Raw genomic sequence first — 144,179 nt, 5'->3', positions numbered from 1 at the left:
GCTGGAGAGATGACATCTCCCCTGTCACCTTGCTGCAACTTTGACAAACAGGGGTATGTGAATGGGCACTACGTTACTACACGTGTGCAAGTCCCTGACAGATATTTCCCAGGGAGGAGGCAGGACAAGTTAAACTTGGTGCTGATCCTACCCCTTCCCTCAGCCTACATCTGGGACGTAAAGGGCACTTTGCAAAACATTTATTTTTCAAGCTTTGCATGTGCAAATCTCCTAACAGCTGTGAAGGCTGTTTTGCTTTCTGCAGGTTTTGATTGCAAATACTTTAAAAGTAAAGAAAATAAAGTGCTGGAGGTTTTATTGTCTACCAGGTAACCAGAGAAACCAAGTTATTCCAAATATACTGGCACATCCAGAATAAATAAATGGCAATCGATACTTGAGTGGAAGTTGGGCATTTCCTTATCAGTCATGCCCTTGTAATGTTATTGTCAGTGATAATATCAATATCCTACGTAGCAGGATTTGTCTGACAGTGCTCTTGGGTTTTGTAGCAATAAAAAAAGAACTTGGATCTTAATCTCAGAAGCACAGATGAACTTTTATCTGGGCTTTGCTTTGACATTACAGTGCAGGTCACAGTGTTTCCCCACCATCATTTCTGCAACTAAATCAGCCTATAGGCATTTCTTCATTGATCAAAGGGAAAAATGCAGCTTGGTAGGGACCATGGGAGATATTCTGGCCTCACCTGAGGCAGGGCTAGCTTCAGAAGCTGGACTGTACTGTGCTCATGTGTCAACCACTGAGATGCTTTAGCTGGGCTCCAAGGAAGAGGTCACCAGTGTTTAAGAGGATCCCAGGGGAATACAAAATATTGTCCTGGGTTCTCTATTTAGTGAGGAGAGAGGCTGATGGGGAGGGATATGGGACTGGGGATAGATCTCTGTTTGTCCTTCATGTAAAAGTCATTCAAGGTAAAGGCTTATGGAGGCATTAAAGCTTTAAGCACACAGGGGATGTCTAGAACTGATACAGGCACCCCGGTACACAGATGTATAATCATGTCTCTTACCCATACATGAGAGGGAGACACTAAAGTTCAGCAACTCCAAATGAGAGCTGACACACTGAACAAAGATTCAGGCAAGCAGCACTGCTAAGTAGTGGGTTGTCTCTGAAATCTCACCTTTCTTCAGATTTCTTTATGAGGCTGAGCATCTTCAATACCTGTAGTCCATCTGAGAGTATGGAGACAGGTGTTTTTCCACAGCATGCATTACAAAACACCTCCAGGAAGCAGGAGATGTAAACTCTAGAATGCCTGGAGGTTTTGAACCCAGAGCTCCCACATCTGGCACGTAGGGCACACCCTGCTGGGGAGAGGTGACCCAGGATGCTGGGACCAGACCAGGACTAACTAAGAAGGAACCCAAGGATGCAGACCAGCAATGGACTGGAGAGATGGGATTTCTCAGGAAAGGAGAGTCCAGGAGCTGCAGCCCTGCAGACTAGCTCTGTGTGACTGCACACAGATAGTGGGAGTATTTTTGGGACACAGCAGTAAAGCCAAGTGAAAATTAAACTCCCCCTCAAAAACAAGTAGGTAAGCACAAAGGGCAAGCTGGGTCACCCTTGATGTTATGTTCACTTCTGATGAGCTGCTACTGGTGTTTTTTTACAGTCTAACAGATCAATAGGTTACCTGCAGCAATGGCTTGCATCTGTGTATGATACGATCTGTAACATGTGTAACACATTTAGAATCTCCATACCTGTGCACAGTAGACAAGAATCATCACATAAACTTCTATAAACTACAAGTGCACAGGGCCTTAACATGTTTCAGCACTGTCTAATGTGGACTGCCATCATCAATTTAAGTCATGTTCACACTTCTCATGTGTGTTATCTGTATTAGGGATCAAGTCCTCAGGGCTTCAGTCCTCACGAGGCAAAAGAAATGCCTAATTTTCTGAGGTTTTAAAGATTCTATAAAGGGTCACCTTGGCTTTTCTGCAGAGGCTGTATCCCGTTATTCCTGACTCTGTTTTGAATTACTTTTCTCATACTGCAGGGAGGAAACTCTCGCAAAATAAAAAGGGGTTTATATAAAATGTCTATGCCGTGAAATACAGGTGGATTTATTGATAATACCAATGTAGCCTTGATAGTTTAAGGACCTAGACAAGGCATGTTTTATAGACAGAGGCAATACTTTTTTATTGAGTCGACTTTCTGGTCTTTACATCTTTTTCTGCAGTTGGAAAAGGGTGTCAGTTCACAGGCAGGCTCACAAGCCGTTCTCCAAGTCCCTGTTTGCTTTGCTCCTCTGGTCAGGACACATGCCAGGGCGTGTTGCCAGGAGCCCGGGTGCATGCTGCAGTCATGTCTACAGCACAGCATTGCTTTTCACCCACACCTGCTTGGCAGCTTCATAATGAACAGTCCTGTGTTTTAAAAAAGGAAGTGGCAGAGTGTTTCCACCAAACTGCACCTTGACAGTAGAGGACAGGCCAGCCAGGGTCCATGGGCAATGGTGAGGGAGAGGGCAGTGCCCTTCCCAACATGGCACCATCCTGCAGCACCCAGCCAGAGGAGCAGAGCGAGGATGGGGATGGTGACCAGAGGGGCACAGCCCAGCAATGTCTGTCCCCGGCTGCATGCAGCTGCTGGAAACACAGCCACAGCTTCCTGATGCTCTGGCAGCCCTGAGAGCACTGGCCCCTCCCTGAGCTGGACTGTCCCAGCTCAGCAGGATCCAGCACTGCCCAGAGCCCAGAAGGGCTTTGTGTTAATCTTATCCTGCAACACAGCAGCAGCAGCAGCAAGTAGCTCACCTCTTCATGAGAACTGCAGCACTCCAATAGCAGCATTTCATGTAGGTGTATGAGAGATGTGCAAATGCTGTCCTGCTTCTGGGTTTGCTGGTTTTGGCTGTAGAGAGAGGCAGCCAGTCACCACATTTACCACCCTGGAAAGAAGGGTAAGTCAAAAATAAGTGTCAAGAGTTGTTTGAAGTACCACCACTGTGCACATGGTGTGGTTAGAGTGGCCTCAGCCCACGCTGGGTGCTACTGCAGCAGCAAGCTCAGCACTGTCCCTGAACCTCAAGCAGCATCTCCCAGCCAGGACAGATGGGCTGTGCTGAGCACGTCTGCACCCCGTAAGCCACAGTATCCACATAGCCCAGGTCACAGCTGTCATAATGTGGAGATCAAAGCTGAAAAAAGCTCAAGAAGATCTCCCAATGGTTTACAGATAAACCACTCTCAGAGGGGATTAAGGGAGACAATTGTAACTTGTATTATATGAGCCAGGAGCTGACTTGGTTTGAAAAAGTTTGTCAGTGAGTAACTTCCCACCATAGACTGCTGTCAACTTGTGTAATGCTGAGCCTGATCATGCAGAGGTGCCTTGACAGGTCTGTGCAGTGTTATTTTTCAACTCATTACTCAATGTTGCAGCTGAATCCATCAAACCAAAGGTGATTTTACTGCCTTTTGGATAAGCAAGTCAGTGTTTATTCAAAAGGCAGGCTCTCTTCAGTACAGCTGCTATCAGTCTTTTCACTGAGTCAGACTCAAAATGAAATGTTTCATCTCAGCAGATTGGAAAGGGCAGAGTCAGTATTTCCCCTGAGGATTTCAGGAGAACTCAGCTCTAGGAGGTTGCTTCATTATGGTACTGCAAACGGATTCCAAGGCACGTATGTCCGTGTGTGTGTGTGTGTGTGTGTGTGTGTGTGTGTGTGTGTGTGTGCGCCTGTATGCCCACACAGACAGGTCACATTTTGCTCTTATCCTTCCAACACACTTGCTAAACAAAATGAGTATTTAGGGAATGATTCTCCTACAGTTTTTGAAAATTTCAGCGTGGGGCAAGTTGAAATACCCACCTGTTGTCACCTCTTCATTACCTAAAGTGTTAAGTGTTCTCTTTGCAAGGCTGTCAGAAGTAGCATTAATAACAATCTCCTGCCTTGTCGGCTGAGTTGGGGCAAGCTTTTGTTGTATTAGTTAGTAAGAAAATGCCTTGAATAGTTGATGATCTAAAAAACAAAATAGGAATGAAAAGTCCCCTATTTTCCAGATGTTCAGCTGTGGTTTAGACACATAAAAAATTAAATCCTCTCTGTGCTGAAGTCAATGCTTAAGCCTCAGTAGGACTGCAGGTTTTATCCCAGCTACTGAAACAAAACATGAAAAAATGTTAAGGACCTGGACACTTACCTCCTTAAAAAGGCTTGATGGAAATCTGCACGGGCAGGCATTGAACATATTTCTTTGGTCCCATATTTGTATATTAGAGCTCAACCTTTTAGTTGCTAACTCCTGATGCTAAAAAATGTAAGGGGCAATGAAAGACTGGCCATGACATTGGTCTGAGCTATGCAATGAGAAAAGCTCAGCTGCTGGTTATTTGATAAACTGTTCTAAGCAAGTGACAAATGCCAGTCTTTACAAAGGAGAGCAGTACCTCACGCTGTGCTGTGATGAAGTGTTTGCAAGCCCTGTGCCATTCCACTGCTTTCAGTACCCTTGTCTACCAATCCATGGCTTTCAGAGAGCCATGGCTGGTGCCATCTCTCTCCTGTCTCCAGATGGCTGCAGGATAGATGTTGGTGTGGGAGCCAGTCATTGCAGCTTCCTAAAGAGTGGATGTGGAAGGATAGGTGATTCTGAGGCACAGCACGTCATCCAAAGGTTGGCAGTGGAAGTGAGGGGATCGCATGATAGCGAGCTGGAGGAGCATAAGGCTTCGAGATTGAAATGAAGTAAAAGAGGGACAGGATGAAGACCCCAGGGGAAAGAACTGACTAAGCCATGACAAGATGGACAAGGCACCAATTGGACCTCTTCCAGTTCCAGTTCTCTCCTCATGAAGAGACCTATATACACTCACACACACACACACGTAATGAATGCTCCTTCATATAAGCCAGCTGCAAATGTCTTACCTGCATTGGATTAGTTGAGGTCTGTTTTAAAGGAGAGCTGTATGTGAGAGGGGATGATTGTAAACGGTTTGACCTTTCACCAGAGTCCAGCTCCAACACAAACTGGAAGGGCTGCCATTTGACGACTCTCTAATTATTTTCAGGAGACATAATGAGACAAAACATATCAGCAATAAAAAAAAATAGAAAGGCAGGGGTGAAGGTGCTTTCCAGCTGGACTAGGAAGAAGCAGCTGGTTATAAAATGCCTGCTTTGGTTCTTTGTCTTGCCAAACTTGGAGAGAAATCATAGGGCATGCAGAGAAAAAAAGGCTTGTACTTCAAAAAATGAAGCTGAAAGTACTCTCAGGTTGATCTCCTTTAAAGTGTTTTCTGCAGTTTTACAAGTGAAGTGTGCTGCTCACAAGTGGAAAGGCAAAATTAAACTTTTGTCCAAAATTATTAATGATTGCTGGTTTTTCAGTTGCAGTAACTTCAGCATTGATAATACAGATAAATTCATCACAGTCCACCAAGAAGATTATTTTTTGCCTCCAGCCTATTCTCAATCAATCTCTTCAGTTTCCCAAACATGAGACTGGACTCCCAGTCTGTTACAGCCTGATGCCCTCAGTAAAAACCCAAAATGCAATTTAATTCCCCCAAGAAGTCTAAGAAAATCCAGTTCAAGTCCTACTATATAAGATGTCAAAGCCCCAAATAATATCCTGTTCCCCAGATTAAAACAACAACAACAACAACAACCAAGAAGCAAATGATCAATCAGGATGATAATTTTTTTTTATGATAGTCACTGTTGAAGAAAATATTTATTGGCAATCTGTAGTATCCTAAATTAATTTTCTCCACTCAAGTCCATAATTTTTTATTGCATATGACATGCTGACTCAAGACATCTCACTGTTCAATATAAAGCTTGCTCTGTCTTATTAGCCATGGAGCCCATAGGCAAAAAAGTGTGATGGACCCCATGTGGCACAGAAATGTTCTGAATGAACAGAAACATCAGGAGGTGCATTCTTCTGCTCAGAATGAGTCTTAACAACAGCTGTTCAGTTTCATGATAAACTTCTTCCAGTTTGGGGCAATTATAGCACCCCCTCCCCCATGTGCACACACTGTTGTGCTGTTATCTGTTGATGTCTGCTCAGAAGCTGAGAGGAATGATCTTAACACAGATTGTTTTAAAATAATATATTTGTCTTAAAACATATTTTTGGTGGGAGTATGTATTTAATTAAAGCCAATGTGAACTAGTTATCAGGTTTTTTTTAAGGAAAAAATGCACTCACCTTAAATACATTTTCTTATCTGCAGATCAGCCACAGTCAACCACATCAAAATTTGACAGAAGTCAGAATGCCATATCCATATTATAAAAGATGATACCAGAAATATGGATAATTTCTTTTGATCTTGGACAGGTAAAAAAGTTTAAAATCTTGGTGCTATGAAATCTGTATTAAGGCTTTTGAATACCATGTATTCCAGTAGAAGAGAATTCTTTGCAATAAAGTGTTAGCAAAAAACAACTCAACCTCTATCACCATCAGCTCTTGGACTCTCCATTAACATGAAAAATATAAGGTCACAGCAGTGAAGGCACTTTTGCTCTAGGGGCTGCTACCTGTTACCTCATTATACACAAGCCAAAGTACACTTGATGACTCAGGGTAGACTTTAATGAGAAATGTGCTGTTCATTTCTTGTGACCCTGTACAATGTTATTAATTCTTCTGTCCTCACAGCAATTCAGTAATATACATATGGATTTGAGATATGTGCTCTGAATGTGAAAGCAACATTGTTTTCAGATGGAGTACAGTTGTGGGGATATTTAAACAAGAACAGGCTGCTCCAAGCAGAAAACATACTGAAAGAATCGGCTCTAAAACCAATATGAGACGGAAAAGTGTATCTTAATATAAAGAGACATTGTTTATAATTTGTATGGCTAAAAAGAGAATGGAAAGCAACATCTGTATCCTCTTTGCTAATTTTGTTTTACAAATGCACTCTGGCAGCGCACACCACCAAAGGGTCTCGCGGAATAAAAACTGGTGCAGATTAAAAGAAGAATAGATAAACGCTCTCCAATAATTGCAAGGTAGAAAGGTAAAGAGGAAAGTTCTTCCCTATAATTATTCCCAAGCTTTCTGTCATTCCAACAATGCTATTTATTGCTCATATACATGTTGTTTACTCAGAAAAAAAATGATTAAAGCCTCAGATATTGTGAGAGACTAGATTGTTAATGGTTAATGGCTCAAACAATCAGCAGGGTGCTTTGCTAATGATGAGCAAAGAAACCACACAGGTGCAGAGGGGTGCACACCCAACATCAGAGGCTACAGCTGGGTGTTGACAAAGATAAGGGAGGAGGCTGAGGAGAGGCAAATCTTACAAAGTGAGGTAGTGTTTTTTATCATGCTGAAGCTGAAGTCCTTACACAAGTGGCTCATCCTTGAAAACTCCCCTCCAGAGAAGTGCCAGGACATTCAGCCTGAAGGTGTTCATCCCTTCTGGTGGGCCAAAATTGACTCAACTGCACGTAACAGGCAGCTGTGGTGTCTTTGAATGTGTCAAACACTGCTGAAATGTCCTGTGATCCACAGCACTACATCATCCAGTGTAAAACTCTCTGGAGGAGGTGACTGGGCATTCCCAGTGAGCCTGAACATAGTACAAAGACACCAGACTTTGTGTTTTGTGGGTTTCCTCCACCCCAATGGATCAAGACTTGGCACTAGCTGTACTTTGTCCATGAAAATGTATCTTGAAGAGTTGCTCTCAACCTTGGTAGGCTGGAAGAACCAAGATAGCATAGGGGCCTTGACCCCCAGAGCTTGGAGGTCTGGAATTTGTTTTGTTTTTCTGCCTAGGAAAAGGGAATGGATTCCTGATGGATCAAAACCATCATTTCAACCAATGCGGTCTGGCCATGTGATCCACAGGTGGGGACTATGTACCTTTCCACTCCCTCCCTCCCTCCTTCCCTCCCTCTTATTGTATTTCTAACCAAAATAGCTGCATTTTAAGATGTGCCAAGGACGTTGTTGTACCTAAATGCTATAAGTTTGTTACTGGACTTCCTGAGAATTTTGCTGTTCCTCCTGCTCACTGGTGCTCCCTGGCACTCCTCTGCTGACATACTTCCGAAGCTCCCTGGGCCGGTGGCTCATCCGACCTTCAGTGCGCAGCCAGTGCCCAGAGAGCCAGCCCAGTGTGAAGCCTGAGCCAGCAGCTGCCCCTGGCTCTGCTCAGTGACCTGGGCTGATGGATGGGCACTGTGGCTATGCTCTGACTGTAGGGAATTGAGTGCCAGTGTTGGCACGTGTGTGCAAGCTCCGGGAGCACAGAAGGGAGATCTGAGCGCCATGGTCCCCTTTATTGACCTCTCTTTATATTTGTCATGTTAGTAATGTGCTTAACTGGAAGCCATAGGACTTCTTCCCCCCCTCCTCCCCAATATCAACAAATAGCTCATGGCATTGAAGTTAAACAAAAGCTTTGCCTTTGCTTTCCCTGTTGCTGCAGTAAATCATGCTGTCATATTGCCATAGAAACGGCAGCTATCACAAATATCGGCACATCGTGGCATCAGAGCAGCCCCAACAGCCAGGTCTTCATTCTGGGGCCAGTCTTCTGTGTTCCCTCATCTAGCCCTGTGTTTCCAACTCTTCTACAACGTGCTACAATTTTTGAAAGAAAAGATGAAAAAAGATAAATTTAAGTTTTATTCTTGTGAGTGGAGAGTTTTATCAAAGGGGATTATTTGTAAAAACCCACGCTTTTGTTAGCTCTCAAATACTCAAGCAGAGTTGGACAACAGACTATGGAGACTTGAGACTTTGGTGATATAAATTGTTTAGTTTACTAACATTTGAAAGACAGTGAAGAGAAAACTAATTAGTCGCAAGTTGATTTGAAATAATCTGTAAACATCTTTGTCAGAGAGGACAGAGAGGTTTTTTTCCTCAAATATTTATGAACCTAGAGATACAGATGGGTAGTGGGTGAGATTTTTAAGACATGCTATGCTAATTTATATTCATCAGGGATTTTTGCATTTTCTATAGCAGAACTGGAAAGCAGTAGAACATTTCCCTCCAATCCTCCAGCTCCCCTATGGACAAATATTTATTACTTTCATTGAAAACCCATTATAACTTCAGTATTGTCCAAATAAAGGACATTGAGCTGTGTTTTAACTCTGCTCTAGTGTAATGAAGAATGTCTGTTGGGATAGGCTTGAAATCTCATCAATTTTCACTTGCAAGAAAGGTTTGCAGTCACATCAGCACATGCACATCATGTTTCATGCACTGAGTACAACAGACAATTTTAACTTTTTTTTTTCAGGGAACAGTAACATGAGTTTTCAAAGACACTTTCTTTTTTGTTATTAAAATGCCTGTCTTTTATTTCATTTATTCTGCTTTTGCTAGCCACATGGTTAAAGTTAGGAAAACAAACAGCAGATACCTTCCAGTGAGGAATGTTTACATTAGGTCTAGCTTATCTGTGCAAAGAATAAGCTATGAACTCTCCCTGGCCTTTTGGATAAGCAAACATAAACCTCATTTCCCTTTATTGTCCACTCCACGTAATAACTAGCCTTTCCAGAGGGCTTCACAGGGGTTATTCAGTCCAGGATGGCTCCTGGGGTTTTCCTTTAATGACTGAAGGGATCACTGTGTGTGTTATTGAGCAGTAATATTGCAGTTGTGATGGTCCAAGGATAAAATACACAAGTTTGTAGGGAGAGGCATCAGCTCATATCAAGACTAATCAATACAGCTGGCAAGAGAGGAGTCTTCAAGCATGAGTCTTTCCTTCTGTCTCTGGAGGTAAACTGATGTGCTCCACAGTTCATACCTCCAATCCCACAATCCCATCTCTCTTTTTCTGAGCATTCATACAAATCCCCTGTGAGCTAAACCAGCTCAGGAAACTGGTAGAGAGCTAATCCAACAAAGAATAGTGGATTTTTTGGGGTGGGTAAAGAATCTGATTTAGCTCCTTACAGAGTGATGCTCGGACCTGTAGGTACAGAAGCAAGGGAGAAGACAAACAAAAGAGACAGGACACACTTTTTGGTGACCATGACATGTATAATTTTTGCAGTTGTCTCATTTCATGGTAGTGAGGCTCTGGTTTGGTTTGGACATTTCAAAGGGCTTCTCTAACTCTGCTCACATGACATTCTTCAAAAAACAGCAATCAGCCTAACCAAAGTAAGGATACAGTTACGCTTTCAGTAGCAATCAAGAGGTGGATGATGCTGTTAACATCCTTCATCAGAGCCTTTTCAGCACTTCCTGCAGCCCCTGCTCTTTCTGGCAGGTAAGCACTGAGACTGTGGCTTTCTCAGGGCACCCACAGAGCTGGTGCCAGCGCTAGCCTGAGTAAGATTCCTTGTTTCTAATCATCCCCTTATCTCTATAAAGACATGCAAGATTAAATAGCTTGAGCATCATATTCTTAGTGTGAGGGCCTCCTCCCTAAAACACCAAAGTTATTGAAATTGCTCACTCTAATTTAAGTGAGATTTGGATCTGGTCTCACACAGGTTGGCATTCAAAGTGTGTTTAGGTATCTTGTCCTGCTGTAAAGATTATAGGATTTAAAAGGCAAGGTAAAACTATCAAATCTAAGTTGCAGGCTAAAACATGGCAAACAGCTCTATTTATTTTTATTTTTTTTATTATATATTGTGGTATAAATCTTCATTGGAGTAATTAGATGATTTGTTTTAAGGAGATGTACAATTTTGATACAAAATGTACAAGGATAAAGTTTTTGCCACACTTATTCACATTCAAACTGTAAAAAATTATCAATGTTTTCTTCTTAAATTTGTGCAGGCTAGTAATGTATGTTTTGACAAAGCCAGCTAATAACTGTGTACTTTTAAGAAGAAATATTTTTTAAGGCAATAAAGTTATGAGCTAAGAGGCCTAGAGCCTGTGTACAGTTCTAAAGCCTTCTGTTTCATTCAATTCATAAAACTGCATTATGTTTTATTGTCTCCCACATGAACACAACATGAACACGAGCTGACTAAACTGAGGTGCTTAACTGCGTTCTGAGCATAAAATGCCTCACCCTTATCTCATTTTTGTCTGCTTTCACGTGCTGCAAACTTCATGGTGGTTCCTTTGAAAGCCTCTCTGTTCCAGTGACTCACTTGGAAATTATGGGGGGTTGTGCCTAAGTGTTCTGTTATGAAAGAGAGAAAAATAAAGATGCATCACCATTCTCTAATTTAAGTAGATTTACACAGTTACTGTCAGCAGTCAAGATTATTTGTCAGTAAAGGCATGACTCCAAGATTTTACCTTCATATTTCTCTGTCAGAAACCTTCCAGAGAGATCTGTTCCCTAGGAAATATTTATTTTGTTCACTCAGGTTTGCAGTGTGAGCTTTGTAATACCAAGGGACAGGCTGCTGTCTACCTGGGCAAGAAGCAGCTATGGAGATATGGGAGAAGTGGCTGCAGCACAGATTTCTTGTGTAGCCTGTGAATGGATTATTCCTGCAGCCTGTGGTGGAGCTCAGCTCCCTGTGAGGGCTCTTGCATGGGTGTAATCACACCCAGACAATCACATCAATCACAGATGCTGTCTGCTCCATACTGCAAGCCACACTGCAGGCCATGGAGCAAGCCATGGCCACCAAATTTTAGTCCTAGTGAAAGGTCAGGTCATGCTGGCCAGAGTGAGGCAGCAGAAGAAACGAATGATGTGTCCCTCCAAAGTTTTGTTTGGGGTATGTTACATAAAAATCAGGCCAGCTCTTCTAAGTAAACAATAGCTCATGCTATAGAGGAAGGCAACTCTTCTCCCCTAGTTCTCTGAAAATCTGAGGTGAAAGCAAATTTCTCATCCCAAATCATAACAGAGGAGAATCAGATAAATGGGCAAAACCAAGTTTCTGAGATACAGCAAAATACCTGCACTGAAACATGGCACCAAAGCATCACTGATCTCCGGGGAAGGAAAACCCTGCTCCCTACTCTTCCTGCAGACAAATTTTGTAATCAGAGAGTGAAAATATTCTCCTTGATCCCTATCTTTCATATAGGCCATCCTTAAGTATTGAAAGGGCCCAATTTGTCTCTCCCTGGGGCCTTCCATTCTCCAGGTTGAACAAACCCAACTCTCTCAGGCTGTCCTCACAGGAGAGGTGCTCCAGCCCTCTGATCAACTCTGTGACCCCCTCTGGATTCACTGCAACAGGTCCACGTCCTTCTTCTGCTGGGGGCCCCAGATCAGGACACAACACTCCAGCTGGGGTGTTACCAGAGCAGAGGAGGAGAATCCCCTCCCTTGACCTGCTGGCCAGGTTGCTTTTCAGGCAGCCCAGCCATGTTTCTGCCAGCATTCATCCTGCTATTCTGATTTCTCTCTCATTTATTGAGCAAACTTCTGAGAAACCTAGGTTAGGTTTCAGGGTTCACATCTTGGATTCACATCTTGCCAGCCACCTGCAAGCAACATATCCCAAAAAGCCACATCTTGTAGAATTTCCTGGGTCTTCTGCTGCTGCCCCTTGCATCAGCAGGTGCCCTGACCAGTTCTTTCAGAAAGAGCCATATTAAAAGTTAAGAAAAGATGTTCTCTGGAGGGCTTGCTATAGAGGAGGATAAATCTTCATCACAACAGGCAGCACCTGGAAGGGAACCTTCAGATGCCCAGAGTCAAACCAGGTCAATCAGGGGATGCAGATTGGTTATCTTGCCTTGGCCCCAACTCATTATCATACTCAATTTTTCAGACCTTTCAGATTTTTTTCTGATCCACCCTGGGAAACTGAACTACATCATGTTTTTGGGAGGGCCTGTATTGGGTCAGTGGTCTGGAGAGAGACTGTAGCAGTGGTGTGCTCTACACATCCTGAAAAAAGAAAAGTACACAGTTTTCCAACTCAAGTGAATCACCACACCAATTTCTGATACAGACCTCCCCAGCACTCCTAAATCTACACACAGTATGGAGGAGGATGAATGTCACCTCAGACGACCTCTCAGAATTAGCACTCTCATACCAAAGAATTTTTAAAAATACATTTTCCCTAGATTTAATGCCAAATTGTGTACCTTTGCTGAGTTTTGCAATTTAATCTTCTCTTGCACATCCTTTTCACCATTGCTGTGACTGAAAGCTGCTTAGTGACCTCTGTTGCAAGACCTTTTGCACCTGATTTCCTCGCATTTTCTACAAAAATAAAATTTCAAGACCCTTAAAGAAAACTGAGGCTTCCTAGGTAATAAAATCCAGACATCCAGTGGTTTATTTCGTGTCCAGAGATTCCTTTTAGGGTCTGCAGGCACAACACCAAGGTACTCATTTTCCTCTGTAAATGTGGTACTGGTACTGTGACCACCCGTATCACACTACCATATATTGCTCTAAGAAATCACCACTTGCTAGGATTCAACTCTGTCATGATAATAATTCCTTTTTTTCTCCTGCATTTGAAGTTTGCACTTGCTTGCCTTGGTTTGTATGCCCAGGGGATTCTGTTTTCCATCTGATATTCTGGGGAGGATAATTTTCTCAGGGACACTGCACTGCTTTCCTTTTGTTGATTTCTTTCCCATGCACTAGAGAGAATATCATCTTAAGATGAGCACTTTGCATATTCTGTTCATTTAGAGCATTGGTTGTTGGAGCAAAGGTCAGTGAAAGACAAAAATATCCATGCTCCTCTGCAGGGCACTGGAACATGTAGTCTGAGCTAGAGGAATGGTCCCAGAAACAGCTGTGGCACGAGGTTCTTCACAGGGCCCAGCTGGCTCTGACTTCTCCCTTGTCCCACAACAGTGACAAGTAGCAGCCAGTCCAGACTGAAAAATCAGATAAAGAACAGCTACCTGTTCTTTATCATTGTTTTCTTCTGTGGGCTGGTTCATGGGAAAAAGGGAGGAAGCATCAACAGTATTCTCATGCAGGTGTGAATTTAGCAGGAGCAGGGCTTGAGTGAGGATCCAGCTTTTCATCAAGAGCACAACACCCCCACCAACTTAGCCCCACAGGTAACCCATGCATGGGGAAAAATGGAAATTTCATCTCACTTTCTTCCTCTCTGTAAGCAAGTGGATAAAATTAATTTCTCTCTTTTCCTGCAGTATCTTCTGATGGAAATACTTGCATTCTAAAAGTCTTTGCTGGAACAAAATCTGCACATTTGTTCAGCTTGGACCCCAAAATTCTAAATAATGTTATTTCTCCTCAGTTACACAGGTTTGGCACTGACTATGCTGGAGTGATGTCAGTCAAACTGGGAAAGTCATCTCACTTTGTTATTGCTCCATCCTTGATTGTCTTTCTCTACAGTTTATTCCTTTGCAATTAATAGAGATCTGTCACACGATTATTAGCTAGCATAGCTAAGTTCAGCAGTTCATAATCACTTAAATTTTCTTGTTATGAAATTCCATGCAAAAAAAAAGAAAAGGTATAGCAAAAGTTTATTTGGAAAAGTGAATTTTCCAGGTTGGTATTCCAGTCATTAACTACTGTCTAATAGTCAAATTCTTGGCACGTTATTGTTGTAACTTTTCCCAGCAGGACACAGAAATTGGCAAGGCAATCATCAAAGCACATAAGTGCATGTCTTAAGTAGATGCTTTAAGTTAATCATACGGCCAAGCGCTTTGCTGAACTGGGAACTCTGCATTGCACAGTGACTGCTTCCAGAGGTCTGGCCCACAGACAAGGAAGTGTAGGATTGAGAAAAGGAAAAGCAAACTTGAAATTATATGGTAACTTCTGCTTCAGCACATATACAGTCTTAGTGATGTAATGAAGCATGAATTTAAATAAAAAAGAACATCATTTTACTAGTCAAAACCTATCCACAGCTTTGTACTCAGCCCATAACCATGGAAGGACATCCATGAAAAACAGGCAGAGGCCACATGGATAGAAAAAGTGTAGGAATAGGCAAAGGTGATTTCTGGGAGATGAGGACAAATGACATGTCAAGGCTGATGCCACTGGCAAACCATAAAAGATAATTGCTGTAGGAAGATGAGAGGCATGGCTGAAGCAGAAGTACAACATTGGTTGGAGAAGCTTCAAGCAACACAGAGTGGAAGAGTAAAGACCTATGAACACTTAACTACATGCAACCCTTCTGATTTGACTTGCTGTAAACATCCATAACATGCTGTCATACCAGCAGTGGTTGACAGCACTCTGCCTCCATCCTCCTCCACAGCTCACCTCATCAGTATAATCATCTCCACACCATTTGTGAACATGTATGAAGAGGCATTTTGAGCCATTTCCATATGCAGGGATGCTTTCAATGTACACATGTTTATTCTGTTCTTCTACCTATGGTTCAAACCTGATTCTTTAGCCTATGAGCCTGCCCTGCTATGCTATTATCACAAGCATGTTTGAAGTGTTTTTCCAAAAAAAGACAGGTGCAGACTTTTAAAAACACTTAAAGGACTGTAGTTCCATGAAACCTGAAGTCTCAAGATAACAGAGATAAGGCAGCGATTGGAAGATTCTTCTGAACTTTCTGATAGGAGTGTCAGGAAGACAACAATTAGCTCTAAAATGGCTTTAATAACAATGTACTTTTCCAAGAAAACAAACATCATTTTCCACACAAAGTTCAGCATGTACAGATCTGTAGTGCAAGTCAGATTTTTTTTAATATGCAAACAAAGTACTCAATAAATATCAGCATCTAATCATGCTATTTTGCAGTAACAAAGTTCTATTATGGTTCCCATAGCAGAGATGCATTATGAGAAACAAATAAATTTGAAACAAATTATCACCTCTAAAAAATAATAGAAAGAGAGAGGACTGCTTTTGTTCAAATGCATTTTCTCTTTTGGGATGCATGAATTATTAATCATCACTGTACAGGAAAGTGACTTCCACTTCCAAAAAAGAAGACTAAAGTTAAAAAAAGGTGGGCTCGTTCTTATTCTAAACACATGAATTTAAGAGAAGAGTGTCTCCTTTGTCTTCAGCATAGTTATTCTGTATTTAAACAATTTAAGCAAGTATAAATGAGATCAGCATACCTTTCAGATACCTACAAGGAGAACACTCAAATAGCAAAACATCATTTCCACACAGTTCCAGTAAGCATTATGCTGGTAATTTAATGACTAATTGCAAAATCTATTATCCTGGAGAAGAAAAGATTTTGGAAGATTTAAGATCAGATTTCAAGTTTAAGAAAAGCAGGAAACAAACAAAAAAAAAGAACAATAAACTAAATACTGAAAAACACATGCATGACTCAAAGTTCTGCAATAGAAACTGCTGTAACTTCCATACACATTAACATGATTAAAAACAATTACATGATATGCAGGAAAGTTGAGCTCTGTATCAAATGGAATTAGAAAATTTCAGAGAACAATTGAAAATAAAAGGGACAAAGAAGCATGAACCTTGCTTTGCCAAAACTGAACAGCAAATGCCTGGGAGGCCTAAGCAGTAACATTTACCAGGCAAAACAGCAACATCTGGAAGAGGCTTGGGAGGCCACCATTTTCCAAAACCATCCATCAGAACTGCCAGGTGCACAGAGTGTCTCAGGCACTGAAGTGTCTAAGGCTGCCTACTCAGCAGAGGACACATAAAGGAGTAGGGGAGCAAAACCCAGCCCAGGAGAATGTGGAGATCAAAAGTTAGAGGTGGAAGAGTTTATAAATATTGTTACTGGGACCTGGTTGTGTGAGTACTGTGGGACGAGATGGTGACTCTTGCTGGGTAAAATCTGCTTCTGAGGAAAGGCCAGTTTGTTTTGAAGACTTGAGTCAGACATAAATAATGGAAAAGCCTCATAAAGGCTGAATTTAGCCTCCTGTGCCTACACAGGAGTGACTAGAAGCAGAAATAGGCTATTTGGGGCAAGAAAAAGAGTGCTGAGTTAATTTAGAGCTGTTTTTCAAATAAGCTTCTGGTCCAGAGGCTGGTGTTGGACTTGATGATCCTTGTGGGTCCCTTCCAACTCAGAGTATTCTATGATTCATGCACATTTTGGTGGGTTTGGAATATTTTCCCTGACTTTTATCTCAGTCTCTGAAATGAAAATAATCTGCAATTTTCCAGGCTGTACATAACAGCTTCAAGTGCCCAGGAGGCATAGAAACATGCAAATCCTTGGTTTATCTGGGGAAAGAAAGAGCATCCTGAGAGTAGTCACTGCAGTGCTGGAAACTATGAGCCATTAGTGGTATTGGCATAGATAGACAATGTAAATGGCAGCACAGACTCAAAACGTTGATACCCAAGCAAAATCAACTCTGCACACTTGTAACTATAAAGAAATGCCGAATCACTGCTTTGCAAAGAATGGTAAAATATGATGAAATAGGGAAAAGCAGATGATAAACACTTTAAAGGAAAGAAAAGATATGTTGGTGCCTCCATTTTCTTCTGATCATGTTGACCTACTTCTAGAGATGGACACATCTTATGCACACAGCTTATGTGCACAGCTTATCCCTTGCAATATATCAGTTGTTAACTTAAATGACTGCTTTGGAATCAGGAAATCAGGGCTGATAGCAGATCTGTTGTGCAATGCTCACAGGCAAGGGAAGGATAGACACCAGCTAACTCAAGAAGACCACAGAGGACTGGCACAAAGAAAGTCCATTTCGTTTGAAGTTAGCTTGCCCTTACCCAGTGGGACACAAAGCAGATTCCAGACCTAATCTTACTACACCACCAGCATTTCATGTAAGACCAACATTTTCACATACACAGATAATAAGAACAGGAAATGTCTTCTATACATGAAAATCTTACCTATGTCATAGACTCCAGGGCATGATGTTAGTCATCCCTGCAGTAAACTCTAATCATACAGGGCTATAATTTGATAAGCAGGCAAAGGTGGGCCAGCTATGTGTTTGAAGAAAATCAAATCTCTCAGTCATTCAGGTCAACCAAAGCCAGGGTGGGAGACCCTGGGAAGGGCAGAAGTGAGGCTGCAGGACAGAGGTGCACTGAGAAATCTGTGCAGAAAGGAGACCGGGAGACCCTCAATCCCCCTCACTCCTATGGAGACACTGACACATGCTGGAAAGCACAAGATTCCTTCTGCTGCTTCTCTTCTTTCTGCCCCAGCTCCTTTGTAACTATTGATCCTTCCCACAGCCATAATCCTGCTTCCATAGGACCCTTCAGCCTGCATCTACTATCCTGCTCCTAGAGGCCTTTTGGAAACATCTTCTCCACAATCCACCCTGGGAGAGGAGAGGATAAGCATCCTACTCTTACTCTCCACAATGAACAGGAGAAAACCAAAAGGAAAAAGAGAACGTGAAAAAGTGTGAACATCTCTAGTCTAAACAGTCAAGGAAGACAAAAAGAGCATGGGAAAAAAGTAATCTAAATTCCATCTGTAAATGGGAAACTAAGGGCAGAGGTGAAGTTCCAAGAAGGCTGGCAGAGGAACCAGAAAAGCAATCCATCTCCCCAAAAACTGATGCAGTATCAAGCTCAAATCTTATTTGCAACGTTTTAGATTTTATACAAAGAAATTAAGTATGTGTCTAATAATCAGCATTCAGCAGGTAGTTAGCCATGTTTTAAAAACCTCTCTAATTTCCTTCTTTTATCAGATTTCCAGCATCTAATGTCAGATACTTACTGAGATCTATTTATTTTCCTTCCTATGCTTCTCAGTCCATGTAGTATCAAGTTTAAGGACCGGTATTTTACTAAAGTATCTGTAGTTACTGGAGCTTTTTTTTCCAATACTTTCTGTTCTCTTTGTCTTATCCTTGTGCTTTTCTAGTTTCACTGTGTGAAAGCAAAATCAAAATTAATATCCACAGCCAAATGAGGTGCAATTCATGAATACAAACCTAGAGAAGGATAAGCTCAAACTCCCTCTGCTGTCATGCATGGCATTAATTTCTCCATTAATTAATGCCTCTTTTCCCTTAGGATTGCTTTGTCCATTGATAATTTCTCAAAAGAGTTAATTGTTTTATCCATCTGATTATATTGTCACTTTTTTAAAAGGCATTTATTACTTTTCATCTTAAGAATTATTTTTACAGCCCCAGTGTAGAGACAAGATGTTTTGCTTTTTTTCTTCCTGAAGGACTTGTATTTTAATCAATTCACAACATAATTGCTGTGTTTTATATAAATACCAACATAAAGTCTTAACTACAATATTCTCCATTTATCCAGTTAAGTGCTTCAGTGCTCCCCAACAGTTTTGTGTTTGACCATCTAATGTTGTTTAAGGTATTTTCAGAGAGCAGAGCTATTTTACTGGATAGAGAAATGAAGCAAAGCTGGAGAGTTCATCGAAAGAACAAACAGATCCAGATTTGCACTGTGGATGGGGGTTGAGCTGATCTCCCCACACACCCAGCCCAGGATGCTCCCAGGTTCCTTTCTCCAGCACCAGCTCCGACACAGTGCAGCCAGCCAGCCTCACCAGCTGCTGAATTACAGCTGCTGTTCCCCAGGCATCAGGGCCACATACTTCTGCCTGGCAAACCCTTTTGGTGCATAAAGCATGGATGGGGCTTTGAGCAGTCTGGTCTAGACAAAGGTGTCCCTCCCTGCCCACGACATGGATCTGGAGCTAGATGATCTTTAAGGTCCCTCCAACCCAAGTGACTCTATGAATACAGCTTCTAAAATTCTGTCTTGTGATGTGTTTGTATTTTGACAGGGATTTATTCTTTTTCCATGGAATTTAGTTTAGCCTCCAAGATGTGGCATGCAATAATATTCCTCCTCTAGAAGGATGCATGGTGCTTTCCTGGAGAAGTCTGCCAGTTCATTTTGGATATTGGCAACAAGCTGCATCTTTCTCACAAAACCAGGATGCAGATCAAACAGGAACAACAAGCAGCAATAGATCTCCTCTTTGTCATGAACAGGTGCTATAAATTCTTAATCAGGTTACTAAGCCTCTTTGCATTCTTTGACAGAACTAATTGTGGACTTGGCTATTTATTCTATTGCCAGAAGTAGGAAAGAGGAGAAAGATTACACAGCAATGATCTCATGATGTCCTCTCTGGATACCCCAGGACAGCAGTTCTGACTGTGTAGCTGCACTTCAGCCCTCTGCAATCTCAGCCCTACAGGAATGGGACTGGAAGAGCTTATGCAGCAACACAGACAGAAATGTCAGGATTAGTTCAGCTATTATAAAATGGCATATGATGGAAAAAATATGGAAATTATGAAAAAGTAACTTAGGGTGAAAGAATGTTCTTTTAAAAAGCTTTATGCTATCAAACTTTGAGAGAGGAAAGATCCTTAAATCTATAAGATGATCTGCAGCCTGACATTTTTCACTACTCTGGCATTTCCAGATAGTTGTGATTAAGGAAAAATTACCTTGGCTATAAGTATTTGGTTCCTCTTCTGGAATCCTGTCTTGGCAGGAAGTAAGACAACCTTCCAAGACATGTTCTCCCTCCCCAAATACAACTCATTTTTGTTAGAAGACTAACATCATCCTCATTTCATGACTGCTTCAGAATAAGACTGCCGACCTCTAAGTGCTGGTTGGAATTCCAGGAAGCCATCTCTTCAGGAGACATAGGTTTCCTAAAGTACACCAACCTGTCATTTAGATCCATCCCAGACTCAGAGACAAGGTAACAACAGACAACCAATTTGGGTTCCAGCTGGTGAAACAAGGGGAGGGTTAATAACACCTTTGAGTACTCCTTGATTTTGATAAATATTAACTTACCAATAGTGTGAAAGGTCATTTAAGACAAATTAGAAAACACTGGGGAAGTAAAAGGGTTATTGTGTTGGTTTAGAATATTCCTGTGATGTTATTTTAGCTCTAACAGTAATAAATTTGTTATTTGTTTTTCATACTAACATGTCTCCATTTACTTGGCAAAAGTGATGACAACAAAAGTTCTGTCAAAAAGTCACTGGATCACATGACAAAGTAAATACTTACAATAATGATTTGGTTAAATTTTTTCCTCCTCAGTAATTTAGGATTACTGAGTTCTAGTATTGTCAAAAAGAGCCTTTGTAGAATACCATATGGCTAAAAACATAATGAGTTTTACTGAAGTTCAGCAGAAGGTGTGTGTTTGTATGCAGTGACTAAGCATATGCAAGTAGGAGGCAATTACAGATGGCTGGAAATATGCTACTACTGCAGAACACATATGATGTTTTGTATCGCAGAGCAGAAAGCAGAAATGCTCTAAAGTACCAAGCTTGGCTACTAGCAAATACTGTGATTCTGAATTTGTGTTATTTAGGACCACAGCATCACACTCAGCAGCTGCAGATCAGCAACAAGAAGTTGCTCACTTCTGTTTCTTAGATTGAAAACAAGTTAATGCAACCATGGAAAGTGTGCAGAGGGAAGGAGAATAGACCAAGTGGGAAACAGTATGATACATCCAGTAAAAGCCCTATTAAAAAGAAAAGTGTGAATTACCTGTGACACAGCCATGCTTAGAGCACTTAGTAAATGAAATCTCTTTACTACATGTGCCAGAGTGGTTAGCCTGCATTTTCTCCTCCATTTTGGGATTGCCTTGTTGATTTTTTGCCATACTACAGTTCTGAGATTGGTTTGGGCTGCTACAGACTGTAAAATGTTAATCTGAGGGGTGTTCATTCTATTAGATAAACTACACACGTGTATTTGCCACTTCATTTAAGCAGTTGCTGATGTGTTGAAATATCAGCCCTAGGAGTATTTGCCAATTTTCACCCTTACTGGAGATGGAGGTGTCCTGGAGAGGCTTATCAAGGGATTGCTTTGGAAGTGCTGAGTGGGAACTGTCATAAATAGGAGGTTTGTTGGAGAGGTCAGGGCAATAAACAAGTCTCAGTCCCTTCCCACCCATGTGAAGGAAAAGGGACCTGGCACTGGATGACAGGTTTGTATTTGGAAAAGGGCTATTTACAAAATAAAACCCAAAACAACAACTTCAAAACCAAACCACAAACCACTCCCTATCCCACCTATTTATGTTTTAAACGAAAGAACAATCCTACTGTGTCTACCAACTGATCCAAGGTGGGCTGAATGGAAAGAGACATCCTGATTTTAAAAGAAAATAAGTCTATAATAGGATAGAAGGCATGGCTAGGACCCACGTTACTAATCCCACCAGCTTTAGTCAAGAGAAAAGACAAATAACAAGGTATTTTATATAGATATGAAAAAATATTTATATTCCCAATAAAAAATATTATACAGTACATTGTATTGTATAATATTATAGTAGATTATACATAATTATATTTTATATCGATGATATATATAATTTATATAAATTAGAGCTACTCATTTCTTCTTTATTTTCCCCTCTAAGGTCTGTTTAGCAACATTATTTTATGGTCAGCAGGGCATAGAATTCTGCCTTTAAGCCTCAGAATTGCATCAAGGAGTGCAATTGCATCTTGAAAGTCTGGGAAAATAAAAAGAAACAAGCATTTCCCACTTGGACACAGGAGGTAATATACATTAGCATACTCTGCCCAGAATTTGCATGTGCAGCAAAACCCTAAGAAATAAGTGAAACAGAGGCCTCTTTAGGAAAAGTTACTCTAAGAGCATTCACACTTCCTCTGTTAGGAAGTTAAGACCCATATACAATGATGTAAAATAGGCTCATCCAGAGGGCAGAAATTAAACTTTTTTTTTTTTACTCTAAATTGCTCTCTGGTGACTTGATGGGAAGCCTATAGACTGACTGTCCCCCTCGTGGGCAGTGTGAATGGCCCAAAGTGACAGAGATGTTTATTCTGGTGGAACTGATCATTGAAAACATCTCAGCTTGATGTTAAAGAAGCTAACAGAGGCGCAATTTGAGCAAATTCTGGTCTACCCCTCAGGGGTCCACCATCTGCATTGCCTCTTCCTTCTCCAATGAACCTCATATATTTTCCCTCTCAAGGCTTCATCTTCTGACTGGCCATCAGTACTGGTTGTTGTGAGGCTGGCAGCACACCTTCAAAGGGACAGAGAGAGAAAATCCTCTGGGCAGGATGAGCACCCAAGCAATTTCAGCTCCCCCTCTCTTGTTTAGGAGAGCAGAGCCCTGCTGAAGCACCGTGTTGGGCTTTTTGGGGTGTGCAGTGCCGTCAGTCATGAAGACCTATGCCCCACTACGAGGTAACGCGTGGTGGCTTGATGAGCACAGCCTCTGCCAGCCTCTTGGAGAATGGCTGTAGGTGGACATGGGCTGGACCTCAGCCATCCCAGTGCGTGGGATGAACTGGAGAATAGTCACTCCAGGGTGGGCCAGAACAGCTCTTTCACTAGTGCCAGCACCCAAAAACTGGGGATTTTTACTCTTGGTAAACAATAGCCCTAGAACAACAGCTGGAAATGTATTTTACATTAAGGAGCTGATGCTCCTCTTTCATTTCCCCCCTCCCCACCCCCAGATGTACGGTGACTAACTTATTGACTCATGGAAGAACAAATCTTACTGTGGAGAGGAAAAGTCAATGGTGCTAATTAGCAGCAAAGTGACATAATTGAATAAAAGTGCTAGGAGAATCTTTGAATACACTGACCCTTGAGGGCAGAGTCACAGTCTTTAAATCCTATGCTAATGAATGTATTAATGAAGAAAAACCATCACAGAAATTGTGATAAAATTGATCAATCTATGGACATTTTTGCCAGAAAATGCAACTACGGTTACAACACTAGTAAGATTTAAGAAACAGAAGTTAGTCTAGAGGGAACTTCCAGTGGGTTTAAAAAGAAAACTTACCTCTTGAGAAATTATTTTCTGTCAACTACCAAAAAAAATCTTTCATGGTCTACCGAAGAAGCAGAGAAATTTTTAAGACTACATAAATTACTGTTTTTATAAGCTTGATTCTATTTCAGTAAATAATATATCAATATCTGTGTTCCCAACTATAGTAGAAGAATGAAAAGCATGTTTTTGTTCTGTTTTCTAAAACATACTCATTTTTTTTTCTTTATAAGATAAAGCAGGTTTATCAGCCTGATAGCAGTCTTGACAGTAGAAGCAAGTTTATAAGTGTATTCTGAATCACTATAAAATTCATATCTACTGCTTTTTAAAATTATATCAGTTGCTAATTTTTTTCCCACGCTATCACCTAGTTTACTCAAAATGTTAACTATGACAGAAGTATGAACAGATTAGGATGGTATCTTACTTTTGCTATCATTTCTGCATGCCTCAGGAACAACATTCAGCGAGTTGTTGCAATGATACTTTTCAGGAAAATAAATGCACACGTCCTCATGAGAGCAAGCCAAAAAGAAAGTTTTGTTCCTCATTCAAGTGGAGGAATATTCTCCTGACACAAGGAAAGATGTGAAGAGCTACTCTGTACCGTGAGTTTGCTTTTTCAACTGAACTAATAAAGTAAAAATATATAATAATATAAAAATTGTGGAAAAAATACATAATAAACCCCAACAGTTCCAAAATACTGCTTTTCTGACTCATGACTTAGGATTTTGATACACATCCAAACCCAGTTTTAAGAAAACAGAAGTTGTTTTAGAAGTAGAGTGTTTGGGACTTCACAGACAAGAGGGGATATAGACTAAATGTCATCTACTACTGTTCTCCAACCATAGCCACTTGACAAAAGGTAGTAGGTATCTATGGATAAAGGGAAAGGAGCACTTCACATATTCTTGAGGTCATACATGCTTCACACCAAACTTAGAATGCTGTTGCTTAACACAAAACTTAATAATGCAAAAGGGCTTTAGAGATATGGACAGCAAGATAAGTACTCTTGGGAAATTTACTATTTTAAAACAGACTTGCTTATAACTTTGCATAGTACAAGAATTATATCATGCTGGCAACAGATTAACAGGAAAGAAATAGATGGTAAGTTACTTCTCATTGCTCTGTTTACTTGGAATTTGCTACCAAAAATAGTTTTTAGAAATGCTTCTTCGTGCAAAGCTATTTCTTTTACAAGCTCAGCAAACTATCTTGATGTTTATGTAACAAATGTACATATAATTTAATATGTTTCCCTAGTGCAGCACTCTGTCTAGCAGGTGAATGGCTATTACAAAAAATGTTGGGGCTTTTTTTGGTCTATTCAAATGAACTGAACACTGTGAGGGAAAAACTGAACACATCAAATCATTGCTTACCTACTTTTTTCGTTAAAAAATAATTTCTTTTAATAGATGAAGGGAAAAAAAAATAATTATTTCCCTGTTTAGGCTTCAGAGTTACAGGACAGTTGAGGTTGGGAGTATCCTCTGGAGGTCATCTGGTCCAGTGCCTGCTGCTCAAGCAAGGCCACTAGCTGCCCAGGACTGGGTAGCTTTTGAGTATCTCCATGGATGGAGACTTTACCACCAGCTGGACAAGTTGTTCCACTGCACACGTAGAAAAAGGCATTCCGAAGTACTATATTCAGCATTTAGGATATTCTCATTTTGGCCTCAGTGTTGTATTTGAACAGGAACAGCTATCCACTGTGCGTGCTGGCTGCTGCACAGAAAGCAGAACCATACACTGTGGGGTTTAAGCAGCATCTAGTGGCTAATCTTAGGTAGGCAGCCTTCCTATTTAGCTCTATTTTCCCTTAATATATTTAGCATCAGGAAGTAAGGGAAGGGATGCATTCCACTAGTTTTGATAAACATGATCCAAAAGTGTGCTTGCATTAAAAAAAATCTTTATATATCACTGCATTTAGAGCAAACTAAGAGAAAAAAAACACTGTTCTAATCAAACCCTACAAACTGGAGCATATTTGTCACTGAAGACTTAAGTATCTTCAATGAAAGAATGAAGAAATAATTTTCAAATGCATCTTACAAGGCAATTTGTTCTTTATGCAAAATAGCATCATTCCATTGCAGTAAGAGGAGGTAGCAAGTGCTCACTCCACTTTTGCAGATGTTATAAGATAGCTGGAGGCTGTCTTGTGCACAGCGAACATGAAATGTACCTCAGTGATGGGGAAGGTCATGGAGCAGATCATCCTGTGTGCATCACATAGCACGTGCAGGACAACCAGGGGATCAGGCCCAACAAGCATGGATTTGGGAAAGGCAGGTCTTGCTTGACCAACCTGATCTTGTATGCTGACCCACTTGGTAGATAGGGGAATAGTGTGGATATTGTCTGTTATATGTTTTATATTATATATATAATAATATGGACTTTAGTAAAGCCTTTGACACTATTTCCCACAGCGTTCTCCTGGTCAAGCTGTGGCTTGGACAGGTTCACTGCTCACTGGATAAATATCTGGCTGGATGCCCAAATTCAGAGGGTGGTGATGAATGCAGCTACATCCAGCTGGCAGCCAGTCACAAATGGGGTTCCCCAGGGATCAGTATTGGGACCACTCCTGTTTAATGTCTTTATCAGTGGTTTAGGGAAAGAGATTGGGTGCCCTCAGTCAGCTTGCAGGTGACACTGAGTATGATTGTTGATCTGCTGGAGGGTAGGAAGGGTTCGCAGAGGGAGCAGAACAGACTGGATTGATGGGTTGAGGCCAATTATACAAGGTTCAACATGGCCAGGTGCTGGGTCCGGCACTTGGATCACAGCTGAAGAGTGGGAATGCTGGACAACAGCAGCTGAACATGATGCAGGGTGTGCCCAGGTGGCCAAGAAGGCCAATGGCATCCTGGCCTGGATCAGCAGTGGTGTGGCCAGCAGGAGCAGGGCAGTGACCGTCCCCCTGGACTCGGCACTGCTGAGGCCACACCTCAAATGCTGTGCTCAGTTCTGGGCCCCTCAGTGCAAGAAAGACATTGAGGGGCTGGAGCGTGTCCAGAGAAGGGCAGCGGGGCTGGGGAAGGCTCTGGGGCACAAGTCTGGTGAGAAATGGCTGAGGGACCTGGGGGTGTTTAGCCTGGAGATAAGAAGGATTGGCGGGGAAATATTGCTCTCAACAACCACCTGAAAGGAGGTTATAGTGAGGTGAGAGTCAGTCTCTTCTCCCAGATAACAAGGACAAAAGGAGATAACCTCCCCAGTGCAGTTGGAGGCTTATATTGATTATTAAGAAACATTTCCTCATGGAAAGGGTTGTCAAGCATTGGAGCAGGCTACCCAGGCAAGTAGTGGAAGCACCATCCCTGTGTAGATTTTGTACTTAGGGACATGGATTGGGGGTGGACTTGGCTGGGTTAATGGTTGGATCTCCGTGATCTTTCGCAACTTGAACTCCATGATTGTATTATAAAGGCTTTTTGCCTATAGTAACTTTATTGTACCTGTCAGGTAAGTGACCAGCAAACAAATCCTTATACATCTTGAAGGAATGACTGAAATTATTGATCCTGGTTGTGTTTTGTAACATGCTCTGCAACTACAGCACTGCAACAGGTTGTATGAGCACTACTAGACTGCTTCAGTGGAGTTGGCTTGAATTAATGTGTTTGCCTTTCTGCAGTGGTTTAAGTTATTCAAGCAAATACAGCTTTACAGCTCTTCCTTCCCCTTTTTGGAAGGTTGTAAAAAGTTTCCCAAGGAACCTCTCGAAGTAAAACTGAAGACATGAGTTGATGCACCTGATGAAGGACAAAATGTGAATGCTCTACACCTTTTATTGAAATAAAAACAAAACACATTTATCTGTTGATTCAAATAAGGGAAAACTGCTTAGGGTTTTCAGCACTCAGTTCAAAATAAATTGCTCTAAAGTACTGAAAAAGTGGGAGAGGTGTTACAACAGGAGGGAAAAATCAATTTGCAAATTCTAATACCCACAGAAGCCATAGGAGGAATACATTACATTCCTCTGATCCAACCCATAATAAGATCGCCTGGGTCTAAACTCTCACCTATTTGTTAGTACAATCTATTTTTGTTTGTCCACAAGCCTTTTGCAGTCAAAAGAAGACCCTATAAAAGTAGTCTTCTGCTTACACCTCCAATACTGACCTTTTGTATGCAAAGGTGATGCAGGTTTAACTTTAAGTTAAAATTAATTAAATTAAATTATTTAATTAAAATTACTATTAAAATTTAAAAAGAATAATTTATTTAATTATTTAATTAAATTAATTTTAACTTTAGCCTTCAGTATTATCAGGAAGCTGGAATGCCTGTTTTCCAATTGACAATTAAAAATGAATGTACTTACCCAAGTACTCCAAAGCCAGAAACCCTTAGCAGAAGGAAAATGGACACATCACAAACAAATCTCTATTTTCCCCTGGCCTGCCTAGCACATCAGCAACCATGGCACTTAAATCTCCTTCAGCCAAAATGCAAAATTAACTTTAGCCATCAGGACATATACTGAAGAGAAATTACCAGGAGCAACAAAGTCAGTTAGAACAGTGCTAGCTTACTACAATGAACATTTTCAAAGGCAAACAGACAAACCCAGACTTGTTTTGTGTTTAGGTTAAAGCAAGGGAAAATGTCAATGATTCATGTGCTGCTGAGTGACATACCTTCAGGGACAATTTCTGTCTAATGTGAAAGAACAGGGAGATAGTCACTTGGAGTCATACAGTGAAACTCACACCACTGCGAGCTGGGCTTATGGTATGCAGTGGTCTGTAGCATTTTTACCTGGTTTTTCCAAATTACACAGTTATAACTGCTTATAAGGCAGATGTTACATTGTACATCTCGTACAATACAACTTGTATTTCAATTTAATCAAGTGGTTTGTTGTGTTCATTTCTAAAATCTGGAGTCTAGTATTGCTATAAACAAACCCCAACAAATATAAAAATCTCCCATAAGCAATGCTGCATTTTAGATATAGAAAATATGTATCTCTTAGAAAACCCAGCTGTATGATTCAGTACATTGCATAAACAAGTAACACTGGTATCTCAGAGGTCTGTCTCTCTTCCCCATTAGCCCTGACACCTCCATTCCCCTCCTTTCTCCAAGAGCACCACAAACATCTTTCACCTCAATAATCCCCTTCTCTGATACCCCCTACTTCTTCTGTGGGATTCAACAGAAGTAATTTCATGTATCAGTACCTCTTCCATGAGGAGACCTAAAGCAATTGCACATAATATATCAGAAAATATATCTTCTATTGCAGTACCAATACTTTTAGTAACCATTTGAATGAATAAAAATTACATGGAAAGCTTTTACTCCATTTCAAAATATATAGTTTATAATCATAATCATCAGTGTTTTCACAAAAATCAGTGTGGATTCTGTACTTTTGAAGGTACTAGTGATCATTAAGAACTGCCTGAATGCCTATACAGAGATTATAACCATTTAAATCTTCTTTAAGGAAGTTTGCTTTAAATGATCCAAATCTCTTTTCAGGTGTCAGTCAGTTACATGGCCAGTTATACACAAATTTTGCACATGTCACATGGAAGCCACACCTAAAATAAGTACACCACACCTGCTTTTGACTTGCTCTCAGCTTTAAAAATAAATGGCTTCAAAGCTGCTGTTGCAAGTTTGCATTCAAATGAGTCCAAGAACAATCCAGTATTAGAATAGCATATTGTTCATTACTATACCTAACACAAAGAATCAGCAGTCTTGACATGCTCAAACTCGAAGATTCTCCCCTACTCAGTAATTGCCTTGACCAGACAGATACAGAATCTGACTCTCTCGTTGTAGTTGAGGTTGTTGGTTGGTTTGGGTTTTTTTTCCCATTTTGGACTTTAATGTTGAACGAGAAGTACTCTTTTGGATTGTAGAATGACGAAGATCAGTTGCTGAGAAAAATATGAAATGAGATTTACAATGTGCAGCAGCAGTGCTCTAAACACTAGGAGCCACCGTGACTGACAGCCAGCAGGATGCTGGTGTGGGGGCACCTAACTCCTCCTGCCACAAGAAAGGGAACAAAGAAATTATCAATGTCACTTCATGTGTTTTTCTTCTCCAATTTCCAGGGAAATATTTCTATGTATTTATAATTCTGTTGTAGAAAACAAAAATATTTTTATGACACAAAGTAATCTGTAGCTCTAGCTTGTTACAATCTGCAGACAGCCCAAGGTGCCTAATCTTAACAGAAATTGAAATATTAAATTCTGCCCATTTTTTGGCCACAGACTTTTAGTGAGTGATGCAGCATGAAAGAATAACACAAAATAAGGATTTTTGAATAATTTGTAAAGGACAGATGAATGTTTTGACAAGATTTTATTGTGAAACATTTGATTTAGAAAAGGTACAAAATGCCAACGGTCAGATGTGTGCCAGTACAGTATTTCAGTAATCTATACATGTGGACAGCTGAACAGCTTCACTGCAGAACGTGGATTTGGACAAACTATCTAAAAGGGGCCCGCGATATTCACAGGTTTAAAGTACATAAATAACTTGAGCCAAAATGGCCATTACTGGTCAATGCTAATCAACATCTGGAAACAGGCTAAAAAGCACAATACAGTACAACAATCTCCTCGCAGATCCACGTTTAAAGAACATCAGTTTATTCTGTCAACAATCTACAGCTCCAGGACACGATTCTCAGGACTGGGATTTAGTTGGCTAGTTAAGAACTTTTAAAAAATTAATGTTAAAAATGAGATTATGTAAGAAAACCCACAGGTAGTAATCAAAACTAAACACTGTGAAACCCCTAAAAATTCTTCTGACTGGGATTTATAAAGTCAATTACTTCTAATACAGAACTTCTGTTTGTTTCTTTAAAATGTCCTGACTGCAGCTTGAACTGATAACATTAAGTAATCATAATTCAAACATTTGATTTTGCTATTCATTTCTGTATTTTAAAACTCATTTCAATGAATATGGGTCACCATCAAACTGGAAAAAAAATTGACCCAAATACTAACTCTGAATTAATAAAAATCACAAATTTGTATACTAAAAAAATTAATAACAACCCCAAAGATAGCAGCATTCTCCACCCTAGTTTAATATGTTTAAAGAGGAGCTTTTATAAACTTAAAAACTTGATTTTAGGGTATAAAAATACACATATACAATATGAAACAAGGTATCTCAAGTTTTTCATATTTTTCAGTAGTCTGTAGCTGCTGGAACTCATTTGAACTATTGAAAAGGTGTTCATAGTTCAGTAGCTAGGTGAACAGACAAGGGTCTATAGACTTTTGTTCTTTAATTAAAAAGGTGTAGCTGTTTCTACACAATTAAGCTTGTTGAAATATCAACAGCTACCCTGTTACCAGCCAGTATCCAGAGCTGACTTAAACCTTTACCCAAGTAAGTCTACTTCCTTTTATGCTGATTCATAATTTACCTTCCTGAACACATACCTTGGGGTATACTAAAATATTGTATAATAGAAATTTCTGAATATGACTCATGTCCATTAGTAGAGCTAAACTTAAACTGATGTAATTTAGAATGAAAATCCACCCAAAACATTAAAACCCACCCTATGACACCACATCCATTCCCTTAATTAATTTCAAGACCATTAATTTTGGCTACTCTTTTCTCATTGTGTATCTTCAGTGGGAGATGTGAATCTTGCAATTCATCAAGAAGAATCATCATAAGTTACAACCAAGTATATTAAATCAGACAATGGGAAGTAAATGCATTTAAAACTTTGAGTGTGTATCACTAGCTAAGGATGTAACATTGGAGGTACAATGTCTGCTATGGAATTAAAATTAGTGCTGTGCCAAATGGGAAAAATGTATAAACAAACCACAAAACTCCAGTGTGGCAAAAAAAACCTTTTTTTTTTTGTTCAGGAAGTGTTTGGCATAAGCAGCACTAATAAAATTCTACACCTCACAGACACAAGCTACAAAGGTTATATAAAGCCAATACTTACTGTCCATCAATCAGCTAGCCAGCTCTTAATGCTGCCTCGAGCACTGCACTAGCCACGTTGATCTTTGTTTCAGATTCCTCTGTACACACATTTATATTTACATAAAACATTTATTAAACATGATTTTAAAACATAAAAACCTTATGTACAAAATACCAACATTCCTATAAATAAACAGTTGGAGAAAGGCACTTGCAAGAAAAGTCTACAGTAAATCTTACAAAAACCACACTGCCTCTGTTACTGTACAATAGATAATCTTTCAGTCAGTCCCTATCACAAGAATGTAAAACACTAATTACTTGTTATAACTAAGAATATAACCGTTACAGTTGTATTTACACGTACATATATGCCTCTTTTTAGTTCCACTTGAGAGCACCATGATTTCCATTCCAAATTTATATTTTCATACAAAGTAAAAGAACAGTTACCAGAAACCAGTGTTCAGTGTCACTGCAGATTCATAAACTTTTGGCTGACATCAGTGTAGTTTAAAAGACTTAGTTGCTACTTTGTAAAAAGTACACCTAGTTATTGCATGTTGTCCTTTCAGAGAGAGCACTACTATGTTCTCTATGCAATTGTTTAATACTATTGCTGGCAAAAGGTTTCCAATATCAAAAAAATAAAAACATTCTTCAAGCCAGTTGAAGTATTTCATCTGAACAGTAACTAAAAAATGCTGCATATTAATTATAAAAACATGTAGGAAACATGCCAACTAATCTGGTGTGCAAAAATATTTCTTCCACTACACAGGATTTTAAGGGCTTCACAGAATTACTCAAATGTACATTGAGTAGCAAACCTCACAAAGAACCAGTTCCTCAAGGAGATGTGAGGATACTCCCACTTTTATCAAACTTTTTACCCTTTGACAATGCTGCGACCTGTTTGAGCAGTTCTCTGTTTTTGGCCTGCAATACAGATTAAAAAAGTACGAGTTACTGACATACAAGTGTCATGCACTTTGCATTTATGAACAAATTCTCAAAATGGACATGCTAAGAACATTCAGAGAATGTAATGATCACTTTTCAAAGATCTGTATATGTTTTTTGATATGCATATTCTTCTTCAACAGGGAAAGTAATCACATTCCCTATCCTGCAAAATTTAGTATACCCACTATTGCACCAAGTGTCTGTTCAGTCTATGATTTATAAGGCAACTGTCAATTCAGACTTTCTTCCCAATAAAGCATGCTTTAACAAAAGACATCTAGCTGTCAATGTGTTAATGCTGAGTCCTTAAATCAGACCCATAGCCCAACGACAACTGATAAATTGTCAGAGAACAGACACAAAAAATAAACTTTGAGAAAGCATGTGAGGTAAGGTTTTACCTTTTAAAGTTAAAAGAGTGAGTTTAACTCATATGGAGACTGTTGACTGCAGAACTGCTGTACAATGCATCTGAAGTTAAGCATGGCAATGACCACTCATGAGCTTGGTATTACTGTACTGGAGTGAACAATCCTGAGCAAACAAGCTGGGTGAGCAGCCTGAATATATGATTCCATCTGAAGTGTTTCCTAAGTATTGATAAGCAATTACGCACCTGCAACTGTTCCACAGTTTCCTTGTGAGCTTTCTCCATACTGTTCATCTTTGTCCTCAAGTTAGACTCTTGGTACTGGAAGTCTGCCTTCAGTTCTGTCAACTGAAAAACACAGATCCTATGAAGATTCCTTGAACTGCAACAGGATACATCTTCTAGTCAATCTATGAAATATTTAGCAAAGGCTCAGGAATCTCAGGAAACACTGTATTTATTTACTGTTGCAGTATTGACAGCTCAGCACTTGAGAAGCTGTTTGAAAATCTGTATACCTATTTTATTTGCTCAAGATTTCGTATAAAAAAGGCTAAACCTCAACAAAAAAAATATTCAATTACCAGACTGGTGATTTATAATGTTTGCTGCTCTTTCAGCTGTGAGATGTTTATCACAATCTTCAGTTGCATCTCTCAGTTATATGGTATGGTAACGCCCAAAAAATCTTCCTCACAAAGACAATAAAAGAAGATTATTTTGTGTTCTTTTCTGCTACATTTCCTCCTAAGCAGAAGGATAAATACATACAATGTATACATTCCAGATTTATTAGGAGATGAAGCCTCTTGGCTGCCAAAGATGCCTGCTATAACAAACCAGAGCATGCCCTCCTAAAGTGACTACCAAGACTGCTATTGCCAACCTCAGTATGTGTCAAATCACATGTAGTGAAACAGATATTGTTCAAAAAACCAGTCGATCAAATGGTCAAGTGCAGGTGTGTTGTTATAATGGTACATAACTCACTGAACACACACTGCTGCTCAAAGCATGCACTTATGGATGTGGGTCTGCACAGGGCATCCCGTGCAAACCCACATCTGTCACACTAAACATAAAAAAAAAACTACTGGTAGTGTTGCACCACGGTAAAGTATGCAACCAGATGAGCAAACACGCTACCTGTGAACATTCAGTAACCTGTGGTCCTCTCCTAATAATGAAGTCTCAGGGCCCCACAGTAATGTTTTGGTTTCTCACTACCATTTTTGTGCAGAAAGACAAACAAGGCTAGTACTGCAAACAAAAAGCACTGATAACAACATGGCTGATAACCTGACTCATAACAGAAAGTGATGAATGAGTATTATCTGTAAAGCTGGTGTACTGAGCAGGTTTTGTTGCCATGCCATACAATTCAGAGGTTTTACTCTTGGAGCTCACACACAACAATTCAAAATTGTTCAAATGCTGTCCCTTCAAAGGACCTTAACAGGAATCTCCCGCAGGTATGGCTCAGGCTTTTCACCCAGTATACGTCTTCAAATTTACGATCTCACAGTTAAAAGAAAATCTGCACTATGTTCATTTGTTGTAATTTTTCCAACTATGCAAACACTGTATAATGTGTTCACCTTTTCTCCTCCCTGCAGCAGCTGAAAAAGCAAGTGCCATTCTGCAAGTGAGGACTTCATGCCTGAAGAAGACTAGGTTTGAAGAAGTCTAAAGTCAAATAGTTTTAAAAGTGGAGATATTAGAAACACTAGATGCTCTCCTATGGAAACAGCACAAAACAAGTCACTGCAGTGATTATGCAGAAGTAGGTGACATTCCTTACCTACCACTTTTGTTAGCTTTTCCCAGTAGACTAAAAATAAAAAGATAAGTGAATTTCCTACTGACTCATGATATACTCCTGCCTCTATAAGAGAGAGATCAGGGCCTAATGTCCATCCTTTGAAGCAAATACCTAAAGAGAATCCATGACAGATTGTTCAGCTCTTTCACATTAAACACTTAAAGGCTTGAAATAGCAAGTACTTCTAACACTAGGTGTATTTTAACAGTGACATAGATGAAAATGGTTTCAATATCCTTTACAAAACACAACTACGTGTGGAAATGAAGATTCTGAACTGTGGTTTAAAAGTGGAAGCATTTTCCTTCCAGTATGAATGTTTCTTAGCCATCAATGTTTGGTAGGCCACCATCCACAATCAAAATTTAACTTGAAAATATAATAAATTTGATTGGAATACAATTCCATAACCTACTCAATCCTGAAGAGACACTCTGGAGCCACTGTTACAGTGTCCTAAAAGCATCTAATTATCCAGATGGCAGAGAAATAAAGTAAATGCAAATCAAAGTGTGTATTTGTTGTTACTTCTCTTTTCTTGTTAGTCATTAGTTTGTTTGAAGGATGAATATTCTGTAAGAGTTTTGCTGCAGTCACTTGGGCCAGATGATTTCACTTAACTTTTGTTGACTGATAGCCACTTAATCCAAGCTCTTCTTCTAGTCTCTGACTAACCACAAAGACTTGACAATCCACAGTACACATGCTTACCAATCCTATAAAAACAAACCACTTAATTCTCATACATTTCAAATGTAAATTTGGACACTGACTTACTATGGCTAGAGTTGCTTTAGTTTAAAACTAAATAAAAAATATGCTAAGCTCAGAATGGTTACTACTATTTGCCATGATTCAGTTAAGAGAATGTAAAACACACAAACCACTGTCTGGCACTTTATCCATGACCTGTGGCATGCAGCCTGAGTAACAGGCTAACTTCTTCGTGGCTGAAGAGAGTTAAGATGAAATACTCTTCGACTTAGAGCCAAAATATATTCATGATACAAGAGTCCAAAACCCTTCCTTTAAATGTTAAGATCTGATTAGCTGCTATATAAAACAATTGCATCAGACTTTTGTTTTATCTTATTTTTTTGACATTTTTAGGAGACTACAAAACGGGAAACAAAATTATAAAGTTCTTATTAAGCAGGTGTAATTTTTACCTTTTTATCTTTCTCTAAAATAGTCTGATCTCTTTGCTGCAGAAGACGTTTAAGTGACATTACTTCTTCTTTCAGCTGACTTATGAGGACAAAGTTGTCAGTTCCTCCACTGTCTGCAGATTGATTTATAGAGCTACTAAAAATGAAAAACAATAGTTATTTACAGCATCAAAAGAAAAAATAAAAACACTTTAAAAAAATTCAAATTCAATAATTAATAATTCCATAAACATCCTTAAGGACTAATGCAAAAAAAGTATGTACCTGACAGAAATTGATGCAACTGGCAAATTACCTTACTAATGGCACACATTACATACACCTGCAGAAATATAATTCAGTATTAGCTTTGAGGGGGACAAATACCTTTTGACTGAAGCAGCCACTTTTAACTTTTATTCTGACCATTTGGCCAGAGACAGAATAAAGATTCAGTCTCCCACATTAAGATTCTAAAGAATTCTCTAGATACTGGGTCAGCTTAAAGCAGCAGGTTCTACCCTGCATCTAACTGATAACACAATTCCCGATGTAAGGGAACACCACTGTGTTGATAACTGTTACTTTATACATAAGCATTGTTTAATTTTGCCCCAAACATATTAAAAGCAGGGAAATAGTGCTAGGTTTCTGCTAACAAAGCAACTTAATTGACTGACAGCACTCAGATGCCACCCAATAATCCATCTGGCAGGACACAAGTTTTACATCCCTCATTCTTCAGACAAACACAGAACGGCAACTGGCCACAAATCAGTGCTCTCTTTGGTTGAAATGGCTCAGCTTTACAAAAATGTAACTTTACCTATCTCCATTTGATGGCTTGGATTCCAGTTTGGGCTTTTTCTTTGGAGTATCATTCTGAATAGCTGCAGAGGATTTATGGCTGAAATCAAACAAAATGTAAACCTAAAGCCTCATACTATGCAACTCTCTAATATCACCATTTGGTACATGTAAAAAAACTAACTCATGCTCCTAGGTGGAATGCTAGAGACTAGCCAGAAATGCAAGAAGAAAGAAATTCTTTAAATGAAAACTGCAAGATAAATTAAGAGAAAATTAATAAATAATATAATATTTACCTCTGTTTCCATAGTCCCTGATCTTGTTCTGGACTTAGATTGCTGATTCTGAAATACGTAAAATGTACACGGTAACTGATCAAACATGCCATTATTTATAAGTTTATGTGAATGGTATCTGTACTTGAGAAAAAGCCTTCCCCCCTTTTTTTTTTCCTAATACAGTGAGCATTTATGAATTTTCAGTTGGATACTGAAGTTCCTGACCATGCTTTAGCATGTCAGGATGCTAAAAAAGTATTTCTTGGCTAAATATCTACACTATTACAAGTCACAAGGGGTAGACTTCAAGACTGATGGCCAAACTATTTTACTGATACCTCCAAATTTTTGTGAACTTTGTCTTGCTAATCTTGTACTCAGCAAGATGGTCTAAAGCAGCTCTCCATACTGCCATATGAACACTGCCTGAAGTGGTGCTCATTCGGTGCCATAAGAGTAAAGTTAAGTTTTGGATCCCTGAAAATAACTGCTGCTCAGGCCTAACCTCTTGCTTTCAGTCATTTCAAAAGGAACTAACAAAGAACACTGATATAGGAATATTGGAATGTAGAAGATTGCACTGAGTGGAATAGTTTGTATTTCTACCTCATTGTCTCTATTGTCTGATCTTAACAATAACTGAAATGAACAGGGAAAGAGCCAGTGGACCCATGGCAGTCTACAGAAAAAGAAAAGGTGGAAAACCAGGAACATTGTGATCTTTATCGATATGCATACTGTTATAACTCTTGAGTATATCAGATGCTCTGTTCTGTAGCAAAGAGCTAATTTTTTTTATTTCATCCTTACTGTACCTGTGCCAAATGCATTAAATTAGATTTAACTTTCTGTAATTCAATTTTCAGCAGAGACTTGAAAGAACAGGAACAGTACAATAACTCTATGCATGACAAGAATAATTTTTTTCTACGAATTCTTAAAACTCTTTTTTAAAGTGGACATATGGGCCTTTCTCTTTTACTCATTGCCAATGTAATTTCATCTTATTTTGCTTCTATCTTTAAGTCACACTTAGGCAAATTTCAGACAAGATGAAAAATCATAATCACTGGAAATATGAAGTTTAGAAGGAAAGTGTCTGTGTGTCTGGGATCAGGGACATAACCATTGCAGACCTAGCATTTACTATCAAACATAAACAATAAGTAGTTCTGAAGTTATGCTGCCACAAATCTATCAGTAAGAATAAGAATCATGGCTACTATTATAGCAGCACAAAATCCCAAATGAATTCTGGGGTTTATGACTAAATAAATTGGTATGTACATTAAGGTTGGTTTATAGCATGGCCAGAGATGATGTGTTGAGAAAAGTTGCAGAAAATGGGACAAAACTATGTGAAATGTTACTAAAGTGACAGAGTTAACTGAACCAAGAGTCTTACACCCCTATGTCTGTATCACAGCCACTCCCAAACTGCCTATTCCAGTGAGACTTGATTATTAAAACTAGCCAAGAGGTACAACCTGGTCCTAGACTGAAGGTAATCCCACACTCCTGTTTCTGCTTCTCCTCTTAACTGTATTTGTACAAATAAGTCAGGGTGAAGCAAGTCAGGAGGAGGATTCTCACTGCTAATACACACCTTTGGCAAATGCATGTAAAATAGCAGGCACCACACAGCAGTCGCTGCTTAGAAACACAAATACAAGTTTACCCTCTAGTAACTGGTTTCTGTAGCCATTCCTAGATCCTTTTTCCTAGACTTGTTACAATTTATAACATCAACTAGTTTGACAATCACCAAGAATTCCTTTTTTTTTTTTTTATGAACCGCCTTCACTCAAACTCTAAGAATCCAAGGATTTTGACAGATCATGAAGAACAATGCTCTGCTACTGCTTTTGACACCATGTTTTAAATAGTTTTTCTTACTCAGTACAAACAGAACACAGAAGATGAAGAGCTACCAACAACTATTTCAATTTTTGAAATACTTACTTATGATGACTGCTGCTGTGACGATGATGATGGTGGTGATGGTGGTGGTGTTTTGAATGATGCTGGTCTTTCTCAGTAAGAGATGAGGATGAGGAGTTAGAATGTGAAGATCCCAGACTCTTCCTCTGTTCTTTTGTCTTCTGTAGCACCCTCTTGTAGGACAGTGTGCAGAGCCAACACAACAACTTTCCATCAACCTTTTGAGAAATAATTCAGGTTTTATTTCCAAGTACATTGCACTAGAGTGATACACTCAATATTTGCAAGGATATTTTGTTTCGCTTCATCCACTATCTTGGGGAAAAAGAGACATCTTTGCTATGAAACATTGCTATTGTATATCCAATATGTGCAAGGTTTTTTTAGTAAAGTGAATCTTATTTCACTTTTCATTTCAAATTAGGCTACAAAGAGTCCTAGCAACTTTTGGACCTGCTCTACATCACAGAAATAACAATAACTTTTTAAAAGGAAGAGTCTTTTTTAGGATAGACATCATGTGCCCTCTCTCAATCTATGATACTGCAGGCAGAATCAAGACGTCCAGCCAATGTGTTACTTGTACCAAGTAAATTCTTCTGTAAAAACCGCATTATTCCTGGGTTCAGTCAAGAGGCTTTTGAGGTCATTTTCTCAGCACCTTCTGGAATGAGAAAGTGGCACTCACCAAAGCTATTTCACAAAACAGAAAACAAAGGGCTGCTCAGAGCAGTCTACCTCTCTGGTGCTCTACTTAAAGGCAAGGCAGGCAAATAAGAAGAGAGAAAGTGACAGATTCAAGTTATGAACATACATAAAATCCAAAGGAAAATAAAAGTAAAATAAATATCAAAACATGAGGAACTGTTAATCTGCTTAGCTTCTGTTCCCCAGCTACAACTCTCAGCTAACACTTATGCCTATTTTTAGAAAGAGTGATTTAAGTAAAAGTTAGCTCAGTAGCTAAAACAACACTTGTAAGTTACAAAATTTAATTCAAATATTGTAAAGCACAGATCAGCAACTTTATTCTAGTATGAGAGAACCTAAGATACATTCCTGTTAATCTTTCTCTTCTGAAGGATGAACACTGCTGTCAGCCTAAGCCATGAGAGATGTGGAACAAAGCCTACCTTCCTTCTTCCCTCCTCTTTTCGGTCAAAAGCACATTGCTGTTTGCACTGCTCACAGGTCTGAGGCGGGCCATACTTCTTCTCTGAGTTGGTGCAACGCTGGCATTTTGTGCCAATAAATGCTGCAATAATGTTACAATATTGACAAGGCTTGGGCTGAAAAAAATAGGTTGAACTGAAGTCAATACATTTGTATTTTCAGTAATGAGGACAGGTATTTCAATTCACACAATGATGCCTTGAAACTAGTAGAGCTTCAAATTATCTACCATATAGAACCTTTTTCCTAACACTTTTACCTTCAGTATTAAACTTTTCCTCTAAAATTATGCTTCTTCAGGGGTCAAAACCAGCCTGGACTTTCCATGAAAACCCAGACACGATAAAAGAAACACACACAACTATCTGGTTACTAACCTCTACAGCTACTGCTTTTTATTTTATAAATATGTTGACATTTTCTCTCAGTTTCATTACATTACTTAAAAAGTTACTTAGGGAAATTTAAAAAAAGAGCAACCAAGTAATTTATTTTTTTGGACAGGAAATTTCTGATGGCATCCCTCTCCTTTGCACAGCTCAGGGATCCAATAACCCTACAGTTCCAAGAGTAGTATCCTAATCCCTGCAATTCTGCAGGAAACTTAAACAAAGAAAGCTCCACCACCAAACAAAAGCCAAGATCAGATCTATCTGGTCAGGTTATCAATTTTTTATATCATATGCTCAACTAGACTAACCCAGTGCTGAAAAATAAAATTGATGTCAGTTTTCATAGATTAGAATTGGCTGATTATCTTCAGTGCAGTTCTGTTTTTTGATGAACTACTGATAAAATTGTTGCTGGCTCTGTCCTGCAATTCATTTTGCTGCATTTTAAGCTTTTGAAAGCATTTCTTTGTTCAGTTTACATACACATTCACAAAGTGCCTGACTACATACCAACAGCTATTACGTTTCTCAAGTAAGTTGAATTTCAACCAATATGGTTTTTGTCAAGTATAGGGAAGTTATGCCTTTTTGTTTCACAACAAGATTATCTTGATACCTCCTAAAAACTTGTATCTGCAGGGCGGCTCAGATACAATGTGTGCATTCACATAATAGAAAAATTCATTTTTCCAGCAGAACTGAAGCTAAAATTCAATAAGAGAAAATGCAAAGTAACATGAATGTAGATAACACTCAAAATCTTCTGTACTTATTAGCTTAACACGATTAACATGCATTTTTTAAGACTCACATAATATAAAGTATGTGGTATTACTAGATTTTCACATTTACCACTTGTTAAGAACAATGAGAGCTAATGGTTTTCCTGACATGAAGCACGTGGTGATGAGAATATGCAGGGAATAACTTAACATGCTTGGCATGAATTAATGCTGCTTTGTTACAAATAGCTATACTGAAATTATTCTTAACTGTTAAGCTATATATCATCCAAAGAGATTTCAATTTGGGAAAAGAAATGGTAACCCACAGAAGAAATCAAGAGATGTCAGTCTTTTCCATCACCTTTCTGCATGGTAATCTATAGTGTAGATTTGTTTTTTGTTTTTTTTTCTCAAAAGAAGATTAATTACAAGAGAACTTTGTTTTCAATTTGAAGCACAAATAAGCTCAACTTCAGCCTTAAGAACCAAGTAACTACTCACCGTTCCGAACTGCTTCACGTTTTGGGCACATTTCTTGCATATTGTGTTGGTTTTGCTAAAGAGATAAAATGGCACAACATTGAATTAGGTGACAAAAAGACACTTGAACATTCTTTCCCCACGCAATTACTTGCAAACAGAATCAAAGAAGAGTTGGGTTGGAAGGGACCTCCAGGCCAATCTCCCTGCCAAGGCCTTGAGCAGGTGACACAGGAACGTGCACAGGTGGATTCTGAACCTCTCCGGAGAGGAATCCCCCAGCACCTCCCTGCACAGCCTGATCCAGTGCTCTGCCACCCTCAGTGTAAGTAAGTTCTTCGTGCGGAGGTGAAACTTCCTGTGTTTTAGTTTATCGCCACGGCTCCTCATCTTGTCCCAGAGCAACACCGAAAAGAGCCTGGCACCATTCTCTTGGCACCCGCCTGCCTTGGAGATATTTATACGCATTGATGAGATCGCCTCTCAGCCTGCTCTTCTCCGGACCAGCCAGGCCCAGCTCCCGCAAACGCGCTCGCCCCCGAGCAGCCGCTGGCCGTACCTCTCCTGCTGGAACTCGGAGCGGCAGTAGGTGCACTTCACGATGGGGTGGGCGATGCGGCACTCCTGCGGGGGAAGCGCCGCGTTACTGCCCGGCCGAGCCCCGGCCCGCGCTCCGCCCCCGCCCGCCGCCCCGCCAACAACCCCGGCGCCGCACCTTGCACAGCTGCTGGCCCTGGGAGAGCTCCTCGAACGGGTACCGCTGATTGCACTTGGTGCAGGCATAAAGCGCCGGGGCGGCCGCCGCGCCCGCCGCCGCCATCCGGCGGGGCGGACACGGGCGGGCCGAGGGCGTCACCCCGCGCGCGCCCCCCGCCCTTCCCTCCCTCCCTCCCTCCGCCCCGGGCCCGGGCTCGCGCTGCGCCCGCGCAGCCAATCGCCGCCCCGCGCCAAACCTGCCTTCGAACGCCGCCGCCCAATCGCCGCCCCCGCCGGCCCCGCCGCCGCCAATCCCGCCGCGGGCGCCCTGCCCTGCGCCGGGCGGCGGCGGAGCCCCTGCTCTGCGATTGGCCGGGGAGCGGGGGCTCCCTCTGACAAAGGCCGGCCTCCTCCGCCCTCCTCCTTCCGCGCGTGCCCACGCGCCGCCCCCCCGCCCGCGCGCCTGCCTTCAGGGGCCCGCCTCCCGCCCGTCCTTCTCGATTGGCCGAGCGGCGCCCTCCCTCTTATTGGGCATCTGCTGTGTCACTCAATTCTGAGAGGGAGATGGGGCGGGACTTACAGCGGATCCTTCCTTCTCATTGGCAGGCTGGGATAGCAGTCAAGCGAGCCGCCGCGCGGGTGGCGTGCCTTAAAGCGACATGGGCTAGCGCGGGCTCCCTTACGGCCGACATGGCGATGGCGGAGCGCGGCCATCAGCACACGGTGAGGCTCGGAGAGCGGCCCCGCGGTGAGGGGCGGGACGGGTGGCAGGCTTGTGAAATCCCGGGGGTAGCGGCCCGGCAGTGCGGGGCTGGCGGCTTACCTGCCCCCAGCGTGCCGGGAGCCGTACGGGCTGTGGAAGCTGGCTTGTCTGTTAAATGATGTATATATGTGTCCTATATATTTATATTGCATATATATGTTATATATATTATATATGCATGCCGTGTATATTTACACATGTATACGTACATGCACATGTATGCACGTATGTGTGTGTATATATACTTATGTGTGTGTGTATATATGTATATATATATATGTGTGTGTATACATCTATATCTATATATCTATGCATAAACCTGTGATGCTTTTGCACACATTTTCTAAAGCGGCAGGAAAAAAAGGTACTCTGCTATTGAAAGGAGCCCTCTTGCTGTGCCCATAGCAGTGTCTGGAGATCCTGTTTGTAAGTGAGTGGGAATAAATTGTTGAATTTGGTTTGTTCTCAGCAGTAGCCCGGGGCCGTGACTTTGGAAACACCTGTTCGCGGGCAGCTCAAACCCGCTCCGTGCAGTGCTGGGGCAGCCGGGCGGGCACGGCAAGCCCGGAGGTGCCAGCCAGAGCTGGCGGTGGATTCCGCGTCTGGTTGTTCCTCTTTGTCAGATGGAAACGTTCCCTTCAGCTGAGGTTTAGCTTTAGGAGATACCCGTGCCCTTAGGCCCGTGTGGGAGCAGCTGGTGGGTTGGGACAGGGAACCACCTCCACGCCGGGGAGCAGAATTTCCCAAGGCGCGGTGCAGCGGGACGCGTGGCACTGCTGGTGACAGGTGACACGAGGAGGGAACCTGTGCTGAGCTCTGTGCACTGTGGCTGCCTCCACCAGGTCGACACCGCAAACAGATTCCCGGCTGGGGTTCTTGTTTGAAGTTTTGCCGCGATGTTTGTAGCTTTCTGGAATTAGGTGTCTTTTTCGTTGCTTTTCCTTGTTTTGGCTTTTCTTTCGTGTGAAAAGCTGTGTTTTACCTGTGCTTCGGAGGAAGAGAGATGGTGAAAAGGCTGCAGCGTGATGTTCAGAACAAAGTGCGAGACCACTCTTGTGAGGATTTGCAGTTTGAGGTCTCACTTGCCTGGGTGGTGAGCACCCATCATGGGGTTCTCTCTTGTGAGTCTCTTGCCCTGCAGTGTGCTCCCATGCTTACAGCTGGGCCAGCAAGAGGAATTCGAGGGTTCCAATCTCTTTCCTGAGTGGAATTGTTTCTAGCATGCCTGGAGAAGAAGCCTCAAAAGTCTTCAGTAGGTATATGTAGGCTGTTTAATCAATTTAGTTAGCCAAACAAAACTTTTCTGGGGAAAAAGTTGCCCACTGTAGACTTTCTGTACGTGTTCAAAAAAAGAAACAAGCCCTGACTTTATATTTTTCTGAACTTTGAAAGTAGTTGCTTTTAATACATCTGGCACTCTATGGCAGTTGACAAAAATTACTGTATTGTGCCAACATTTTTTTCTCCCACTTTGATGTAATTGCTTAACTAAGTTACCTTTTTTTATGTCTGCTTTTAACTAGAGATGTTACTGAATTGTAGAGTGCTCTTGACTCAGTCTATATCAGGGAGGAACAGCCAGCACTTGGCCTGTGGGTGATAGGGGCTGTCCTTCCTTCCCCACTTTCCTAATACTGCAGTAATGAGGGAGGGAAGGCTCCTAATGGAGATTGTCCCTCCAAAATGGCTATGAAAGTTTGAATAACTGGGTACCTGGATACCTTATAATCACTATATTCAGTATCTCATTATTTTGTATTTTTTTTCCTCATTCCCTACATAATTTTCCTGAGCTTACATTTTTTTTTATTTTTTACTTTTTAAATGAAGTGCAAAGACTTCTGTGTGTCACTTAAAACATTACCAGGTATCAGTGTTTTTTTCTTTCTTTTCTGGTTGTGAGCAGCCAGATGAGAACTTGCAAATAGCACCCTTTCTAATTTAATCCCTTTTTAAAAAAACCTTCTGTATGAGTTTGTGCCTTTTTTTTTCCCTGCTCTGTTCAGCCTTTAGGAGGTCCCTGCTTGTTGGTAATGTGTTATCTCTGGTCTGTGTTTTTAACATTCTCTTTTGTCTGCTTGAGTAGGCAGCTGATACGCAGTGGTGAAAGCTGTGAATTTTGGAAGGCAGTGTTCTCAGACCTGTGGAGATAAAATGTGCTCAGCTCACTGTTATGTAACAGGTTGCACTTGCCTCCTTGTGGGACTGTTAAGCTTCTTCATGTACTGCTCCGAGGCTTTAGTGTGGCTTACAGAAGGAAGGACTATGAGGAGTACCCTGAAGGAGAGGAGATGCAGCAAGCATGACCTAGCTGAGATGCAGAACAAATATATAGAGTTCCCTGATTTTTTTTATTTTTCACAAATTTCCTGAGCATCAGAACATGATATTCTCTGTGAGACTTTCCAAGAGCAGGAACAAACTTGAGAGCTAGGGAAGAAGAGCAGAGAATTGCTGTGATTTTTGAACTTTGTGATGGGAAATTCCTTGATCCTGTTTCATAAACCTTCCCAATGCATTCAAATTATTTCAAGTCACTATTTATGAAACTGAATATAAGCCACTCTTTTGCTTAAAAATAGATAAGAAAAATATATATGATAGCAAATTATTACTTAAACTGACAAAAGATCGATTGCCTGTGTAATAGATGCTATACCAGCACAATATTTTTCAGTAGTTATTTGAAGCAGATATCTGTACTGACTATTACACTATTCAAATTACTATAACTAACTATTCAAATTAATGCCTATTCCCTGCATCCAGGTGGAATTTAGAAGATGTGTAACTAGTCAAAAGCCTCAATTTGCTTTGCTTCTTGTGACTTTGGTGCTCCAGGGTTTTGAGTACACCAGCCTTTTCTTTCAGTTAGTCTTCTATTAGCTAGAAGAATGTTACTAATGTCAGTAAAAACAAACAGAAGAATTCCTTTACTTTGGTGTTTTTATGCAGTTACATTTAATTCTCAGATGAGGCTTTACCTGTAAAAACATAAGAGACGAGAGTGACATCTAGAAGGATTGTGATGCTGTCAGCCCTACTTCGGTTTCAAACTGATTCCCCTTTTTCTTTTGACTTTCATGGGGTACCTCTGGTTTGAATCATAGCAGACAGGATATTGATATTTGAATCAATAGTTACTGGTTGGGTTATTATTTGAGGCTTGTGTTGCTGCTGTTCCTGCACTGCCTGCTGCAGAAGTGCTGTGTTTTGCTTGGCTCATTTTTACTCCATCGTTTGGTTTCAGTACTCTCTGCTCATCAATGCCATATCCTGTAACACTGATGGTATTTTTGATGTTAGCACCTAATAGGCTTTTGATCAGATGGATTCATGTGTTCTGGTTAGGCTTGTGAGGCTGCTGAGTGTAAAACAGTGTGTTTATGCGTAAAACACCTGTTCAAAATAATTTTATTAAAATACTCTTAATTAGGGATTATTGTTTTAATTCTCTTTCTGTGGTAGCAAATGCAGTTATTTTGAGAAAAGCCATTATGTTCTGTAGGAGAATGTTATAAAGGCAGACTGCAAAGCAGTCATCAAACTGTGCTTGGAAACACCAATTGATACATTCAGAGTAGTTAGGATCCTAATTTTCTTGCCCACAATGAATCACTTCATTAATAAGAGGAAATCAGTTGTATATGGGCTTTAAATAACTTTAAAAAATTCTTAAATTTTTTTCCCCATATTTGGCTCCTTGTAATGCATTATGGGCTGTTGTGTAATTTGCTATGAGATACTTAATACTTTGTGTATTTTAATTTTGGTCGTGATATGCTCCCAATGACTGGTATTTGCAAAAGCATAAAAACACCCTGCCAAGATCAGCAATTGCTCATTTGACTTACTGATGAAGGGGGAAGCTGTAGGAGTTTTGCATCTGCCTGCAGCCCATCTCTCTTAGGTTGCCTTCAAATTCTGTCACTGAAATGTTTAGTAATGTGTGCAGTTAAGAGAAGTTAAAAACAAACACTTCATTTAACTTATATATACAGGTTGTAAAGCTTACGCCAGGTAGAGAGGTTTTTGGGTTGAAATCATAAACACTGTGTTCTGCCAAGGCTCCTTTATTTAGAGGAGCATCTTCCCAGCAAGGTGGTCCTTTCATGTCATTGCAACATCCGAAGCACAACAGGTGTTTGCAAAATTTCTGCAGACTTCTGGGAAATCCCTGATCTCTATAGCTTCATTTTTCAGAGCGGTCTGAAGCTGATTTAAGAGTATGTTTCTGCTTAGAGGGAAAAGTACTTTCCTGGCTGTGATCTGCTGGTTTTCCTGTGTTGACACCACTAATCAGGTGTAGCATAAAGTTACCTGGATGTGTCTTGTGAAGTTCTACTTCTCCATCTACTATTGGAAAGATATGGAGGATGAATTGAAGCGAGTGGAGTTAGAGGGATTGGGACTCTCACCTCACCTTCCCAGCTGCAGTGTATCCTGTGCCCCACGTGCAGTAAGTGAGCTCTCATGTTAGATTGGGGGTGTGGAACCACGGTTCTGGGTGTGCCTTATCAGGTTTTGCCACCGTAGTGCAGTGTCTTGTGCAGTAAATATAGCCAGTAATTAAGAAGGTGGTTGTTTTTCAACTGATTTGTGGATTGCCTTCTCCCAATAAGTAGTAGACAGCACAAGTAAATGGAAAGCAAAAGTGTAGATCAGAAACTAGTATGGGAAAGACATTCTTCTGTTTGCTACTGTTTTTAGTGGAGGGGTAGTTGGATGTAAAAATGACACATCCTAAGGCTATAAAGAAGGGAACTTTTGAGATATGAGTTTCCTGTAGCTCATAGTAGTACTGTGAGCTACAGATGATGTGTAGAAGTACTACATGTGTAGTACTTCTACACATCATCTGATAGAATCTTACTTTTCTTTATTTTTCTTTTTATGACAAAGAAACAAATGTGCTGAATAACAGTTTTGTTTTGTTTTCAGGATGATCTGCACAAAACTCTTAACTCTACATCAGCCACAGATGGACTTTCTTCGGCTTCATTTATAGAATATCCAAAGCACAAGCCTTTTATTAATTCAGATTTGCAGTGTTCCTCATGGAAACCAGTAATTCCATATCCTGAAAGCAACAGCAGAGGTAATAGTTCAGCAAAGTTATTTTCTTACGTGTTTCCAAATTGTGGTAAAATACTTCCACATCTATGAAGGTTGCAGTCTTTTTATCCTTATATCAAATCCCAGTGATGTCCAGCTCACCTGTTTTGTAGGTCCTTGGCACTTCTCTTTCCAAAGAGCACCTGAAGATAAAAGCCATCTTACAGATGGAGAAAGATGCTCCTCTTCGGTAGTAGAGAATTGTAAAATTGTTTGAGTACTTTGTGAAATTGTACTGACATGTTTTCTTTGTCCCTTCTTCAGTCTTCCTCTCCTTCAGCCTTTCCCCTCCTGAGTTGATAGCTGAGTTAGAAATAAGGAGACTTTAGTCCCCAGAATGGTTTGGAGCAAAGGAGGAGGTATGGTCCTGTTAAAATTGGAACGCTTGTCATGGATGAAGGGTGTGTTGTGAGAATTTATTTTATCAGTGAAGACTTAAAGGATATAGGGAAGGTTTCAGCAAAATGCTGAACTGAGAACTCACAACACCAAAAAGGAAGGCAATTTTAATCCCATTTATTCTTCTTGTTTCTAGGCTGTTCCTTCTCCCTCCTTTCCCACTCTGGTCCTGATGTTCATCTCCATGTAAACAGATTGATCTTGCATGACTGGACATGAACAAAAAAACTATTCTTGGTTAGTTTTTGTTGTTTTAGTGAATTAGCTTGTCATGTAGTGAGACTTACTCCAGAGCTGCCTTGGGGTACATATAGGTTGCATCATGAGGAGTTGGGAGGCCAGAGCAGGACCGATCCTTTTAAGACCTGTTTGGCTCAGGGTCACTGCAGAAATGCTCCCTTTAAGACTGGAGTGTTACAGAGGCTTAAGGGTATGAACTACTTGATATTTTTTCCTTATATGGAGAAAAGTGAGAAATGTTTAGGATGAATCCTAATATTACCCAAAGTAAAAAATCACGATGATAGCCTCAAGTCCCTGTTCCAATAACACAATTAATATCTGAGTTACTAGGGTCTTGTGTGTTAATGACCTAAAAGATGAAATCTCAGTTCTTGCAGTGCTATTTAAAATGCAGTATGTACTCTCAAGGCCATCGGTTTTGAGAGTGCTGTTGACACAAAGCTAAAACAATCTTTACAGATGAAGAATTGCATGTGCAGGAAAGAGCTTCCTTATGAATTACTGATGCAAGTGTATTTTTCTGGAGTGTGCTTCATGTTTCATTAGCAATAAAGTTTTGATTTCCAAGTTTTCACTTGGCAATTTTTTTTCTAACGGCGACTCTGCCAACTCTGAAATAAGGATGGCTGGTGGAAGACAATAGGATAAATTATACCCCTTTTTAAAAACTATCAAATGTTTTTATTTTCAAAAAATGTTTAAATGATGTGCAAATGTATGTGATTATGTACTGAAAATTGAATCCAACACATGGATGATCCAGTATGCTTCTTGTTGCATAGCTTTTAAAAATGCAAAAATGTTCTGGAGTGCATATTTTCGTAAATTTAAGGATATGAGAATTAATTTTAAATGGCAAAATTGATTTGACTGTTCTTGAGGGTCCTTATTGCTCCTCCCATTCCCCATATGAAATAAATCTTATTGAAAAATGCTGAAATTAAGTATAGTAAAATCTGTTTATTGTGGGTTTAATGTCTTTGCGTGGTATATGTGTGCTAGCATGTACAGTTGGCTTTTAATACTAACAGGAATGACTGAATGATACTTGACCTGTTGGGTTTCACCTTTATCTATTCACTCCTTGAGTTGCTTCACTGCTGTTCTTGTTAGTCCTTATTGTGTGCGTACACAGAGATTTCAATGTAGCTTTTAACAATAATAGTAACAAATCTGTTTCTTGTTTCAGCTATGCCCATTTCAGCTGAATCCTAGGAACAGTAATGTAAATAGAGGGTGCAATTGGCGATTCTGATGTCGCAAATAGAACCAAATTGTCAATAACTTCCTGTTAACTGTTACTGCTGTTGCTGTTTCTTATGTACATAGCAGGTTTGCATTGATGTGATACTCTCTTCTGCTGTTATTTATTTCAAGATTTGATGAATTTTTATTCTGGAATGGATTTAAGCACAAAGGAGTGGGCTAGTGTGACCTTGCAGATTAGTCTGCTATTTGAGCTGTGTGTACAGGTGTTCTTATGTCTAACTTCAGCAGCACTGTATAGGGGAAAGGGCTTATGGTTATGGTTCCCTTCACAGAATTAAACGGCTCAGCTAAGAGATGTAATACATCAGATTTCCAGCAGATGGTCTGATTGCAAGGTGATGTGAGTTCTATTACAACTGCTTTTCTTTTTGTGGTGAAGAATATAGAAAGGCTTTGTTCAGTAACTGCTAAAGCTAGGAGTGCAGCTGAAGGGGAAAATGGTTCAGCACAAAGGATATGTATGTTTTTAGATGGAGGGGTGGAACACAAGTACAGAACCAACAGAGTAAAAAATAAGCACATATATAGCTCTTCTCAGAGTTAACCTTTACTATGCTCTGTGGCCATTTGTGGGAACACTGTGTTGTGTACTTGTAGTCGTAGGAATAATACTAATATGGCAAATTGGCACTGTTTTAACTATCTAGTTATGACTCTTCATTTCCTTTTGATAAAGGGTCAGAGGATGCACTGTTTGTTCTTAATCAACACAATATTTATAGGCCTTGTTCTGGGAAATAGTTGTATCTTGCCCAAAGGTGTCAGGTGAAGAGTGTGCACTAAGGGCATCTCTTTGTTTGAGACTAGTTTTAGAATCAGTTATGGTTTAAAGGGAAACAGGTCTTAATTCCTGGAAGGACTGTTGGATGCTGGTAAGGAACACTCTGACCTTCTTACATAACATGCTTTTATAATAACATTTCAAGTTCAGTGTTGTCTTGAAGTGGTGATTTAATGGTATCTAACAAAAGGTGCTTGTTCAATTGCAGCAATATTTTCTGCTCTGAAGAATCTCCAGGAAAAAATTCATCGACTGGAGTTGGAACGGTTTCAGGCAGAGGAAAATGTAAAACACCTCAGCAGGGAAACAGCAGACTATAAAAAAGTACTGACTGAACAAATGCAACAGGAAGAGCATGACAAGACTGAAGTGTCAAAGAAAAATCAAGGTTGTTTGCAAACCATGTATAAATACTATAGAACATTGATGTGGATGAAACTTGATTCTTATCAATGCATAGACCAATTTTAATTTACTTTGTTAAGCATCTTTTAATTTGTAATGGCATGGGGCGCTACAAAGAAATAATTTTAAGGTATTCTTCATTTTAGGGATGTTTATGCGTACAAAAGTTCATTAGGCGTAATACGTCAGTTTCTTACATAGGTCCTTTTCTTGTTTGCTTTGAAACTGTCCTGAAAACAACAACCAAAATAAAACAAAACAAAAAAACCCCAACAACAACAAAATCCCAGGAACAAGTAATGCATGATATCTACTTTCTGCCTTCTCTTATCTTCAGAATTGTCTTCTCAGCTGGCAGCTGCTGTGTCTCGATGCAGCCTTCTAGAGAAACAGCTGGACTACATGAGAAAAATGATCCAGCATGCAGAAAACGAGAAGTCACATCTCTTGGAGAAACAGGTGTGTTCCCAAAACTATCTCATGGTTAAATCATAAAAGTCATTAATTATGTCATGATTTTTCATAGTTACTGTCATTTTAATACTTTTAAGTATGGATGTCTGCTTCAGCTGGATGGTGTGTACTTAGCTATGGACAGCTTCCCTACTTAAATTTCCCAATCTTCTCACGAACCTGGTATTTTCTTTGTGCACCTGTTTCTAAGGCAGTAGCAGGCTCTGGTATTAATATGAATTGTTTGCTTCTGCATGATTGGCTTACTGCAGTAGCTCATCCTTATCTTCCAGTGTTATACCTGTGTGCCACTGGAAAAAAACCTCCCTTTCGTGTTTACAGTCTTCAGGTCCTTGATAATTTTCTTTACTAGCACTACTCTTGCTAGTAAGAACAAGAGGTCTGAAATACTGTTTCTGTAGAAATAGCAGTAAAATTTCTATTTCCCACCATCAGTGACTGGGATTTGGCCTAATCTAAAATGAACTTGAATTTTGTTTTATAGGCATATGGGTTGTCTGGAGCTGTTTGTTCATTGGTCTCTGTGGCTATTCTGTTTCAGTCTGTTAAATATTTACTGGGAAAAAAAAATTAATAAAGCTATTTATAATTTCTGCTTTTTTTTTTCCTGTGTTGTGTTGGGAGGAAGGAGAAGACTGCACAGTCCTCTTTCAGATCTGGTTAAATGTGCAGTTTCCCTATGTTGGTGGACCAGTGGTGCAGTTTGTTCCCTAATTGTGGTAGCATCTAAAATTGCACAGAGGAAGTCGTAGTTCCTTTGATCCCTTTTGTTTATGGGCCTCCTTTGTGCTCTAGACACAGGTTTTTCAGTAGATGGTCTTGTTTTCTTGTGTTTATAATTATTTTCCTTTTCACCTCTCCCTTCAAGGGCTCCTTGGAGAGAGATCGGCTTCTCGACCAGTCGCATGTTCAGTCGAAATTGGAAAAGCTGGATATACTGGAAAAAGAGTATAGCAGACTAACTATGATGCAGTCCATAGCAGAGGTCTGTCATTTGTCTTGGATACTGTATCTGATTTGTCTTGTTCATTGTAAACTGCACTTTATAGCTGTATGGCAGTAGCAGAGCTTTGCAAAACTTTCTGCTTTAGAGTAAGACAGCAACTAAACTTCATTTTAAACTGCGGTGTTGTGAAAACTTGAAGTTATTACTGAGAGTCTACATGTTCAGGTAGGCTTTGGGTCACTGTACAGTGCAGGAGTTGGAGTTTTATTATGTCTTAACAGTCTGCTGTTGTTCCTTTTTTATGCTTAGTTGGTGCTTAGGCATTATAAGATTGCAGTTATTCATAAGATCTTGACTTGCTTTGCATGCTACTGGATGCTAACAGTTATTTTCTGTTATCCAGATTTATCTGGACTTGTATGAATTTGATGTATTTTTTTCCTTTTAGCCTTCCTTATTAAGAAAGACAATTATTACTAGTTATTTTGTGTACAGACTTCTGGAGCTTTGTGTTGTAAGGCCTCTAGCACTGGGTGACTCCCTGTGGGTTTCTGCCTTTTCAGGACTCTATTTGAATTGGACTTCTACAAACTCAACGTGACTGTGTTTTGTCATATTCTGTTGTGGTGGGTTCACCCTTGAAATTTTATAATTTTTGTAATTTTATGGTGAGAAATTAAACTCAGTCTCAGCATGGGCTGCAAGGGGAATCTCTGCTCTGGCATCTGGAATATCTCCTCCTCTTCCCTTGTTGACCTTAGGGTCTGCAAGGCTTCTGCTTTCAAATATTGTCACTCCTCACTTCTGGCTGCAGTTCCCCAGCAGTTTTTTTTCCCCTCCTTAAGTCTGTAAGTGTGTAAGGTGCTTCCACCATTGCTGTTATGCTCAGCCTTGGCCAGTGGTGGGTCTGTCTTGGAGCCAGCTGGCATTGGCTCCATTGGCATTGGTTCTGTTGCCATGGGGAAGTTTCTGGCAGCTCCTCAGAGAAGCCACCCCTGTAGCCCCATGGCTACCAATGCCTTAAACCCCATACATCTGTGTACCCACTGATGTCCCATCCACATACCTCTCTCTGCTGCTGTAAGAGAGACCACAAGTCTCCCAAGCCTGGAAACTGCAGAGAGCTTAACTGGGGAGAGAATTCCTTCTGTGAATTTCTTTCCTGTTCCCCCAAAAAGACCAGATAGTACATGATTATATTGTGGTATTGTGGATGGCAACTCTGGATTCTATCAAAATATAGGTTTGTCACCCTACTTACTACCTCTTACCTCAAGTGGTGAAGTAGATGATGTTTCTCCAGAAGTACATAAGGAGATGTTTGGTAGTAAATCTTTACTGCTTGGCTTGCTGCAGGACATTTAGCTGCTACAACTATTATTGGGAGTCCCTGAGCCAAAGCAGCTGTAACAAGCTTTTTAAGATCTTGACACCTTGTTGTAGTGAGCTGCAGTTGTGGAGTACAAGTGGTTGCGTTGTTTACTTAGGCCAAACACTTGGAAGGAGAAATAGGAGTCTCCTGGGTCTCGTACTCTGAAAGCAGCAGTAGTTTCCTTGGGATAGACTTGAAATAACCTGTTCAGCAATTGGCATTCCCTCTGAAAGGCTTTTACCAAGTTTTTCACTTGTAGTAGCTGAAGTTTGGTGAGACTGGGTTGTTTGCCTTTTTGTGCCTGGCTAGTGAAAACAACTTCAGCCTTATGGTTCTTTTGTGTTCTTTTCTGCATCAAACCAGAGGCCTTTGATTCTTTAGGATTTAGTAGCTGTCACAATTAAATATGTTTTGGAGGAACTGGGTGTTAAATTCACACAGTTTTGAAGCAATTGTAGGACCTGAAATAAATATGGATTTAGCTATGATAAGTCATTTTCCTTATGATCAGTATGTAGTCATGAGCCATTTTCTGGCTGACAGGTCTGCTTGACTCTGTGGTTATAGGCTATGTTCCTATGTTAGCATTTATATGATAGGTGTTACTGGAATATCTTCAAAGAGTGACTGCACTCTACTCAAGCATTGCATCTGTTCCCTCTTTGATCTCTGCTGTAGTTGTGGTGAGATTGTAGGAACATTTTCAAGTTGAATTTGAAGCGAGAAGTAAGAGACTGTTTCGTACATGATGTGCTGAAATGGATGGAAAGTGGTGAGGTGATGGCTCATGAGTGAGCAGTGATATATCTGCCTCCGAGTTAGAACACTGACAGAACTCGTGTGTGGGTCTTACTGAGAGCATTTAATCTCCCCAGAGCCACTACTTGGCCCTATAATTACTGTCTTCAAGTAATTTGCTAATGTCAGGAGTGGCTGTGAAAAAGAAATGCTGAGGTTCCTATTTATGTGGAGCACTTACCCTTTGGAAGTGCTTTGGAGGCATCTTTATTTCAACTGTAGTCCTGCAGTGCATTCTCTGTTCGGTTAACTGAGAAGATCTGAACACGTCTGTGTCTGAAGATGGAGTACAGAAACATGGCTGTTCCCTAAAAGTGCAGTTTAGGCTGTGGTCTTCTGTTTAGCCAGATGAGCAGAATTTGAATATGTGTGTGCACGACATTTTCAACAACTGTAGTTGGTAGTAATTGATCTTAAAGCTAACTGTGAGACTTAAAACCACCCCCCAGTTCTGTGGGTTGGGCAAAACACTGGAACAGATTGTCCACAGAGGTGGGAGATGCCCCGTTCCTGGAAACACTCAAGATGGGTTTGGACAAGGCTCTGAGCAATCACCTGCTTTAGTGGAAAGTATCCCTTGGACTTAGCTGACCTTTTAAAGGTCCCTTTCAACTTAAACCATCCTATGAGTCTGAGATTCTATGACTAGGTGGTTGCATGAAATTAATTTTCTGCTAAAAAACAGGTAAAAATATGACAGTTAAATATTTTATTTCTAATTTGTCGTTAAAGTTTTTTGCAGCAGCTCCTGGTGATGGAGTGGATGTTCAGGCAGCCCGGTGCTGACCTGCAGTCTGCTTGCTGCAGCTTGCAGTGCTGTCTTACATGACGGGCAGCACTGCTGGCCAGAGTCTCTTGGCTTGGCTTTGTGGCCTCTCTGTTAGGGACAGTCCAGTAATATGCATAATACCTTCTTCTATAAAAAAGAAAAAAGAAATTATTTAGGGAAGCTAGGTTGGGAAAATAATTTCTAACAGGGTCTGTCACAGATGATACAGTAAGATATATTCTTGCTGTGTAGTTTGAGCTGCATGCTGCAGCTGAAAAGGTAGCTGAGGGAATCCTCATTCATTTTAGAATAAAAGCCTTGGCCCGGCTCCATGTCAATCTTTAGTTTAAACAGAATATTTTCCTCAATATTTTCATACTAAAAATTCTGTCAAACTTAAGAGGTTAATAAAAGATCCTTGAGACTGACCACATGGATATCAAGAGTTGTATCAATAACTGTAAAGGGCAGAGGATGATTTTAAGTTACTTGGAATGCCTTTGTTTTGAATGAAAAATAAAAATCATCAGAATGATTCTTTCATTCAAAAGAAAAAGTTGGTTTCTTTATATAGTGCCTTTGTCCTCAGTGTTTATCCAGGCTTTTGCCTCTCAACACCTTTGCATAACAGCTGCTTACATTATTCTTGCAGTTAATGCTTAAGTAAAGCAGAACTAAAATATTTATTACTTCAATGTAGTGGGTTTATAAACAAGCAAGTGTACAAATACAGCTGTCACTCTGTATAGCATGCTTTTCTACCTTAAGTTTGATTAGTGACTCAATGAATTATCAGTCTTTGGGGGAAGAGAAGGGAAATTGTTTTGGATACTGGAGCTCTGAATTATTTTTTCCCTGCTGTATAAAGCCAGAAAGTTATTTGTTAACTTCCGCATTGGGAATTTCAGTGTATCTTGTTTAAACAATGTTTTCATCTTGTTGGAGGTTTGCAAAGAAATGTGTTCTTTTCTTTTGAAGAAGACTTTCAAAAGTGTTCTTACATGCTTTTGTGATAAGAAGATGAAATTACTTCAGTTTTATTTAAAGGTATCTCAGGGGCATCATACAACCTTTCCTCCCTCTTCTTTATTAGGAAGGTGGCTAGATGTTCAAAAACTCTTTCCTTGTAAGAGTGTAAGTTACAGGTTTTAGCAAAAATACCATTAGTGGTTTAAATAAAGCAAGTCTTCACTTGCCTTACAACGACGTGTCTTTGTTAGCTCTTTTGTAGTACAGAATCTTGGAGGAGAATGTACACAAAGCAACCTACTGTCTCGGGTGTTTTTACAATTGAAGAGAAAGAGCCCTGTGTATTGCTCTGTGTGTGTTTGGCTGGGACTTAACTTCAGATACCAGTTGTGAAAGTAAGAATAGAAAATTCAGTTTAAATGTTAAGCATAAGCTTTTGACTGCTGTATTTATGCCTATATAGGTGATATACATCAGCAATCATTCTAATACTCAAGTCTTCATTTATCCTTAAGTTGTAAAATGAACTCACAGTTTTGTGCAAGCTCTTAGTATTGTAGGCATCAGGAGGGAAAAAAAAAATATTTTGTTAGTAACACTATTATTTTTGTTCAACTTTGACTAGAAAAAAATGAAAGAGCTGGAACAGAAGCTTCATGAGGAAGAACATGCAAGGAAGCTTGTTCAGGAAAAAGCAGCTGAGGTAACCAACAGGAAATTTCTTTTGTACTGGTATGCACTGTAATTAGCTCTTCCTTTTTATCAAATTTTCAGCTAAGCTTACTGAAAGTGCCCCCGTGTGCCTCACAGAATAGTGAAATCCTGAAGTTCTCTGAGCTTTTTGGAAACTTTTTTCTATCACCACATGTGCATTGAAGCTTTGATTTCTTTACTAGAAGTTGGAAAATAGGAGTAGCAGTTCAGACTAATCCATAATTGAGTATGCATGGGAACCTCTCAATATATCAAAGTCAACGAATGGGCTCCCTTATTCATAATCATAATTAAAATATTGTAGAAGGAAGCAAAAAAGAGGCAACATGCTCTTGATTATGAGCTCGTAAGGATGCTGGCTGGTCCTCTAACCTGAAAGTGTGGTGTTCATTAAGCATTCATTGTATGCTGGAGAATTATGGAGGTAATGTGTTAGGCACTAACACTAACCTTTGCCATGAATTTGGTGTGATGGGGAAAGTGGTGTCTCTAATAATCAAATTAATAATGAAAATAATAATGAAAAACTGTGCTGTGAATGCTACTTCAGGACATGATTTCTGAAGCTATGCCATATATTCCTCTTGAACAGCAAAGGGTGTTAGGATTCTCACTGTTGACAGGAAGTTCTGACCTTAGCTCTTTCAATAGATGGCTTGGTGGTTAGTTTTTTATTGTGGTTGGTTGGTTGGTTTGCTGTAGGTTTTTTTACTGTCAAATTCAATAGAACAGAAGGAGTAGTTGCCTGGTAACTCTATGTCATGGGATCAATTGATCATGGTTGGGTGGCTTTATCTCCCCAGTACCTTGCCAAGTGTAAAGCACAGCTGATGTTTTGGCACTTGCCTGCATGGGACTAATGGACTAAGGCTAATTCTCTAATTTACTAGGATTACTGATGAGTAGTGCTAACAGAGGAAGTATTTAATGTTTAAGTTGACCTTGGACTGCAAAAATACTCTAAAAATGTACAGCCCTTGCTTCTGGAGAGCCTGTGTTTTAAAAATTCTTGCAGTTCTCCACTTGTACTGTCTGACTATTTATTAATATAATTTCAGTAACTCCCCTTATTCCCTCAATTGTAGCTTCAGACAGGCCTGGAAACTAACAGACTACTGATTCAAGCAGCGTCACCACTGCTTTCTCCAAAAGCAAGACAACCCAGAAAAAAAGCTAAGCAGCCAGAGAAGGTAAGATGTGGGGAAGAGAAGGGCAGTTACTGAGAAGTTAAGTAAGGTTGTGTGCATGTGATTAAGGGAGCAGGTTTCCTCTTTTACTACAAAGTAAAGGGAAAGTGGGTTTGCTGTAGTATAATTTTTGCTGAATACTTGTCTCTTCTTTCTTTCCAGAAATGCTCTCGTGTAAGACATCCCACTGTGCAGCCCCATTACAGATTGTGTCTGGGTGATGTACCCTTTGTGGCTGGGAAGGTGAGCTGATTAATTCCAAGGCTTAGAGCTCAGTAGCTGCAGCTCCTTAAGGGACTTTGGTGCACTCCTGACACCCAGTGGTCAGATAATTTAATTTTCTTCAACACTTTTCATACAGACTGTCTTTGAAATACTTGTTGGTGCATATTGACAACTAGCTGAGTTAGTATTTCCAAAAACGGGCCTGTACTATGCTGCTTGACAAGATGTTGTTGTTAGAGCATATTAATTCAAACAAAAAATTACATTCTTGTCAGCAAAACAAAAGTGACACTGTTTTTAAATGCTCTTCAGTATTATTGAGTTGTTGATAATGCCATTTAAAAGAAGTCTCTTTTCCTTTCAGTCTACCAGTCCCAGTCATTCAGTTGCTGCCAACGTGCAACACGTGCTACACCTGATGAAACATCACACAAAAGCTTTGTGCAACAGACATGTGGTAAATGATACTCCACTAGCAAGACCCACCAGTACTGGCCATCCTGCCAGCAAAAGCAGAAGGCCACCCCTGCCAATGGACTCATCCTCATCTCAGGAAGAACTCTCAGAAGTGTTGCTGACTTTACAAGATGAATTTGGACAGATGAGTTTGTGAGTGTGGTATATTTTCTTCTGCAGATTATGAATGCAGCTGTAACAAAGCCTTGTTGCTTTGAACTTGAGAAAGTTCTTAGTTTAGGAAATCTCTAGAATGTAATCTTTGTCTTCCTGGCTGCAGAGGCTGTTGCAGTTAGAGGCTCTGCTAAACAGTCTGAACACCAGACCTGTGCTTATGTGCAGCAGTATTAATTTCAGAAGAGGGAAGGGAGAAGTGTGGTCATGGCCCCAGTGCAGTGAACTGTTGCGGTGTAGACCCAGCCAGCACAGGACCCTGCTGCCATTCACACATCCTTGCACCCATCCTTCCCCCATGTTGGGATGGGCAGTATTCACCCCTTGTACTGTACCATTTATGTCCTGCCCAAGCCCCACACTTTCCAATGTGTCCCAGTTAACCACCATCACCTTTCCAATCTTTTGATGTAGGTACACACAAATATCATTCCTGTAGTCTAAGGACTATCCCATTACTAGTCCATTGAGTTAATTTAGTCCATGACTTTAGACTCAGCTGTCATAACAGTCTTCCAGTGCAAGAAGAACTGGTGGGTGGATAGCTGAATGGCTGAAGTGATTTGGGGATGTGGGTGGATGAGAAGCTGGACATGAGCCAGCCATGTGCACTCACAGCTCAGAAAGCCAATCCTGTCCTGGGCTGCATCCAGAGCAGCATGGGCAGCAGGGCCAGGGAGGGGATTCTGCCCCTCTGCTCTGCTGAGACCTCACCTGCAGGGCTGTGTCCAGCTCTGGGGTCCCAACATAAGGATATGGGCCTTCTTGAGTGAGTCCAGAGCAAGCCAACAAGGACAATCAGAGGGCTGGAGCACCTCTCCTTTGAAGACAGGCTGAGAGTGGGGGCTATTCAGCTTGGAGAAGAGAAGGCTGCAGGGAGACCTCATTGTGGCCTTTCAGGGCTCAAAGGAGGCTACAAGAAGCTGGAGAGGGGCTTTCTACAAGGGTGTGTAGTGTTTGCATGAGGGGTAATGACTTTAAACTGAAAGAGGGCAGACCTAGATTAGATATTAGGAAGAAATACTTTACTGTGAGGATGGTGAGGCACTGGAACAGGTTACCCAGGGAAGGTGTGGATGCCCATTCCTGGAAACATTCAAGGCCAGGTTGGATGAGGCTGTGGGTAGCCTGTTCTGCTTTAAAAGGTCCCTGCCTATGGTAGGGAGTTTGGAACTCAATGATTTTTAAGGTTCCTTCCAACCCAAATAATTCGATCACTCTTGTTCTTTGACCTTCAGCAGCCCTGCACCAGAAGGGTTGTCTGGGAGGCAAGGCAGGGTAGACAGATGCCTCATTTCCTTTGTCTCCAAGGCAGCTGTGTGGAAAGCCCACCAGTAGCCTTTTGAGTCCTTAAAATGCCCTTTCCTGAGACAGTCTGTGCCAAGGGTGCACAGATCCTCTGGGTCACTCTCAATGGGGTGCTTTTGTCAGTCATTTTGTCAGGCTGGTTTCAGCCTCCAAGACCATCAGCTATTGGGATGCCCCTGTGTCCTGGCATCACTTCAGAAATACAAATGGGTTCTGCCCCTGTACAACTTGATGGCATTAGGGTACACCACTGTACACCAGGGTCTGCTGAAGCTTTGTTCTCCCAGGGGCTGATGTGCCCAGGCCATCTGATCCACGCAGTCCAGTAAACCTGGTTGTCCCTCTCCTGCACCTGGGTGAAGACAGGGCTCCTCTAATATTGGTCCTAGGATTTTCCATTTTCTGTAAATAATAATTAGAATTCCTTTCCATAGGATCTGGAATAAGATCAGCCCTGACACTCTGTGAACTGCCCACTAAAGACTTAAGGAGCAACTTCCCTGGAAGAATTCCTATTTGTGCTTGCTTTTTTCCTACAGTTCACTTACCTGTGCCTCTAGGGTTGAGGTATAGGTTTTCAATCCCACTTCATGTTCTCCCTGTGGTCCCATAGGTGAAACTCGGGATTATTCCCTGTGGTGTGTACCCTCTGTATCCTGTTCTTTGTGCAGAAGGTAGTTTACTCTGTTGTGGTTTCACCAGCACCTCAGTCCCACGCAGCTCTCGTGCTCGCAGTGCTCGCTCACTGCCCCCAGACACAAATCCTCCCCTGACCCGAGCCCCATTCAGCGCCATGCTGGATCCCAGCACTGGGATCACGCTGGTTTTAACTCCCGTGGGATATTGCGGGTTCTAAAGGCTCTTGTACCCGGCCTGCAGAAGAAGGGGGAGCTGTGTGCGTGCTCCCTAGGCTGGCTGGCCGAGCAGGGAAGGAGAAAGGTGTAATTACAGCGGTTCCCCAGTAGATGGCTCCCGCAGCGCGCGGAGGACACCCGTTCCCCCCAGGAATTTCATGGCCAGGGAATCCGTGGCAACATAAACCAGCATTGCCACCCGCCATTAAACCAGTACAACGATGCCTAGAAAAAAATTGTCTTCACACGCTCTGGCCAGACCTGTCATTAATCCCTCACGGCACGTTGGGTGCCAAAAAATCCTGTCTTGGTTTAACCCCAGCTGGCAGCTCAGCACTGTGCAGCTGCTTTCCTGCCCCTCTGCTCTGGTGGGATGGGGAGGGAAATCAGGAAAAGGAAAAACCCATGTGCTGGAACAAGGACAGGTTAGTAACATAAATAAAGTAAAATGTAATGAAAAAGAGAGAGAAGTAAAATCCAAGCATGTGATGCGCAGTACAGTTTTTCACCAGCTGCTGACCAAGGCCTGTCCCCAGCAGCAATTGTCTCCTCATGGCTGACTCCCCCTAGTTTATATACTGGGCATGATGTTCTGTGGTATGGAATATCCTTTTGGCTGGTTTGAGTTGGCTATCCCAGATATATCCCTGTCCCAGTTTCTGGTGCCCCTGCTCACTAGCATAGCAGGAGACACTGAAAAACCCTTGGCTTAGGGTAAATACTGCTCAGCAACAATGAAAACATCAGTGTTATCAACATTATTTTTGTACTGAATCCAAAATGCAGCAATGTAACAGCTTCTAAAAATGAAAACTATCCTAGCCAAAAGCAGGATGTGGACAAATCCTGGACAAGTCCATTAAAGGACAGCTTTGCTTGTCCTGGTTAACACAACATGAATTGTTACTGTACTGCACAGCTGCAGTAAGTACAGATACACAAAATATTAACTGATTGAGTGCTGAGATTAATCTCTCAAGGGGTTATTTGGTCATTTTGAATATGCATTTTGAAGTTGGAAGCTACTTAGATTATTGAGCCTCAGTGTTGCAGCAGCCTGCCACCATGATGTGCTACTGTAATAATGCTGCAAACTAGCAAAACAGTTCTTGCAGGTTTGTTATGGTGTGTTGAACATGTCTGGCTGCTGATGCTGTGGTTTCCTAGAAGTGTTATTTCTGAACTGGATACAAGATGTAGAAGCCAATGGAGCCTGATGCAAGTCTTGTTCTGTCTGAATTGTGTGCTAGTGATCACCAGCAGCTGTCAAAGCTCATCCAGGAAGCCCCAACTGTTGCAGTGAGGGAAGATCTGGAGAGGGAACTGGAGGCACTGGTGGGAAAAATGGAAGCAAAGGCAGACCAAATCAGCAAAGTTCGGAGGCATCGTTTGCAGGTGAGTTTCTTTTGCCTGTGTTCATGCTCATGTGGAGTTGCTGACTTAAGCAGGGGTTTTTTATGCTACATCCTAATCTAGCAGCAATTGCATAAAGCAGAAGTAAATAAAGTAGCATTGTCTAATTCCACCTTTGATGTCCCAAAGTTAGTCTGCATACCTCCATCTACCCCAGTATTTTTGCAGAAACCTGTCCTGGACAGAGCTTTCACATCTGTTCTCACATCACATTTTACACTCCTCTTGTCCCTTGAACATTGTTGAACAGTTTTCCTTTACTTGGAGTAAAGAACATATTTATGTTTTGATTTGCATTTTTTTAAGACTCAAAATACCTGTTTTGCCTGTTTTATAACTTTCAGAATGTTTTGGATAGTGTAGCCTTTTCATTCAAATCTATAAAACACACTGATTCCCCGTTTTCTTTTGTCTTCATTAATTTGAGTGAATTTCTTTCAAAGAGCTTAACCCCATGTGTTTAATCTGGTTCAGTTCATATGAATAACGATTCACCCTCACCTGATGTAGCTTATTCACAAAACATGTGCTGAAACCTGACACTCAGAATGGACCTGTGAAATGCTTGCTGTTAGAAGCATTACTCACTTTTGGTATCTTCAGAGGAACTGCTGATTCCTGACAGAGAAGCAGATGTGCTGTAGTTCCCAGCAGTAATGATGCTGCATGTGCTACTGGCAAAAGTTTTAGGAGCTGGGGTTTAGGAAAACTGCTTCATGCTGTCAGCTAGGAGGAGGGTGCACCCCCACCTGCAGAGAGGGGAGCTATAGAAGCCACCCATGTTGTGGTTTGGGTGAGAGAAGATACAAAGAAGAGAGAATGTGTCTGAATCTGACTGTCCAGTTCCCCATTCAGTCTTTGCTGGGCAGTACTGAGACTCATATGCTTTGATTTTACAGAGCTGTGTGTGGATACCACATTTTCACCCCAGCAGAGCTCTGGTACTCTTTCAGAGCTACATCTGACAGTGACTAGCTATTAAAATTACTAGTATGTATGTAAAAAAAACACTGTTTTGTTTTCTTTTTTAATCACTGGATGGTAACAGTGATAAATAAACTTTTTTCTCTGTATCTTTTTATGTTACATTCCTGATGGCAATGTTCCCCCATAATGAACTGCTCAGTTTTTAGAGAGGTGGTAAATCACTGTAAGCTAAACACAGCTCTAAAGATACATATATAATGATGCTTTGTAAGGAAAATAAAGTATTTATTGTTCAGTGTGACTTGGAAACAACAATTTGCTTACCTGGGCAAGGTAAGTTGTGGGATATTTCAGCTGATTGGAAGAACTGCTGGACATAAAACTGAAACAAGATCACTTCTTAATGTTTTTCTTTGGGCTTCTCTTTCAGCTAGAGAGACTTAAGAGAGAATGCAAGTCCAGAAAGACTCCTGCTAAACAAATAAAAGACAGCAGGTTCCCAGTCAGTGAGGTTAAAGTAACAACTACAGTAACCACAAAAGGGAAGAATGCAGGTCCCATCAAAGTGAAGCCTGGAGAAAAGAGTCGGAAAAATCTTCAGTTGCTGAGAGACATGCAGAGCATACAGACTTCACTACGGAAAGATGATATCAGCTGGGACTACTGACTTTTTTGCAGGAGATGTTCTTGAACCATGGTGGCCAAACTTACATTCTGGATCTAAAGCAGCTGCCTTTCTTGCTGTGTAGAAGAGACTACTATACGCTAACCGCACTTTTGAAATACAGGCTTACAGGCTCTTGGCTCTCCATCCCTGCATTTGGTTGTATATATTATGGTCTAGCTTAAATCACATTCCATTTTCAAGGTACATGGACAGTGAACCTTAACAACAGGGCTCCCCCAGATCCCTGTGTTATGGTTCCAGCAGTCCTTCTGTGTTGTTCCAGCACACTCAGCACTGCACATTTGCATGGGTTGGTGTGTGTGTGTGTGTGATGTGCCGTTTCATGCTGTTGATCCAGGAGGCCTCTCAGGATGCATCTTGTGTGAAAACAGTGCTGCAGCCCTGGGTGTTGAGGGCTTTTGTCAGTTCTGTTCTGTGTGCAGCTGCACTGACTCCATCTCTGGGAGGGTCTGAGGGAGAACAGGTAAACTTTTTCAAAGGTGTTCTGTAGGGTTCCCTTCAAAAGATGTCCCTGGTTCTCGTTCTGCTGCGTTGCATTAGTCAACATCAGTGGCAGTGGATGTTTGAGTACTCAGAAAGGGAGCAAAGTAATTTATGAATTATGTTGCTTAATGATCAAGTGAATTTTTTCTACAGAAATCCTGCTGTAGCAAAAAGCTGTAGGATAGGGGATAATACCCTGTTGTTTCTAGCTGACAGCTTTGAGTGGTAAAGGAGTGAGAGAAACTAAGTTTTAAGTGTTTTAAACTGCAAGTGCCTCAATCGTGCCATTTGGTCCTGGCGTCTTGCTTTTAACTTGAAGTATGTGCTTTGATGAGCTATCAACTTTGGTAGTAGTGCAATTAAGTTTGTGCTCTGACTTGCACAGCTGATTAAATGTTATTTATTATGTTAATAATTTATAGAACTTCCTATTAATGGAATGTATAGAAGACCCAGATTACCTGTATATACAGTTGAAAAATAATAAAGCCGACTTGCCTGATGAATGCATTGTGGGAAAGCTGCACTTCCTCTATGTTAGCTGTGTGCTTGCTGCAGCACTGTGCCACAGCCAGTGGGCTTTTCATGGCAGGGTGGCTTCTCCCTGGTCAGGGTGGTGAATGAGAGCTGCAGGTAAGGGTAGAGTCAGAGTAGTCCACCCTTGCCTGTGGCTGAACACGCAGGGGACTCTGCAGGGTCAACACAGGCACAAGGGGGTTGAGTTTGTTGTCTGCAGGTGATCCACCCAGCTTGTCTTCTTGCACCTAAGGCACATAGGGTGTTAGATGCTGCTAACCAGCTGTGATGAGAGTAACCACTTAAAGAGCAGTTAATGCCAGGGATCCTGAAAAATCAGTAGCTGAAACACACTCTCATTTTGCCTGGCTTTGGAGGAGCTTTGGAGGAGCTTGCTCAAAGATGGGTTAATTTCAGCATGACCTCAGGCTGTCCTCTTGCAGCTCCTTGACAGGTGGAGGGCTTAGGAGTACTTTTTAGGCTCCATCCATGCTCCCTGCAGCGAATGAATGAAGTGCCCAAGTTAGAATTAAGCCCACTGAGCATCAGGGAGCATCCACTGAGTTGATCACGAATCATCCCAGTGAATTTAGGCATAAGTTATATGCAAAAATGTCTTTCTTTTACAGAGAAGTTACTGTGTTGCCAATGCACTGTAAGGTGCAGAAATTGTGGAAGTCTGTTTTAGTCATGAACATATTTCAGAATACTCTGAACAAAATACTTTCACAATTTAAAAAAAAAAACTGCACTTCACAGTGCATTAGACAGCTTCTATGAGAGTTGTTTAGCATGGAGAGGATGAGGCTCTGGGGTGACCTTCTAGCACCTAAAACGGTTAATAAGAGAGCTGGAGAGGTCATGTAGTGATATGACAAGGGAGAGGGCAGGTTTAAATTAGCTATCAGGAAGAAATTCTTTACTGTGAGGGTGGTGAGACACTGGTACAGCTTTCCCAGAGAAGCTCAGGATGCCCCACCCCTGGAAGTGTTCAAGGCCAGCTTCAATGGGGCTTTGAGCAACCTGATCCAGTGAAAGGTGTCCCTGCCAATGACGGGGGGTTGGAACTGGATGATCCTTACAGCTCCCTTCCAGCTCAAACCATTCTGTGATTCTGTTTTTATAATACTGAGCAGCTAAGCACTGTATCTGTATTAATACTGGTCTGTACAGGAGAAATGAAACTTGTCCAAAGATGAATCTTCATTTTCTGTCATTCTAGACTTCAGAGTTTCAACATTAGCAACTTGAAAGGCCCTCTGCAGAAGAATGAGAGAGATTTGGATTTCACACACTGAACTTGCAGTGCTATTTATTTAATGTCTGCATGTCCTGCAAGCACTTTGGAAAACCACATAGTTGAAAATAAGAGTACAGGAACTTCATCAATTTATCTGTTTTTATTAGTGTTAAGGAAACCAAACAGCCTTCATCAAGAAGCAAAATATACACACACAGTCAGTTTGCTAATACAGAATAATGCTTTAAACCATCTTATAGCGATTGTACGTAAGAGCAGACCTGCCCTTTAACCTCAAAGCAAATCCAAGTCCTTAGAAAGTATTTTGTGTGGATTCTTTGCACTATTGAGCCATAATGTGTCAGGCCACCCTATACCAAAGTGGTGATCCTGTGTAGCCTGTTACTCATCCTGTTGGAAGGTGGCTGTGGATTTCTCTGTAAGCACAGTGTGGTGATTGCATCAGTAGAGCAGGCAGAAGTGGAGACTGCAGGAGGAAATGACTGCTAACTGCCTTGGAAGGAATGTGGCTTTTGAAAGGCTGTTTCTTAGGTGGAAATGGGTCTACTCTTATGCTCCCTCCAAAAATCCTTCTCTAGAGGAATAGCAGCTGACAGGTATATTAAACAGGTGACTGCAGTCTGGGATCTGGTCCTAAAAGAGCAACACAGGAACCCACACCAAGCAGCACCCCTTCTCCTCAGCAGAGAGGTGGAGAAGCAGCCTGAAGACCTTGCACATTTCCTACCTTTGCTCTTAAGACCCCTCCTCGGCAACCCTGTGCTTACCTGTTTGGAAGAGCAGGGGGGCAGTCATGGTTTCACCAAGTGTGTATCTCCTACAGTAAATTTTTGTATTAAAATTGAATTTCAGCTTGAGTTTGAGTGACACAGTTCTTGAAGCAGACTATGAGGAAAAAGGTAGGGTGTAGAAAATGGCTAAGCTGTTCAGTCTGCCAGAAAAACCTAAAGCAGCAGTTGCAATGCAGGCAGAAAGGCGTCTTTGGTTGATGCACAGTTGCTTCCATTAGTTAGCAGAAAGCTGAAATACCATAAGTACACCACTATAACCCTGCACAGAAGCATTAAAATTGCTAATTATGCTTACCCAAGCAAAATGTAATGGCTGATCCCAGCAGTTCACACGTGCCCCTTGGTATTCCACTACCTTTTGCCCTGATGACTATGAGGCACTGGAGGCCAGAGGGGCTATGGAAAGCCCAGGGGAGGCACACTCTGCTCCCCCCTCTGAAATAAAGGTGCTTAAGTTGCATCCTGGCACACCCACTGTAAACCGTAAGTGAGATTCTAAAGTTGCAGAGATGGAAGTAAACGTTGTCCTACAAAGTCAAGTCCTGTATTGTTGTTCCTCTTCTGCAGTGTTTTATTGGGAGAAGCTGCCCTTTCTTTAAATAAGGCATTGTTTACATGGCTTCCTATGATCTAGGTTGTGGTGAAGGGAATGACTTGTTTCAGACACTGCTGTTGCTTGTTTCCAGGTGTGCTGGCAAATGCCCTCATTCACTCTGCCGTGCAGGAGGGCGTGGATGGCACAGCCGCATCTGAGGCTCCAATACAAAGTCAGGTTTGGCCTTTCAAACTTCTGAGCAGATGTTTTTCCCCCAGGGTACTTCATGCTTGTGCACAGACTCTTTCAAGCCAAGTGATTTCCAGCACATCAGTGAACAAAGAGCAAGCTCCAGGCTTCTTACAGATGGTAAGTGTGACTGGCTTGTATTATAAGCTAGCCACTGAGAAGGGTAATTGCATAGGGGGCCTTGTCTGTGTTGGTTTTTGCTTTAAGCTTTCTCTAGTGCTACAGTACTAATAAATTACCCTGGAGAGAAATAAATAAATAGGTTGGCATCTCCCAGGCACCATGCTGGAAATCCAGGAGGTTTCAGAAAAGTTGCCTCCCATGGTTCTGGGAAGGTAGTCAGCAAAAAAACAAGTCTGTATTATACAACTGTCTGTACGGGCGCGACGCACTGTGCGGGAGAGCCGGCTCGCTCCGAGGATGAGGTGGAACGGTTGGTGATTTCTCTCTGCAGCTCCTCCACCTTCTTCTGCAGCTCAGCCCGCTTGGCCAGAAGCTCCTTGTAGCGATTGTGAACAGGTTCCTGCAAGGAAATGTGTAGCTGAGCACTGGGGGGCAGCATGGAAGTGGAAGCCTGAAGCACCATACTGTTGCTGACCTTACAGACAGCTATGAGGGAAGGAGGTGGCTGAGTGCCATCAGTCTCCAGCCCACAGGTACCCGAGTGGTTGCTCTGGCTCTGGGCTGCTCACTTGGATCCAACATGCACAGTGCAATGGTGGCTAAACAAAGTCTGTTTTGAAAGACAGCAGTTGCCAAACTCTGACATTTCTGGGGGATACTGGCCATGGTATCTCAGCCTAGACATAATTTCAGGGGCTTGGGAGGAAAAAAGCCCAGCCAGATTTTTCTAAATATTTTCCCATAGTTCTGACTGTTTAACAGTCAGTACTGCCAAGTGTTTGTTCCTGTCTCTAACGCCGCAGATCTGCAAAACTGTTACCTGCAGACAGGCACTGAGGCAATTGGGAATTTTTGTCCCTACTAAAAAGTGATGTCAGTGTTCAGGGTCATGCTCAGACTGCTTGTCTCAGGTGCCTGCCCTGGGCAAGCCAGCTTCCCTGCTGGCTAGGGTCAGACTCCTCTGCCTCAGGCAGCCAAAAGAAGTAGCAGGTTCCCATCACCAGTAATTTAAATACAGGCCCAAGATTCCTATTCTAGAACCCCACATCTAGAGAAGTCTTAGGGGTTTTAAGATCATTTGTAAAGAGAATTCAGATCATTTTTTCCCACATTCTAAGTGAGAAATTTCCCAGATTGCTGAGAATCCTCAGCTCCTGCAGATTTCACAAGGTGGTGATGTCCAGCTGGGCACCTGCACTAGGCAGCTTTAGGTGGTGCTTGCTCTTGCTGCCATTTGAATTGAGGCGTTTGTTTTCAGATTTAAGCAGTGGCAGCATAAGCTTGTGCATTACCTAAAGGTCTTGACCTCTGGAGTAACAGTACTGGTACTGGCAGAGAGGGAAGCAGGAGTAGGAAGAGGCATACCTGAGGCTTCATCCTGGGGTTCCAGCGGATGTAGTAGCCAACCCACAGCTCGAGGTGGCGCATGCTGGCCACGGGATACAGGACGTGGTTGGAGTAGCTCACGTACAAGGGGTTAGTAAAGTCTTCCAGTTGGCTGTTGATGTAAGACCAAAGTGATACAGTCTTTTTTGGAAGGCTCTGTAAGGGAAGGGGTGGAGGAGGCTTTATTTGCCATACGAATCCCAGCTATCTACAAACTCTAGCAGCACAGACACATGCCTGTGATTAATAATGGAGCTGGTTGTTTTTTGTAGCTTAAAAAAACCCCCCAAAACTGTTCTTTTGATGTGGTTATTGTACTCAGTGCACATGGATGCAGGCAGGCACACATGCCCTGGCATGGAACAATCCCTCTGGCCCACCCAGCTGTCAACACAGACCAGGAATCACCACTGCTACAGTGAGGGGACACTGGCATATGAACTCCCAGTGCTTCAGTTAAACTTCACTTCTCTGAAGTGCTCCTGGAGGACTTGCTGGAGTATTTAATTGCAAAGGAAGAAAAGAAAACATTTGACTTAGGCCCTGATCTAGTGGAATAATTATGCCTGTGAATACTCCCACTGAAACCAGTGCTGAAGTACTTTCTAGATTAAGTACTTCACTAGGCTGAGGCCTTTAAAAAAAAAACAAACCCACATGCAAACAGCATGCAGGTTTTCTTCCCTGGAAATGACAATTATTGTCACTCAGTGACAAATATATGTCACTGTGGACTCTAGAGAAACAGGGACACTGATTTCACTATAGTAAAATGCTATCACTTATATCCTCCAGCTAGTTCTTATAACTATTTTTAACTGATGTTCTAGCAAATGTAATCACATCAGGTCCACACAGCACTGCCCTTGTGTACCTCTGTGCTGTGAGGCTGCAGCCTTTGGTGACAGAATGCTTCATCATCAGATAGGTGAGACAGAATGAGTGCCACAGTTTTCCTTCTAATTCCAGACTGGGTCTGGATGTACACATCTCTACACTCCTCCCTGGGCAAACAAACCTTGTCCAGACAGCAGGGCAGAGCTGGCTTGTGGCAGGATAGAGAGGCACATCCTTAATCATAGTAGGAGAGTTGTCCTCTCCCAGGAAGATGCAAGCACAGCAAGAACACACATAAAGACCAGTTACTCGCTCTAACCTGTGTGTGCAGAGTGACAGCACACATGGGGTAGTTAAAAGCACCCTAAAGGGACCACTTCAAAGAAAGGGCACAAAAAAGTACCAGTTCCCACAGAGATGGTTACAGTAAACTGGAATTCAAAGCAAAACTGTGTTTCCACTACCTGGGAGACACCAGGAGCCATTCAACCACTACTGACTAGCTGAAAGTAGCCAGAGTGTCCAGAAGGGAGATGGTGTTGCTCTGAAACATGAAACCTCCAGTTTCCATAAATAGCAGTTTATGCAAAAAAGGAAAATCTCCCAAGTCCCAACTGTTGAGAAGGGGGCTCAGCATTTCCAAGACTCACATCTATAACTATCTCTGAGTGAGGAGCCAGCTTCTGTAGCAGTATCTGACCAGCTAAAGCAGTCAGGAACAGGCTTCTACTTTAGAGAGAAGGCTGTCTTACCTCCTTCATTCTCTGCTGCTCACTGCTGCACAGGAAGGTCCCAAACAAACAGCTGTACAGGTGATCCAGGATGGTGATCAGGAAGTACTCATTGAACTCAAATGCTGTAGGAAACTTTAGACAGAAATAGAAAATTAGATTGGGATTTTAAAACAGGAAAATAAACTTTCTCCCATGCTGTGGTCTTGGTAAGGAGTTGGCCTCTTGACTTGTAGAACAAGAACTGTCCCTGTTCCCTGCATGGCTGGATATTCAGGGTCATACTTGCTCCTTCCAGGAGCAAGAGTTTCTCTCTTGGAAAGCTGCTTTGCATGTGCAGAGCGGAATTTTGAGCAAAAGCCAGAGGTCTGAGGGGTTAGCGCACTATGTTTATAGACACTCAGTGCTGCTTCAAACTGAAGCTTGCTCTGCTATGCCTGCCCCTCATGACAAGCCATGGAACTGGACTGTGAACAAAAGGCACATGTGAAATAAATACATTCAAAAAGTGGAAAATTCCCAGGGCCAAATAGAAAAAAACCTGGATGCCTAACACAGCACATCCCCAAGGGAACAGCAGAGGCACCTTGTGACAGAGGTCAGCAGGAGCAAAAGGTCTATGGGCACAGGCCATGTTTGCTGCTGAGTTCTGTGCAGAAACAACCTGACCTGAGACAGGGACAACTGAAGCCCACAGAGGGTCAATAAGAATAAATGCAGTGAACTGCAAAGACATGCAGGGGTGATGGAGAGGAGAGCAGGAGGCCTTCCTCCCTCACAACCACCTTCCTCTTCCCAGGCTTCCCCAGTTGTTACATCTGGTCTCACCAGCTGCAAGTCAGGATGCCCAGCTGTAGGAGCAATCCAAGGAGACCACAGTGAAAGTGACTTTTGATGATGGTAAAACCTCCTCTTCTCTATGCAGGGATGTGGTACAGTGTCGTATATAGTGGCATCCTTCTCTTCCAGCTTTTTTGCAGTGAACTGCCTCACCACAGCTGACTTTGGTGTCACACGAGATACAAAAAACCTTCCAGGTTCCATGTGCCTGGGGAAAACCTCCCAGACACAGGGGATCTCTTCTGGACTGTACCTCTGCCATGCCTGGTCTGAAGTGAGGCACTCAGCTCTGTACCTCACATAATGAACAGGGAACAGTACATTTGCCTTCAGAAGAAGTTAAAAAGGAGCAGGTTACAGGATCAGCTTGAGCAGAGGCAACAGGGATCTGTTGCACCTACCATGCAAGGGGCTTACATTAGTGCTTTTGGGCTCTTTGCTAAAGAGACTCCCAAAAAGCCTGCTGCCAGAATCAAAGCAAGAATACAAGCCCAGGAGGGAGAGCCTGCACAGGTCAGCTTGGAAATCATTCCTGTGTGTAGACACTGTGCCATGTCTCGGTGCACTGGCTGTGTGGCCAAGGGTGCCACCCAGCAGTTTACCTGTCTTGTCATTTGCCAGACGCAGTCGATGAACTGCAGGAAGACGGGAGAGCGATCCGCATCCGCGTGATTCTTGTCCCCGTGGCCAACTCTCTGAAACAGCAGGACAAAGAACACGAGTCACACAGGGCTTCATGGGGAAACTGCTGGGGTCTGCTCTCAGTCACCTAAACCTTTACCAATGGCTTTAAAAAACTTCAAATGAGTCCTGATATTGCTTTGTCCGTATCAGTGGGTAAAGGAGTAAAGGACAGCTACTCTCTGTCTTTGAAGTGAAAATTCTTTATGGGGATATTTTCATGCTAAGTTAAAACAAGAGTTGTTTGAGTAGAGGCTCCAGATGCTATTCTGGCACTGATTTCAGTTAATAGCTAAAGTTCAGAAGGAAGAAAAATGAGAAGGCTTTTTGCTTCAGCTGCAGCTGTTGTCCTGGCTACTTCAGTAGTAGAGGGTGCTAGATGCAAACACTACCTACAGGCACGGCATGCGGCGATAACCGTCACGCAACACCTCGCGGCTTCCAAGAGTTGTACAAACACCAGCACAGCCCATCTCCTGCCACCTCCAGAGAGGCAGCAATGACAGTATTCTCAGAAGCAGGCCTCCAACCCTGACCGTGCTGTGTGGCCAACACATGTGAGGCACGACTCCTGAGAACTAGCAGAGTTCATTAATGGTTATATATTATCCAGGAGCCCCAAGTACTGCACAAAGATAGAACAGGAATAAGTAACAGAGATCCCTAATACTGTTCTCCCCTCACCAAAGGAAATCGCTGTCAGTATCTTCCATGTCTAGACAGTGAAGTAGCTAAAACACTCGTTGTTCAAACACCAGGTAACAAGTTTTGCTGCAGCAGAACTTTAGTTGCTTTAGTGCTTCAGTTTCCCCACCTTCCTCAGAGCATTTGACAGTGCAGCCCACCACTGCAAGTGCTGTACACAGACCTTGTTCTAGCCCTTGCAAAATTAACAACCACTAGAGAACAGTGATGAGCAAAACACAATAGGAACAAAGACTGAAAGGATATGACTGAAAGGCTCTCTCAATTCCCATCAGTGCAAACCATAACAAACTGCTGTGTCACATGCCCACAAAGCTGCCTCTCTGCCAACTGCAAGGGCACAGCCACAAACTACTCTCGGTCCAGGCTCAAACTGCTCCTCTTTCACCTAAATAATTAGAAGTCTCTCCAAAAATAAAGTGTTGTGCCTGAAGAAAATGTGAGGTCAAGGCTATAAACAAATTCCCCAGCCTCTTCAATACCAAAGCATTTCTTAGATGATGGTGCCCATGCAGTCTGATAAAATGGACTGAACTGGAAAGAAAGACAAAAAATACCCCAGTGGTCTCTGCCTGCTCCCAGAAGAAATGCCAGCACTGAACCCAAAGCACACTGCTAGTTTAAGACTAAACATGGGAACATGGCATTAAGAGTCAGACACCTGAGACATTCAAATACCACCTGTTCATTGTAACTAATCAATACAGCCCCAAGGAAGTTAAGAGATTAACAGAACTATAGGGAGAAAACAATAACATCAGCATTCACTTCTCTTCTGTGAGTTCAGCCAGGAAACTTCTCACAGGAAATGTTAAACTCCTCTGAAATCCCTCAAGAGGGACAATAACTTGCTGTTCAGTGCCTTCCATGGGCTAGTGACTCACCAGCTGAAATCTGTGGCCAAAGCTCAGCCACTCCTTCTCCACAAGCACTTCAAAGCCCCTGATTGTTCGGTAGTAGCCATCCAACATGAGCAGGGCGAGAGAGGTGAGCTGGGCTGTCCGGTCCCAGCCATCACTGCAGTGTACAACCACAGACGTCTTCCCCGATTCCACTTTGTCAGCAATCCGAAGGGCTCCAGCAAGAATGAGCTAGGACAAGGGAAAAAACAAATTACAAAATCTCTTTGGAAGAGAAACTATAAATGAAAAATGGCTAGTGACAGCACAGGACAAACCAAGGGCTCTGCTTGCCTCAAGGAGAATGGTAAATCAGTTCCAACTACTTTATAACTAGGACAGCGAACTGGTGAACACATTTTTTGTTCCAGCAAGATGACGACACATCTAAACTGTAGTGTAGGCACAACTCTAGAAGAGCCCTTGCATAAAGCTCAGCCCTTGGACAAGTCAAGATTTACATGCAGGAGCATTTTGTGTCTGATAGGAATGGCCATCACCCTGCACCTGCCCCAGGAGCAGATCTGCCCCTGTCTGCATAAGCAGAGTAACAATCTAAGCTGGGCATTTTTAGAACAGAAAGAACATTATCTGAAAACCAGTATCTTGAGAAGCCAAAACATTCTGCCTTCTTATTCTGACTCTGCTTGGACTCCTGAAAGGCTGAGAGGGCCCCAAACTCCCAGTGTTTGCTCGTCTGGACGAGCAATAATGTCAGGATGTCAAGGAGTGGAGTCAAGAACTTGGAAACTCTGTGACTCCTGAGCTCTAAGCAGAGCTTTCAGAGCTACACATCACCCAGGAACATCCCTCACTTCCAAAACACCATATTTTAGTATCTCAGCCCCCTCTCTTCTCCCTCTTCTCATCTCCTTAAGATTCCTCACTCCAAAAAAATATGGTTTTAATCACTTATAAATGGAAAACAAATTCTAAGTCTTCAAATTTACAAGGAATTGAGAATCCTGGAGTTAGCTTTGATAATCTTCCCCAGACTGGTAAGGACTTGTGGTTGCTCAGCCACATGCAGTGTGCATGCACATGCAGACATGCATACCTTGATATGCTCTAGCCAGTGAGTTGACTCTAAATTAGACAGCCAGTGAGTCTCCTCGATATTGGGATACACAATTTCTTTCAGTTTTCTCAGCGACTCTCTCATAACATGAATATTGTGAATATCCAGGAACACTAATTCTGCATTCTGGTAGGCATCCTCGCTCTCATAGCCCCCTCCTTTAGCCTGAAGAACAAAATTCACATACAAATCATTAAGCAAAACCATATTTTGTACTTTATCCCAGTCATTTGTCCTGAGAAAGTAGCAGCTGACAAAATATCACAGTGGCTGGGCTATCTAAAGCAGGGAAAACCCATTGGCTTTATCTTACAGCTGGGAGCAAACATGTACAGGCACACACTTTGTGTCTCTTCTGCATATATGAATGCTATAATTTTTACCAAAGAATATCACATTACAAGCATTTTTTCCCTCTGTAATTATCATTTATCCCCATTCAAGCTGTTAACTCATTACATTCGCTAATCTATCATTTAAAAATTTACCATACTATTACAGAGGAGGATAACCCACACACTAATTGCCTTTCCTAAGTAGTGGGAAAGACAGATTTAAAAAGAAAATAATAAAAAAAAAATCGTTACTGCAACAAAGCAGCTCCACCATTAAAAAAAGCTTGAAGTGATGGCATGGAACACAATTTTTAGAAGGGTAGACTGATGGACCCTGGGAACTACTGACCTGTCAGCCTCACATCTGTGCATGGCAGGATCATGGAACAGATCCTTCTAGAAGATGTGCTAGGGCACATGGAGGACAGGGAGGTGATTCAGGATAGCCACTAGGGCTTCACCAAGGGCAAATCCTACCTGAGCAGCCCAGTGGCCTTCTAGGATGGAGAGACTACAATAGCAGACAAGGGAAGGGCTATGGGTGTCATCTACCTAGACTCCTGCAAAGCCTTTGACACAGATCCCCACAACATCCTTCTCTCTAGACTGGAGATGATGGGCAGACAGTTGGATGGACAGAAGTTGGACAGTCACAGACAGAGGATAGCAGCCAATTGCTCAGTGTCCAGGCAGTGACAAGTGGTGTCCCTGAGGAGTCCATATTGGGACTAGTGCTATTTAATGTCTTCATTGGTGACACAAACAGAGGGATCAAGTGAACCCTCATCAGGTGTGCAGATGACACCAAGCTGAGTGGTACAGCTGACACTGCTGAAAGATGGGATACCATGTCTGGAGCACCTCTCCTGTAAGGAAAGGCTGAGAAGGGAAGGACCTGGAGAGACCTTATAGCAACCTTCCAGTACTTAAAGGAGGCTTATAAGAAAGATGGGGACAGATATTTTAGTTGGGCCTGTTGTGACAGGACAAGGGATAATGGTTTGGAAGTAATAGAGGGTAGGTTCAGACTAGAAAAAGAGATTTTTCACAATGAGGGTGGTAAAACACTGGAGCAGGTTTTCCAGAGCAGTGCTAGATGCCACATTCTTGGAAACATTTAAGGTCAGGTTTCACAGGGCTCTGAGCCCTCTTAGAGGAAGCAGTCTTTCAACCATGTGAATTGAAAAATGGTAATACACAAGGTCCAGGGTGCTAGAGTCTGACCTCAGTACTACTTTAATTTTTTTATCCCACTTCCAATCTCATTTCCCATTGTAAATTACTATAATGGAACTTTAGCAGTCACACTGACATCTTACAGCTACCAGCACAGGTTTAAGTCTATCTAGAGAATAATTTCATTGCATGCAGACTTCTTCTGCAGTGGAAAACCCTTTTGTGATCCTTAAGAATAATATGAAATGGTGGTAGGAAATGTGCTCTAAATTATTACTTTCCAGTTTTAGACAGAGAAAAAAGTACCCAACCTTATTTGCTACAGCATTCACACTAGGCCTTGCATCAAATATGAAGATTTTATGGGACTGGGCATTAGAATCCATGATGGCTTGAAGGTACTTTTCATCTTCCTTGCTCCGCTTGCCACTCACTCCCACCATGGGCTGGCTACAGCGAGTGATTGTTGCTTGACTTTCCGGGTGAATCCAGGACAAGACCTTTGGAAACAAATGGGAAATAAACAAAGGAAAAATGGGATTCATCAAACCAGTGAAGTGAACTACCTGTAATGGCTTGCTCTGGAATCCTGTATCAGTGGGTTCCAGAAGGCTGGATACTATTAAATCACAACTGAATGAAAGAAAGAACTCTTTTGTCCTTATTCATTCTGGTGGCATTCCCAAAGTTTGAGCAAACAAAAGGTGATCAAATTGTTTAAGTCTGACTTTTAAATATGATGCAGATTGTTTTTCTGGCTGTTGTGTGAGTCAGTATGTGGGCCATGCCTTATTTATCTTACACCATGTAAAAGCATTTTAGGAACAGATTGAATTTTCTATAGACCTGAGGAATAAACCAGAACCTTTCCAGTTACCCCTTAAATAATCATCATAACAATGTGCTTTGTCTTAATTTCATTAAATAAGTGCTGTCATCAAGACTATCACTATATATTTCTCTGTTCTGAAAGTCAGAGTAGGCCAGACAACTGTAAACAGCCAAACAGGGCTGCCTTGTGTTTCCCGGGAACTGAATTGAGATTTGGTCTGAATTGTACTAAATTATCTTATCTTCTAGTTTTGGTTTAGTCTACATCTCTTTCACAACAGTTGTTTCAGCAGATACTGTTTTCTATGTCCTCAAACATGTTGTTGTCACTTTTATTATCTGCTGACCATATATTTGCTCCCAGGAATCCACTCAGCCTGATTTTGGTATTACTTATTGCCCAAAGGTATGTGCAACAAAACCACATCAAAGTGGCTTCTTCTGTCCCACTCACTGGTATGCGTCCTCTGGATCTGAAGGATGCCACTCTCTTTAACTCCTCATCAGGAATGTTTACAGGCACAGCTAGAATGGCAGGGTATGTATCACACAGCTCATAGCGCTCGTTAATCTTGGTCAGCCTCCAGCTTTCATTGGGAATTCCCTAAAGAGGAAACTGCAGGTTAGCAAATGAGTTGCTCTGAGACCCCAGCACAAGACAAATCCCCAGACCTGAAATTCAAGGCAACTTTTGTTAATGAAAGACATTTAGGGCTGGCACCTGGGAAGGCATTATCTTGGTAACTTGCATTTCATGTGTCTCCCCAGAGAGGTGGATGTTTTGCTGAAGTCACTGAAGAGCAGGGAAACTGGGCTTCAGGCAGGGTCACCTACAGCAAAGTAACTGTGGAGGCTACAGACGTAGCAACACAGGTGGTCCCCCTGAGCCCATCTTTAAGATACCTCCTGATCTCATCGTGGGCTTACAGAGAGCCAGGAGCAGGAGAGAATGAGTGACCAACTCACTCCCCTCATGGCACTTAGCTCAAATGTGTTGGGTGAAAACTGGGGCTACAAAGTGGAGTTATCAGATAGAATAGAGGGGAGGGGGAGAAGGGAAAACAGGCAGTAAAACATCCCAAATAATCAGTCTAATTTGGGCTTAGTTCAGTGTTTGTGGGACAACTGTACAAACCTCTAAAGACACCAAAAATTTAACAATTGTATGTCTCTGCTTCCATGACTGTGTGTGATGAGTAACTCCCTTGTTTCCATCACACTAAGCTCTCTGGTTGTACTAAGGACTTAGGCTGGGAGAGCAGGGAATCTCCACACATCATACACATGACCATAGAGCTCAGCATGCTGTGATGGGGAAGCCACTCAACAGCTTCCTAGACAACCATCTCCAAGTAACACCTGAAGCACAATGGGGATGACCCTGACAACCTGCAGATGTGGTTTGGCTCATGCTGGGAGAGAACAGACCAACAGGGAGTGGCTGATGCAGCTGCCTGCAAGGAGAAATTTAAACAGACCCCTGCTGCAGGAGGGGTGAGCACTGACACAAAGCATCTCTGTGGGGAAAACACATCTGCTGCAGCAAACATGGCCAGGCTGTGAAACACCGAGTGTGTTTTAGGGGAACATCAACTCTTTACACAATACACTTCTCTGTTCTAATAAACACTGCTTCATTTTCAAGGAGGGTGGTGGGACACTGATTGCCACTGTCGCGGCTCCCACAGGAAATAAACGACACATCCAACACGAGTCAGACGAGCTGTGATAATTACAGCTGACCCACACACACTGCAGCCGCTTCCCCATCCCAGTGGTGAGTCAGGCTGTCAAAAGGGGTCATGGTTAGAAATCTGAGGGGAGGCCAGACCTTCTGTCTAATATCAGTCACACACCCTGCTTTGTGAACCACTGCTGTCCTTCAGCTCTCCCTGGGAAGGAAATATTACAAGGATCACCCCAAAAGCCTGAAGGAAAGCTATTTTTGGCACTATCTGAAGCCGAAGAATTGGCAGAACCAGACATCAAGCAGTGTGTACTCACAGTTCAAGCTCACTGATGGGGAAAACATGCTCAGAGGTCTACCTGCTGTACACAGCAAGGATGGAATCTGCTGGGCCCACCAGCTCTGCTGCCAGCCAGGGAATAGCTAGACTCTTGCCAGTGACCAATGTGTTTAGTGCCTGGAAGTGGACTAATGGCAAATTAGTTCTCAGTCCTGTCCTAATAAGCACATGCAATTGCTCCATAAGCAATTCCTGAAAATTTCACCTCCCCAAAATCTGAATGAAAATTCAGCTGTCAGCACAGTCTTGGCAAGAGAAATGGGAGCTAGCAAGCAGCTACATGGAAGAAAGGCTCCTTCTCATTTTACCCAGCAACTCTACCAATGCTCATGGAGAACACCAAGGAGTGGGCACTGCAAAGCACCCTCTTCACAGTGCTGGGACACAATTGGTGACACAAACAGTGTGGCTTCAGAACACACTGCCTGGGCCAGAACTGAGCTCTAAGTTCTCTAAAGCTCTCCAAAGCTCTAAGTCTTTCAGCTGCCACACTAACAAATTTGAAAGAAATCTTTCCTCTGCAATAGACCAGACCAGAAAAATCCATGACAAGCCCCCAAAGAAAGAAAAGATGCTGTGTGTCAGCCTTCAAATTTCTTTTGACTCATGGAGAATGTCTGCTTTTCCCTGGCCCAGAAGCCTTGAATCACAGCACCACCCAGAACGCTTTGGATTTGGATCGTGACTTTCTCTAAGGACTGGAAACAAACAGAAATAAGCCAAGTGGGCTAGAAGAGAAGCTGAATTTGCATCTTCCCTGGATGTTTGCCATAATGCAGTGTAGCTTCTGCATTTATTCGTGCTCCTTCACATTTGCCCTTTCTCCAGCTGGAATCAATAGAAAAAGCTAAACGTGATATAAAGCACACTGGTATTTCCTCATCTAAGCTGCGTTTCACTGCTTCCCGGTAAATTGTAAGCACCCAAAGCCCACAATGAAACCAAACTGTTACAGATGTAACTCAAAAAGCCTCTGCAGGCTAAGGAGTGGTTCTCTGTGCTGCCTGCCTGTGCACCTGCAGGAGGAGCTCAGGCATGCTTCTCTAAAAGCAGGGTTACGATCATCCTGAAGCTGCCAGGGCACATGGCATGGCCATATTAGTGACCAGAGACTTCTGCACAGGTATGTCTTCTTCAGATAAATTAATGCTGCTAGCAGCCACTGATTCTAGGGGAATTCATATCTCTGGTGGCTGCCTGAGGGTAAAATGAGGAAAGCAGCAAAGCCACAGGTATAGTCATAAATTAAATATACCCATGACTGTTCTCACTAAGCCCCACTGAACCAATGCATTTCACATCTGTACTAATAAACTCATTTATCCTCCAAACAGGATATTTTTTCCAAACTGCCACTGGTGATCCTTGACTTGCATCACAGTACCTCTGTGAGAGGCTAAAGATGCTCAAACACACTCACTCAAAAGATGAATGGTAACAGTATTTAGGTATACCTGAAACTTGCCCCTGTGCTTGGGAACACTCCTTACAACTGTATCATCTAACCACAGAGACATAGCCTTTGTGTCCTCTCCACACACAAACTGGACTTGGTTTCCCCCTAGAAAGACATTCATGCCTTACTGTAATGACTTGGGTTTGGTTATCACGTGATTTATGCTTAACATTGTAGAAGACAGAGTTTCTTTGTTTGCAGGGAAAAACTGTTGATGCCGCACCAGCACAGCACCGACACCACCACCTTGCAAAGCACACGGTTAAGGTTAAGCACATGGGCATCCTTCACTGATAGGAAAAAAGAAAATTTCCCTACATGCAGTCACACCTCTCTATGGGATCAAGCAGATGCACTCTGAGATTAGACATGTAAGTGCACCTTGATCTGCAGCAGGCAACCCAGGACAGAGCTGCAGAGCCAAGCTGGTCCCTCTGCCATTTACTGAGCCCAGGCTGTGCTCGCTCAGCACCAGAGCTGTGATCTGTAATGCAGTGGAGATACACCCAGCATAAGCAGGGCCTCAGTTAAACCATGCAACATTTAACAGTTCAATCCTCACTTTGCTCCCCTAAGATACACCCAACAATTCTCTGGAGGATGATGTTATCAACTCTACCTTTCCCACTCTGCTTGTATGCTAATGCTGGGCACTTCTTTTATCCTCAAAACAGGTCAGTTCTTCCGAGTTATTAGTTTCTACATGTTTTCTCTGAAAGAAGCAACCACAGCCCTACACGATGGCTCCCTGGTAGATATGACCAGAGCAAAGGATATTAGACAAGAATTACTTTTGTAGGGAAACATCACACAACTTCACAACCTCTTGTAATATTTTCCAAATGCTCCCTATCTTATTAAGGAAAATAAAGCTTTAAGTTACTCCAAAGGCATCTTAAGGACTTTTGGTTTCAAGTGAGTCTTATTCACTTTACAATTCCGTTTTATATTGTGCCAGCCCATGTGTAATAAAAATCAGGGAGCAATTTCAGTTTTAAATTTCATTTGCCACATGTGATTCCATTTACCAACTAAATCTCAAACCTCTCTGAGTTCCTTTTGTTCTCTACAGGTTGTTTATTACTCCCCATAGTTTTACACAATCACAGATTTTTAATAAGTTACATATTTCCATTCTTCCCAAGAATGCTAACAGGGAAGTTAGGAGTTTACTGAGCATCTTTCCTAATTGCTACAACTGCTATCATCTCAATATACTCCTATTTATCATTATAAAAAATATAATAAATAATTAATACCACACTCACGCTTGCCATGTCTACCAGTATGGGCATAGATCTTACCATGGATCTTGGTTTAAAAGTCTTTTCTGGATGTCTGGTAGCTGGAGTTTACTTTTGCTCTACTCCCCCTCTCCATGGTGCCCCTGCTCCCACAGGGAAAAGACTGACCTGGCCTAAGATAAACAAAGTTAATGCCTGGCCATCTTGCTGGGCTGCTGATACCCTAGGCCAGCTCTTCTCTAACAGTTTTTAAACCAATTCCAGAAGGTCCTGCTGACAGTGCATATGTCCTGCTTTTCTATTTCTGATCACAACTCATAGAGTCAGACAGGTAATCCCATTATCTGATTTGATGATGCCAGTTTTGTTTCACTGTTAACGAATCCCTGCTGCCATTTCAAGACATAATCCTGATTTACTGTAGTATTTGTTATTGCTTTAGCAGAACCTGGTTGGATTAAGAAAAAAGGCTATGACATTCACACAGATAAATTGAAGATCCATAGTTACAAATGCTGGAATTAAATAAACAGACTGAAATACCTAAAAGTTTTGGAGGGAACATAAAGCATCAGCCTGCAGGACCTAAATCAATCTACCAGAAGGGATGAAATTCTCTTCCTGGCCAGATCACAACATAAACATCTACTGCAGTATGGTTTTCCTCTTCTTCAGCAGCTGGTGTTGGTCACTTTTGGAGATAAGGAACTGGAACAGATGGATTGTGTGATCTGGAATGGTAGTGACCATGGCCTATCACGGGTAAAATTCAGAAAGGCTGTGGCTGCAAAAAATCTTGGTTTGGATTCGCTTTTGCAGCTACCAAGGTAAGGAAATGACCGCGGGCTTCATCACGTGGACATTAGTTTGGTTTCTTGACACAGAGGCCATCAGACGAGTTTGTCCTTCTCACTCACAAACAACACAAAAGCAGGCCACAGCACAAGTACACACTGCAGCAATCCCTCAGCTGTGTCATGTTTTACACCCATTTGCTTTACAGAAAGGCCACAAAGAGCTGCAAATCACAGGCATGCAACCACATGTATTCTTTCACCATGTAACCAAATTCCTGACGAATTTAAGGTGCACCAAATCACAGTAAAAAACTAGTATGAACAGAAAAGCTTCTACCATAAAAAACAACATGCCAGGATTTAGAAAGTGGAATAATCTACATTGAAATTATCTAAGGTCACCCTTTCTTCCTTCCAGGTGCTGTAAAAATGTCTTTTGTACTTCACCTGTTTTGACATGCTTGGCTGAGTGAATACTGTGTTTTCCAGTAGAGATTATTTTGATAGCACAGGTATTCTTTAGCTGTTACTCCAAAATTCTCAGCCCTAAAAAGAAGCATCTTTCTCAAATAGCTTGGACTGCAAATCCCTTTCTACAAGCAGATCTTCCAATAAAATAACTACCAAGAAGGAGGTAAAAAAACAAAGCAGTAATTGCTGCATTATCTGATCTTATGGTCAAGTTGACCTTAGACACAAAGTGATTACAAGCAATTAGAGTTTGTATCAGCCAGGAGTTTAGATTGTGGCACCTCATTGCAAAACATACACTTCTTTGCAATGAAGTCAGCATACAGTAAGATACAGTAAGATACATCTCACTTCCCATTAGCAGCCTAGAAGCCAGTGATCTATCTTAGGCAGCTATTTTAGGAGAGAACAAATCACCCCCAACAGTGAAGCGCTCTCTCCCATCTGTTAATGACAGGCCTAGATTACCAATTTAGAAGGCAAGAAGACTAGAGGTAGAAAATTGAATCCTTAGGTTTTGGGTTCCAGGAATCGACGAACAACTAGGCTGGGTCAGAGGTCTGGTTTTGTTTAATTTGATGAGAAAGACCCAAATAAATCTTTAAATTGCATGGCTTAAAATTTCTTAATTTTACAACGGAAAATTGGTTTTACTCTGATGGATCTGGAAGAGACAGAAGCTTATGTCCAGGGCAAACCTGCTGCCAAATAATGCTCCTTATTCTATTTGAGAATTTTATTATAAAATAATAGTGTGATTTCATCATGAAAATCAAAATTCTCCCATCTTTCACTCCAGAGAGGACTACTCAAGTTTTTACCACAGTATTCCTAATCGACAGCCTGTCACTTCATAATCATTAATACCTTTGATCAGTCTACTCTGTACACACTACAACTGTGTGTTCTAAACTATGGTAAATCACAGTACTCTCTCTCTAGGTTGATCCCTATGATGAGAAACCACACCTAAGATAGTGAAGGCATGCTACACTTAATTTTTTCCCCCCAAGTTGCTGTTTAAGACAGGAGAACTTGGAAAGAATTAAAACTAACACAAGCAGGCACTGAAGGGTGAAATTCAACAATGGGATACCTGTACATGAAACATCCATTCCTCACTGCCAGCAGCACCTGATCACCAAGCCAGAGCATTAGTTTTTTCTACCAGAGCCTAAAGTCAGCTCTCTGCCACCTGAGCTAATGTCCATCAGTGGATGCCTCTATCTCTAAAGCTGTACTGCTGTCAACAAGCACTGCAGTCTGGAGATCAACATCCTAACTAAGCCTGCATGGCATTTGTCAGCAGAATCATTCTCTGTTCCATGTAACCTGTAATTATATTACTGTACAGACCCTTGTTCCTGAAGAGTAGAGGATGAGGAGGGATCTTGCACAATACCCACCTGTCTTCTGTACTCCCAAATTGGGTCATACACTTTCCATCCATTTTCTGGGAAAACCTCTTTGTACTCAAAGGCAAAAAGTGGCTGAAAGAAAGAAAATTACCATTAAGAGCCCACTCAGAGCCCATTTGCAGGCTGTTTGATATCTCCAATAGTAATTCATGACTGACCCTTCTTTTTCCCCACTGCATCACTTTTATTTCAAGGCTTTATAGAAAAGATTAACACTCTCACTGTAGCAGGTAATTAGTACAGCAATATACTTTCCAGTATGTCCCTGATCTTGCTTGCCTACTACCTAGCACTTCATGGACAAAAGGAGTTTTTTATCAAAGAGAAAAGAAAAAACTACTTAGGCAAGAATACTCTTACAGATTAACAACCAGATCCTTTCAGCCAGCATTTGAAACAACAATTGCAGTGTCATAACATTAGAGAACAGGGGGGCTGCATTCCAGATTTGGGACAGTGCAGTCACCATTAGCTGTAAACCTCTGACAGATGTCACTGTGATTTGACTACTTTCCCTCTGTCACAAGGCTTTATCAGTAAGTCATTCCCCATGCATGAAGGAAGGCCCTGTAACAGACTTTTTCTGTTTCCTATATGATCTAAACTCCTACAGAATTAAGTTTAAAACAGATTTGAAAACCAGCACTTCACATCCTTCAAGAAAATGCACCCCACGTGAATACTGTATTAAGTAGACGGGATAGAACAAAACAGTTTACTGCTACTCCGTGTCTGTTGGCAAATGCTGAAGAGAAAACACTTACCAGATTATTTGAAACTGGAAAAGCATATTTCATTAGGTTCTCAAATATGGATCGTCTAGTTCTCCCTTCAGGCTTATGAGCAAACCGCAAGTTTCGAATATCCTAGGGAAAAAAAAGAGATAAATCAAGTTACAAATTTCTGAACCACTTCAAAATCCAAGAAATCCAAATGCGAGAATTCAAAATGGGGTCATATGACAATCTCTTTCTAGCACTGATTTAATACTGTACTTTGAACAATGTTGTATTGCAACACTGGGCTTGGTTCAGGGGTTTTCTACAGCCTCCAATAACATCAGTGCACCCAAGGGAGGACACAGCTGTGCCTGACCACAGCATCTTGCCTTCACATGAAGCTCTGCACCTGCTGGAAGTCTTGAGGAGTGCCCTGCTCAGGAAGAAGCTGTTTGACCAGCAGGACTTTGTGAGACAGACCTCCTTGGCTCTCACTGAACTCTCATGCCAAGCAGTGCCATAAGACCACTGGAGGGGATGGCCTAACAAAGGCTCCACAGAGCTACTGCAAGTAGGGGGCCCAAGAACAGCCAGTTGGGTGCAAAGCATCCAATACCATCTCCCTTTAAAGCTTCCATCTCTCAGAGAACTCAAGAGGATGTCTTGAAACCAAGAACTCCTCCAGTTTGTGCAGCAGCAGAGTGCAGACAGAAAGCGGTCATTCAGGACCTCCTCTCCATAGTCATCTACAAAACCGAATTTGGAAAGTAAATAAAGCATCTCTAAGTTTTTCTACCCAAGCCTTCAGCTATAATGCTTGCAGTAAAGAGTCTAACACCCATCAACAGGAAACAAGCTATCAAGTTCAAGTACATGAAGATGGTAGAGCAAGTCAGAAAATGAGACAAACAGCTGAAGACTTTGTTTCCTCACAGGGATTACATGACTTGTCTCAGAGAGAGAACTTTTCAGAATGTATAAGATGTATCTGTACCACTCTGTTGCTGCTGTGTGCATATCCTGGTGAAGCAAATTGACATATATAAATATGCTATAAAGGGCCAAAACACCCCTGCTACTGTTTGTGCCTGAGTTTGCCATACAGGGAAATAATACAGTTCACTCCAAACCTGACCAAGTGTGCTTACACACAAAATGGCTGAGGACTAGGAATCCAGATCAAAACAGGGAACAAATTAGCTTGCCAGCACCAGCACCCCACCCTATGTTAGCCAGGGTGGATTATGACTGCCATGGATATGGGAGCAGCTGGATGATTTGGTACAGATTGCAGTAACTGGTCTTGACTCAGCACACCCACAGCTTGACAGTCTGCTTAGCTTTCTGGTGCCTCTAAATCACAGCAGTGACCAGAGCAGTTTGGTACTCCTTTTCATTCCTCCATCTGCTCTTACCCAGCAAGTGGCATCCTTTTAGCATTGAGGGGCTCTGACAAGCTTCTAAGCAGCCCAAGACCTACAAGGTTCTGAATCCAGCTCTTCCGATGTGGTCACTGAGGGAATCAGAAGAGCCATGCTGACTGGAAATATGGATTTAGGAGATGAGATGGTGGCTTTCTCTGCTTTGTGGGTCTATAGTTAAGCAGACATGAGGAGGCAAATTGTTAATTTTTACTGCAGTCTGTATTTCCAATTATTCCAAGGGCTCTTGAGAGGCACATGTGAAATATGTACAGCCTTGAAAGAAATGAAAGAACAGCCCTGACGAGGACTGAAGGCTACTCACCAGCCCCTCATGGCAAGGCACAGCAGCAGGTGGACATGAGCTAATGATTTAGGGGTTGAAACGTGCCCCTTTCTTGCTGTTGAAATGCAAATGAGTGAAAGGTCTACTGAATTCCACAGTAACTGGAGTCTATCTAGGATAAGTCTGGTGGGCAACCATGAGAGCTGAGGATGCAGGCCTATACTTCCATTCAGGCACAAAGCCTGAAAAAAGGTTTGGATCTCTTCTCAAATGAGTGGAGCTGGAGAATACTGAAAATTACTCCTAAAATCATGGTTTTTGACACCTGTGAAGTCATTCTGACTGAAACATTTTGCAGAACTTCCTACAGTACTACAGAGAAAACCTTTAAAAATACATGTTCCCCTTCCCCTGTTGTAAAACAGATAAAATTTTACCTTGCAGACAATCTCCAGCCCGTATGAATTTTCACCGCGACTGGAAGCACCTCCAATTTTCTCCACTCTGTTGATTACACCTAAAGATGCATCTAGGACAAAAGGAGGGTCCTGTAGACAGTTGAAATTTGTGAGTTTAAAAAGGGGAGGGGGAAAAATCCCCAGCTCCTGCTCCCTTATGTCTATATTGAAAAACATATTGCCACACTTCACACAAAAATACTCTCAAACAACTCCTAAATCTAAAGATTGAAAAGGTAGCAAAGGCAGATTATTTCATAAGCTTACCCGTTCCATGCTTTTAAAATACAGTCTATAATTGGTAACAGTAAGGGTTCCTCTGATTGCTCCAGTGAAGGGGCAGATGTAAGTAACATCCTTAGCTTAAGGGAAAAAAAAAAGTAGTTGTTAATTTCACAGTTAATTTATGGGAGAAAAATTATGCCAGCAACAATAATTGTGGGGTCTACCTTGCAGATCATGAAAACAAAACAAGCTTAATCTGTGGTTCTAGCCTAGAGCCAATTTGCAAGTTTCAGTTCTGTGGTGAAGGTAAGAGTTTGGGTAGAGACAGTACCATCACCCAGAATCCTAAATTTGCACAAAACTACTACCCCTGTCAACAGGCCAGTGTTTGGTGCAAACTGTTTGCTCTTGCTGCCAGTAGCTGAGAACATCATGCATGAAAAGAGGAGAGCACTCCTGCCTGGATGCACACATTTGAAGCTGACAACAATCTGTGTAAAAGCTAAGGATTGTGCCCAAGATGGTTTGTGCCACCAGGAGCAGGAGAAGGCAGCTCTCATACATGTGATTTTTAGGATGCTTGGGTCTTTCTGTCCACCTTTACACATGGAGTCAGCCCTGGGATGAAGGGCCTCATGCTAAAAGCCAGCAGAGCTACAGTGATTTGCAGGAGCCATGAATCTGTGTAACACCCAGCTGCCAGTGATCTTAGGTCTGAAGTCAGCGATCAAGTTACTCTGCACAATTCAATTATTTTTGAGCCTGAGTGACGGTGACTCAAAACAGTCCCCTTCTTAAAAGGCCTCAAATGTTTCTCACTTATTCCAGCAAAAGGCAAGAAGTGCTGCTGGCTTTCCACAGCAAACACCTCTCCTAACTGCCCTTCTGTTTTATATCAATTAAAAATGCCAAGATTTAAGTTGCTGCCTCCCTACCTCTATCACGTCTTCTGCCACTGAAGCAGCTGTCTGGCTGTGTCCAGGCAATGGTTTACAATATCACCAAGAAGTTATGACACCCCTCAAAAACACAGAGGAGACACACTGGCCAGAGCTACCAGATCCATGAAAAAACTCCCTGGATAATCTTAATAACCTCAAGCCTCCAAGCCCTAGGGGACCCATTTTGCACGGGCTGTGTCAGAAGGACGGCTCGCCTCCCACCCAGAAGACAGCCACCACGAACAAGAGGTGTGAGGCTACTGGGGGTCAGAACGGCAATCTAAATTTCTTCCAGCTTTACCCTATGAGATTTAGCCCAGAGGGGGAAAGAGAAGAAGTCTGCCTTATTCCAGGGCACTGGCAATTCATATAACTAAATCATCCTCAAGTCAGCTCTGCTTCTGCATTGTCTTCATTGACTCTTGAGATCTGGATGTGAAGAAAGATCCTTAAAATATTAGAAGTGACTAATTTGCAGCAAAATATGTAGCACGCAATATCTGGTTAAAAAGAAATAAAAATATACATATCTATAAAAAACATGCTAGTAATTCCATTATTTATTTACTTACATAAATTTACATGTATTTGTTTGAAGGACAATTAAATACAAAATGCTTATAGCCATTTCTAATTAAACCAAGTGTTTCATTAGTGTTCAATTATTAATCACTTCTTTTCAAAGACTAGTTTGACAGAGGTTTGAAAGCAGACTCAGGAAGCATAACAAGGGTGAAGGCAGCCTGCCTAGTTTTTCCACTGGAGTTCTCATTACTCAAAATGTAATTTTGAAATGCTTAGAAAAACCCCAGCAAAATCCACTAATAAGAAAAGCGTGCATTTACATCTGAAAAGGAACAGGATTTCTGGGTAAAGAGGAAAGGTGCTAGAAAAATGTTTTCCAGGTAAGGAACCCCAGGCACGATCTCAAACACTGGCCTTGCCAGCTTGTAAGCCACACCACCTTTCACATTTGCATTTTATTAGCCTGGTTTCCTAAGGAAATAATTTTACTTAATTACACTGCGCATGTACAAATGTACCTACACACACACGGCATGTCTGACCTTAACCCTGCCACAGCTTGTATGATTTCAGCAGTCTCTACTTGATAAACAGGCATCTCCAAGGCATTAAAGTGCTTCACTGTTTGTGAGAATGAATGCCAGGTATAATAGAGAGGTTGTGGTGGTGCTATCACCATGGGAAAGCCTAATGAGCTCAGCCTTTGGTATGTATAAGAGAATACATATGGGAGAAAGAAACTGGAAGCCACATTTACTAATTCCCCTGCTTGTGGAATTCCTGTCTTTTACAGGCCAATCTTACCCTAGATTATTGGGTTGGCTGAAAATATTTTTTCTTCCCTTCCCTGTAAAATACAAGGAGGATTACATTTGCCTTTCTTCGCACTCTTAACAGGAAACAATTATTGCTGATGAATAACAAAGATTTCCTTTTTGCTGCCTTTAGCTTCTTGGTGGAACAGGCAGCTGCTGTCTGGGCTACTCCAAAAACCACACAGTCTTACAGATTTACATGGCTCATCACACCATTTGCCAACAGATAAAACACTGGTAACTCTGATCTCTTAAACCATTCCCTGGGAACCCTTCAAAATACTGCCTCACTGTCAGAGCTAATTATATCTGTGAAGTGAGTTAGATATCAATCTGCAGTGTATGGTTGGAGTACGAGTTCAAAGTCCTTAGGAAAGAGGTTGAGAAAAAGATTAATCATTGAGGTGGGCTGTTTGAAGGTTTTCTTGCTTGTTTTTATATTCTTGTTGATGAGTGCATTTTTTTGAAGTGTTTTCAATTTTCATTTTTTGATTTTTTATGTTTAGGACCGAAGTTGCACTCTTCCTTGTCATCTTAAGAGGAAGGCAACATGTTAAAAAAGCCAATGCAAAATCTTTCACAGAAAATTAATCAAGAGGCTTACTCAAGCCTTCAGAATGGAGAGCATCAGCAAATCTGATGCATGTCAGATGGTCTGGATGAAAAAAGAAAAAAAAAAATATCCCACATCACAGTAAATTCCCTGCAAAAGCACTGTATCCTTTCTCAGAGCCCATGACAGAGATTTGACACATAATTGTGCAGTGTCAGCCTAGGAAGTTACCCTGTGGCAAGGACAAACTGAAACAGTTGATCCACGTCCTCTCATGAGGCAGCATATGAAGAGTGGTACAATTCACCCCATCATTCACGGTAAGAGCCTTAAATTGCTTTGTACTTGCTGTGTGCTGAAAGAAGACACAGTTACCTTGGCCCATGTGATGTGCACTAGCTCAACTAATGAAACAACCTGATCATGGTTCCCAAAACATCTGCAATTTGCCATTATTGATCAGTGACCACCAAGATATTTTTCTCTAAGGATACTCTACTGTTTGTCAGCAAACAACAAGGAATTTCCTCTTCACATACCCATGTCTTTAATGGTTTCCCCAGGCAGCAAAGGTGGCTCTTCCATTTCGGCCAATTTATTAGCCTCCCTCAGGACCTACGCAAAAGATACAAGTACAAACAGAAATTCATTGTTCTCATAAAGCAAGAAGTTTACACTTAGAGGTCATCAGTGCCAAGAACAACAAATATTCAAAGATCTTCAAGTGCTGCCTAGGGTCTCTTCAGAGGTCAACACCAGGCTCTGTGCTTCAGGAGCACACTTTCCAGGTATCCTTTCACGCTCCAACCTTCTCTTGCCCAGGCCACCTTCACAAGTCAAATTCTCTCACAAGTATGGACAGAGCCTAAGGAATCAGTTCCTTTCCCAGTTGAAGTGCTCAGCAATTACCACAATGACACCAACTATTCAGCAGAGCAATTTCTACTTAACACTGAGGAAAGTTGAAGAGGACACCCAGGTCACTCCACTGTGCCCAGTGAGGGTCCCACAACTGCAAAAGTCCTGACCTGACTCAGATACAAAGGTACCATTTTGACAGGCATATATAGGAGATACAGTTTTGATTTTAGCTTTTTGGCTGCCAAATGACCCGTTCTTCACTTTTCTTTGGGTTCATGTTATATCACAGGCCATGACTTCTCAGACCTGTGATTGCATTTACACAAGGGTTTTCACAGGAACAGCTGCTATCAGGGGCAGATGGACATTCTAGGAAAGCATGGCTGTAACTAGGAAAGCATAACCTGAGGTCTAAACCTGTAAGACCTAGGAGAGAAGTGATCAAGATTGAAGTAATGTGACCAAATGCAGATAGATTTAATCATGTCCATGCCTCAAATTGGACAAATGACCACAACCTCAGCAGTACAGTTTGCTCAACCTCTTAAAACAGACAGACAGAGCAGGTAAGTTAGTCCAGACTCTGCCTCATGCTGTAGCATGAACTTTGAGTTCAAGGTTGGCATGTGCCTACCTGGTGAAGACAGGCAGAGGGAGCTCACTCCTGCTCACAGCTGAATGTACAGGCTCACCCAAAATGTTTTTCTTTATTATAATGCAAGGAAAGAGAAAAGTAATTGTTTCAATTTTGTATCAGGAAATCCCGGCAAAGAAAATTCAAAGACATAGCCTAACGTGGCATTCTAGAACCTGACATGTCTGTGGTCAACTTTCATGTAGGATCAAGCCAGAGGGAGAGCCTCGGGGAAGAAAAATTCCCTAAACTATGCAAAAAAAATTGGAAACAAACCCAAAGAAAGCCCTTGCCACAATAAGAGCACATTCCAGCATTTTCACACAACAGATTGATGCATAGATGAAAAGATTAACAAGATCAAAGCCTTCTTGAGAACAAGATGTACATTTTTAAAAATGCATTCAAAAGACTCTTAGGGAAAAAAAAATTAATAATAAAAGCAAGTACAGTCCCAGCTTCCTAACAGAAACCTCACAACTGCACCGACTTAGATCATGTCTTACCACAGAGGCTGCCAGAGAAGCTGGGCTGGGGTCCACAGGGTGAGCAAGGAGAAGTCACCATTGACAGAACTCAGTGGCAGCAACTTTCTGGGAAAGTTCTCTTCCCCGACATCAGCAGTATCAGTAAAAATAAGGTTTTGCTGGTATAACAAGCAGAAATCGATGTCGAGGACTTCTTGTCAGCACAGCTGTGCTGGCCAAAGATCATACACCCCATCAAAGCCCTGACTGAGGACCTCCCTTACAAAAGCCTGTGATGTAGACCCACTCTCAACTCCTGTGTGTCCAATTTTGCGCTTGAGTAACAGCCCTGAAATTAGCAGGATAACATCTGGATTATGATAAATGAGATGGAGGCTTCTGGCTAATTAGCCTGTAAGTGGTGGTCATCTTTTTGGCCTTTCATCTTGGAAGGACGTTAGTGAAAATACACTCTGTGTTCAGAACACGATCACAGCTTCTTTGAGAAGGTCCGTACCCCACGCGGGCAGCAGCTGCTGCCAGGATCACTTCGGTCAACAGCTGGACCCGCCGCTCTCCTGCAGATGTCAGCGGGAGCACGTCCAGCTGTAAACATTTGTGGGACTGGCCTGTATCTTAAGCCAAAACAAATATGAGGTAAGACACATAGAAAGAACTTGGTATGACAAACATCTGCTGAGGTGGCAGAGGTGGGCAGTGCTCAGGTGGTCTTTAAACACTGTCCTGCAAGTGGGGGAGAGAAGGAGGGAATAGGCAAGCAGTATGAAAGACAAGGACCTGCATGTCAACGCTATTCTCTAAAGACAAGGTTTAAAGTCTATTCAATTTAAAAAGTGTCTCTTGTAAGTCTAATAAAATCCATCTGCTTACTCACAGCTCTCTGAGATGTCTCAAGGATCAGAGGAAAGGGTAAGCAATCCAAACCTATGCTTACCTCAACACAGGGCAGGAGACAGCTGGCTTCCTGGAAGCACAGCACTTCAAGGTCAGCCTCCTTGCCTCCCCTCTTATTATTTCATTTTTGTTGGGTTTTTTTTGCTACAGTCTTGAGGACTATACTAATTTTCACCACCCCTCAAGTGACTTCAGCACAGTACCTATCTCTGGTAACAGAGCACTGAGTCCACGATGATTTCAGTCAGTGCAAGAACATAATCCCCTGGACAACAGTCATCCTTCCCATGAGGCTGAGACAGACATGGTCAGAAAGCCCAGAACAAACACTTCTCTGTTGTGCCAGTCTATACACTGTCTGCTCAGCACTAGATTTTCAGTGAGCCTCTAGTTGCAACATGGGCACTTGAAACCCATCCTGGCAGAAACCAAAAAATGAACGGTAGGCATTTTCCTGAAAACCACCTCCATCAATGGCTCCATAAAATTGATTCAGGGAAATGCAATCTGTGGGGCTGAAAAAGTAGGCAGCAGGCAGAAGACATCTGCAGCACCACTGAAGGACAGGGGCCAGCAGCAGGTAAGAAAAGTGGGTGGATAAGAGAAGAGGAGTTTTGGAAACAGATCAAGGAGAAATAATGGTATGGGACAATGCACATGAAGCTCTGAGATGACGTCAGTGTCATAAATGGGCCTTTTGCTCTTTATATGACTAAGGAGATGACATGAAAAGCCCTTCCATCTTACTGCCAATCCTTCTCTCCCCCTCAAAATCCAAAAATGGTTCATTAAACTGTGAGAAAAATCTTTTTTTGTACATTAGCCTATTTTCAAGACTCTAAAAATAACACTCTTGGGCCCAAATTTAGCCCTCTGCAAACCTTACAAAATTAAATTAAGAGCACCAGTAAGGCGAGGAAGCAGGGAAGGGAGCCAGGGACACGACTGCGGCAGCCTGGCTGCAGGGGGGGTTCGGCAGCTGCTGATACATAAATGCTATTGAGGCAGGTACCACATATGCCTGCAGCTGAAATGTGCTACTTGCATGTACCTTAGCCTTTTAAATTCTTTTAAAAATTTAATTTCCTTTAAATTCATTTCCTACTGGAAGTGCAATAAAAAGAATGCTTAGAAATCTGCAATGAAGAACATATCTACAGCTGGGCAAATCATTATTACTTAGGAATAGGACCACACTGACACAGAGTCACACACGGCTCTTTCTGTCACAATCATCACTAAGACGGTTTCTGTAAGAAATTGATACAAGGACCAAAAACTAGTGAATACTTTGCCTTGACTCTATGTCAAACAAGGTCTTCGTTATTTTTTCCCCACAAAATTGTTATGCTTGGAAACTGAATCTCTGAAGGAATGAAGGCCTGTTACACACCAGAACAGCTTTTATTTCTGTATTCTTTTACTAAGTAACATCATCTATCCATCCCACCTGTCAGCAGCTCTCCCTCCAGATGAAACAGCTCTCTAAGATTCTGAGAATGGGAGTACCTTAGAATCTAAACACAAGTCCTGGCTCAGCTCAGAGGGTGTGAGGACTTTGTGCCACCACCTACCTTTGTCCTCTGCTCAAGCAGCGACTTGGCAGAACAAACCCACACTGCTACATTCAACAACCACTTCTCTACCCCAGATTCCCACCTTGTGTAAGCTCCAGCACAGTCACCCCCAGCTGAAGGTGCAGCACTCTCTCATGCCCTCCCAGCTACTTCCCTCAAGACAGGGAAGCTGCTGTTTTTTGAGACAACAGCTCCTCCAGATATGAGCAAAAAAATAATCATCTCCTTTCCTTGCATGTATGGGGTCAGGAAAAGAGATTTAAGTCCTGCTAAAAAGGTAAGACTGCTGTGATTCAGAGTGTTGCAGTTCTGGCAAGTGTCTCCAACCATATATTCACATTGCCTTCTAACACAGCAGCCAGCATGCTGCTACAAAAATCCCTCTCCTGGATGATGTTCCCGCACAATTTGTGCATGCAGCTCATCCTGAGCAGCTGCATCCAACCCAGGGTGTTACAGAGTTGAATTGCAAGCACACTCTCTGCAGAGGGTCTTGAAAGTCTGTGCACCACTGAGCACTGTTCCAGAGGGACCTGAGAGGGTACATGACACTCTAAATTCAGGGTCTGCTTTTTAACTGTGAACCAAACAGCTGCCGTGTTTTCCTGCTGTAGTGCCTGGTGAGGTGCTTGCCTACCAGTGATGCTGCACAGCCTGGCTGACAACCCCCATCCTGTGCTGAGGCCAAGCCAGGACTGCCTCCTCCTACCCACCCTGCCACTGCTGCCATTGCTTCATTGCCTAGTTCAGTCAAGATGCCCGGGTCCACTTTATGGCTCTTATAATGGAAGTTTTTCATAACCTGGATAATTTTGCCAGGACTAGCTTAGGGTGTGACTGCAGGAGTGAAGGCAAGCAAATCCTGGGCAAGAGAGAGGGAGCAGCTTGTACCGTCCAGGGAGAGAGTAATTTTATCCCCGGATACTGCACAAGCCTCCTGATAATGAAGATGCATGAGGAGAGCACCTGAGGTCCCTCCTAGCCATTTGCCAGTTATTCTTTTTTTACTTTCTCCTGAATATTTGAGTCCTGAAATCCACAAAGGTCAGATTGTTTAGCTTCACACAACTTAAGGGGAGACAGGTTTGTGTTACCAAATAGTTGTGTAATATTTTTCCCAAGTCTGCAGAGATTCTTCTACCCTGAATCACAATAAAAATGAGCAAAAGGAATCTTTTTTGGCTTAGACAATATTAAAATGTACCCTTTCTGTATTTTTTTTTTCTTTCCTCTGAGTTAATCTCTCCTTGGTAACCTCCTACACACTCCAAGTCACTTTGCACATTTTGAACAGAGCTTTTGTGCATAAAGCCACAGCACTGGTATGACACGTTCAACCCAACAGCATGAACACCTTGCTCCTTCCTGTATTACTCCTTTCCCCAAAAGCATGTCTGCTCCATCTACTGAAAAGACAGGCCCACCAAGCTGGGAACTACTTTTGTTCCAGACATGCAGTCCTGGTTTCATGTTTCCTACAGCAGGAAGGCGGTCGCTTAATTGGTCCCTTGACATAAACATATCTAACCTTCCTGTACAGACAAACATTGCACATGCAAGAAGTGCCCTCGCTTCTCCAGCCCCTGCACTCAGATTTGGCATGTCTCTGTCTGCTTCATGAGCATGCACTGGTCAGCAGCTACAGGTGAAAGATATGCTGCAGGGACAAGAAAGCAGATGTTGTACATTTACAAAAACATGTCTGAGAGAGAACGAGTAGAGTTCAAAAAAATGTATCTTTTTAAATCAAGTGTGAAATATGGAATTGCAACTCAACAGCCAAGTGAGAGGTTTAATCTCCTGTAGGAAAATACCTCTCTGATGTTACTCATTTAAAGGACTATCTAGGAATATTCTGGATATACTCAACATATCTAAACTTTCCTTTACTCCCTTTTTTTTTAATGTCTTTGTCTCAAGAAATGGAAAATTATTAAATGCCTTCCTTAACCACCATTTTTGCCACTTTGCAGGTAGGTAGTGAGTAAGCTGAAGGAATACCCATTTCACCTGAAACTGGAGATCTGCATTTGTGCTGGTCCCCCTAGGCACTCTGTACCAGTTGGTGGAAAGCCGGATACCTAGGAGATGCACCTTAAGGATAAGTACCCTTCTTCCAACTGAAGGCTAAGAACTAGGGTAAAGGAATGTCAGTGCAGATCTGGAAGGGAAAAGCCCAATTCTGGTCCTTCCTTGTGGCCAGCATAGCAAAACACAGTCTCCTGGACACCTACAAACAACTGAGCAGTCATATCCTATGCTTCTAAGAGAAGTAGAAATGCACTGTGTACAGAGAGACAGCAGGGAATGAGTCAAGTCAGATACAAATACTGCATGGATTTGATTAAAAAAGGCATGACTCCAAAGCTTGTAGGACAGGTTGTCTTAGCTGAGGTATAAAAAACAGCTTTTGTGTCAGAGCTGGCTCTTATCTGCTGTCACAAAAAAACACATAAGGGAAGTCAGCCTTCCTGCAATGACTTAGCCATACAATTACTTTTACATACTTGATTCATTTATAAACTTTGTTTGTAAATTAATAGCAAAAAATATACATTTACATAACTAATGCTTCTCTGCTTTAAATGCCTTTTTTTAAAATGCATTTTTGGGGGTCTCAAACCACATTCACCTATTCCTTCCCCTGAATTTCCCTGCCACTCCATTTATTCCCTCTTTCATGGCTGTTTCCATCAGTCAGTCAATGAAGGACAGTGCCACTATGGCAAGTGCATCAAGATTTATCATTACTCCAACGATAGTATAGAAATACCTGAAACAAAACAGATAGTAAAGCTCCTTCCATTCATGACAGAAAAAAAATCCACACAGAAGTCTAATTCTGTCCAGCGGATATTGACAGAAGCTGCAGAACTGACACAAATCTGTGCAGAAACAAGATGACTATGCGTAGGACAGTTTCTTACAGGTGCATAGGTTTCTTCTCTAAATGAAACATTTCTTACCACAGGAAAAAGGGCACATTTTTCCCAGCATTTTACTGCTAAGGTGCTTCTGTCCTTTCAGTGCTCAGCCATCAGGACCATGGAACAGAAGCCGTTCTTAGTTGACTGCAAACAATGCATTACTTCGGGGAGAATTTCAGCTGCCATTTATGGCTATTTCAAGTGTACTTGGAGAAGATTTGTGTGCTAAGAATCCTACTGGAAATGCAATAGAACATAAACTGAGCAAGGAAATAGACTTTGTTGATTATTTTTGAATCATTAAGAATACCACAGCAGAAAGATTATGGGAAAGAGCAGAAATATCTCTGCCTGACTGAGGCACAGGGACTTTTCTGAGGATTATGCCCAGATGGCCTGAAAAACTATGTTAGAGGCATTCAGAGCTGCAAGATATTAATTGCAGGGAAATGCTTTATGTCTTATTCCTTTGGGATATTAAAAGTTCAAGGGGGAAAAGACAAAACACCACGGACACATGGATCATTTCAGAAGAGTACACAAAAAATCAAATATACCATCCAAAGACTACATCAAGCCCATTCAGCTCCTAAGAGAGAACTTGGCCAAAGGCAGCCTCCTAGCTTGGTTGAAAAAAAAAACAACACAAGAAGTACTTCAGTTATCAAAGAATGTTCTGACAACAGATCACATATTACACTACTCTGAAGACAGTAATCACATACAAAGTACACTGCAACTGCCTTTTAACTACACCTTCCTGACACAACTAAAACAACAAATCACAAACTGTGATCTCTACCTGCCATATAGGTTTTGAGAAAGCATAAAAGTGCTTGAGAAATCACTTGCTTACTTACCACTGTCTTGAAAATCCTTAAAAAGAAGCTGAGGATTATTGTATTTTAAAAAAAAGAAATACAGTCCCCAAGGTAATAGAAAGGGATTCCTCTGCAGGAGGAAGCAGTCACCATGCAGTGTTTCCCTGGGGTTTTCTGCTTTGTTTTTTCCACGATGTTCTTCTCCACTCAGACCCCAATGTCCAGTGACGAAGAACAGCCTCTCTGGGCTCCCTGGGCTGGTGAATCTCCTGGGCCTTCGCTGCACAACTACAAGGCAAAGCTTAGAAGCTCAAAGGAACACATTGTTGAGGGCCACTCATTCAACCATGGCTGGCTTGTCTCTTCAAGTTTGTATGGCTTGGTGCCTCAAGACAATTCTCTCATTAGGCTCTGACAGAAAGTCGTCATTGAGTCAACTCAGCAACGCTCCCTGGCACAGAAGGTTGCAGATATTATCTATTCAGACAAGTCCAACATTTTTTAATACAGAACCTTCTTCACTGCCAAGGGTTCCACATACGTCTCAAACCACAACGCCTCTGTTCTCCATGAGCTGCTCAAAAACTTTGGACAGCACATTAGCTTGACTCTATTTTTCTGAATTTTGTTTAGCAAACAACTTAAATGTGAAAAGAAGATTAAAAGTTTCAAGGAAACCATTCATCCAGTTCAGTGAATTTCATATCAACAGTCTTAAGTGACAGAAAAACACTCTGACCAAAAACAGAGTTAGTTATAAATTCTACCAACTAAAATAAGTCACAGAATACTGCCTTCATTACTAAGAATTTCACTTTTGAGTTTGATGCAGATAATTATATATTTATAATGAGAAAATAATCATACAGAGTTTGAGAACAAAGATGTTCCATTCCGTGCAAAAAACATCTACAGAAAATCAAATCTTGGCAGGCACTGCATGTAATCACAAATCCATGTACTCCCTTTAAATACCATGCTTGTTCATTCCTGCCTGATCTATCCTTCAGTTTACAAAACTGTATCTAACGGGGGCAGGGGGGGAAGATACCTCTTACCTGGTTTTACTCAACAAAAAGAAAATTCTTGCACTTTGTAGCTAGGAGAAATATGGCAGTCGATTAGGAAGAAATGAAAATACTTTTGAGAACATATGAAGGCCATTTGCTTATTCTCTTTAGCTTTCCATTCCTAATAGATGGCAATCGTAAATACTTCCAGAGATTTCTTTCACTGTGCCTTACTTCATATTCGAGCATTTAGGTACTTCTATATAAGAAAAATTAGTGATGTTTGCTGTCTTTGCTCTTTTCTAACTAGATGAGCACTTAGGGAGTATTATTTCCATGTAAAGGAGACAGAAAACTGACTGTATCTGACTTTTTTCCCTATCTAATTTGCATGAAATCAGTATTTTTCAACCCAGAGGCTGGCTACTCTGTGGGTTTGTTTCCTTGAAAGTGGGAGGTGCAGAAAAGGACTTACAGGGGAGAGGTGCAAGGAGGGGACCAAGATTTTCCACCTCTTGCGATATTTTAATATGTATATATATATATGCTATATATATATATATATGCTATATATATATATATATATGCTATATATATATATATATATAGTTTACATAAAAATATTTCAATTCTTATGAAATAGGCAGCATTTACTATAAACTGTAGTCCTCGAAAAATGTGGCAATGGCAGGGTCTAAATTCCACTCACTGACAGGGCTGTCCTGGTATGACCGTGCTTATAGACAAGAGCATCATTCATTCTCCAGAACCAGTCCTTTGTGCCTTTGTTCATCAACAGCTTAATGCTCCAAAGAAAGGAAGCCCATTTCCCCCAGGCACACACATGCAATTCGTATGGTCAAAATCAGAATTTCAAGACAGTCAAAATACGTTTTCCTGTAAGACTTCCTTGCTTCTCTTCTGCTGCTCTAAGTCCCTCTGTTTGACACCTTTGATAACAAAGAGCACTGCCTGTTCTTGGATTTGGCCCTTGGACTTCATCCCTGTGTACAAAGGGACCTTTGGAAATACTATGGGCAGGTCAGGTAAAGGCCACTTCTGCCTGCATAGCTTCTACTCCTGTACAGACACACGAAAACGTGAAGCGCACCTCCATGTGAGAACAGAACCGAGCAATGATGCAGAGAGATACACGGTCAAGTCTTCACACAGTGACAGTAAAAAGAAGAACAGTTTATTCAATTTCACTGCTGCATTACCAGCTCACATCTAGCCAAGTGTTTTGTGACCACAGGTCAATTATCTTCACCATCTGGTGGCTTGTGCAATACAGTCTGCAACTTAACACCAGTCACAGTCCAGTGCACCAGGAAGGAAAGCCCACAACATTGAAGACATCTTTGCATTTGCTATGAACTAGGCTGCTTACAGGCAGTCCTATGCAAAGAGTCAAGGGTCAGTCTAAAACAGGAATATTTATCTCCATGTATTATCTATCACAGAGCCAACTGGCAGGGCAGAAAGTCTTCAACTACCATGGAGAAGCTTAGGCAGAGGTTTTGCCATGATTTAGTGCTTCCAAGCTAGCATCACCCATTGACAGAAAAGTCCCTTAAAATCAAAACTGAAAAACATTGCTTAAATGAGTGCTTAGAGTTTAAAGCGTTATGTCACTCTCTAAACCCAGCTCTTGTTGAACATGTGTTACACATAACCAAAGCCTGACACACTTCCTGCATTGGCAGGGAGATAGTAATGGAAAAGCTCACTGAGGCTAGTTTTGGTGATTTACAGCAAAGGGTGGGGGGAAATCACATCTTTTTTCAATATGTTTTTCTACTAACAATATACGTGTTTTACACAAAACTAATCTAAGCTACTTTGCACTAAAGCTAGAATAAAGCAAGACAAAGGTGGCAAAGTCAGTGACTGGCATTCCAATTAATCCTGCCCAGTATCACCTGAGGGACAGGATTTACCTCAAATTTAGAAGTTTACATCTGGAGATATTACTCTGCACTCTCTCCACAGTCAGAAGAGAAACACATTAGGTTCTCAAACCAGATAAAACTGCACCTTTACTCAAGCCCAGTTAAAACTGGGATCCATAGAAATCACTTGCTGCCCCTCAAAGTATGTTCCCAACATCTGCACCAAGTACTTCTCTAGCTCAATTCCATGACATTCTCACATAACATGGGCATATCCTTAAAGTTGAGATAGATCAGAGCATAAATGATCTATGTCCTTCTATTGAGCGCAAAGGAATTGTGGTTGGCTAGCTTGAATGCAGGCTTGCCCAAACAGATTTAATCCAGGAAACCTAAGGAGACAGCAACAGTATTCATTTACTGTCTTGGAAGGAAATACTCCTTCATGCACCTTTTGTCATGCACCAGTTATGTATCTTACAAAATAAACCACATGGGCTTTTCTATAGTTCCTGACCATACATGTAATAGATAACAAATTAAGGTTACACAAGCGACTCAGTTTCTTTCCATTTCTAACCTGCAAGTCCTGGGAATCCTACAATAATATTCTTGCATCTCATGCATAAACCTACTGTAAATTCACCAATTCATCATATATTAAAGGGGAAAATCATTATGCAGGGAACAAACAGTCATGAAGGTCATATGCTTGCACAGTATTTTTTCTGGACTTCAGAGGAGTATCAAGAATTGTGGATCTTACTGTTGCCCTCAAAGGGGAGAATGGTTTAGTGGTCACAAAAGTACTAACAACAAAGATTTAAACAACTTTTTCTGAAGGGTGAATAGCTAAGCAGGTGACACACAGACCTGCTGTGGTTTCCTCCTTTCTAGGTGCAAAAAGCAATATAAAGAAAACAACATATGAGATTCCATCCTTTGGTTCAAGCTTTTCCTGCATACAATCCAAAACCAAACGGAACAGGCCTTAACAAATTTTCAGGCAAAGGTACTGCTCTTAAAGGAAGTGTCAGCAGGCTCTGCTGGTCATATCCATTGCTACTCAACTGCAAACAAACAGGATCCAACCCTTTTATAAGAGCTAATCCAAAGCTTTGAACATGGAAAACTTCAGGCATTATCCTATAAAGCAACATCTACCTAAAAATGAAAATCCCTACTGATAAAAGATAGAGCATCAGCAAGAAGACTTAAGTACTATAAAATGCACAGACAGATCTCCTCATATGCACAAGAGAAAATACTGCCGACAGGACTTAAAAGCAAGAAACTCACTGTGTTTTATTAACCACCAACTTCCCAGGTCTGTAACAGCTATTTATACACTCCAATCCCTCTGGCAAAGTTGGATTTAAGGTGGTTTTAACATCTCAACCCAAATTACAAAGTATCTATGGATTTCCAATACCATTTTCACTTCCAACTACTTCAATACTGTTCTTGCCTGATCTATAACTTATGTTAAAACATATGGCAGTGTATTTGCTAAAAAATACCTTCAAGAGTATATACTCTAAATCAATTCTAAACAGCTTTGGATTTGAGATCAGGAAGGGGGTGGAAAGAGAATCTAAGAGCACTTTGTTGTTTTTCTGTTGGGGTTTGAGTTTGTTGGGTTTTTACTTTTTTTTTTTTTTCCCTCCTTTTTTTTTTTCCTATGAAACAAACTGAAGCAGCCAAAAGTTATTTAGAGTTAGTTTATGAAGTGAAAATTCTGTAAACTTTCTACTGGAATGGTAATTTAATCTCAGTTCCAGATACTGACATGCTCAATATACATTTAAAAAAAACCCCAAACCCTCATCTTCATAAAGGTTATTATTAAATACTTTGGAGAAAGATTTAGGAAAAATACTGCACATGCATTCAGTAGGAATCCTCAGTGGTTGTCTCATTTACCTCATTACCCACATGTACGCACACACACAGAGTGTTAATTGCACTCCAAAAGAAAACTGCAGGCGCAGACTGCAAGAAATTAGGTGGGTCCTTCCCCTGGTTCCCTCCTCCCAATGGACGCCCACTATTCTTCTAAAAATTCCCCACAGAAAAAGAGAGTGCTAATTGTAGCTATCACAAAGTGTTTTTCCATCGTCACAGAAATTTAATTCCTAAATTTGAGCCAATGCACACGCAGAGGCAGAGACCAAATAGAGGTAGGAGTGATGCTGAATCCACGCAGCAATTCACTCTAGCAGGAAAAGTTTAAACACACAACAATATCACAATCCCATAACTGGCATATCCATGTAAAAATCTTGAAAAGCTTATTTTCAGCCTCTTAAAGTTAACTGATGCAACGCCTTCCTGTGAGAATACTGCATAGCCCAGGCGCTTGCCTCCCATACCACAGAGTTACCACAAAATGCATCAGTTCCCTCTTCAGGGCTTGTTCTCTTACATTCTTTCATCAACAATGTGGGACCTCTTTTTGTCCTACAGTAATGAGATGCTTAGCTCAAATCTCAGTACCTGGTAATACTTGGGAGTTCATGTTGCCTTGCGCCAATGAAAGGTGCACAAGGTGCCCAGGTGTGTAAGGAAAGCATTAGAGCACAGAACACGCTCATGCCACTGTATCAGTCAATGGCACTGCCTCATCTGCAGTAGCCAAGGCAAGGCCACATCTCAGAAAATTCAAACAAAATTACAAAAACAATCAAGAATTTTAAAAAAATCTCTCACAGAACTGACTTTCAAAACTTATGGAACTGTCACATGACAGAGATGTCAATTTGAGAAAAAACAGACAAAGAATGACAAGCCCTGGAAAAGAACATCCGTTGTCCTTGACTTAAGACCTGAAAGAAATCAGCATTAGCCGACCACCACTCATAATTATTGTTCCCTTTGGGAGCTGGCACCAGGCTGCAAGAGGAAGCCCAGGGATCAAACAGTAACATACCAGCACAGACAGTGATGATTAGAGGGCAAATGGTGGGTCTGCAGCTGCACTGGCAACACCAACATGAAGGCTCTACGCAGGTAGAGAGGAGATCATCTGACCCCCAAGAACTGCTCTCCAGCACAAGACACTGTCAGGAATGAGGACTGAAATGATGAATGCAAGAGCTCCTCCAGGAGAATTAAATCAACCTGTAGCAGTGGAAACTGTCCCTTTCTCCCTATCCTCTAATACAAGTAGGAGCATGGGAATGCATTTTGTCCAGGTCTGCCCACCACTGACAAGCAGCCACTTGAGTGTAAAGGAATGACCCAGCTTTACACCTACACACAGCTGCACTGCAGCCACTCACAGCACCTCTGCAGGAGTAAGCTTTAGGTGAAGCACAGAAGGCATGTGCCCAATTTGTGTTCACACAGAGTTGATGCGGGTGGAGAGCAAAAAGCCTTTTTCCAGCACAAGCAGGGGCTCACACTTAGCCCGCAATGACTTTATTGCAAATAAGTAATTCCCTGCTTTGCCATCTCTCCTGAAACACTACTGTAACATGAAAGAGGAGCAGTATTTTTAACAACCAAAGCAGAACTTTAGATTGCTTAGAAACAAAAAAAGCGGGCAGGCTGTGAAGAAATCACTCCTGCATATTACTGGAACTGTGGCACTGCATGAAATTATGGTCTCCTAATGACCTCCAGGAACACATAGGCATCTTCTGCTTGAAAAAAAATCCCTCATGCAGCTGAACATTCCTCTGTGGAACATTCCACTGTTTTTGATTGCTAGTGAGTACAGAGGCCCTGTTGAATGGGAAACCAGACAAACTGATGAGAGCTGGAATCCCTACCCAGACAGCTTACAGCTCACACAGATAAGGTGACAAAAGGGAGGAAATAATCACAAGACACAATCAGGATTGCAAGGAAAACATGTTGAGGCATCTTAACCTCTAGAAGGGAAAGACAACTTCAATTCTAAAAAGGAAATATTGGCTTGTCCTCCACTTCTAAATGTAGTCCTCAAGGGTCACAAAAACTGTAGTGAGAAGACGAGTTGTGCATCAAAACTGAAAAAGGAACTCCACATATGCAAACTTCAGAAAAAAAATATGAGAAAGTGAGTTTATTTTTTTATAATATTATATATATAATATAATATTATACAGCTAGAGCTTTAGCAGAATTTGCAATCTTATTTAATCATACCAATAAACTACTTAGCCTCAGCCTAAAAATGACATTTTCTGTATGTCAGAGTGACTGAACACCCTGACTTCACAGGGGAAAAACTAGAGACGTATTACAAATTTCCATACCCAGGCGTGTTCAGAAGGTAATTTTTTGTATCCACAGGCAAAAGGTGCAAACTATCATAGAATGCACATAAACTACTGATTAATTTCTAAATCTTAGCTTAAAATTGGCTAATAAGCTGCCTTTAGAAAGAAACATTCATAGTCTTGTCACTTACGAACAGGTGGACCCTGTTATTAATTATGGAAGACTGAGACAACACTCAGGGGATGAAAAATCATCATGGTTGTCAAAGGAATTAGCTTTGTACTCAGAGATTTTCATGCAATTTTACCATGTTTACGTTTTACAAAGATTCTCAACCACGGCTGAGAATTGCTCAAGCTATTACCAGAATGTACCAGTACCAAAAGTTTTATAGTCAGGGACTTTATTTTTTTAAATGTAAGATATATCAACAAACCCCTTGGTTTCATAAGAGGAACATAGAGATAGCTTTCAGAACTCCTGTGACACTGAACTAGAACTCTGAATTTATAATTAACTAATCTAATAGACTTAAAAGAGCCCTGTTTGGATCTTTTTTATGTCAGAGAAATTCATTGTGACAGAAGATTATTTTTATCAGCTTGGAGATTGCAATCTTTCTCTGAAAGAAGGTACTTCCAAGGACTCAGAAACTCTCAAGACAGAACACCTCGTATACATATATATACACATAACAGGAAGAAAAAGTATATAGAACTGACAGGTTGAGGATTTCACTTACTTAAAGCACCTAAAAGAAAATGGAGTGGCTTTGAAAATTCATTTCCAAGTGAGGATTGCAGAGTCAGCTATTTCAAGAAACAACCTTATAAAGAAGGACATCATACGGTAGAGGATAAACTTAAATTTCACCTGTTTTACTTTGGTTGCTTTCAGTAATTTGGCTAAACATATTTTGGCACTACTGAAAGCTGACATTATTTTACCATAGCCAACTCACAGAAGCAAGATGTTCTCTGAAGGAGGTCACATTTTTGTATTTTTTTTATTTTTTAAGACAAAACATACATACCTTTAAATCTGGAGAGAAGTTGTCTGCTGAGGTGGAGATGGAGTCAGATGACAAAGCAGAAGCAGATTTGGTGTGAGTGGAATGGTCCGACTGCGATGTGGAAGCGCTATAAAGAGAAACACCAGAGTGTATCAAAACTATGCTCAAGCAAGTTCAGAAGCTCACAAGTCAAGCCAGCTTACAGTCATATCAGGCACTCTTCACTATTCCTACCCTTTCCACTCTCAGTTACTCAGCCCTCAGCAGTGCTTTAAGAGAACCTGTTCTACTTGCCATTACCAGGAATTACCATAGTGCACACAACTCATTACTAAAACTCAGCTCAGACCGAGCCAACATTAACACAAGCACCAGTTTGTGCTGAGGAACACGCTCAGTGCCCCAAGCTGGGTGAGCAGCTGCAGTGGAGCTGCAGGTTGAGCTGTGTGTGGCGAGAGCCTGAGCCAAGAGGCCAGAACTGCCAACACTTTGCACAGTGAAGGGCCTGGGGACCTGCAGCCTGGCCAGGTGACACTCAGAGACACAGCAGCATCCAGTGAACCCCAGACCTTCCTGCATTTAGACTCTCAAGAGTAAAAAAGCCCTGGGTTTCCTTTGTTTGGGGTCCCTCCTCAGAGGCACCAGCTGAAGCTGCTATTTTGCTAATTAGTTATTGTACCATGATTAAATTACTTGAAGAACTAGTGTGTCTAAGACTGCTACGGGAAACCTGGGGTCAAGATGGCACAGAAACCTGGTCTGCCAGGGTGGGGTGTGTAGCTGCAAAGGGGCTTTGGTCCCAGCTCAGGTGGTGAGAGAGAGAGACTGTCAGACTGGCTCCTGGATGGTTGGATGGGCAAGTTTCCTTAGCACTGGATCAAATCCTAAATTACAGAAACTACAGAACTAAGGGCCTCCATTTCAGCCCTTCAGATGGGAGATATTAGTGTGCTGCAAGGGGATGAAAACAGACAGACTCCTGAACTCACGCCAGCACAGCTCCAACCGCAGCTGTACAGTGGTGGAAGAAATTCAGAATTAAAACTCTTTTCATCACACACAACTTTTCTTCTTCAAGGATACGTACAAAGCTGAGGAGAATTAAAAAGACTCTCCCAGCATACGTCTCTGATAATATAAAATGCGATTTGCAAAATAACAAAGGAAAACAAAAATTTTCCTTTTCTGTTCAGTTTTCCTAATATAGCTTTAAACAATTAAAATAAGTTTATATTTTACAGCATTTTTATGCTGCAACCTCTCCTAGAACCCTAGTTACTTAAAATTAGTATTTGTTACTAAGTCTTTTAAAACCCCAGATGACTGCAATGAAAGATCCTATGTAGTACAACGTTACTCCCTGAAGTCACTGTACAGTGATAAATGCTACCTGTGCCAGTTAATTCCCACAAGCTTACCAGCCCCAGAAAGGCTTTAGCTGGCTGCAAAGACACTCCTAAGGATCAGCTATCAGACTTGGAAGCCTAGCCTTGGCCAAAGCAGAATACCAGCAGGAGTATTACCATAACTACTTATATTAATTAGACATGTGACAACCTAGAAATAGCTGCATCTGAGCTTCCAAAGGGCCTGGAGATTTGGTAATTGTCTGAAAATCGTTTTGATGCTGATAAACAGCCACCAAAAGGCCAAAATGTTCCGTTTTTATTTCTATTCTTTGGAGTTTGGCAAAGTGTTGCACAGGGAGTGTTAAAAACAAAAAGGACTACAGAAAAATTGGGCTCTTGCTGGGAGTTAGTCCTGTCTGCTCAAGAATTAAAGAGCACTGGCTCTTTCATCCTATGAGGTAGAAACTTCAAAATGGAGCCTTTAGGAACAGTAAAAAGTTATTTAACATAAATGACACTGGTGTGCCAATCGATTAGCACAATCGATCGACTGAATGCACTTGTAAAAGGTTCAACAGCTAATCACTCAGCCTTCCAATGTGCTCAACTCCTCCGGTGTTGCCAGGTAAACTCGTATAATTCCAGATGGCCAGTGGCACTTGTGCATACAACTCATGCCACAGCCACCCTACAGGCTCTGTTGAGGCAGAAAATTATCTTACACTAAAACAGTAAGAACTGAATCTGCAAAACCTCCCATTGCTGTAAATGAAAAGGCCTCATATAAGCACTGAATTTGTGTATAGTTTCACATTACAACAAAATTGATATAAAGTGTCTGGTGCTGCTGATGGGCTCCTCACATTCCCCTCTCCTCTTAACCCAGACTACACACTGCTGCCATCTCCACTGTGCTGGATGGGCATCATGGGATGCACGGCTCAATCTGCTGATCTGATGGGGCAGTAAACTATTAATAAACATGAAGAGAGTCTTCTGTTGGGTAACAAGGCTGATTGGATTCATTACATGGCTATATAAATCATCAGATGCAGCACACAGAGGGAAGGAATCTGTATCTGGAGACGATGAGGAAGGCTGAGAACACTTTGCGCACAGCAGCCTGCAGGCATGCTAAATTAGGCTTAGCACTAAACCACATTTTTACATTACTTTACTTAAACGAGCTCAGACCCCTTATGTGCTCCCCTGAAACTTCTTTCAGCCTCGTTTCTGCATGGTCAGTCTTCATTTTCCAAGTGTTCACCCTCATGTTTGCACCCATTTAATTATCTTGATTTTTAAAATCATGTTAAAAAAAAAGAAACAATCATTCCACAAAGCAGCACAGAGATGGTACTTAGTGTACTTTAAGGTACCCAAAGGTACTTAAAGTTACCAAGGAAGAGTAAGCAGATACTGTAGATGCCTTGATTATTGTGTGACAAGCCTGACTCCTGTCCCTGGGTCCCTACTGTGCCTTCTCCCACACGGGCTCCAGCCGGGGGAGCCAGAGGTTCAGGGTAAGCCTCCAGAAGCCATGCCTTCTAGCTCCCTCCCCTTTCAGGGCCCACACTTTTGTGTATTTAAATGCATTTTAAAGGTCAGCAGCTCTGCTGAGTTTACAAATCCTTTAGCACAGGTGTAAGTACCTAAGCCAGGGCACAGCAGCAGCTGAACTGGCCCTGTACCCCATGCAGGACAGCTTACTCAACCAAGCAACAACTGCAAAATCACAATAATCTATTGGTAGAAGCATTTGCATCAAAAATTAACGTCCTTTAGAGACAGAAAATGGAGCTGGAAAGACTGGACAGGTTTATTGGAGTGTGCAAGTCTCTCTGCCCCACAGCAAGGACAAGCTAGACCCAAACAGCTCCCAAGAGCTGTCTGACCAACCTGCTCTGAACAGCTCACAGGGAGGGAGAATGCTAACAAAAGGATCAAAATTTCACCAGTTTTTCTCCTAACGTAACTTCTCTGCCCGGGTACATTCCCACTGACTGCTTAATACACAAGCAGCGATTATCTAATCATTGTAGACCAAAGACTTTTATGAAATTGTTAATTAATTTCACTTTGCCAAACTAAGGGGCAAACAGCATTATGCAGGGGAAAAAGAAAAAGGGAAAAGGGGGAGAACCATAATCCACAGCATGTCTGAGCTGTGAAAGTGTTTTGTGTTTGTTGATCACGCTTGGCTTCAAGTGGCTGTTAAAGAAGGAACGCATTTGCATTTTAGAAGTGGATTTTCAAAAGCTCCCCACACCAATGTCCCTGTGCTCCTGAAAACCAGCAGTGAAGCTTCCCTCCAGTGACAGCAGTGGGAGCTTTTGGGAAGCAATGCCTGCAGACACAGTGAACAATAGCCCAGGATTATGCAGCTCAGCACAGTATGCAGAGGTTGCATATGTTTGGCTTGCTACCTCTGTTCTCCTCATCTGCCATTTCCAGGGAGCTGACATGGAAAGAAGGAGCAGACAGCAGAAAGGCCGCTGGTTTGCAGCTCCCTCCTCTTATCATTGTCAGGCAGCTGCACAGCACCAGCTCCACTGCTTAGCAAACTGATTAATCTGATGTCCCTGCATGCACATGAGAAGTTTATTAGTTTCAGTGGTTTAGTCAATCTTAGCTCCCCTTTTCTGCCAATACAACAGCAAAGATCCCCAAACCACAGTTTCATATGCCTTTGGGTGGAGGAGAGCAGGAGAGCATCCTGGGACCGGCACGCAAACTCGGGGTGAGGACACCAGAGCTCCCTCCATGCTTTGCCACCAGCCCTTCTGCATCATCTCAGGCAAATCATTTACTCGTGCTTCTGTCACGGCTTCTGCACATTATCCCAGCTTTTGCCAATGTAAAGTTAAAGCTGTCTCGTGCAGTACTTTTGGCAGCCTGACGAGTACGTCTGGCATCAGTTTAATGTGCTGAGGACCCCACGGAGGACATTCTGTTCTCACAGGGACAAACCCCCAAGAGCTGCATTTCAGCAGTAAGGCAACACAGAGCAGACCTGAGGGCTGGCCAGGGAATGATGGGCACATATAAGTGCTGGGTTGGGGGACGCCTGACAAACATCTGAGAACACAGGTAGGTTTGGACAGATCTCAGCCAGGGTTAAAAATCAATAGAGCTGTGCCAGTCACTGCTAGCTGAAGGCCTGGTTCAACACTATTTAAATGTGAAAAATTACCGTATTATCTCCAAATCTCATTAAGGTTCTGGGGAACAACATATACTCAGATTCACAAAATACTCTGAGCTCTGCTTAAAGGAAAATAAGTGAGCTTCTGTGAGGAACCAGGGAAGACCAAGGACATTCTGGAGCTCTTCTCTTCCCCATGCTTTAGGCCCAGGCAGCTCCTCATTGTCCTTGTTGATGGATGTCTATGTTAAGTACAAAAAGAGACCCCCTTCAATGGGTCAAAAGCACCTCCAGTGAAAGCACCTTACTCCTGTGACTTCCATCCCTATTTACTCCTCATTTCTCCCCCACGGCAAAGCAGGAAACAGGTCTAGGATGCAACTAACACTCAATCTGTGTCTTTCATCTTGGTAATTATTTTTATTATTCAAATGTTTTTCTTTATAGCCAGATTTTGAATGATAAATGAGTCCAAATGCAAGCTGTTGGCACAATGGTCTTATACAATGTCTCCACGCAGTAGTAACCCTTTGGCTATATGGAATGCATACATACAACTAATAAGAGTATTACACTGGAAACTGAATACAGTGACTCAACTCCTGATAAAGTGTTCATTGTTATTATTAGGACTATCCCACAATATGCCAGATGGTTTTCAAATGTAATTCAGACTCAGACTGATGCCCTCCGGTGGTTCCTGTTCAGGCAATTGAAAGGTATTACTGCACCCGCAGCAGAATTGAAGGTATGCCAGCGTGCTGAGCTTGAACTGTCAACAAAGATAGAAAGAAGCTGCAAACAGAAGTGTCTGTGATGCAGGAATTTGACCTGTTAAACTATGAACACGCAGGGGAAATACTGCAGGTGAAACAGATGATAAAGTCTTAAGCTATTCAAAAAGTATTATTAAATGGCATTTGCCATTAATGATACAAGACAATCTCCCTGCAATGCAAAACATGTGGTATATAAGAAAAGTGAGGAAGAGAAAGAAAACTCGTAGTTGCCATTTATTTTGGCAATTGTTACACTAAGAGTTTGACTATGAAGTTCTTTCTTTCCTAGCACAGAGAAGCAATAGTTTTCCCTGGAAGTAGAAAGCATAAGTATGAACTTCTGAAGAGGGCGATTTAACCTTGTGAGGATCTGAGCATGATAGTGAATCCAAGTCAGGTAGAAGATAAGAACAAAGATGCAAAGAAACTGCTGAAATCAAACCACGAAGCCCTGAAGCTTTAACCTGATTCAGATAAATGCACCATTTCTGCAGGTCTGAGCTCTCTTACCTGTACCTTTACCCCTGCTGTTGGGAACTGAATACAACATTCTTCATTCTCCAAACCCAGGACAATTTACTTTGGTGTCTTCACACTCCAGGGGAAAGAAAAAGTCCTACTAGATCTCTATGAAAAGCTTTCTGTGAACATCAGGCCAAAGGATGACCACTCCATACAACCTCTTAAGTTGTGTGACTCAAGAAAAAAGTCACAACAACCAATTTCATGTATCACTTAAAACCAAGCAACAACTTCAGGCAAAATCTTAGAAGTCACAGAATGAATATGAGGTGTGATCTGGCTAAACCGTCTCAACCTGTAATTACTGAGAATGGTCATTTCTGAGCAAGCTCTTAGAAGCGTGCCTCATTCTGTTCAGCAAAAACATAAAGCATACATATAGTCATTCTACTATATTCCTGATCAGCAAGAATGTAAATTATATACACCTTCCCAAGGACAAGTAAATCCTACACAGAAAGAGACTGGGTACCATGAGGGTAGCGAGACACTGGCACAGGTTGCCCACAGAAGCTGTGCATGTCCCATTCCTGGAAGTGTGCAAGGCCAGGTTGGATGAGACTCTGAGCAACCTGCTCTAGTGGAAGATGTCTCTGCCCATAGCAAGGGGGTTGTAACTATATGATCTTTAAGGTCCCTTTCAAACCAAACCATTCTGAGGTTCTATTACACTTGTTCAGACTGAAAAGTTAAAAAGGAGACTTCTGTCTTGCTTCAAAATAAGATACTGTCTAAAAAACAAACAAACAAAAAACCAAACCAAACCAAACAAAAACGCACACACACACACAAAAAAGAGACCATAAAAAGGAAGAATACTATTAAGTTCTGATCCCTAAAGTTCCCCTCCTAAATCCAGGAGCAAGAATATGCAGGTGAATTTAACACCCAGAACTTCACAAAAAAATTCATGGAAAAGAAGGGAAACACACATCTGGAAAGTATGCCCGCTTCGATTTGCAGTACATGCATAGGGCTTGAGGGCGCCTATTTTTTGTACCAATGTCTTAAAATATTAACCTGGCTCACTCCTATAAATAACACAACCAAAATCAGTAGTCAGTGATGATAAAGCCACCTTTCCAGAACCTTCTTTATGAATATTCTTTCCCTGTCAGTACAACAAGCAGCTGCTTCATTGCTCACAAAGATGTGCCAATTACTCAGACACTAATTGGCATGAGCTGCTCACACCATTTCTTCTGTATCAAACAGAATATGCTGTTTCAATAGTCACTGAACTGACTTGAAAAGCAGGTGAGAAAATGCACCACTGAGCAATAGCTTCAGACACAGAGGTCATAAATGAGAAAAACACTGTAGAGGGCACATTTCCATTTCCTCTCTTCCTGTTTTTTTTTAAAGTTTCTCATTATGTACATTCCTGAAAATTAATCAAGGTTAAAACTGCAAATTAACGACGAGTGGCAAATACAATTTAATTTGGAAGCTTTGGATGCCAAGAGAGCTGAGTCAAATTGATTTGAATTTACAGAAGGGCCATGAATGGAAGCACTTGTAGCACTTTTGCAGTCCTCTTACAAGTATAATGCTGCAGAGGTATCAAGTGCTCCCCACTCACTTCCCAAACTCAGACTGACAACACTCCCTCCCCAATACTTCCAACACTCCTGTTTCCTCAAGAGAAGAAAAAAGTAATACTGAAAAACCTCCTGGGTCACATCAGAGCAGAGAGAGACAAACTGGTGCTTGTTCCCCATGAATATGACTCTGTCCTAGCCAGTACTGGCTGAACTGGCCTGGGACACGCAGCTGTTGCCCACATCAGACTCTCCCATTTGCAGCAGTTCTCTGCAGATCTGTGCTGAGGCTAAGTGGTCCCCACAGTCCTTATTTGTGTATACATACATACTCCTAAGGGTCCTCAGAAGTACCTTGTACACCCCTCTCCAGGCCAGCACTTGAAAGCTCACTTGGCATCTTGCTGGAACCAGGGCCTTGCCGCAGGAGCTGGGCACTCTGTTCTGGCGTCCACTCTGCCGTGGCACCAGAACAGGCTCTGCTGCTATAAATTAAGTTTCAGCATTTTAACACCACCCCTCCCAGGACAGGAATCCCACAGTGACTGGCACCACGTGTGCCCATTATGACAGGCAAGCCTTTTCCAAAGAGATTTTACTGACAGACAAAGGAGTGGTATCTCCAGTGAGCAGGGCTTGGATCTTAATTCTTCACAGCGAAACAGAAACTTGAAACAGACTAATTCTACCTAGACAACAAATGCCACTAGAAACTACCTACAGCATATACCAGATGAAGCCTTAGCCCTCTGAGCACCCAGGAACATCTTTTTAGGCACATGCAGGACAGAGAGCTATTAGTTTCAGGTGAGTTGACTGGAACTCACAATTTTCCTAAACATTTTAAGATCTCAGTTTAACTTTTGCTTGACCTGTGACAACCTCAGAGGGGAAGAACAAAAAGCCATAAATAAATATGCTTTTGAAGGAAGACTGCCAGGCTGCCTTTGGCATTCAGAGAAGGCAGACATTTATATTATATAATAATGTACTCTCGCTATTCAAAAGGGCTGTCAATGTCAAAATTTACCATCATCTAAAAGAGAAGCCATTTTAGCAAACAAATCATGGTGCATGTATGTGATAGACCTAAACCAGCCCCCCCCCAATACCACTTGCCTGAATGAAAAAGTCACTTCTGTTGCCAAGCAAAGCTGGGTCTCAGTCTGACTTCAGTGTTCCAAGAGAGGAAAATGACATTTTTTAAAAGTTGATCCTTCCAAGTAGCATCCTTAGCTGAACATACCGTACATCTTTTCCCATGAGCCATAAAGAGAATGTCCTATATTTTGACTGTGAACGAGCTTTTCTAGGAATGCAAATTTTGGTCTCAATAGTTACACAATGGACTACAGTGTCACAAGCACCGTTCGTGCTCCATTAGTCATTCTTTTATTATTTTTTTAAACTGAAATTCACAAAAGGCCTACAGTGTGTGTACAGCACTTGCTAAACAATAGGCTGATTGTTTAAAATATTTGCAAGATTCCAAGAATAAAGACCAACGCCCAAAGACAAACCAATATGCATATTGGCCATGTAATTAATAACAGCAAGGAGCCTACAGTATCATGCTCTCGTGAATCAACAATCCAGAAAGGTAAAAACCAGGAAGGACAGGAGCTATGAGACCCCCTGAACCAATATTCTCTGATCAGCACAAGACAAATAACTACAAAATTATCTGTATTCATGAGAGAAACAAAAGAGAAGTTCAGTTTCTAACAAGCTCCCAGCTGGTATGGGATGATGCTCAGTTACAAGAGAAAAGAAGAAAAAAAAAAATTCAAGTTGTGATACTTCTGCAGGGAACTGACATTTTGACTCTGCTCCATCAATTTAATTTCAGCCCATATCCAGGGAGTGCAGTTAGTTCCTACCTTCTGAAAATAGGTTGATAATCCAGTATTTTGGTCTGATTCCAGTTCCTAATGGAAATGTTTGAATTGCAAAATACACCCCAGCACAAGCACTTTTAGTTGCAGCATTAAGAGTTTGGGCAGGGAGCGGCAGGCAAGGCAGACATCCTACGTTCCCTAGGTGACACACAATGGAAAGGCAGCCCTGTCCATCTGGCTCTGCCCTAGGCCTTGGGAGGAAGGCTTGACAGACCTCCTAGAGATGGTGCACACATCTGGGTCTGTGCTCTAAAGCTTAGGATTTTCCTGTCACCAGCACAGGCCTCTAGCACTGAACATAAATCAAGACTATAAGATGAAGAAAGGTTCAAAACACAATCCTATTTACTGCCAACATAAACAAGATTGTCTGCTAGAACAGTGCTCCCACCTGCTCTTGTCTGTGCCTTCCTACACACTAGGTTATTGCTATGCTTTTTGGCATCTCTGGTGTTGTTCAGAAGAAGCTAGAGCCTTTCTTTTCAAATATTAAATGCTACAGAGGGCAGGACTAAACTGGAAGTGAAGATCTTGCCTGCCCTGAGAAAACTATTTCTAGGTCAAAAAAATATGGCTGAGGTGGAGACATTCCAGCACCTCAGGCTTCAGATGGCTGAAGCAGTGCTGCAAAGGGACAGACAGAAAGCCATCAGGGAGATTGCTGATTGACAAGACGTCTGGCAAGAGATCTCCTGGGCTGTGATGAACCAGCACACGTCCTGACCTGCAGCTTCCTCTCCCAGACAGCTCAGGCAGCTGCCTCAGCCAAGAGAATCTCCATGCTGCATGACTGCTCTGGTGAAACAGGAATTCACAAATTGAAGCATCTCCTGGTACTACAAGAACACCCACTGTCTCCTAGCCCTGCCTATGGAAAGTGCTGATTCCAGGCATTAGGACTGTCCTGCAGCAGAGAACTAAGATACCAGGGTGGTGCTGCTATCTCCTACATCACAGCAAACCTGGATTTCCCACTGCATCCCATAGGAGAAAGAGAGCTGGCAACATCTGTCTCCACAAGAACTTTGAATAAAGACAAAAGCCTATTGAAATCTTATGGAAATGCTACATACAATTCAAAATCACTCTTGCAGTTAATCAATATTTTTATCTACCTTATAAACATTGACACCCTTCCTTTAAAAACTTATCAGGCCAGAGAAAGACATACAGGTAAAAAACAATCAGGATTTTGATGCAAATTCAGATATTCCTATGTCAAATTACAGAAATTAGCCCAGAACTGGAGAGCAAAGAGAAATTAAAGAAAAACTAAAAACATGGAAACACAGAACATCAAATCTTTTGTTTGCTTGTTAATTTTTATTTTTTAGGAAAAACCTATTAACTTGGTCAAGGAAAGAAAGAGAAACAAGAATTATATTAATGTAAGTGCTTACCTTAGAACAGAAATAAGAACGATCTGTACTCTGGCAGTGCCTCAATTTCTAGTTATATACTAAGAACCAGTTGTGTTTAGATTAACCAAATATACCTGTACTTGTTACAGTTCATGTGCTGTCTCAGTTTTTCTTTAGCTTCCTTCCTAAGTCCCTATTTAAGAAACACCTTAGTTAGAATTTAACACATATTGTTAAACTTTCTGATTTTCTTTAAAACACAACCCCCTCACCCCAATAAAGCTAACACCCACAGGAATTAAAAATACCAGCAATTTACTAATCAATGACATTACTTGTTCATGGGAAAAATCAAAGGAAGGAGGAAAGATTGAATAAATATAGCCAATGTGGAGAGTCTTCTATCACCTAGGAAAACTGTAACACCTTGCTAAGTAATCTTACACAGACACTACGCAGCCATGTGCTCTGCCACATTCAGCTCAGAAAGAAAATACTGGGAACGCCTTTATTCTGTTAGCAGTTCAGCCCCTGCATGAAACTGGTCCCTTGCAAAATCTCAAGGCTCAAGTCAGACAAGTATTCAATAATTTGGGGCTTTATTTCTAGAAATTCTACCTTAGACAACACAAGATGTTTCCAGAAACACAGAGCTCTTGTGTGAGAAGTGAAGACTGAGAAGGGATCTCATCAGGATCTCCAAGGTGGGTGCCAAGAGGACAGTGCCAGACTCATTTTGGTAGTGCCAAGAGACAGGATGAGGAGCAATGGCCAAAAACTAAAACACAAGAAGTTCCATCTCAACATGAAGAACTTCTAGGGTACATGCTGAAAACAAAGGTCTTTCAGATTCTTCTGCCTTGCAGTGAAATGAGGAATACAAACTATGCAGGCTCATCTGAGGATTTTCTCTTCATCAGTTCTCATTCATCTTAAATGAGGGTTCATCTCAGATCACCCACAGCCACTTCCTCCAGCCACTTCTGCTTCCTCAAGCAGAAATCAGTGTATGAGAAAAACCAAGTCACTCAAAAAGGAGTAGGATCAATGAGGTCAGAATAGTTTGTCTCTGGCTGGTGGATAACACAGGTATCTTTGCTTCTACTTAGCCAAGGGAAACCCAGGCAGTAGAGTTTAGACAACTATTTTGCCCTCCTGGAGTGGACCCTTATCCTTCCTCTAATCAATTACTTGTGGAGTATATTGACTCTGCTGAGGGTAGAGAGGTTTTATATACCTACTTCTCATGGAGGTTCAGCAATCTGAACCAGATCCTACCCTGGTTGCCTGAAGATCAGTGTCTTGTGGCAGTTTGTATTTGCTGTGTGTTTAACTGAACACAACCTTTTGTAGATCCCAGAGAAAGCAAAGGGAAATGCAAAAATGAGGGAATAGAATGTATTTTTCCAACTTGAGAGAAGCCTTGCCCAAAACAATATGCACATATTCAATGACATCCTTCTTATCTAGACATTCCCTTGTGTTGAAAATAAATGAAACTTTTTCTGTAAAGGAAGAACTGCTGTGCCCTTCCTTCCTATCTCCATTTTTGCTTAAATGCAAAACTTGTTCACAAGTTACTATTTCTACTCCTCTGTCAAACATGTCTAAAAATGTCCAAATGTTAGAAAAATTATTAGTGACAAACTACACAGATATATACACATACATGGAGAAATATGGCTTAGGAAACCAGACTACAAATCTCTGCTCCCTTCTCAGTTACAAATATATTTAGTTAACATGTAAAAAAGAGGAATGCTGTGAGTTAAGAAATAGCTCCTTCCTTTTTTGGAGTTGAGAACAACCCAAATTCAATGCTCGCTTTGCCCTTACCACAATGAAGGGGAGGGAGTTTTGTGTAGGTAGTCACATCTGAATTACTCACTGTAGGCTCTACTTAGAGTCACTGTGGAGAAACCAAGATGACTCATTCTTCCTCATTGTCTACAAAAATAAAAATAAAAAAAAAAAAAAAAAAAAGAAAAAACACCAACCCAGAGACTACCAGAACTCTATATCAATCCAATCAGATGAGAAAAATCTCCTGCAGGATGCCTGTATTTTTCTGTATGAAAGGTGGAAGTAGAAAATGGAATCAGAATGTAGAGTCTAGAATCAGAGTATGTTTTAACAAAAAAAGGTGAACTCTGTCTTTCTGTGGTGCTGGAGACAGCAGTGATCTGCAGAAGCTGTACCCAAACAGGTGGGAATACTGAAGGCCAAAGACTGCCCTGCTGGCACAAATCCTGAACACACCCACCAACAGTCCCCTCACATCCTCCTCCTCACACCCCAGTGCTTAATGACTACTCTGTTAGCATGTTGCCTCACCTTTGAGGAATAAGACTTGGGGAAGTACTCCCTCATAAGGTGTGGGGGTTCATTTTCAGTGTGGGAGAGATATCAATTCTAAGACTGGAAGATACAGCCTGAATGTTCAAGAACAGTCTACTCCAAAAGTCAACTTGGGTAAAATATCAGCAGATGATCCCACATTTTTCATTCTATTCAAAGAGGTTCTACTTAAAAGTGAGATGCTGATCAGTTTTGATTTGTTAAAGGTATCCATCTGCTGGTTAAATCAACTGATTTTGACAGTCATACTACAGCAGTTCATCTCTGGTACTACAGGTCCCAGTGACCTGCCCTTACCTTCAGCATCTGCTCTCCACAGCAGGCAGACAGGCCCTTCAACCTCACAACTGCACTGAACTCATTCCCAGCCTCCAGCCCTTTCCTGGGCAGATTTAGCTGAATCTGTTCATGAAGGCAATCCTACTACCAATGTGTGCAATCTTTCTCTTCAAGAAGACCACTGAGCAGTGATATCAACTGAAGTCAACAATAGGATTTAGTTATTTAAACAGCAATAAAAACAGCACAAATGCTTTATTTTCACTAAAGGCAGAAGGTACAAATGAGGCTGTGGTTCAGCTCAGTAATTCATGTATCAGTTCATTTTGTACTGGGGTAAAAATGCGACGAACACTTTGATCACAAAACACCAAGCAACGATCAGAGGTATATTCACTCCAGCAGTTATATTTTGTACAGATAAAAATAGTTGGGTTAACCTTTACCCCTGTCATTCAGTACTGCTATTGTTCTTCATAGGCCATAAGTTTTGTAGTGAATTTTCAAGGGGTGTGTCACTTTTGCTTTGCCTTCACTTTTCTTGGCCTGCTTGTAGCTTTGGTTTTACTGGTTTAGGTGTGACCACAATTCCTGTAACTGGTCAGGTATCTATATCCCCCTCTGTTTTATTTTTGTTTGTATGTGGTACAACCACAGCTTTGCACAGACAGCTGTAAAAAGCAGCTGTTCTACAAAGAATATTTACCACTAATGTAGTAACTTTGTAGAGAGAAATTCAACAGCCTGGTACCCAGCAGAGGACTGGAGAAGTGGAGACACAGGATGTGGCATGGAAGAGGAGAAGTGCAGGATAAGAAACAGGGCACAGGCTTGGCACCTGAGACTATGGTCATAAACAAATCACCAATGGTCAACCAAAGAAATGCAGACCTGGAGCTGGACAAAACCAACTTCAGAGAAAACAAAGAAATAGTATCTAATACCCATAAAAGCAACTACATATAGCAAAACCTGAGACACAATGTGGAACTGCAGACCAAAGAAAAAAAGGGAGGAGTGTAAAGTTGTTTCAGCAAACACACTAAAGTGACCCCAGGTGGATCCTACAGAAAAGAGGGAGGAAAAGGAAAAAAGGAAAAAATCAACATGATGAACCTCATACTTCTCCCAGGAAAGGACTCCAGATGCTGACAATTTGCTCTAACACACACTACTACCTGCTGAATAAAATCAGCAATCTTGGAACCCAGTGGAGCAGAAGAAGGGTGAACGTAACACCAGGAAAAGGGATAGAAACCAAGAACTAAAGTATGACAGTTTTAACTGCATTATTATTCTTTGTTTTTCTGTAATAATTGCATCTGGACTAATTATGATTAGACTACGCTAAGAATAAATTCTTTGCTATAAAGGAACGTGCTGCCTTTTTGGCCATGAACAAGGTTTGAATGTAACACTTTGTCTGGACATGCACAGTCTCCACATCACAGTAAATAAATCCAGATAAAAATACTGTTTTATTCTAAACAGGTGTTGCCAGTCTTCCCAGAACAAAGAAAGAAAAAACCTTATAAACTCCTGGTTTTCCAAATAGTTCAGCAGAAATATGATCACACACCCACACCTGACCCAGATCAAATTTGAATCATTGGGTGATCCAGCATTAATGATTCTGGAGCCGTGGCCAGAAGACTACAGAAGGCAGATCTGTAAAGTGGGAGTATTTGTACAGAGCAAACAAAACTACTACAAAATCATCTTGAAGAGGTTGTGGACTCAAAAACTGCTAACACTTTCTCTTCATCAAATATATCAGTGTTTAAAAAGCAATGGCAAAGAATTCACGTAGCAGAGAAGCAAGAGAGAAAACAAAAAAAAGAGCTACCTTGAAATCACTGGAAAGTTACTCAATGAGAACATTCTCTGGCAAAAGTAACTGCAGATGGTAGGAAAGGGAAAAGCAAATACTTGAAAAGTTCCACTGATTTGTTGCAGTCTTTCACTGATTTTTATCTTCAATTAGCTCCCAGTTACTGGAGCAATAAAAAAGCCAGCTGTTATTTCAGTTAAAAGTGAAGATGGGGTAATTACTGTGACAGTGTCTCTCCTGTATTCTCACTTCCCTGGGTTATCCCAGTCATCTCTACAAACCAAGCACTTCATTCCCTCCCTGTCACACTTCCCTCGTGGTGGAATGGGCTTCCTATAGACAAATAAATAGACTTTTTCATGTGCTATATTACGACTACACTTGTAAATAACACCCATATATCAAGGTGACCTCTTCCTTCATTCCTAATGAAGGCCTGTTTGTTTTTCTTGACTAAGCTTTTTAGTAACATAGAATATCCTGAACTGAAAGGAACCCACAAGGATCACTGAATCCTACTCCTGACTCAACAAAAGCCCTTTGGTGTATGGATCAGGTCTCTTTTTACACTGCTGATGCCCTCAACACTGAAAAACCAGTGACAGTAAAGCAGGTCATCAGGAAAAGATTAATGAAAAAGAAGATGTGGACAATCGATTTGCTGAGCTATTAAAGAGGTATTATGACCTTTCAAAATGCAGTTCTTGCCTGCACACACGAGGTGTAAGAGAATTAGAAAAGGAAGGGAGATGATAAAACATCAGAAATAGGTAACAAAATATGTTCCAGACAGGTGTTAACCTATGAGGAGTACAATCATGCAACAGATAGGAATTGCATAATTTGACATTGTCAGGTCATCCACAGTCCTAAAATTCAGGTTCTGTAATTGCACCCATGCTGTAAATAGCCTGTAGTTAAGTAACTACATGTACAACTCAGCACTGTCTAGCAAACAGACTGCTAGTCAACATAGCATTACCATCTCTCTTCAGAGAAGGCAGCTCTTGATGGGACTCAAGAGAGTCGTGTTCTGAGCCTACCCTCACTCCTCGCCAGTTGTCAGATCTGGCCTCATGTCTCCAGTTTCTCATCTCATCCTTAGGCTTTCTCACTCTGTGCCCAATCTCTCAGCAAGGAGTCTCAGTACTCAACTGCACTTCCAAGAGGTTAGTAAAATTATCCACCAGGCATTATAAAAAATAGAGTAGTCCTGGCTTAGGCACAATTAAATAGCTGGTCCCTGTCTCTCCAACACAGAAAGCGCATCACCATCTGTACAGCAGTTAGAACTACTATACTGTAAATTCCTGTGAGGCTTTTGAACACCAGTGTAGTCTTAATTACAATACAATGAACAGGTGAGTGTCAATTGTATTTTACATTCTCAAATGGAAAATATGCTTAAACCCAAATATTTTTTTCATCAATAAAAAGCATTTCATTGAACAGTCAGAACTGGGACCAAGAGATGTGCATGCACCTGGCAGAGGAAAGCTTTTAAGCTGAAGGTCTTGCACTCTGAGACAAGTAGAAATGGTTTCTGCTTAATGCAGGAGCAGAAGTGTGCATGGCAAAGATTGCTAGTAAAAATAATTTGTGAATTCTTTAGAGTGAAAGACTAAAGTCTTTTACACTAAATGTTATTTTCATTATTCTCTGTCCCAAACCCTATTAAAAAGATTCTCCTCATTTTTCACATCTATAGGCAGAAAGAACTGCTATTTATCTTCACAATACACAGTACTCCAGAAAAAAACACCCCCATCTCAGAATGGACTTCAGTTGCAAATAAGTGTTAGAAATTATCACTCATTTATTAAAATCAATTACAATGAGCCCATCTGGAGTCGCTAATTGGTTGTAGATATAGTGTCAAGTTCCTGAGATGCAAAACCAGTTCATTATCGACACTCAACCAGCAACGTACTTGTCTTTACTGGTAACAACTCTTCAGAAATCTTGCTTTGCACTTACATGAAATTAAATGCAAGAAACGCTCTCAAAACCCATGAGGAAAATGACAGCTACTTGCATTTCACTGAACACCAGAACTGGCAAAAATACTCCCTTTCAAACTCTAACTTCAATGACTCATCACAAAACAACTCAATCAGCAAAGCTTATACATCTGGTAGCAATGTGGTGCTACAGCTAAAGCCCTCCTCAGCCAACAGCTCACAGACCCAACTCCTTCCAGCATCACTCTCACCCATGGGGAAAGAATTCCTTCAACATAGCCTTAAATCAGACCAGGTATTGACAGGGCCTTATTTGAGACAAGGGGGGTGTTCATACCTCATGGAGTTACTGGTTCAACAAACCTTGCTGCACTGATTTACACCGAGTTTCTGTTTTCAGACTTATCCCTGAAAACATAAAGACAAGGAGCATGATTGCTCTCATATGCTTCAGTAAAAGTGCACTGCATAGGATCCACCGTGTCTGCAGACCTCTGTGGATGATAAACATCAGAACAAAGGTGATAACAAGGAACCAAGAAAGCAGTAACATGGAGAACTGCTACAGTCAAGCTGATGGGAAACATCTACCCACTGCCTTGTCTTTCTCTCATTTTATACTGATGTTGAAATATCACTGACATCTCCTAGAGCAGATTTTTTACAGTACAGTCACCTCCACGCTTTTGCATAGGCAATACAAATTTATCTTCAGCAGACCTAACAGAAAGCCTCTTAGATATCCTACTGGAGCATTGTTCAGACTGAACTGTGATATGCTTTTTCTGAGGAATGCAGAGAGATATATGCTCATTCAGAAACTACAGAACATAACCACACAGAGTGCATGAACAAAGTGCCTAATCACTTCTCATGTATAGTAAATATATGAAGTTTGCCACCACTTTTTTCCCTAAAGTCACGTGTTCTGCTAAAGTCACACAAAACTCAATCTGGCTTTCCTTTCACAAAATGAAAAGATTATGGTAGAATTTTGTTGGCTGTTCCTTTGAATTCCAGAGGTCAGAGGGTCCATATGCAACCTCAAATCTGCAAAAACAACAATACAACAAACCCACCCACAAATTCATTTTAAGAATGGTCTTAGAAGAAGTCTGAATAACCAGTACAGCTGAACTGTGTTTATCACTCACTCACCTAGGATTCTCAGGCCATTCTAGAGATATAAAAGCAGTCCATAACACTGAGAAAAGCTTGCTCTTCTGGACATAACCATACTGTAGCTCATCAAATGTTTGAATCAGTGTTTTACCTCACGCCGCCTTCCGTCTCATGGGTTGTTTGTGGACAGACACTGCAGACACACTTCTTTCAAGCTGCTAGTCAAATACCACCACAGCTCTTTATGAGTAGCTGGCTCATGGTCATGTGTCTTCCATGAGAACAGGGCAGAAGGGGAATGTCCAGCCTAAGTACTGACCTTTAGAAACCACAGAGAGCTGCAGAACCCCGTCCCGTGCCACATAAAGCCAGCACTGGGTGAGACAGCTGAGACTTGAAAAGCAGAACAGCTGTTTCAGCACAACTATGAAGGCAGCTGAGTTAATTAGCTGTGACCTGCTCATCTGAAACTAACTCGGCACTTTCACAGAGAGCTGGCAATTTTTTACCCTGTACAAACAATTACACTGCAAGTCTCACTTTAGAGTTTTTCAAATGTTTTTCTAGTTGGGACAGAAAGTAGGTAACATTTGTTTAATTATTCCTACATCTTCCTCAAGGACCAGAGGTATTGCACATTACTAGGGTCTACTAAAATATCAAAGCAACTTTCACTGTCAAATGCCTTTACTGCCATATCTCATGTGCTTTATTAAAAGACAAACCTATAATGTTCTTCAGTACACTTATTCAAATGTGTAGCCTTATGTATAATTAAACTCTATCAACCATGTCTACTTGAGGAGCTAGATCTTAACTACCTCTAGAAATAATAACACTTCTAACCAGGAGCTGAGAGAATCCAAAGAATAGACTGCTTTATGTATTTTGTATTAGCAGCTTTCCAAGTCTTCTAGATCTTGCACAAAACAATTCAGTAACTACAACTCAGTAAGGCTTCACATGGCTAGGTAATGGTGATTCTGGGATGAGTGACCTCTGAGTCATTTTTTGTTTTTTGCTCCTTTTAAATAAAATAGATTATCAAAACTGATGACAGCATACTCATGATTCATTGTGTTCCTCACATCACCCCCAAAGCTACCTTCTTCTTTTTAAATAAAATAGTTTGGTGAAAATGTGTCATAGGTTACAATTTGAAGCTGGTCTAGCTGTTAGATCACAATCACAGAAATTAAAATAAGTATATTTCAATGCATACGAATAGTCCAATTAGCTTCAGAAAATTATTCTGATGTATAAAATCAAACTGCAATACAGCTTTAATGAAAAAAACAACCCAATGATAATCAATCTACTGTCCAATTCATAGACAATTATTTATTTGTGCATACGCATCACTAGATTGGCAAGGGAAGCTGATAATAAACATTCTGAAGGTCACCAGGCATCTCTCATTACAAGACCCTAGTTTTATTTTTTTATTATTTTGCCCTGACCTTGAACCATTTTAGTTAAAAAGTTTCACAGCATATACCAACTCAAGATAAGGGTGTTTTTATTAATAATTACAGATGAAAAACATTAATCTATTTAAAATACCTATATTTTATTTGGAGTACATTAAATCCCTCACCCAACTGGATAGCTTTCTTCTATGGGTTCTAGATCTTCAAGCAGAGACTTGAGATTCTGAAAGCTTTTGAACAAGCTTTTTTTACATCCCAAGAAATCTGTTAAGAGTCTGGGCCTTTGCAGGGCTTGGAGGACACAGCCTTGTGCATGCTCAACAGGAACAGATTTATCATCTCAATTTCCCCATGGTTCCATTTGTGCAGGGCATGCTGCCGAGAGGCTCAGCAGGAGCTTCCTTGTAGCTACTGGCTCTTCTGAGTTAAGCTCTCTTTAGTGTCCATAGGCCTCTTAGAGTGAATGACCTCCAGATGGGTCCAAGTTGCCTGAGCTGATGCAGAGATAAAAAGAAGAATATATTGGGTCAGTTAGGTAAGGGGGAAAAAAGCCTGCAGGCATCTGGCGGGCACTGGTAGAACTGCACAAGGAAACCAGTACAGAGAGCAGGGAACAGAAGAATTTGATGAAGAAGGGTGAAATGTGGGTCAGGAGTCATGAAGGACTCAAGAATGAAGAAACCTGGGCACTGCCTGTCTGAGGAGCAGCTGGGTAATAGCCAAGCATGGGAGTTCTGAGACGCTGGCAACAAAGTGGCCACCAGCATCTTGGGCTCTAAGAGGCAGAGCCAGGAGATCCAGGGAAGGATCCCCTTCTACTTGGCTTTCAGTAGAGCATTTCTGGAATACTGCATCCAGGTATTAGCCCCACAGCACAGGAAAGTCACTTTGGAGCTAGAGGAGCACCACTGGGATAGCAGGGCTGGAGCACCCTGCCTGTGTGGACAGACTGGGAAGAGACTGCTTTGGGGGACCCAAGAAGCAGCCCCTGTGCTCCCAGTGCCAGTGGAAGATACACAGGAGATACAAAAGGGCTGTTCAGAGAGGCTGTGTGCACTTCACCTTTGTAGGTTTTCAAGACCAAACTGGGTAAAAGCCAGAAGCAGCCTGATCTGATCTTAAAGCTGTCTCTGGTACAAGCGGGACGCTGGACTCAGGGATGCTGAGATCTCCTCAGCCTGAGTTATCCTGTGATCCTACAAACTGGGCATGGCAAGAGCAGCCAGACCGAGACAGGACAACCTTCAGCAGCCATCAGGATATCCTGCTCCCGGGCTCTACCACAACACCAGGGCTTCCCATACCACAAGCCCTCCCAATGCCTGCCCTGGCTACCCTACTTGCAACCTTCTCCACCAAACACAAGGCCCAAAGCAGGATGTGCTTTCAGTCACGACATTCATATATCACTGGTAGCTCATGGAGGGTGGGAAGAAAATAAAAGTCTCCTTTCGCTTCCATGGACCTTGAATGTACTCACGTGGCATTACAAATCATTCAGACAGCAAAGTCAAGCTCTCAGAAAAAAAACATGGTGGCAAAACCACAGACGCTCAACACGTCACAGGAAACGGGGAGCACAAGGCCTGGCGTGGGCACGGCAGCGTGCTGAAAGGCAGCTCCCAAGTGGGTGCCGCGCCTGCCCTTCCAGCAACGCTTCCCTGTGCTGCCCATCTCCCAAATCCCTCCACGCAGCTACCGAGGGCACCTGCCTGTGCAGGAATTTACCGGGAGCCTGGCGGAGATAGCATCGCCTGCTCTGCTTAAAGGCCTGAAAGAGAGGGCCGCAGCCGAGCGGAGCCCACGCCTGCCTTCCTGCTCCGTCACCCCACAGCCACCCCCAGCGCAGGGACACCCCAGCAGAAGAGAGCCGACCCCAGGGAAACGCAGGAGCCTGCTGTCCACGGAGGGAGCAAACAGCACCAGCTCCATCCCTTCGGTTTCCTTTTCCCTGGCGGCCCCTCCCCGCTCCCTCCCTCTGCCCCCACGCCCCGCGGTGGTCCCCGGCGGCCGAGCCCCGCGGGCGGGGGCGATGGCTCTGCGGCGGGCGGTACCTGGACAGGGAATCGCCGCTGGGCGGCCGCGCCGCCGCCGCCCGCCCGGCGCCGAGGCTCTCGCAGCTGGAGCTGCCCTCCATGCCGGGCGGCCCCGCGGCGGGCGCTGGCCCCGCGTCCCTCAGCCCTGCGGCCGGCGCCCGGCGGGGCGGGAAGCGGCCATGCTGGCCCGGCGTGCCGCGCGGGGGGCGGGCAGAGGCGGGGCGCCGAGGGGGCCGAGCCGCCGCTGCCGCCCTCAGGGCCGGCCCTCAGGTGGGCGCGGGGCTCGGATCGTGGGCGTGCGGAATGGGCCGCCATCTCCCTTTCTGTCCTCTTTAGAAGCAAGGGAAGGTGGCAGCTCCCGGGTTTCATCCCCGGAGCACGGTGGGCGTTCCTAAGAGCAAAGAAATGGTCTCTCTCAAGCATCCCTGTTGAAGTCGGCTCACCTTTGTTTCCAACAACCCGGCTTTCCAACTGGGTTGTGTACCCACAGCTAAAACAGTCGTGCCCCTCACATTTGTAACTTGCCTCTGTCTGCTCGAGAATCCTCACTGAGTCCATCGCTGAGCTGGGTGGAGCAGGGGCTCTGGAAGGTGGCCGGTCACAATCGCACGAGACAAGGCCGCAGGCATCCTCTGTGAGGGTACCCGACGGAAAGCTCCAATGCATCCATGGCCGTCTGTGTCCGGAAGGATTTGCAGGCGCAGTTCGGTATCAGGTGTTCTGCAGGAAGAGCCATGATACGTCCAGGTCCTTGAAGCAATCGAGGAGGGGGGAAGTGATCTTGGCATTGCTTACAAGGACTGCGGGACTGCATCTTAACCTTCCCATATCAAGGATGCAGATGTCTCTCAAATGTTTAGCTGTTTTGACAAGAATCTCAGGAGGCAAAAACAATGAACCACTGGGGATGTGTTAGGAGGCTGCTGGCCTTCGAGAAAGGCCTGATTGTTGGTAAAGAGCATCTGATGTTAAGAGCATCCATTCAGATGGACCTTCCTGTTTTAAATACTACCTTAAAACTGGATAAACCCTGTATCTTCTAAGCAGTTGTATACTCTGTGGTTGTGGAATGATTACTGAAACATCATCCTTCTTCATGCTCCAAGGAATCAATTAGTTTATGTTTTTCTCTTTGTTGTTTCCCATTTTGTCCTGTCATCAGAAGTCATGCAGGATGCTGAAGCAGGTTCTCAGCATCCCCACCTGATACTGCATGATCCAGCTGTGAAACTGCCTCTGCTACTCTTTCCTTTAGTCTCTATCAGCTGCTGTTGAGCAAGGTTGATGTGGGTTGGTTTTGAAGCTGGTTTGAAGCTAAACTTGAAAATGCAGCTTTGTTGAAGCAGGGTTTATTTTTGTATTTTTCATTTGATCTTCTGAGCAAAAAGTTACCAAATTGGCAGATGAGTTTTGGGGGAGAGTTTCAGCCTAGAAAATCAAATTCATGGAGGCTTCCCTAAAATTAAAACTGGTTTATGGTTAAAAGTGAGATCCTTGTTTAAAAAATAAGCTAATTTCTAGTGGTTTATTGCAGCGTTAAAATCCAAACAAAATGCTTTGACATCATTACAATTGAAAGATCCATAGACCTGTGCTGATTCTGTTCCAGCTATAAAATTATTTTAAATGTTCATCTTTTTTCCTCCCCTCTGCTTAGGGACAATGAACATTTTAGAAGCACAATTTATTAATAAAAACCTAGGTACACGTGTACATACTGTCTCTTTGCCTCTTCTGTTTAGCTTTCCGTCCACACCTGTGTCCAGCTAGCAGATGGTGTCCTCTGTGGGAACATGTGGGCAGGGGGTGCTGGGGCAGCAGCACTTCAGCATCTTTGCTAAGCAGTCAGGCAGTTCCTGGTAGCCTTTTCCCACTGGTGTGCTCTCTTCCCAGCTTTTCCGGGGATGGAGTTCCTGGTGGTAGTAACCCTTGGGAGAGGTCAGCGCTGTAGAACTAGCACAAAGCAGTGTATGTCTCCCTTTCAAATCTTATCAAATAGCCTTGTGGTGAGTTGGTATTACCTCTATTCCCTCTGCTAAGCTTAGTTTGATAGAGGTGCAGTTATTTAAAAAAAGTCAAGTAGGAATAAAAACAATATATAAACCTCCATTGCTGTGTGAAAGTATTAGAGTGCCTTCCTTTCTTCCTAATTTGCTATTGATGTGGCATCTCTAAGTAGTTTATTGATGAAGTACTCTATTTGCTTTTCACTGCCCTGTTTTGTTCTTGGCCTTACCCCCAGGGCCTGTGAAACCCTTTAGAAATTCCCACTGGTGCTTTGTAAATGAGAACAAAGCTAATCACCTCCTGCATCTCTCCTGCTGCTGAAAGAAACTAGCAGTCTGCTCAGTGAGTCTTTCTGCTCAACAATACCACAGTTTCAAAGTCAGTCAGAATATTCTCTCTGTGAAATGTGTTACCTCAGGGCTCTTAAAAGTGATGGAGAATTAAATAAAGGCCTGACATAACCAAAACCAATTAAGGACAATTCACAAGACTGTTGTATAACTGATGCAAAATAAGTGCAGTTCAGTCTGTTAACCTACTTTTGCTTGTCACATCCCCTACCATTATCTTACAAGTATCATTTGGGTACGTTGGGGTTTTTTTTTTGTTTTTTTTAATGAGGGAATGTTCTGTCATTTTGTGATTTCAACACAGGAAACGGTAAAATTAACATCATGGCTAAATAATAAAATTATCTCTGTTCATCTTTAATGCCATGTGGCTGACACAGCTGAGTGATATCTGAAAGAGCAAATGACAAGGAACTTCCTTGAATCAAAGGTACAAACTATTAATTCCAATTAAAATACAAGCAGATATCCTCCTATACTTCCTGAAATTGTATGTGGTTGTAGCATATACAAAGTGAAAAATACATAGCCCCAGGCTTTCTTAGGTGTTTAGAGTCTGTCAAAGCTGTTGTGAGCACATCACAAAAGAGGATAATTTTATGTACCATGTAAAACATGATTAAGTGTGGGGAAGTAGGACTTTTGCTACAGTCCTTCTGGGTGAAAGTGAGATGCTATTTGTATCCATTGTATTTAAACTGTGTGTCTGTTGAATTAAGAACTTTCTAGCTATGTATGTACGTGTGGTCCATACATCTGCTATATCAATGTGCCAGATGTTATGAATCCAGATGTTCTCGTTCCTGGATTAGCTCCTCAGCTTTGCTGCTGCACAGCCAAGCACAGATCTGTTGTGTCTCACACTGCAAGCATGGGGCTCACCAAAGCTAGGGACAGTCACACATCCTCGACATCCTGGCACAACCTTTTGCAGGGGTCTCATGGGGATGTTTGGCTGTGGTCTGTGACTGCTTGACTAAATGTCCCTGGAGCAGAGAAGGAATCATGCTTCTACAGTGATCAAAGGGTAGACCATGAAGCATGATCGTGTACTCAAACGATCCACTCTGAGAAAGCTTGCTCCCCTGCTGCAGTCTTTGTCATAACCTGTGCTTACATGGTACAGCTCATCAGACATTCCCCTCCCTCCCCCTCTTCCCATCACACAACTCATCCCATGGTTGAAAGGCCTATTAATAATAAGGGAGTCGGAGTCCTAATCCCTTCTGAAAATGATCATCCTGTCCCTTTTGCTCCAACCCCAACACTAAAATCTTATCCATCCTAAAACTAGCTCTCTTTGCTGCAGCTATATGGATTTCCCATGTTTTGCCACTATACTCATATATTCCTGTGCCCTCTTAGGCAGCTCATGGCAAAGGCAGCTTCACACATTGTGCCTTCTCTAGTCTAGTCCCCATCAATGAGTCCAAAAAATTTGCAGCATGACTCAGTCCCATAATTGTTCTGAAAACCACACTGCCAGAGACACCTTTGTGTCTCCTTTGATTCACTAAAATGGTTCTGAGATTTATTACATTTTCTTGTCTTCTTGATCTACAGCTTAAGGGCAGTGGGCAGCCGATAAAAGATTCTCAGTACCTTGGGAAGGGCGGATTGTCACTGGTGAGATCCCACTGTGATCTATGATCATCAAATCACAGTAGAGGTGGCATGTGTTCCTTTTGTCAAGCCCCATCAACTGATAAAGTATGAGGTCAGAAACAGCAAGAGCTTTGGCACAGGCAGAGAGGTTGATGAAGAACAACTTTCTGTGGCTGTGATTTGGAACTAGAGCTGCTTGTGGTTGCATGAACATCTGTTACAAAATGGTCCTAGGGTAAATGCACAGATTTGGTCCTGCTGATGCATAATGCCTTTGCTGTTTAAGTTGGAAACTAGTCAAAGCAAAGAGAGGGACTTAGGACTTTCAGCTACACTTAAGTTGTCACTGTGTCTCCAAGGTTACTATACTTCTGGTTAACCTGATCAGAGTGGTCCCCTGAGCTCACCCACAGTGTGTTTCTTTACTGGCTATGATGGCAGCCCAACAGTGCTTTTGCCTTGCACCCCTTCCACGTTTGACAGAAGCAGAAGCTAATGATCAATGACTCCTTAACACTTTTTTTTGGCCACTTGTTGTTTTTTATTTTTTGTTCAGTCATGCACGTATTGATGCAAGGTGATACAGACATGGGGCTCTGGACTCAGCCTGGACCTAATCCTGTACACTATAGTTTGTTACCTGTTTATGAAGCACTCTTGATGGGCATACTATTTTGTTCTTCCTGCTGCTCTGTCTGTGTACTGCTTTCTTATCCTCACTCCCACCACCAGCTCATGGCTGTCCACAGAACAGTCAGGCATTAAATATGCCACAGGCTAATGAGTTCCATCAGGTTCCATCCCAGTGTGTGCTCAGTGTGCACAGTCCGCTGGAGTTGGGCAATTCACCTGGCTTTTAATTGCCTGATGCTTTTAATTCTCGATGGCCTGTGCATTATTGCTCCATAGCCTGTGTTTGCTTACAGCTACCAGTGTTCGATGGTACCAGTGCAGTCCAAGGCTGTAGTGCTGAGCAGACAGGGAGCCTGAGGGCTGTCGGCACCTGGAGAGCTCCAGGCCTTGGGCTCTAGGGGCAGGACTTCCACTACATGCTGCAGAACACACAGATCAATGTTTTGTGTCAATTCAAATAAAGCATCTTTTCTCCTGAAGGGCTAAATAAATCACAGCAGCTGTCTGGCTGTCTACAGGTTTGGGCTGTTGCACTCCAGCAGCTCCTTGGCATCTGTGTAATGGTCTCCAATTTGACAACATGAAGTAAGAAAGAATTACTCACAGGAGTTAAATTTGAATTTTCTGGTGCTTGTTAAACCCCTACTGATGGAAATAAATGTATTTCCAGAAGCTGTAGGGCGATCAGGCAGGAAGGAAGGATGAGTGGGCAAGAATTGGTTTGGTACTGTCAGACATTAGGAGGGTGTCTGAAGTCCCAGCGCTTGCAGACTTTGAGATGGGGAAAAGTGTTCACATGGAGGAGAAAAGTCTCTGTACCTCTTGGATCTCAAAACTGTGTTTTTCAGTCCTGATTTGTACACCAATTTTCAAGCAAACATTCATTTTAAATTAAGTAATTTTATGTCTACATTGTCTGGAATAGTGCTGTCTATATTGCCTATGTGCACAGAGACTTCTCCAAGCGAGATTTTAATCTGCAGCTGCTATGTTTAATAGCTACAATTAGGGAAATGGTTAAGAATACTTGATTTTATCGTATTTATACTTCCTTTTCTGTAAAGGAAGATGCACATTTGTGGTAGTGTTTTAATGAAACACAATAAAATGTTGATGGTAAGATCTGCAGATGATATTAAAAATGAGAAGGATGCTTCTTAATCTTAAGAATATTTTATATTCTTAAGAATATAAAACACAGTAGAAATTAATTCCTTTTGTTTCTCTTTTATTTACCTTGATGGATCAAACTTTTATGTGGAAGGCTCATAGTTTCTTTTAAAAGCAACAAGGTGTTATGCTCTAGTGATGAAAGAGCTGAGGAGTTTAACAGTAAGTGCATTTAAAATGAAGTATTTGAGACTGTTTCATTGTCTGCTCTGTGTAAGTTACCTGTGTGCAGTGTGTGAGCTGTAGAAAATGTTCAGGAAGCTACTGAAGACTCATTAAGCCCATGGATACAATGAGAGAAGCTTATTGCCATTTCCAATGGAACTAAAATTTGGAAAAGGCAGATCACAGGGCCTTAACGGATCCAGTTGAGAACCAGGCTAAATATTGCAGAGATGAGACAAGACTGTTCCAGAAGGAACTGGTTCTGTTGTGAGCAGCAGCCAATTTGCTCCACCCAGCTCCATGGCCAGCATCCCCCTGACCACTTTTTATTTTAGCAATGTGTACCTACCTAGGGAGTTGTCTCTCTGACTTCAGGACCATTGCACACCCAGTATAAGGATGCTGTGCAATACTTCTAGGAGCACCAGACTGCTGGAAAGGGGAGCAAGTGTGTGCTTCTCCCAGGAAGGTGGTAGTGAGTGGCTAGTCAGGGAAGTGCACACTGCAGGAGCCTGCAAAGTCCTACAAGTGGTCTCAGACTTTAATTTTGACATAAGCTGAGAATGCTAGTTGCTGTTACTGTTCTCCTAGGCATGAACAGCTCTCCTCTTGAAGCTGGCTTTAGCGAAGAGAGCAGTCAGCTTTTATCTATTCCGCCACCTGTTTGATTGATGAATACATAAATCTGTGTTGTGTTGATCAAAGTAATGCATGAAAGAAATATTTAGGATGCAATGCCATATGTACCAAAAGTTAGGAAATGCCTGGTTCTCAAATTTCCTGGTATAACCTAAAGGGATCTCACTCAGACATCTCATCTCTGTCTGGATGCAGGGAAGGTTTGGGGCAGTAAGCATAAAGGAACTGTGCAATTAGGAACCGGTTTTATGCCTGCACATAAGTGCAGGCTTCACAGACAACACCAAATATGCCACTTCTGGTCATAATTCAGCATTTGGATGTCAGCTGCTTTTACCCTGCATAGCAAGGCTCTGATGCAGTGCTGAAATATAATATAATAATATTATATATAATAATATAATTCTGAAGTTTGTGAAGGCCAAAATTAGCATTAGTTATCTTATGTGAGTGTACTAAGTTACCTTACTATTATCTACAGTGAGCCACCTCTGAACCCTCAGTACGGTAACTGAGAGACTTTGGTGGTCTTGATACCCTCATTCTGCTTGTGCACATCTGTATGGTTGGGGTCTGGGATGTTTGAAAAGGATTGCTGTCTCATGTGTTTGGCTCAAAAGGTAAGAAGGAGCACAATCCAGTATCCTCTTTCCTGCCCTTTAAGGACAAGGGCCTTGGGTCCCTGCAGTTTGGGAGACTGAGAAGGACATAAACTGCTGGTGGCGAATGTATGAAGGAAGATGCTAGTCCTCATTTCTTAGCTGGAATTTTTGACCCTGACAAGGAAGGAAAAGGATGAGAAGTGAGTTTTAGCGCTGGATACGTTGGCACTGCTGTGGAGGGAGAATAAAAAAACCTAAGGCAACTGTTCTTTTCTTTCCCCTGCTCAGGGATGGCATCCCTCAGTCCGTCATGGGGGCCCCAGGGTGGTGTGATAAGATGGTGACATGAAGCACAGTCCTCCACCATCTCCCAGCTGCAACTGCTCTGGCAGCTCAGCTGTGTCTCTGTGCAGTATGTGCTGCTGTTCTGCCAACAGGCTCAGCCCATCCTCAGCATGCTGACAGACAAGCTCAGGTGACTGGGGAGCAGAGACAGTTTGGAAGCTGATGCTTTGGCTGGGACATGTTTGCTTTGGCAAACTCTGCTACAAAAGCAACTGCAGAGAGCAGAGGTGCTTTGTGGTGTTGGCAGTGCCTGAAGTCAGCAGGAATTCAGAATGAGCCCCGACTTGAACCATCAGCGTGTGCCTCATAGTGATGCCTTAAGTTTTAGCTTTCATGTTTTCCAGATTCTATACTGCATTAGTATATAACTCTGAACTTCATATAAAGTGTTAGCAAGTTCTCTTCATAGTTTAGTTAGACAAAACAATCCTTTTCCAGCCTGAGAACCAAGAACAGCGTTGCAGCTTCAGGCCCAAAAAGCATAGACAATGGCAACTTGAAGAGAGTAATCTGGAAGGATGGGACTTCACAACCTGAAGCTGAAATTGGACAATTAACCCCAAAATGTAAATGGACCAAAACTTATGAAAGTGTGAAAAGTGTGATTTGTTGTCCATCTTGGGTGTAACCTCGGCTGAGCTCTTGTACTGCCTAAGGTTCATCCTCTGAAGGCCTTTTTAATAAATACCTACTTTATTCTTTTAACACCATCTAGCCTCTGTTCTAGGTAGCCTCTCAAGTCATCAATAGCTCCCTCAATGCTTCAGTCATTCTGGAGTGTTTCCAACATGCTTTCCAACTTAGAGAAACTGAGAAGTGAAATAATAGAGGTTTAACATTCAATGTCTCAACCAAAGCAGAGAGGAATTTCCAAGTCAAAGATCCTTTTTTACCCCATGGACATTCCCTGTGCAGAGTATGAATACGTGCTTCCAAAAAAACGGAGGCCTGATCCCTTCGCAGAAAAGGATCACAAAAGTCCATTGTAAAGGCAAGGGTTAAGTAACCCTAATGTAGGATGGACCAGTGTCCCCAGTAAGAGATATTAATTCACTTTTAAAAAGGAAAAGAAGGAGAGAAATGTCCTTTTCTGTTCCAACATTCTTCATGGACAAGATATAAAGCCTTTGGCTGCATGAACATGTTGCTCAATAACCTGAATAACTGTTAGCTCAGTGCATATTGTAAAAATACTTGTATAATGTTCTAGGGAGCACATTCCCACTCTCATTAAACCTAACACAAACCCAAATACATTTCAGATTTATACTATGATGACAGTGAAGATGAATAAAGTTATTTTCTTCACTGTGGGGCCTGTGAAGTCACAAATAATGCAGCTGTTTAAGGTGATGGTCAGCCTAGGAAGTCAGGGCTGTGTTTGCTCAGAATGAGGTTTGCTGTTACAAAGAATTTTCCTTTATTCTCTGAGGATGATATAAATTGCTACTAGTCCCAATTAACTGTTTCAGTGATGACATCTTTCAGAGAAATAGGCTGGAACGGGAGAGGAGAAATATATAATGAGTGAGGTTTTCGCCTTTGCTCTGCCCTTTCTATAATGAATTAAAGAAGAACGAGTAGTGAAGAAGAATAATCCATAAAACTCCGAAATGCAGTTGGAAGAAATGCTCCCTCATGCAGAAAACAGCCATCGGTCTGCCTTCTAAAGATGATTTCAGAAGCATTGGACTTGGTATTTTGAGAGGATGATGCTGGAGACAGAAGGGCCTGGAGCCAGAGTGCAGCCACAGCGCAGAGCAGAGTGGCTGCCCTGGGCAGAGCTCTGGTGCCTGAGGGCAGCTGCTGCAGACTGTGAGCCACAGCCTAGCCAATGTCCCCAAAGATGTCTAAGCTATGTGGAATAGTTCAGCATCAGGAGCATGCCAAGGTATCTTAAGATCCCTTTAGCCCTATTTGTGGAGCTGCAATTTTCTCAGTTCAGTAAAAATCTGATTTAATGTCATAACCTCTCTGAGAAAGACTCTCCATTCCTCCCCTTGCCAGCTAAGGCACTGAATTTGTTTGAATCCTTAATTGAAGCTTTCCCCCAGAAAGCACCTGCTGGCCTGAGAATCCCTCCAAGAGTGTTTCTGTCTCAAACTAGCTTACTCCTAAAAGGTTTTAGAGAAAGTTCTCTGATCGGGGAACTTAAGAGCTCTGATTCTTGGTGCAGAATTCAAGGCAGATTTAACAACAGCAGGTAAACTGGTGAACACCCCAGGATGCCCAAGAGAACTGCTTTGAGGAGAAGCCATGGGAAGCACCTCTCTGCTATCGGCCAGTAACAGCCCAGTGTGGAGGGGTGAATTGAAACCACCAGCCAGGGTGCTCGCCTTCTGTTTCCCAGAGAGGAATCCAGAGCCAGCTCTTTTGTCCATGATAGGGATTGTTCACCAGTATTTGAAACTGTGAACTTAATATCACTGTTTTATACCACAGAATAGCACACTCTTCACCCATCCAATAAGAGTCATCCAGCATCTTTGTGTATAAATCTGTTAGGTCATGCCTGCGTTTCCCTGCTATTGTTTTAGGAGTCTCCTTCCGGTATTTAAAGACGGGAAATATCTTCTTTAATATCTGTCTTCCAGCTTTGAAGCTGTGCTGAACAACAAAGACAGACAAACATTTAATTCTCCTCTAATCCTTTAAATACCTTTACAGGCACATGGCGTTCACACGCTGTTAAGCCCCTCTCCTGTAGCAGCTGTACATCTTCTTTTAACTCTGCTTCTAAAGCCTGCAGCTTCAACTGGGGTGGAACAGGAGCCCGTCCTCCTGTGGTGGCTGTCCTTCTGGGTGGTATGGAGAGGGATGGTTTTCCATAATAAAGCAATCATCTGGATTGAATTGCAGATACCTAATCCTCTCACAAGGTACTCCTGTTTAGTTTTGTGAAGTGAACAAAGACATCAACTTAGACATGCTCCGGGCTGGATTTGGGTATCTCTTAGAGCTTCTGATCATTCCTGTGATTAGCCAGCCTGATCTGGTAACTTTAACATAAAAGTGCAAGCACAGGATCAAAATCTTTTTTTTCAGGAAAGGGAGCTGAAATAGAAGATTTCTTTAACTTCACTCTCCAGGAAAACATCTGAAGGAGCAGACACGACAGTTGGGACAAACCCATCTCTCTCAAGCCTCCTGCTGTTTTTTTATGGTGTAGGAGCAGAGTGGGATTTGAATAGTTGCCTTGCAGGATGGGAAATGGGCTTGGATGCATTGCTCTTCATATGAATTGGTAAGCATTCATTGACTTAAGCCCCACAAAACAATTTAATTTTTTTTCCCCTTTTCTTCTGCAACATGAAAACTTTTCACTTGTTTTCAATATTTTTTCTGCCTTTCTGTGAGGACCCACGAAGACATTTAGTCTGTTCCACTGGCTGAAGACAGATAAGCACACCAGTATCATTTCTGACAGCTGCCTAAGTAGGTCCTGAGGACCCCATAACCTCCTCAGACAGTCCATCCTCATATTATCCTTCCTGTTAAAAAATTCCACCTGGCATCTAACCTGAAGCCATGATTTCTTGGCCTGAAGAGATCATTATGGAAAATACCCAGTCTTTTCCCCCCAGCAGCTGTGATCTATCCATTCAAAGACTCTCTTTCCTATTCCCACTCAAATCTCCTCCTCTTCAGGCTAAAGAGCCTTCATTCTTGTCTATATATTTTCTAGTCTTCTGTTCATTTGAATTGCTTATTTCTGCCTGGACTACATCATATTACCAGGGTGGCACTATTCTATGAGCTAAAATCTGAGGGCCAGACATCATCCTTTAGATCAATGTAGGCGTGCGAGCTGGGCTTTGGGCTCCTTATCAGAAATCTTGCCTTTTATCAAAGGCTGTAAAAGCCTGGTGAAAGCATTCTCTGATGAAAGCTTAGATAATTTAATAAAAAGTAGCATTTCTGGAGCTAATCTGTCATCCAAGTGCAGAGTTACGCTGTGCCGCTGTGTTGGTGGCCATTGGGAGATTTTTCTTTATTGCACACTCTCACTTGCTGAAAGCTAAAACTGATCAAATAGCAGGAGGCTTTGGAGACACAGTAAAGTGTATAAAAAAGACTCAATTCTAAATTATTTTTTTTTTAAAAGAAAACCAAAAGGGGAAGCCAAAATAGGCCACTACCGAGGGTTAAAAAGACAGATGTAACAAAAGAATATTTCTGAGGTTTTGTGCTGTTTTGTGCACTTGAGTCACTTATAAAAAGACTATATTCAATGTTGAGAAACTAATGAAATGTTCTTCACGAAGAGTTTTTTAAATTCCATTTTTTTATGATTTACTTCTTTAAATAGCACTATCTTTTTATCTGTTGAAAGGTTCTCTTTGTAACCTTCTAAAGCACTCCAGATATTTTCTGTGAGAAGGTTTTAAACTCCACAGTATAAACAGATGGTCTATTGGTATTTGTATGTCAGAAGCTAGTAGTTTATATGGTGAAACCCACTAGATTAAGTCTTTGGCATTGGAGGGAAAGTTAATGAATAAGATTATCATGTGATGGCATTACTCTAGTAAGATCCACACAATTAATCAAGACCAATGCGGCTATAATAACATAAAGATGTCATGTAACTATGGGCAAACTCTTTAGTTAGTGGATTTGTTACTTAAATGAAGGGAAAAGTTGGCTTTCAGGGAGTGTTTTGCATGAAATCCTGATTTTAGCTGTACTAATGCAGTTAACTTGCGGCTCACATGTGAATAGGGATGGCACACAGCCCTGCAGCTTTGATCAGCCTTTTGGAAACACACATGGGGTTCCTACGTCTGCTGTAGACATCCTGTGAGCCTGGTTATCCAACAGACCAAGGCTAACATGTTCACACTGAGGCAATCAGTGAGAGGACAAGGGGGTTTCTTACACCAATTTTAATTTGCTGTAGAGTTAGGTTATTCATAGAGATACTATGAATAACATTATGCTGTCTAGAAGTCTTGCTGAAGTAACATGGAACAAAAGCACAATCCTTAAGAGAAGAAGGCTGTTGTGTAGATTCTCAAAGGGTTATATTGTCCAATGCATGTATTCTTAGATATCCTTCAGTATTTACCTTAAAGACATTGCTAAATTTGAGGAATCAAATAATATGGCATGCACACCCTGAAATCTCTTTATAAAAACTGCACTTTGGGAAAACTCATCAACCTCCTTCTCAAATAAATTTGAAGAGATGCAGCCAAATTACCGAGTCCCCACCTGTGATTTTTCTTGAAAAAGTTAGATGTCTTTCAGTGGTGGAAATTCCGTTGATATACAAATTATACTCATATACTAACCTGTATGTTATGTGAGCCCACTTGTTCATGAAATCAGCTTATGGAATTAACCCTGTAGGCCATATCTACAAGAAGAAGCTTTCCATATCAGATCTTTCAACAATACTACAATAATTTCTAATAAATATTTCTCAGCAGCTGGTACTCTAGGACTGTTTCAGGAACTAATTTAATGTTTTTTTAAAAAAATTTTAGGGCTCTAGATTTGAACTTCCCTGTTGTACTTAGAGGTCAGGTAAGCACAAAAGGGCATTTGAACACATTCCCTGGTTTTATTTTCACCATGACACTCCAACATAATGGTATCAAGGACAAATCCTGCCCTTACATGATATTCATTGACTTTCACAACAACCAGGAGCTTTGCCTTTCTTCTCAAATTGATATTGAGGGATAGGTTTTGCCATCAGATCTCTTAACTTCAAGAGGAGTGCATGGATGTACCTATACTCAGCATTTCATCCGAACACTTAACAGCACCACAGGGTTTTTCCCGATGTTCCTGGGCAAGAAGGATAAAACAGAGCAACTGTGTCCTGTCAAACAAGGCAGACCAGTCAGCCAGAGTGAAAACATGTCAGGCAGTCCTCCAAAAAAATGTAGATAGAGCATCTTTGTTGTCTGAAGCCGTGTACAGGAATGCACGACAAGTCTGGGGAGAGCGAGTAGCTCACCAGGCACACGGCAGCGCAGCCAGGTGAGGCTTTATCCCTGCTGCTCTGGGAGGAGCAGGCTCCCTCTGCCTCTGCTTGTCCTGGGGGTGCTGGAGCAGCTCATCCAGCCTTGGTACCCAGGCACACAGCACACCAGCAACATGAAGATCCACAGGTGTCCACCCACAAAGGCCATCGCTTGCTGGGTGCTCACACAGGAGGCTGGGTCATTACAGGAAAAACAATCATTTAAGTTTCTGCTCTTCTAAAGGAGCTCCTTGCAATAAAAATGCCAGTTCTCCAAATGCTGCAGTCAGGTTGAGTTTCTTTTGTTTGTTTAGGTTTTGGCTTGGTTTTGTTTTGCTTTGTTTGTTTTGTTTTGTTTTGTTTTTCAAGGTTTTGTTTTTTGTTGTTGTTATTGTTTGTTTGATTTTTTTTTTGGTTCAGTTTTGTTTGGCTTTGTTTTTAGTTTTTTAAAGATGAAATTTCTAAGTCCTAATCAACCTGCTTTTTTCAGCTTGCCTGACATTTTCTGGACCCAGAATGCCTAATTTAAAAATCATGATGAAGTAAGCTTTTACCATGGTTGGAACTTTTATTGTGGCAGGAGGAATCCTGTCCATGTCATCCCTGTCCCTGCAGCTGCCAGACCTCCATGCTGCCGTGGGAGGGAGCAGCGCTCTTGGCTGTGCTGCCCAAGCTGGTAGTGGTTCCCACCAAGTGATTTGGATGCAGTGGGAAAGGTCAGCCCTTGCCTGGGCCTGGTGCAATTCCTGCTGTGCTGCATCTGGCCAGGGAGGGAAAATACTCACTGGCACTCATGTCTCACACCTCCTCCATGTGGCCTCGTCTCCCTGGGCACAGGAGACAGTCCAGGGGACATTTTCTGGCACGGAAGCCATGTGGCACAGGGTGACTTGTGTTTTATATTGTCTTATCCCTCTCATCCTGCACCCACTGTGGGAATGGCTCTTGATTGTGAGACCTGCAGGAGGGTGGTCACAGCCCCCATGCACTACCAGGGACTCCGAGCCTGGTGGCAAGACAGCCACGATCCAGGGACAGGGAGGGGTCCCAGCCTGTTTTCCAGCTCACTGACAAAGATGTACCTTCTTCAGGTGGGCAGCAGCCCACATTCTGCCTGCCTCTCTTTTTGCCTTTACAGCTGAGGTAGACAAAGACACACCTTTAGTTTCTTGATCTGTTTCAGATTTCCCTGAGCAGGACTCAGTAAATCCACCCAGTCCACTCAGAGTGGGTGAGTGGGACTGTACCTTATTTTCCCCCTTGAGTGC

At 41.9% G+C, this 144,179-nt stretch overlaps 3 protein-coding genes across 14 annotated transcripts; 1 reads left to right on the top strand and 2 right to left on the bottom strand.

The window, feature by feature from the left end:
- Positions 1 to 29,993: 29,993 nt before the first annotated feature.
- Positions 29,994 to 42,573, bottom strand: FAM76B (family with sequence similarity 76 member B). 5 transcript variants are annotated; one of them, XM_015626152.1, is made up of 10 exons: positions 42,445 to 42,573; positions 42,289 to 42,353; positions 41,751 to 41,805; positions 40,093 to 40,248; positions 38,981 to 39,177; positions 37,037 to 37,084; positions 36,757 to 36,837; positions 35,952 to 36,087; positions 33,207 to 33,308; positions 29,994 to 32,563 (listed from the first exon to the last, which is right to left on the bottom strand). In XM_015626152.1, the coding sequence occupies exons 1-10, from the start codon at positions 42,547 to 42,549 to the stop codon at positions 32,474 to 32,476; spliced, it is 1,035 nt and encodes a 344-aa protein (XP_015481638.1). In that variant the 5' UTR covers positions 42,550 to 42,573; the 3' UTR covers positions 29,994 to 32,473. The 5 variants fall into 5 exon arrangements, with proteins under 5 accessions (XP_015481638.1, XP_015481647.1, XP_015481655.1 ...); XM_015626161.1 differs by having other exon boundaries at positions 35,952 to 36,084; XM_015626169.1 differs by lacking the exon at positions 36,757 to 36,837.
- A 456-nt stretch (positions 42,574 to 43,029) lies between these two features.
- Positions 43,030 to 65,667, top strand: CEP57 (centrosomal protein 57). 4 transcript variants are annotated; one of them, XM_015625290.2, is made up of 12 exons: positions 43,034 to 43,148; positions 47,492 to 47,647; positions 48,130 to 48,286; positions 51,204 to 51,383; positions 51,738 to 51,859; positions 52,743 to 52,859; positions 57,354 to 57,431; positions 58,528 to 58,632; positions 58,792 to 58,872; positions 59,219 to 59,463; positions 62,897 to 63,041; positions 64,417 to 65,667. In XM_015625290.2, exons 2-12 carry the CDS (start codon positions 47,513 to 47,515, stop codon positions 64,651 to 64,653), a joined length of 1,602 nt encoding a protein of 533 aa, XP_015480776.1. In that variant the 5' UTR covers positions 43,034 to 43,148; positions 47,492 to 47,512; the 3' UTR covers positions 64,654 to 65,667. The 4 variants fall into 4 exon arrangements, with proteins under 4 accessions (XP_015480760.1, XP_015480776.1, XP_033371920.1 ...); XM_033516029.1 differs by having other exon boundaries at positions 43,046 to 43,148; positions 47,431 to 47,647; XM_015625274.3 differs by lacking the exon at positions 47,492 to 47,647 and having other exon boundaries at positions 43,030 to 43,148.
- Positions 65,668 to 67,054: 1,387 nt separating this feature from the next.
- Positions 67,055 to 129,547, bottom strand: MTMR2 (myotubularin related protein 2). Of its 5 annotated transcripts, none has more exons than XM_015625208.3 (15): positions 129,440 to 129,547; positions 107,831 to 107,936; positions 92,027 to 92,102; positions 88,696 to 88,790; positions 88,408 to 88,518; positions 86,309 to 86,410; positions 85,533 to 85,616; positions 78,586 to 78,735; positions 77,612 to 77,800; positions 75,769 to 75,954; positions 74,697 to 74,903; positions 73,029 to 73,121; positions 71,608 to 71,721; positions 69,998 to 70,174; positions 67,055 to 69,032 (listed from the first exon to the last, which is right to left on the bottom strand). In XM_015625208.3, the coding sequence occupies exons 1-15, from the start codon at positions 129,520 to 129,522 to the stop codon at positions 68,871 to 68,873; spliced, it is 1,935 nt and encodes a 644-aa protein (XP_015480694.2). In that variant the 5' UTR covers positions 129,523 to 129,547; the 3' UTR covers positions 67,055 to 68,870. The 5 variants fall into 5 exon arrangements, with proteins under 5 accessions (XP_015480694.2, XP_015480724.1, XP_015480745.1 ...); XM_015625238.3 differs by lacking the exon at positions 129,440 to 129,547 and adding an exon at positions 126,107 to 126,197; XM_015625259.3 differs by lacking the exon at positions 129,440 to 129,547 and adding an exon at positions 125,992 to 126,096.
- Positions 129,548 to 144,179: the final 14,632 nt, after the last annotated feature.

The sequence above is a fragment of the Parus major genome, chromosome 1 (assembly GCF_001522545.3).
Source record: "Parus major isolate Abel chromosome 1, Parus_major1.1, whole genome shotgun sequence".
Lineage (NCBI taxonomy): Eukaryota > Metazoa > Chordata > Aves > Passeriformes > Paridae > Parus > Parus major.
This window is presented reverse-complemented; position numbering and strand designations above follow the sequence as displayed.

Excerpts from the sequence above, each read along its gene's own strand:
- FAM76B (XM_015626152.1), bottom strand. The coding sequence starts at position 42,549 with ATGGCGGCGGCGGGCGCGGCGGCCGCCCCGGCGCTTTATGCCTGCACC. Across the intron at positions 36,838-37,036 it reads CAGGGACTATGGAAACAGAG|CCATAAATCCTCTGCAGCTA; the intron begins GTAAATATTATA and ends GTTTGATTTCAG. Across the intron at positions 36,088-36,756 it reads AAGCCATCAAATGGAGATAG|TAGCTCTATAAATCAATCTG; the intron begins GTAAAGTTACAT and ends TTTCATTTTTAG.
- CEP57 (XM_015625290.2), top strand. The coding sequence starts at position 47,513 with ATGTGTCTTGTGAAGTTCTACTTCTCCATCTACTATTGGAAAGATATG. Across the intron at positions 48,287-51,203 it reads TCCTGAAAGCAACAGCAGAG|CAATATTTTCTGCTCTGAAG; the intron begins GTAATAGTTCAG and ends GTTCAATTGCAG. Across the intron at positions 57,432-58,527 it reads TTCAGGAAAAAGCAGCTGAG|CTTCAGACAGGCCTGGAAAC; the intron begins GTAACCAACAGG and ends CCTCAATTGTAG.
- MTMR2 (XM_015625208.3), bottom strand. The coding sequence starts at position 129,522 with ATGGAGGGCAGCTCCAGCTGCGAGAGCCTCGGCGCCGGGCGGGCGGCG. Across the intron at positions 88,519-88,695 it reads ATTTTAAAAGCATGGAACGG|GACCCTCCTTTTGTCCTAGA; the intron begins GTAAGCTTATGA and ends AACTGTCTACAG. Across the intron at positions 85,617-86,308 it reads TTCCAGTTTCAAATAATCTG|CCACTTTTTGCCTTTGAGTA; the intron begins GTAAGTGTTTTC and ends TCTTTCTTTCAG.